Genomic DNA, 144,179 nt, shown 5'->3' on the forward strand with positions numbered 1-144,179 from the left:
AGGAAATGCGAGATCTTATTGGAGTTCAAGAAGTGAAGAAAGTAGACTTCAAGTTTAAGAGGGTGAATGTTAGAGATAAACTTGAAGTTAACTTGAAGCCCAAGTTAGACTAATCCTATTAGTATTGAGAAAAGGAAATATACTATTTATGTGTTTTAGGGTTTTTGATATCTCTATATAAGAAGATGCTGAGTTGTGGCATGAACTTATGAGTTTGATAGAGATCTTGTGAGAGCTTAAGTTTTGAGAGATTTTCTTAAGCTAATAAGAGAGTAATTCTTATTGATCTTTGAGTTCTTAAACACACTGCGATAATATTTGTTTTTTTTTTTTTTAATAAGAATTAAAACTAAGTCCTACATTGGAGAATTAGACAATGAGTGTCTAATATATAAAAAGATGTCCAACTCTAATAGTACGAGGCCTTTTGGGAAGGAAATTAACCAAAAGTAAATCCATGCGGGCCAGCCTCTAAGGCCCAAGTGGACAATATCGTACTAATCAGATAATATAGAGTTGGACATGGGCTTAATAAATTCCAACAATTGGTATCAGAGCGGTTGATGAGAAATCTGCAAAAAGACCAATATACCCTTCGAGAGATGAATGGTATCCTATGAGTTAGGAATGAGAGGTGTGTGGCAGAGATCAAGTCAAAAGATTCTGGAAGTCAGTTGTGGGACACGAGATGAATGTGATCCTTAGTTTGAGGGGGAGAATGTGAGATAACAAACTAAGTCCCACATTGGAGAATTAGACAATGAGTGTCTAATATATAAAAAGATGTCCAACTCTAATAGTACGAGGCCTTTTGGGAAGGAAACCAAAAGTAAATCCATGCGGGCCAGCCTCTAAGGCCCAAAGTGGACAATATCGTACTAATCAGATAATATAGAGTTGGACATGGGCTTAATAAATTCCAACAAGGTATATATTTGAGCTAGTAGCCTTGGACCACAGTGGAAGTTCCACGGTTTAACGATCCTCTAACCACAGCCTTGCAACCGTGAGATAGGATATGTCGAGTAATGAAAACTTTTCTCAAACTCCGTAGAGAGCAAAACACTTATTACTGCTGCACCATTTGAGTTCACTCTAAAAGCAGATGCACCATTTGAATCCAGACAAAGAGGAAAAGACCTAGTGATCACTAGAGAGTAAAAGAGCTGTTGTAATCCAAAGCCCTCAGGGCTTGAGCCTCTGTTACAGCATCTATGCTTTCAGTGTTAGCTTAAGATACTCATACATGGTTAGATCCTTGTACATATCTTTCTCCTTCTTACCTCTGAGAAAGTCCACCACAAGCTTCTCTAACAGATCTTATGCTGTGTTACCTCTAAGTTTCTGCTCCCCCATGTTCCTTTAGTCATTTGTCTCAGAAGAACTTGGGACGTAGACTAGACGAAGTTGTTTAAGCAATGTGTAAGTGTAGTAAGTGGAACACAGAGAGGGCACAAAACAAAACAAGAAATGGAGCTGGCCGTGAGTGGAGAGGTCAAGCAAGAAGTGGCCAAGTCCATGTGATCGGCCAGCAGCAGAATCTTATGGTCGAGAATACAATGAGCACCTAGCTTCTAACCAGCCAATAGCAACACAATCATCAATGACAAATTTTTCTTCACTATCACTCATCTCTCTACAAAAGATTGTGAGCGAAATTTGAATCATGAAACCGGCTTTGATATTGGTGAGAACCAAACCAAGATGCAAAAGCAGAGAGGCTTTTCAGGACGCAAGTTTAAAGTTCTTCTTGGATATAAATGCCTTTTAAAGATATTGAATAGTGGTCTTAATACCTTAAAACATAGGTTACATACTTTGTCAATTCAGAAGGAGGTAGAATGACTTAAAATTTCATAAAACATCATTCATTTGATTAAACTGACCTAGACATGTAAATTAGGGTTGAAGCCCGCAGCCCGAGCCCGCCCAACCCTAAAAATTACCGGGCTTGGGCTTAGTTTTATAAGCCCAAAATAAATTGGGCTTTTCAAGCTAAGCCCATTTGGGCTTTGGATATTTTGGGCCCGAAAACCCGAAATTTTATATTTTAACTTAAATATTATCGTTATTTCTTCTAATCGAAACTATTATTAGTATTGACATATTATTTTAATATTTTTATTTAAACTCTAATAAAGCAAAAATATATATATTTTTTTACAGACTCATGTTGACTCCGTAAACCAAAATGGTATAATAAAGCAAATATAAAAGTTGTTAATGCACTTTATTGTTTCATCATTACAAGTGTTACATTTTAAATTTTGCAAATGTACCTTCTTCTTTCATATACAACATGCTTTTTTTCCAAAAATACAAAGCATGAAACGTTTGACCATGTTTATCATAAATTTTTTTCTCTTATATGTTTAGTTTTAATTGATATCTGATTATTTAAATCTTATTAAATTTGGTTTGTTTATAATATGTTTTTAAAGCATACGAAAAAAATAAAACATTTTTGATAAAGAAGAAAAATTTTAACTCACTTTATATATATATATTTTAAATGAAACTCTTTTTTATGAAAATTCACATGTATTAAAACGATGAAAGTGACAATGACAAATTATTTTTTGAAAAGCCCACAAAAGCCCGAAAATCCCTATAGCCCTATAAGGACCGGGCCGGGCTTTGAATTCTATGCCCAAAATATTTTCGGGCCGGGCCGGGCCGGGCTCAAATATTTACGGGCGTAGCGGGTTTGGGCCGGACCAGACCAGCCCGAATTGACACACCCCTAAAGTGACCCACTACATAATTTGATTAAACTGATCCATTACATAATTAAAGAGAGAGAATCCATACTTAGATCTAGAGACACAACTGAGATCTAAAGACATTAGATTAAAAAGACCAAATTCAAACACAAAGTCTCCAAAAACAGAGACACCACTAAGATAAAGACATTAAATTAAAAAGACCAAATTCAAACACCAAGTCTCGAAGACAAGAAAATCTTACTCGATCAGTTCTTCTTCTTCTTCTTCTTCTTCTTCTTCTTCTCTTCCTAAATCTTCTTCTTCTCTTCCTCCATTTTCTTCTTCTCTTCCTCTCTCTTCTTTTCTTCCTCCATCTTCTTCTTCAAGTCATTAGCTTTCCTCTCCATGATGTCATAAAACCTAATATGCTTCAATATCTCTCCTCCAACTTGGTATGTGTACCCTTTCTCCTCCACAATTATGGTTGCTTGTACATCATTGTCTTGTGTGACATTGTTGAAGGTGAAGCAAGGATAACCATCAATCCTATCCTCTTCATGTCCAACGAAGTTCAAAGATCTCTCCAAGACTCCACTTTAGCATACCTATCTACCTAATGGGATTGAGCTTGCGATCTTCAAGAGAATTGATGTAGAACTTCTCCATTACACATTTAATGACAAGCTCAAAGAGATTCTCATCGTTGGAGTAGAGAGTCTTTAGATCTTCATCCATCTTCCTCCTTTTCTTTTCCCTCCACCACTTTGACTCCTTCTCCTCCTTCACACTTCAACTTCATTGATGAAATGTCTCTCCTAGTCATGAAGGAAAATACATTTGGTTTCTCAAGATGTTGAAAAGTGACACTCTTTTCCCTAGCTAATCCAGACCCAAACATGGATTGTGACAAAACTTTGGTGAGAAAAGCCATCGTGAGAGAGAGAGAGAGAGAGAGAGAGAGAGAGAGAGAGAGAGAGAGAGAGAGAGAGAGAGAGAGAGAGAGAGAGAGAGAGAGAGAGAGAGAGAGAGAGAGAGAGAGAGAGAGAGAGAGAGAGATGGTGGCAAGAAGCTGAGAGAAGCAAAGAAGATGAGATGAACAAAAGAGATGGTGGCAAGAAGCAAAGAAGATGAGATGAACAAGAGAGATGGTGGCAAGAAGATGAATTTAAGAACAATAAGATGAAGACCTTAGTTGCCATGAGAATTAATTTCAATTCACTTTTTCTGATCATTTCTCCTTTGTCTCTCTTTTTTATTTTGAGTTGAATGGTGTTTCTAATTTCTTGCCTATCCTAATCCGGTAAGTTTCAATAGGGTGAATTGCTCAGATGTTCTTAATGAGGCAAAATTTATTCCGTCATATTCTTACTAATTCTCATATACTCCTCATTTAATTCATACTCCTAAGAAACGTGGTCAATGTCAAAATTACCCCTTTTGACTAACCCAATCAAAATCATTCTCTCTCCTACTCTATCTTTTTTCTTTCTCTCTCTACTGTGGAATTTCAACCCAGATTTGTTGAAACTCCATTTAATTTGGCATTTACCTTCTCCATTAATTCATTCTTGAAAAATTAGAAACTTTAATTTCAAATTCGTGTTCATAACTAACTAATTGAGCATTGAGAACAATGGTTCTCGATCTATTTGGATAATCAAAAACACTGGTATAATCATTAAAAAATGTATCAGATTAGTATTTTGATTTAAAAAGACTAAAAACGTAGTAAAACCTGGTATGAACAAAATGGTATAACTATGTATAATTATAACCGTACAATTTGTATAACTTGGTAAAACTATATTGTACAACTAAGTAAAACTGTGTAACTAGGTAAATTGAACTAACTAAACTTTGTAACTTGATATAACTATATTGGTAAAAATGTATAACTTGGTAAAATTTTATGGTTAAACCGTGCAACTTTATATAACTTAATTATTAATCATTTTGATTTTTACATGAGACGACGATTTCTTTCACAAACATATACTTTGATTATGAAAAATACTATTATAAAACCGGAGATGGTTATGAATGGATTCAAACGAAGGTAGCTTGTATGCTAGTGGATAGGATATGCAGAAAGATGACCATAAATCCATATACAAAGAGGTTGAATTTGAGTTATATTTCATTGGTACTAAAACCTATGAGACAATTGAAGAAGCATAACGACATCTTAAGGTGACTAGGTCAGTGGAAGATGTTGTTACTCGAGATAGAGACAATGTAGGTATTGATTTGGATAACGTAGAGAGCATGTGAAAGATTCAGTTGATTAAGCATCACACGATAACTGTTTTGAAATTATTATTTTGAACTGTGAGCTCAGAATATTAAGAATTCTGATTTATTTCGATTAAAGTATACATAAAAGTGCATACTTGCTCTTGAAAAAGTTTAAATTCGGGAACCAGAAGGAAATGCACACGACGATTAGTTGCATCTATTATTCAAGATGATTCTTCAAGACGATAAAAAAACTAAATAAAACTTAGTAAAACTGATAAAATACAAAAAAAAGTTGAAGATAAAAAATTTTAAACTTGTTTGGTTGTTTACAAGTATTATGCTTATTATTAGTTAGTATTTTCTGATTTAAATTCAAAATAATTATGGTCAAAATTTTCATCACATAGTTGTGTACTATTTATAGTAGAGGAAATACCTTGTTCTTTTATGCTTTTTTTCTTAGTACTGGCCTTGTGACATTACAAAACTTATATATGCCACTAAATTAATTATATTACAACATGATTTGATGGTAAATGATTGTAAGAAACTAAATATAAGTAGTATAACTATACTATAAATCTTTTGAGTACAGTAAAACTAAATAAAATACCAAAAATAGAAAAGTAAAACTTTGAAGCTTTTTGTAAAACTACAAACTTTGTAAAACTTTGACTCCAAAAATGCTGTAAAAAATTTTTCCGCCCAAATTTCAGAATTTTCCCTCCCAAATTTTTATTTTTTCCAGACCCCAAAAACGAAGTTGGTAACTATAATTGCTTTAATTTTTAGGGTTTTCTCATTTTTACTATCTTCTCAATCCTCTCAACCCATTTTCTCTCAACCCATTTCTCCTTTTTCATCTTTTTTCACCTAATCTGCAATTTTCAGGTTTTTTCCTAGAAAATAATGGTCAATCAAGAGTCAAAACTCTGAAACTACCTATTAAGTGTCGATGCAGCGGCGATGGTATCATCGAGAAGTTCTCTAAATGTGATCTAAATCCTTATTTCCAATATTATTGATGTTTCTGTGTGGTTTCTCAAACGACCATGCGGAATAAGGACCCAATAATGGAAGAAAAATATTGATAGTTGTATGTTGTTTTATTCCTACTGTCATGGTACTTTTGAGATTTTGGTTGTACAGTTAATCATAACTTCTATCAAGTTAGTTCAGTGACGAATTTTTTTAAGTTTTCGAAATTTTAAAAATGAAAAACAAAAAATCTGACAAAGTTTACCGAATTGTACAAACAGAAAAAAAATACTAAGTTATACAAAGTTTGACGTACGAAAATGAAAAAAATTGGCAATTGTTTACCTAATTACACAAACATGAAAAAAAAAAGTAATACTAAATTTTACGAAGTTTGAGAAACAAAAATGAGATACTTAACCAAAGTTATCCTAAGTTACACCAAGTTCTACGAACATAAATAACAAACCAAGTAACATAAACACAAACAAAGTTAGTGTGTTAAAAGAAGAAGTTCTACTTCTTTAGGCAACTATGAAGATTGAGAAACCCTATAGTGCGAGAAAAATAATGATAGGTTTATGTTGTCTTATTTCTAGTAGTTATAAGAATTTAGATGTATAACTAATTAAAATTTGTATCACCTTAATGGAATGTAAAGTTTTTTTCCAAATTTAACCAAATTTACAGAAACACTAAAAAAAAGTAATAATAAGTTTGACAAACAGAAATATGAAACTTTGACAAACTTTTACCGAGTTAAACAAACACAAAACAAAATAATCTCAAACAAATGTGGCATCTCTGCATAATCCCAAACAAATGTGGGAAAAAGTAGCTTCAAAGACCCAAAGGAGATCATGAGATTGTGAGAGAGAACCATACATATAAGGCAAGAACAACACAGTTGCTTTTCAACCTCTCTCACGGTGAGTACTCGGTAGCTGATGTCCACCACAAGTCACATGATACATCTTCTTCCTCCCAAAATAATGAGAGACAACCTTTCCATCACCAGGAACCCGTAGCTTCATAATCCAGCAAGTTAAAGACCTACTGATCTTCATCAAAATTCCGAATGCGTCGAAGCCGGACAATAGAGGACATGACCAATAAACGCTTAGATAGAAACCACCTTAAAACATGGAGAAACATGGAGCAAGGACTAACCCCTCTTGACAAGAATCAAGAACAAACAACTCCAACTGGGATAGTAAAACGCAGATCTCAAAACACCGGAGAGAACACTCCACAAATCTGGCTGGACAAGCGCCACTACCGACGAACCACTTTACAAAACCTCCGTGAGAACAAGAGAAAATGATGGAGTCACCAACTTGAGACTGAACTGATAAAGAGATCCAATATATTTAAGTATATTATTATGTTTTAGATATTTTTGGTATCCAAAATATTTCAGTTTAGATCAAATATTAAACTTTTAGATCCATTTGAACACTTAATAAATTTTGGCTTTAGTTTGTGTTTAGTATTATTTTCAAATCAAGTTTGGTTCGGTTCTTCGGATCCAAATATTTTACCCAGACTTACTTTCTTCTACTGATATAACAAAAAATAAATAAATGTAAAACTAATAGGTTGGGCTTATTTTTACATACAATACATAATTATTGGACCATACTTTAAGAATACCAATAAAAATAGTTGGGCGTCGTGTCAATATTTTTGGGCATTTTACAAAATTGACGTAGTCTATCACCAATAACATGTATATTCTTATAAAAACATATTGGTAAATATAATAAAAACATGATACAATCGAGTGAAATATGTTAGAGTTGCGTCGAAAATAATGTGATCATTTCATTTGGTACATAAATTATGTTTTTCAATCGATTTCGAGAATTTTCTTTTCTTTCAAAGCTTTTTTTATTTCTGATTTTTTTTCTAACAATATGATTATGTTTCTAATTCTTGGTTTGATATGAAAACTCTGTAAAGAAAAATAATACTTGGCTAAACTAAAGATCCAACTTTGTGTGTGGTATTTTTCACCTCAGTTTCCTTAATTCATAACTAATCACAATTATTTGTTGCTTTCGTATGCATAAACCTCAACCATGGCCAAGTTCTGCAAAATACGAAACTTTCAATTTCTAAAAACATTCTCATTCTATCATTTTAGTTGATGTGAATCTTAATGATTTTGTAATTTATTTCTTTCAACAATGATATTATTCAGTTCTTGTCCGGACATAACTTCAATTCACTAATACAAACATTAAAAATCCGAAAACTAAAAATGAGGCGATTAAAAAAAATTAGTATGTGAATACATTAAATTGTTTGCGATAGAGTTAAGAAAATTAGTGTGTAAACACATTAAATGTTAAATGCCTATGAAGATGACACGTAAGCATTCTAAAATTGAAATGATTGTGAAGATGACACGTGTCAATGTGTGTATGAACACATTTATTACAAATGCTTTTCTTTTAATATATAAGAGATAGTACACAAAACATACATAAGTCTTTTGAATTACATTAAATAATGCTTATTGAATCAATGATTTGCGACAATTCGAGATTTGAGTAAAGCCTAGAAATATTTTTACAAGCTTAAAAGTATTTTGAAGAAATTTCAGAGTATTTGAAACATCTTTTAAATTTTAAGTATTTATATAAATAACATTTTTATTTTTAAATTACTATAATTGGATATTTTGATCGTTTTATAAAATATATAAAACAAATTTAAAATAGATTTTTCAAATATTTTTTCTTATTATTTCATTTCAAATAATTTGATTTTCTTTTCAAAAATGTGAAGTAATTTTTTATTTTAAAATAAAAATCAAATACCATCATAGGAAATGATATTTCGATTCATTATTTTCCACTATAAAATATCATCCAAACCTCTCCAAATCCCGTTTGATATATTTTATTGAAAATTCATATTTTCAGTAAGGTGGGATTTGAGAGAACTTATACAAATGACCAGTTCAATAAGTTTGAATTTCATATAGAATTTATAGATGTTGGATACAATAAGAGGAAATTTGAGAAAAGGAGAAAGTAGCCGAATCCGAAGAATCAAACCGAATCGGATTCGAAAGTAGTACCAAACCAAAATCAAAATTAGTTAAATATTCGAATGAGTTCAAAATTTTGGTATCTAGAGAACCGAATCCGATCTGAACCGAAGTATTTACCCGGATGATTTATCCAAATATTCATACTAACCCAATTTATACTTTAAATTTAGGTATTTTGGTATACATTATTCAAATCTATTTTTTTAGATTTTTAGGCTAGGGAAAAAACTACAACTACTAGAAAACAAACGCACCAGATTATTACAATAAGTCTCTAAATACATCACGAACGTTTCAAATAAACCAAGCAGCCTTAACAATGCATATCTCAATAATACAAAAGGCAAACAATCCGTGCGAAGCGCGGAAATACCACTAGTAATAAATATAAAGTGAACTTGAATTTCCATTACTTGGATGTAAGAGTAATGCATACAGGTTTGTTTACTATAATGTAAGTAAAGTAGTAGTTGAAACTATAATTAGATGTTTGTTCTCAAAATATTAATTTTGCTTACAAATCTTTCTTCTTACATTAAGTTAACAAAATAAATTATACCTAACCTTATATTGTATTTTATTTAAAATAATATTACCATATCTATTTTTATTCGAAATAAATTATCACTAACACACACTAAATACATTTAATTGTAAATACTAGCTAGATGTTTTATCATCTCTGAATTATAGAGAGGCAAAATGGATTTTGTTTTTGTTTTTCTTCAATGTCACATACTATATATGTTCTCTCAGTAAATGAAGACAAGACCGAGGAATCAATGAAAATCTTTTGTTCTGCATACCGATAAGCACAGAAGATTTTTACAAAAATATGATTACAAAGAAAAACATATATATATCCGCCCTTTCAAAAATCTCAGTTACTAAGATCAAAAGGAGTTGATGAAGTGTTAATTACGATTTGCCTTTATATCGACTTTTATTCAAAGTGAATTTAACAAATCAAGCGGTAAAAAAGGGGTGAAAACTTGACATTCATATCCTCTGTTTTTATCTCTTTCTCCTGGTTTATAGGCTTTTTAGAGATTTTACGGGGAAAAAAGCAATCATGAAAAAGAGATGCGACTGTGGAGATGTTTAATCAGAGCCGGGTTTGTACTCATTTTTGTGAAACATTCGTATGGGGCCCCCACCTTATGGTGCCCCCAGTTCTGAGTATATAGCCATTGATGTTACCTCCTAATGTTACGAGTCCACCATTTATATTTTATTTCTTGTTTTACTAGACAACATTGAAGACTGTATTGTCTTTTTATCTTCTTCTATTGCTGTGTTTTTTTTTGAAGATTTTTTAACACGGTATTTTGAAGATATAACTAGGGGTAGTGCTGAAGACAACAGTCGTGTATTATATTTTGAAGATTTTTTAACACTGTATTTTGAAGATACAACTAGGTTTAGACTGTTCTTTCCATCTTGTTCTATAGTTATTTCTATAAATTTTTTCAATGTTGCCTTCTTATTATGAAAACTAATATGGATTCATCTTTATTTTGAATATATTTGACATGTCCGGCTCTGTGTCTAATGAAGTTATGGCATGTGGCTAAGATTTTGATACAGAAGACAGAAGACAGAAGTTAAGTTTTTTTTTTTGGTATGATGCAGGGAAAAAGGTCCCCTACTTTTATTAATGAATCAAATACAAACTACAGGCAAATCTGCCGAGATCTCACAAACTCGTTCAAATCCTCCAACAGGATAGGAGAAACATGCTCCGGAACAGACTCAAAGTAATGTAAACCAAACTGTAAAGAAAACACATAGTTAGCTAATCCATCTGCTAGACGATTAGCATCCCTATACACATGAGAAATGTTGACTATCCAGTCTCTTGATATGAAGCCATAGCACAAACGTACTATGAAGGACAGAGGATGAGAATCATGAATCCCTGTCTTAAGAAAACCCACCACACTCTTCGAGTCTACCTCCACCTCCAACTTTCGAATACCCTTGTCCCATGCTATGCACAGACCAGAGTATACACCCCACAACTCTGCCAATGGAGCTGAACAAATACCAATGTTTAGTGCAAAGCCCCCTATCCATCGTCCATCTTCATCCCGTAGAGCTCCACCTGCAGTAGCTAGACCAGGGTTACCTCTAAAAGCTCCATCTGTGTTCAGCTTGACCCACCCGTTCTCCGGTCTATCCATGCGATTTGCCTCTCGACATGTACACCAATGGCCGATTGCTCTCTAACTTTCTTGTTCGCTTGTATCACTTCCTGAGCTTTATCTTTCACAAACCTCACCCTATCTCGGCACTTCCCTATTTCCCCAATGACATAACCGCACCGCCATTTCCAGCACCACCACATTGTCAACGCAAATAGGGAGGGCCATTGGTCACCGTTAGCGGACTTGTCATTTGCGAGGTTCTCATATAACCATTCAAATAAAGTTTGGTTGAAAAATCTCTGTTGTCTACTTGGGATCACAAGTTTCTTCCATAATCCTACAGCCGCCGGGCAATCACGAAGGACATGAAGGATGGTTTCATCACCAGATTTGCATAGCGGGCATATACCAATCTCGCTTATGTGTCGTCGTTTACGCTCCATATTCGTCATGATAGCTTGATGGGTTACTAACCATAGGAAAACTCTGACCCTTTCTGGTGCCATAACACGCCACACTCGACTATATAGATCCTCCATATTTGGTCTTGGAACTTCGTCTTTGGTTAAGAACGCGTACGCAGATTTTACCGAGAAGAGTCCACCTTTAGCTTCTCCCCATGACATTCTATCGCGAGCTCCAGTCACATCATCAATCACCAGGGAAGCTAACCGAAGCCTATTCTGCAACGATGTATACAGCTCAATCTGTTGAAGTATCCACCCGATACCATGTTGCCATAGATCTCGAGTTTTTGCTTCCGCTATCTCCTCCGGTATATCTACCAAGCTTAAGGCATCCAATGATTCATTCAGCAACCATTTATCTCTCCAGAACCGAACTCGTCGACCATCTCCCAGTATCCAACTCACTCCTGGAGCCACAACTTCTCGAATTCCCATCACCAAGCTTCTCTAAGTTGGCGACCACCTTCCCTGAGATACCAACCAGAAAGCATCATATAGCTCTCCCACTCGGAATTTTTTACGTAAAATATTCACCCATAAACCATCTTCTGTATTCAACTTTCTCCATCCAAGTTTAGCTAATAAAGCAACATTCATCTCCTTAGCTAACTGTATATCAATCTCACCTTCCCTCTTCGGTTTACAGATCCTCTCCCAAGACACCAAATGCTGTTTACGAGTCCCATCGATACTGCCCCAAATAAAAGACCTGGCTATCTTAACCAGTTGGTTCAAACTCGATGAGGGTAAGGCTATCGTGCTCATGGTATGAATCGGGACTGATGATATAACCGATTTAGTTAGTGTTATCTTCCCCGCTAAGCTCAAGAATCTCCTTGAAGACAGAAGTCAAGTTAGCATGCATGCAGCTTTATCTTACAACATATTAAAATTATATTCATATATTCGTACGGCACGGCGCTTTCGTTCCTCTCTTTCTTTACATGTATGACAAAAATACATTTATAAGTTAAAAAAAAAAAAGAATTAGGCATGCGTGAATTTACAATTTCTTCTTTTTTTTTTTTTTTTTTTGAGTTTACTGGGTTATTTGGTCCACATTGACCGATATTTTTGTATGTGTAGATACATTATAATTTATGGATAGGAAAGGCACATTCCAAATTATAGTACCATTCAAACGCAAACAAATAATTGTCACATTTGAATGCAAGAACAGCACATTTGAATGCAAGACCATACAACTGGGCATCCATTGTATGGTCTCCTCATGGCGTTCCACGACACAACTTTCTTGTATGGCTTGCAACCCTAGACAGATGCCCGACAAAGGATAGAATGATCAGCTGGGGATTACAAGTCTCCCCTCTCTGTCCTCTATGCAATGCAGCGGGAGAGTCGAGAGATCATCTGTTCCAGGAATGTTCATTTAGCTTTGATCTCTGGTCCCTGTGTGCCCCAAGATGTGGAATCACTCCGATTAGGCAGTGGGATAGAACTCTAACTCAGATGCGGAACTTGCGAAGGAACAAAGCTCAAAGACCGCTGCGTACTCTTACCTTACTGGTGTGGCAAGCGGTGATTTACTGGATATGGGCAGAGAGAAACGCCCGCCTGTACTCAAACAACTTCAAATCAGCGGACTCCCTCTTCTCCACCATTGATCGGCAGATAAGGAATAAAATCCAAACTCTTCGGGAGTCAAATCCCTCTCTTTGCTCAGCCATCTCACAGCTATGGTTCACACATGCTTGACTCCCTCTTCCACCGACTATGATCGCGACTCTCCTCCTCCATCGTCAAATACAAAGTTCCAAGGGACAAAAAACTGTTGGTTTCATTTGGGTTACTAAATATGAGATTCTGTTTAACTGGGTTGGGCCTATAACTAAAGCTGTTAAAGCTTGTAAAATATTTTAATTTCTTTTGCTATTTAATTTGAAAGCCAAGTTACAAAAAAAAATATAAATATTTATTTATTTATTCCAAATGTGTATTAACAAAGGCTAGGGGAAAAGGAATCACGTAAGAAAACATTTGAATGGTGATATATTCCATTTTTAAGTTACACAAATCTAAAAAAATAAAGAAAAAGTAAGAACCTACCAAATCAGAACAATATTTAATTTAACAATTCAAGATTGTTGGAGCTAGACTCCCACTGTAGTAAATTTTTACTAACCACACAGAGTTAGTAGACTTTCATTATTACTTTGCTTTTCTAGGAAACACTGATAGACTATAGATTTGACTCGTTTTCATCTATAGTTTATAGATGTTTTTATTAATATTTATATTATTGTAGAGTCTATTTATTATATTTATAAGATCAAAAATGTTTGAGAGATAAGTGATGATTTTGGAGCATTTTGGAGATATTTAGAGCAAGCACCCGAGATAACCATCGAGATCGACAATCGGTCGATATTGGAGAACTAGAATCGATCGATACACAATTCATGGTGTCGATCGATAGCGAAGCGCGTAGAAGCCCGTTTGGTCACAACCGACTTGAAGCCCAAGATTTCACTATTTTACAAGATTGCCCCTGACGAGTTTTACCCTAATTATATAAGCTTTGCCGCTATATTAGAGGCAAAGTGTGCTTTAGAAAAGTGTGCTTTAGAAAGTGTGATTTCTTTATGTTTCATTGTTTGATAGATAAGAGAGAAGATCCAAAGTTATAATTTGTGATTGGAACTCCATTGAAATTTATCTTATTTATTCTATGAAGTTTTTATACTTAACTATTGTTATGAAATGCTTAGCCATGTCTGAGTAGTTCTTTTGTTAGATTTTAAGGTTTAAATAGGTTAGGAGGGATTAGCCTCAACTATAGAATGCTGAGTTGTGATAATCATCTTTAGATTAGCTACCTAGAACTTGCCCTAAGATTGATTGATAAAAGCCATAGCTAATCCTCATCCTGAAAACATTCTAATTGAACTTTGTTTCTTGCTATGAGCAAAGCGAGAGCTGATCTAGTGAGCTTAGTCAGCATTCATTCAACATGCGCATAAAGCTTGACTAGAGCGCGTCGATCGATATCATACTTGAATAATCGATCGACGGTGCAAAAGGTGTATCGATCGATACTCCCATTGGAATATCGATCGACACTTTCTACAGATCAATATAACGAGAGTTGAGATCATAGATCTAGCTAATAGTCAACAAGTCAATGCTCGCAAAGGCCGAAAGACTTGTTGATCAAATAGTTGAGCTTTACATTATCATGCATGCAACTCATTAAGCATCTAGAGGATTATAATTCCAACTTTCCTGAATAAAAACCCTAAGTCTAGCTATTTCCTTTTTAAGCACCAAAACCCCAAAACATCTGTTTTTGAACAAACACTTGTTCAATATAAAACTTCAATTTACTTTTAAAAACTCTTAAAACATCCTTACTTAACAAATCATATTAGAATCTCTAGGTTCCCTAGCTCCCTGTGAATTTGATCTCTAAGTACTACAACTCGACCTCTTATTTGATAGAGTATAGATCACTCTTTAGGGTAATTTGAGTGGCGTCAAATTTGGCGCCGTTGCCGAGGAGCTTTGATCGCCTATTTTCTAATTCTTGTTAAGTATTCTGAGAGAAAATTTTTTTCTTGGATTTTCAGGTACATGCCCAGCAGTACCAGAAGCAACAAGGAATCCCAACTGATATTCTCACCAGATCCTGCAAGTTTGGAACGCACGATCCGTAAGGAAGCGCGCTCCCTATCGACCGACAACAACACATCTGTGTCGCTTGATTCTGCTCAACCACCGTCGACCCAGACACCAGTTCTGTCGACAAATTCTCGCTCACCCTTATCGATCGACAACACAAACCTTCTGTCGACCGATACCTTTCACCCGACATCGATCGACATTCCATCTCGGACATCGATCGATACTGAACCGCGAGCAATGGTTGCGCCTTTGATACTTGTTCGGGACAACAATGGAGACCTGCATGACCAGGAGGGTCATCTGCGTAATGCAGCATGTCAGAGAATAGATGCTCAGGGGGCTGCAATTCATGAGCCTGATGCTATTACTACAGGTACTACCTTACCTGTAGATGAGGCTGCGCAACCAGGACGTTAACTGACTACAACCGTCCAGATTGCTACTACACCAACAGATCAGCGATCCTTCCTCCTACCATTGAGAGGGATTTCGAGCCGAAAGCGCAGTACTACACACTTGTGGGACAGTTGCCCTACCATGGACTATCCCACGAGCATCCTATGGACCATCTGGAGAGGTTCGAGGATCTGATTTCTGCTATTAGAGTCAATAGAGACTCTGAAGACTACATATTATGCAAGCTTTTCAGATATTCACTTGCTGGAGAAGCTCTGCATTGGCTCAAGCAGTTACAACCAGGATCTCTTAAATCCTGGAGCGAAATCAAGAATGCATTCTTATGCAATTTCTTTGATGAGGCACGTGCTGAAGACTTGAGGAGCAAGATTGCTACATTCACTCAGGAGCCTGCAGAATCATTCAGAGGCTCTTGGATCAGATTCAAGTCTTACCAGAGAGACTGTCCACACCACGGATTCAATGATGTACAGCTACTCAGTACTTTCTACAGAGGCATCGCGGTGCAGTACCAGATGGCTCTTGATGCTTCCAGCAATGAAAACTTCAACACCAGGAATCCAGGGGAGGCAGTCAAAGTGATTGAAAACCTAGCATCCAGCAACAGCACCAAGAACACTGATTTTAAGAAGAAGAGATCTGCCACCATCCTTGGGAATGATCATATGGATGAGGTGAAGGCAAAACTGGACAGTGTTCATAAGCTTCTCAAGAAGCAGGTCAGCTTTGTTGAAGATGCAGAAGCTGTAAAGGGTAGAACAGAGGAAGAAGAAGTTAACTACATTGGTGGAGCTGGATTCCAAGGAAACCAGGGTGGAAACAGAAACTCCTATGGAAATAGGAGTAACTTCAACCAAAACTCGCAGTACCAGAAACCCTACAACAACAGCTACAGCAACAACAGGAATTTTGGAAGTTCCTACTACCAGAAGCCACCGCCGCCTACTCAAGACAGCAAGATTGAAGAGATGCTCGATAGGGTTCTTGAGGCACAGCAGCGAATGACAGTGGACTTCAATGGGAAGATAGATTATGTCTACACCAACCTGGATACAAAGTTTGAGACTTTGAGCTCTCATGTGAAGAAGATGGAGATACAGGTTGTGCAGACAGGAGATGCTATTAGGAGGCAGGAAGCTTCAACAAGAGGAGTAGGGGGTTATGTGATGAAGCACCACGTGAATGCCATTATTGAGGATGATTTTTGGCAAGTGGTAAAGGAAGAGAAGCTGCAAGAAGGCGATTTCGAGGTAGAAAGTTTGATGAGTTTCGGCGAGTCACATTGGTATCGATCGAAACCAACCACCGAGCATCGCTCGACATACACCAATCAGAATCGATCGACAGAAGTACTAGAGCATCGATTGACAACGCCTACGGAGTCAACCGCATCTTGCAATGCCGTGAATATTCTAACTCACGAGGAGTTCGCAGCAAAACACCCACATCCGCCCAGCCCTGACAATGTCCGAATCGATCGACATACCAACAGCAACGTCGATCGACACTCAGAAGCTAATATCGATCGATACCCATCACCTCCTATCGATCGACGAGCCCCTATGACCTACCGAGTGCAAATGCCGAAGATAGATGTGGAAACTTATAATAAAATTTATAGAATTAATCAAAAATATGTCATAAAAAGACTTTTTGGAAACTTATAATAAAATTTATCGAATTAACAATATATCTCAATAATCTTCTAAGATTATACACAATACCAAAACTTTTGATTTTCAAACTATTTAAAATAAAATGTTATTTTTAATAGTTACGATTATTATTCAAAATTATAAAATTATAAATATAATATATATTTTTATAAAATATTTATATCCGCGAAATCGCGGACAACCACCTAGCAGACAGATATGTCAAAAGCCGCTGATGCGGAAGTTAGGCTACGATTGATAGATAATTATATATCATATAATTTTACTATTGACGTAGCAAGTGATGTGGAGAATTGAATGAAGCAAAGGGTTGATCCATGATATGCTGTGTATGCCAGATTTATTTTTGGCTTCTGTATAATTTGGAACTACGCTTTTGTATGTTCGTAGTTTCTTCATATGCTTTTTACGTAGAACCATTTCCCTAGTATTTATACACCGTATAAAATCGTTTAGAGTAAATACAAAATTTTATTTTGCTCAAATGGACTGAAACCATGAAATATATAAAAATCATATATTTGGCTATAGAAACATGATAATGGGGATATTTTGCACTCTAGGGAGTTGTTGAAGAAGGAGGCTCCTGAATGGAAGATAAAAACAGTTCAAATCCCTAAGAGTATCATTATCCCAAAACCCCTTAAAGGATTTCTTAATTAATTTTTTATAGTTTTTAAAGTGTAAAAGTGAGTTAATAGACTTAGAAAAAGATTTGATCATTTAAGTGGTTTATTGCAAATCTCTTAATTATGAGTTCATCTCTCTCTCTCTCTCTCTCTCTCTCTCTCTCTCTCTCTCTCTCTCTCTCTCTCTCTCTCTCTCTCTCTCTCTCCCCCCGAAGTTTTGTCACAAGAAGCTATGCCAATAGCAAAGTTAAAGTCTATAGTAACGTAGGAAGAAATCAGCTATGTTAATTTGTTCATGATTCAAAAGCAACAAAAGGGTCCAGAGAGCAAATGCAAATATATATATAGTTAATTCGACAACAACAAAAAAGGAAGCCTTTCTTCAAAACAAAAAAAAAAACAACAACAAAAAAGGAATATAATCACCTCAAATAGAATGAAGTTAGTCAACAACGATTTAAAAGGGTTTAACAGAAATGACATGACATCAGATAATCAATTACGAGTGCTCTATATTTTGAGGTGGAAAATAGTAAGGGGCATTGAATGTGGAATTTCTAGTAGAGACGGTGCCTGTAGCCAGATTGACAGATCCGATTTCATCTACATCAAAAATTTCGACTCTGTTGGGGTACATGCCAGGAAAGGAGCTAGCAGGAACACAGAAAGGTTCAGCCCTGGAGAGGAAAATGACGAGATCTCCAATGTCCTCAGTGTAAACAGCATTTCCTTCTTCGTCAAGCTTGAACACCATCAAAGCTTCTGTTTTCATTTTAGGCATATCAAGCATGCTCCTGGTGGTCTTTCTGAACCACTTTATCAAGAAAGTTTCACCAGTTGTTTGTGACTCCACCAAGTGTTCGCTTGTGGAACACGAATGCAATATCTCCAGTTTGGACATAGTCAGCTCAGCAAGTTGTGGAACCGCAACATCTGAATTTTAGGATGGTCCTTGTGTTCTCCGAGATCCCATGATCCGATGAGATGGCCTCCTGATCCGGGTATGTGGAACATGCCATCTCTCCTTGAAAACATGACACGAGAGGAGAAGAAACATGGGTTTGCGATCCTGATGTTGATCCACTCGGAGTTGCTTTGAGCAGCTGGTCTGCATAAGCTGAGTTGAGGTCCGAAGAACTTGATAGCCACGACACAGTCCTCTTCCTCAGGAGATGATGAGGACATCGACACGTTGGTGACAAGCTGGGTTTGGCAATAAGGCAGAGTTACAAGAGGAGGCAGTGAAATGTGTTTAGGATCTGTGTACGATGCAGCCGGGTTTAGATCGTCTTGGAGACGGTGTCTTCCGTCCTCTAGAGGAGTAGCTACCCAGCCATGGGACGACCCGATTGTTCCCAGTATACAAAAACGAAAGTGTTTTAATGGGCACGACAACTCTCCAGGCACATCCTTTTCCACATGAGTCACGGAACGCTCATTAGCATTCTTAATGTTGAGGTTTCCGATTTCGTCAGCATAAGGACAAGGGCTAACGGATATGATGGCACAGGGAGGGGTTTGCTGCAAGGAAGATGAGAAGCTATCAGAGCCAAGAGAAGAGGACCTAGCCAACACAAGTTTCCCAAGGCAGATCTTCGAAGGCTGATTGAGAAGCAGAGACATGAATAATTTTGTTTTAGCAAAAGCAAGAGTTTCAAAATGAAATAAATAAAAAACCCTAATTAAGAGAATTGGTGATGTTCACATCTTCTCCGCCCTAAAATTTCAATTATTACAGAGAGAAGACTTGGCCACCAAGTTTCTCAGTTAATGAGGTCAATTTATTTTAGGCATCTTATTTTCATTTTCGTTATGAAAATATTTCAGTTTGAACGTCTTATTAAACGGAGAATATATTTTTACCATGCTTATTACGGTTTCTGCCACTGGTCTTTATTCATCACTTTCCTAGAACTCTAGAAAGCAAGAAGGGGTTATTGGTGTTGGCTGTGAATACTCTACGCAACCATAATTCTCTCTAAAGCAATAAAATCAAACCAATCAAGCTTTATTAATAAAAACTAAAGATAGAGCCCAAAATCTTTAAAAGGAAATATAATGGCTCTAGAAATCAATTTTTCTACAGCTTTAGACTTCGTGCTTTTAAAACTTTAAAATAAACCTACAGCAATAAAATTTAAAGCTAAAACCATAAAATCTACAGCTTAAATATTAAAGCAAAAAATTCAAAGCTACAGCCTCTCCTAATCAACCCCAGAACCTCTCATCCCCTATATTAATCCTGGAGCATTACAACATATTTTTGTAGCCATGTGTCATCACGATAATGATTCTTAAAATTGTTAAAAAAATAAGTTGGTCCATATAAACATATACTATGTTTTTTATTAAACTAACTATCAAATTAATAAGTAGTGTACAAAACAATATTTTTTCTTTCCTTAAATAAAAGTTACGGAATTACCTAATAAGGTTAATATATATATGACAATTAATGATTATGAATAATACATACTCCATCCGTTCCGGAAAGTAAGATGTTTTAGATTTTTTATTTGTTCCACAAATATAGATTTTCTATATGTCTAAGGTACTTTTTATATTTTTAAGAAACATTAAATGAAAATATTTAAATTGATTAAATTTCATTGGTGAAAAGTTATTGGAAAGTGTATAATAAATTAAAAAAAAAATTAAATTATAAACATTTATTGAATTCTTAATAAGCGTGAACACTTTACAAAATCTTACTTTCGGGAACAGAGAGAGTATTTGATAACAATTTTTCTAACCTCTCTCTCTCTCTTTTGTTTAATTTTATACTATTAAAAGTAATTAAAAATAACATTAAGCATATAATAAAAAAATTAGATTTTTTCTTATATGTTATATTTTGAATTTTTAAAAACGACTATAAATTACTAAAAATAGTAAAAGTCCCACATTGAAAATTTTATGATCAATGGTTTAACTTTTTTTGGTCAAGCAAGATACAAATGATGATCATATATCGTAGGGGTGGACGTTCGGATACACGTTCGGGTTAGTATCGTGTGTTTCAGTATAAATGTATAAAACCCGTTCGGATATTTCTACACTTGGAGCCGGGTTTAGGTATTTTATGTTCGTGTTCGGAAATTTAAATTTTGAATAAAAAATAAATAAATGATTCATTTTTTAAGTTTTGTATTTAAAATATATTTTAACTGGTTTTCTATTTTAAAAAAAAATAAACTATTAATAGGTTTGGAGATAAAACTTTAAAAATAGAAAGACACTAGTTCAGTTGTTGTTTTGAAATTTTAGATGCAACTTTTGTTAATGCAAGAAACAAGAACTTGATATATATATTTAAGTGAGTAGCAGTTCGGATATTTCTACACTTCGAGTCGGGTTCAGGTATTTTATGTTCGGATATTTCTACACTTCAGGCCGGGTTCGGGTATTTTATGTTTGGGTTTGGATATTTTGGGCCGGTTCAGATATTTAAATTTTGAATAAAAAATAAATAAATGATTCATTGTTCAAGTTTTTTGTATTTAAAATATATTTTAAATGGTTTCCTAATTTTATAAAAATTAAACTATTCATAGGTTTGAAGATAAAACTTAAAAATAGAAAGACACTAATTTAGTTGTTGTTTTAAAATTTTAGATGCAACTTTTGTTAATGCAAGAAACAAGATCTTGATATATATATTTAAGTGAGTAGCAAATAATTTTGTTCATAATCACCTAGACTATATTTGCGAAGTGATTTTGCCACATGTCCTTTCTACAATCAATTTCACAAAACAAATATGACATTGCTACTGAAATTGATGACATATTTTATAGCTTAATATGACATGAACAATTGCATTTAAAGTTAATTTATATTTTTGGTAAACTTTTTAAAATACGGTAATAACTTATATATTACATTTAATGTCAATTTATATTTTTGAAATTTTTTTTAGAATATGAGAATAACTCATAAATCATCATTAAAATAAATATATTCAAATATGGCATTATAAGTTTCAAAATATAATTTAATTATATATTTTTAAATTACACAATTTTATTATTAAATTTTCAAAAATGTATACAATTTTTTTTAGAAAATTATAAAAATTTAATCATAAAATCATTATTTTCTTATATATCTACAAATTTTAAAAATATTGTTTAATTTTAACTTTTGGTAATTATGCAACTTTTAAAAATTTATTTAATATATTTAATTAAAATAAATAGATAGAAAAATCTATCTAAAAATATAATTTCAAATATATACATGCATATTCTTAATACAAATTTTATGTTTAATTAAATCAAATTTATATTGATACAAAAAAGAAAATTTACAATATTAATAAAAAATTATTTTAAAATACAATTTATATTTATCTATTAAAAATATTTTAAATTTTTTTACTGCACATGGTGCAGGAAGACACCTAGTTATATGTATATTATCTATTTTTGATCAATAAGCATCATTAATATAAATATTTTGAATAAAATGAGAGAAGTAAACTACATATATAGGGATAAGTATACTTATGTTTGGTTATCTTTTGATATCCATTCAGGTTTGGATAATACCCGTTTAGATTCACATATTACCCGAACTGGTGAAATAAGTAATTTGTTTTGTTGTACTAGAATTAGATAATTTTTAGACCGAGCTGGTGAATATATACTAGAAATACATTTATATTTCGAGTCTGCACCTATATATTCTATAACAGCTTGATATATTAGATTTGAACACTAATTTGTTAATATAGTTTGCGAGTGATTTTTTTTTTCAAAATTTTGATTCTTAGATATGTATCTGGAGTGAAACTAATTTTTACAGATGTCCATTTTTTTTTTAAGTTGACACTTATTTAATTTACTAAATTCACTTAACTCATATCAATTAAACAAAGACGAGAAGGAAAGCACAATTTTATAGAGATAGAAAATGAATTCACTTATGGAGAGTCAATAGTAAAAAATCGAGAGCAGAAAACCTAATCCAATTTCGTCGTTATACAATCGATGTTGCATATTTGGTTTTGGTAATTTGTGTCAGCCGCAATTTATTGTGCATATGAGATTGCAGTATTGCAAAAATGTAAAAACCATTTAATAATAATGTTAACTATTCAACAACGATAATATATTAAGAGACCAACATTTGTATTCGTCATTTTTTAATCGATAAAGATTGTAGTATTGCAAAATGTTAAAACCATTTAATAAACAAACATTATTATAAAAACTCACCCCGCCCATGCGCGCGGGTTATCGTCTAGTTAAAGGTATAATTGGGATTATATATATATATATATATGTAACTGGTCTGTGACTTATCAGACAAATAATAAAAGGGGAATAAGAGCCTCATATATACTGTCCACATCGGCATCAAAAATCATCCAATAAGGAGCTGTTTTTTTGCCACATCACCATGGCTGAAATAGAGACGGCTTTCTTATTGGATCTATTAAAAACTTTATTGGCCCACCAGCCCACCTAGACAAACCTGCTTCTTCGTCTTCAAGCTTGGTGAGCCTCTCCCGACTCTTCCACTTCATCTTCTCCGATCTTTGTCTTTTGTTTTTGCGTTACCTTCTCAATCAATGATCATATTCAATACTGGTGTGGAAATACCTTTGGATCCAAAGGGATTTGCTTTCATCCAAATCAACGATTCGTTTCCAGGTTTTGCTTTCATCCTATTCTGATTATTCTTATAAAATCTGATGCAGAGATTCATTTGTCTTCTTCTTCGTCTCCCCATTCACTGCAAAGATGACGAAATATGTATTCAGACCTACCAAATCCGCTCCCTGTTCTCCCGCAAAGCCACTAAATCTCTCCCGCACACGATCTAAATAATTCCATGTCATCCACAAGGTTCCCATCGGAGACAGTCCTTACATCAGAGCCAAAAACGTTCAGGTGATTAAAAGTCTCATCCTTTCTTTCAGATCTTGGAATCATAACTTTTCATCTGATTGGTTGTTTTTGCGATTGATTATTGGATTCAGTTGGTAGAGAAGGATCATGAGAGAGCAATTCTGCTGTTCTGGTCCGCCATTAACACCGGAGACAGAGTTGACAGTGCTCTGAAAGATATGGCTATGGTGATGAAGCAACAAGATCGGGCAGAAGAAACTATCGAAGCTATTAAGTCTCTTAGAATCTGGTGTTCAGATCAAGCACAGGAATCGCTTGACAACATCCTCTTAGATCTCTACAAGGTACTCACTTTACAAAAAAAAATAGAAATCCTCTGTTTTTTCTTTGTTTCCTTATGCAATTCTTGAGTTTTTACTGAACTGTTGTGTGTTATTTTTGTTTACAGAGATGTGGGAGAAAGATGACGAGATTGCGCTGTTGAAACACAAACTCTTCTTGATACATAAAGGACTCGCCTTTAACAGCAAACGAACCAAAACCGCTGGATCTCAAGGGAAGAAGTTTCAAGTCTCTGTTGAGCAAGAAGCAACTCGGCTACTGAGGAACTTAGGATGGGCTTTGATGGAAAGCGACAACTTCGCGGAAGCTGAAGACGCCTACAGGAGAGCTCTATCTATCGCACCTGACAACAACAAGATGTGTAACCTCAAAAACTGTCTTATGAAGCAAGGCAGGATCAATGAAGCCAAAGAGATGTTACGGCTTGTGAAGCCAGCGGTCGTGGATGGTCCTAGAGGAGTGGATTCGCATTTAAAAGCTTACGAGAGAGCGCAGCAGATGCTTATAACGATTTTGGCTCCGAGATGATGAGAAGAGGAGGGGATGATAGGGTTGAGCAGAAAAGGCTTTTCGACACCATGTTTGGTTCTTTCTCTATATGGCTGCCTCAACCTTGTAGAGAATAGAGCGTGAAGCCTAAGGCAAAGCCGGATTTGAGCAATGGTACGGTGACGAGAACGTGAAAACCAATGTGAATGTGAATGTAGTACTAAACAACCCATTAAGGGTTGATGCAAAACCGTTCTTCTCTTCGAAGTTGATCAACAATAAAGAGAAGCTGAAGAGGACAAGATCGTCGAGTCAAACCATGGGAATGTTGAGTTTTGGTGGTGGTGATGAGGGAGAGACAAACACGAAAGAGAAGAAAGCGATAGACTCTGGATTACCAGACAGCCAGGAGTTCGAAGAAGCGGTGATCATGGCTGTTTTGGGGACAGAGACGAAAATGTTGGACAAGAAGAGGCTCAAGGTTTTTCAGGACATCACATTGTCCTCCATAAGCCCAAGAGCCTGAGTGTGTTATCTCAAATAAGGTCCTCTGGTAACAATGGATGTTATAAACGGGAAATCGATAAAGAATCTTGAGAAATATTTTTGATTATCTACAGAGAATTTACCAACTATATTATTTGAAACATTCTCCAAGTTTCTTTCTTTAAAATTAAAACCTCATCAAATTATAAAATTAGATGCGTTTTCTAATTTATGAACGCTTTGATATATCATGTGTCCGACATAGAAGATTATATATTTTAATAATAAAGTAAAATTGTTGATGTTAAGTTAAATTCATTATGTCTAAGTTCTAACTATGATCCATCCAGTACAATTTTGTTTTACACAAAAATACCTTTTTCGCTACATGTTTAGCCAGTTAAACTTCAACAAACGCTATGCACTTTATAAATATGTTATCACCAATTAAAAATTACAACAAAAAAACAAAAAAAAAATTTAAGTTAGGAATATAATCATTATTTTTCTTTTAGAAAAAACCTCCAACAATGTTAAATACACTCTACACACACAACATATACATAACACCAACCGCTAAAAATTAGAACAGTTCATCACTACGTCTCAACCATATTACAATACAAATCTTAGAAAATTAGTAACCACGGCAAAACGCTAACTACACAAATACGGCATCACATCTACACATAAAGGTAAAGCAACAACAACGTCTATGAAATTTATTTTGTGCTTTTGTTTGTATAGTGTGGCTTATATACAAACTACAAATTAAATATGCTCAACGCAAACACACATAAAAATGAGACATCATATTTGGATATATTTAAATAAATAATTTTAAATATATTATATTCTTGATAATTTTAAAATTACTTTAAAAAAAACTAAATTATTAAAAAAAATTAATATACAAATAAAACTAAAGCAATATTTTGTAACGTCAAAATAATAAATGAATAAAAATATATTTTGTTAATAAAATAGATTTTAGATTTTAAAGACTTCTAATTCATGTAATATTACAAAATTCAAAATTTGTTTATTACAATTAATATTTTACCATTAGATATATTAAAATAATATTTTCAAATCGATATTCAATTGTCAGTTTTCAACTATTACACGTAACAAAATATTATTAAGTACGAAATTTTTTTTGAAAAGGGGGTTTTATATTTTAAGTAGGTTATTGGAGTACTTTTTCTTTTCGTGAATTTATTCGAGATGAGATTCTGATCTTTTAAACTAAGATAATTTATGTTCTATACATAATTATATTTTTTTTACATAACTCTAAAATCTCGTACTTGATTCTTCATATTTTATTAGTTAATTGTGTTACATATAATAGAAATACTTACTTCAAACTAAAAACATAAAAAAAAAATCAAATTTAAAAATTAGTTATATATAATTTGATATACAAAAATACACATATAAATAAAAATGATAAATGTAACAAATTTTAAATATATTATCCGCGCGTAGCGGGGAGAAAGGATCTAGTAAGTTATAATAAAGCGATTCAATTTATTCTACTAGGGGCATTGCCCTCCGCGCAAGCGCGGATTGTGGACAGAGTTCTTGTTTCATCTCAATATTTTCTAGGGTTATTGTAGTTGTAAATTTTGCGTTTTGGGTTGATCATTGTTTTTCAAAATTTTTATTGTTATTGGGTTAGAGTTGTGTTGATGAACTGTGTATATATTATTCTCCACTTATGAAGGAATAAACTGTGTTAGTAATGTGATTGATATAGTTCGTGGTATTACTTGCTGTGTCACTGAGACTTATTGTTTGTTTGTCTTTTTAATTTGTTTCTTGTACTGTTGAGAGTATAAATTATATTAAGGTTATTGAGAGTACATTTTGTTTCTGGATATTTTTTCTCCAGTTTAGTTGTGTAAGTTGTGTGTATTAAGTAATAATTTTTATTATCCTTATTATGTTTGTTGTATGCTTTTTATTTATTTTTAAACTTGTTCTCTTACCGGATCTTTAAAACAAATACATAAAGACTTGTAAAAATAACTATAAAATGAGTGACAATTATGAGTATTTGAGCCTTATGGGTTTTAAACGAATTTATGTATTTCTCATAAGAAGACAATAGCATTGGTCTGTTAACATTGGGCATGTAAGCTATTTTCATAAGACAAGAGGAGTGAGAAGGTGGAGATGTTGTTTCCGATTTTGTGTGTCGGGATTGTCTCTTGTATCTCCTGATGTGGTTGTGTTTGTTTCTCTTTTATTTGATGGGTAATATGTAAGCAAAAATCATTGTTATTTGTGTTTATCATAATTCGTAACTTACTCTGCTTTTTTGTTTAGGTAATTTCACTGATTTTGGTTGTCGTCTTTGTAAGCATCTGCGAAAGTAAGTTTGTAAATTGTTAAATAGATGGCCGTGTAGTTTGTATTTGTTTAGCTGACTCGATGTATGTGTCGTTGAGTTTTAGTTGAGGTGATTGGTTTGGTATATTTGTTTTGAAGTTTATTTGTAAGATCAGACAAAAAAAAGAGAGGTGATCATTAATGATTCATCTTTTTTGGGATTATCGTTTTTCGTGTTTTGATTGGTTGGGTTGTTGTGGTTTCATTTAATCTGTAAAATAAAGTTTTGTGTAAAATTAGTTTGATAAGTAAGGGAGATAAATAGACGACCACAGGTCTTGGGTAGGAAATATTTTTTGATTATTGATGTTAGCACAATATAGACAGTGATATAAAGGGAATTGTGTGTTGATTGTTTCTTACTGATCAATGAGGAGACGAATAACGACTCGAGTTGTTTCGTTGATGAGGTCAGAGCCCTGAAAAGGTAAGTTTATGAGGAGGCCAGAAGCTATGCTCTGACTACTATGACCAAGACGGAGATACTCAAAGGTTGAGTGACGGACGCCGGAGACGCTGACAGAGAGAGACATTTCTTAAAAGATGGTTAAAGCTAAGAGGAATCAATGAGTTTGTGGAGATGCACATTGGGTTCATCAAAGATGAGAATCATATATATAGGACTTACAGAGGGGCTACAAATCAGGAACATTTATGATCAAACAATTTAAGATGGGAGATGAAGAGTTCACTAGTGAAAAAATAGATTACGAACAGACACACGGCGCAACTATGTAACTCAGACTTGTCTGAGACAATGATGAAAAGAACTCTAACTCATGTTAAATGACAACAGTTTACAATATGAGAAAACTATAATTGTTGCAAACTTGAGTTTTTTTTCAAATAACGTGATGAATCTCATTTAAAAATGAAACCAATAATATACTTGTAGGCCTGATCCTCAGAGGAAGCCGAAGAATCAAGGACTTTCAACCTTCATAAATATATATTAGTTTCGGCCATCAATGTACAAAGTATCCATTAGTTTAGTGGTATAAATGTTAGTGTTTATATCTCAACAATCCGGGTTCGAGCCATGGGCTTGACATTTTTTCCCACTTTTTAAAAGTAGGGCCCACAAAACGCTGACGTGACGCGCTGATGAGTGAGCAGAGTGCCTCATTATAATGTAGACGGGTGTAAACCAACTAAGAATTGAATAAACCGGTCTGAGAATTTCATACACGAGTTGATAATTCATTTCGTGTGTTTAAACCAAAACCAACTTGGACAAACACAACTATGATTTTATTTGTTATTCACTTTTTTGGAAACATCTTTTTTGAAACACTAATTTGTTGTTCCCTTATTTGCAAAAATTTATACTAGCTACAATATTTTATACAAAACAAAATTTCACATATCAGTGTATAAATGTTTGTAGCGGAACCCCAAGAACGCAGCGCGGGACACACAATTTGTTACCATTGAGTTAAGTACTTTTGCTTTTATTTTGTTATAAAAATAAATAAACAAAAATAAATAGAAAATGCAGTGCATGAAGAGTACGGGAAGTAATTGTTCTTGGACCACACCTTCATTTATTAATATTGTATTTATATAATATACAAAAACTAATGTTTAAATGTGTATTGATTGGGTGATAAATTAATTTTTCTAAAATACTTTTATTCATCGAAGAAATTATAAATTATATTTTCAAACTATAATATATATTATAAATTGTTTATTTTTGTTTAATCAACAAATGTATATTATTTAATTAATAAAATTTGTCATTTAAAAATATTCCTATTTACGAAATAAGTTATAAATATATTTTTGAATTATAATAAATATTTTAATTGATTTAATTTTGTTTAAACGACAACAAGCACAATATTAATTTTTAAATAAAATAAGATATTGACTATAAAATCTCAATAATAGCATATTAAATTTAATATTTCATATATATGAATATTTTTTAAAAATAAATATATAATTTAAATTAAATTAATGTCATTGATCTTTTAGTTTGTAAAATATAAATATATTATATGTGTTCTGCAGTTATCCTGTAGTTATCCCGCAAAAAAGAGTAATTCTTTGTGATTTTCCAAGATATAATATTAACATACATAAGAAAGTGATCTTGGCTACAATGCAACTGCTGATCTTATCAAGATTTCAAATTTTTCAGATGCAGATTATGCTGAAGTAATGGCTGATGTTAGGAGTTTTCAAGGCTCCTAAGACAAATGATGTAGTATAAAAGATTGTCGAACCAATTCTAAGGGATTTCAAAGCACCGAGAATGCAAGTACGTACTTAATCTAAGTGCAACCGATAATTTGGATGGTTTTAAACTACTACTAATAATAGAATGCAATAACAGAACAATAAAACAATAAAAGAAGTGACTTTCTTTGGTTATGATAAAAGAGAACTCATGGGTATAGGAATTAGACCTTGGGTGATCAAGTTTCGAACTAAGGATGGCAAATGATCAATCAAAATATCAACCTTAAGCTTAGACACAATCTTAAACAAACTCTATGTCTAGATGAATGTTCATTTACTAACATATTTCAAACATCAAATGTCTTTGGTTGAATAATATGAAAGCAATCATTACTAACAAGTCTATTGGCTATGTTAACACATTTAACAACAAATGTCTTTGGTAAAGTATGTTAAAAGCTTAGGAGAGTTGTCTCAGGCATTTCATCAAACACCTTGTGGGTGGGAAATGCCTAAAGATCAACTTTTGAGAGGTCAACTCAGAATATGCATTATGAATACTCTACTAGCAAGGAATAAGAAGGATCTACACTATAACATCCTAGATCTAGCCTAATCACCCTTAACTTCTCTAACCCATGAATTCAAGAGTGGATTACTCACTACTCTTCATGATTCCTCTTAAACCCATATTGGATTTCAGATTAATCATGTAGAGAAATACAAATAATAGATTAGAAATCAATAGGATAACATATGATTAAATGAATCAAAAAGATGAACTTTTTCAAGAGGTTTTTGGTGGTTTTCTCCAAGACAAAAGATTATCTGCCTCCTTGGCTTACAAAAGGTACTTAAACAAGGAATAAGAAGGAATAAGAAGGATCTACACTATAACATCCTAGATCTAGCCTAATCACCCTTAACTTCTCTAACCCATGAATTCAAGAGTGGATTACTCACTACTCTTCATGATTCCTCTTAAACCCATATTGGATTTCAGATTAATCATGTAGAGAAATACAAATAATAGATTAGAAATCAACAGGATAACATATGATCAAATGAATCAAAGAGATGAACTTTTTTAAGAGGTTTTTGGTGGTTTTCTCCAAGACAAAAGATTATCTGCCTCCTTGGCTTACAAAAGGTACTTAAACTTAGGTTTAGAAAGTGTAAAACGTCAAGACAAATGACCAAAAGGTCCCTGGAAAATCATAAGTTTCGACTGAGTAAATGACGCGCAGAGACTTCGTGGTGTCGCTCCGGGAAGTCGCTCTGGCTTGGGAGCCACCTTATGGTGTCGCTCTGGAAGGTCACTCCAGGCCTATTTTTTTGCCTCCAAAGTGATGAAAAGGCGAGTGATGTAGGTGGGTCGCTCTGGAAGTCGCTCTGGGTTGGGAGCTACCTTATGGTGTCGCTCTGGAAGGTCACTCTGCGATGCTCGACCAGGATGGATATGCCTCTAGTAAATTGATCATAACTCCTTCATTACATCTCCAAATGACTTGAAACCACTCCCACTAGAAAGCTAACTCAATTTGCTGTTTTTCCACAAAATCTTAGCAAGAGAAGATTTCTCTAAGGCATCCATCCATGCTCATCTTTCACCCCTTTTGGATCACAATGCTCCCAAACATCTCAAATCACTCCATGGCACACTCCAACACCTAATAAGGACAATGAATGCAATATGGACTCTAAAGATGCCTAATTATTAATCTATATGATCAAAATGTACAAGAATTAATGACTAAAATCATGTAACTATACAAGATATCAACTCCCCCAAACTTGTTCTTTTCTTGTCCTCAAGTGAACTTTCAAGAACTCATAGGGATGAGAGGTTTGAAGGTGGGAGCTCATAGCCAAACACTTCTTGTTATACTCTAGCTTCTCTAGGCCTATCAATACTCGTATGTCTTTACACAGGTCGCAATGCTCATCAAGCAACAAATACCTTCAACCAACTCTCACATTTATTCACACGCACACACACAAGGTGGATTCTTACAAATGGGCACATGATCTCAATCATTTGGTTTGGTGAGTGAAATTGGTCTAATGTGAAGCAAAGGGTTTTCAAATGCATATTTTGTGGTGACTCACACTCAAAAATAGGAGCAAGAACATTATGCAAAATTTATCTAAGAAAATGAGTAATTCATGCATACAATGATTTGTTCTCATCATTCTACCCATTTCCTAAAGATCTTTAAACTCTATCTCTTTTCTTGGTGGTAATCTCAACCCTTTTCATCCCAAACACCCCAAAGACCACACTCTCATCTCTCACCCAATGAACACTTTTATTTCACTTATCTTAACCAACTAGGAATTCTTTCTTTTCTTATTCACTAAGCTCTTCTTTTTCTTTTATTTTCCACACTCTTTTCATGTGTTCTTTTCTTTTGATTCTAAAGGAAATTATACTTATAAACTCTAGAGCTTTTTTTTTTTTTTTTTTTTTTTATATCCCTATTGGTTTTCTTTCTTTTTCTCACTCTTTTGGTTCATTTCTTTCACTTTCCACTCATATCCCAATCCCAAGATCAAAATCAAGCTCACAAACCCAACAACCATCCTAAGTGCTAGCTCATATGAGGTCCTAGTGCTAGCTAAAGATAAGAACAAACCATTGTCGCTCCTGATACTCTCAAGATTTTTCACATGACTAGCTTTCATAAAAGGCCTCACTCAAGCAAATCAAAGTTGGTTTCAAGGAATGGTAAGGGTTCAAGGGCGTGGGAGTGTCATTTGGGTTAACAGAGAGTGGTGCAATGAAATAAGATAACCCAAATGTGTATGAAATCCATGACTAAGTATGCAAGTGCCCATGTGCAAGAGAGATTAAGTTCATTTAGCTCAAGTTCAGCTTGGAGTTGGTTTCAAGAACAATGTCAATATGAAGCAAGCAAACAGGTTTCAAGAAGAGTTTTCAAGGCTCGAAACATGCAAGCTTTTACAAGAGATGGATTCTAGACAAGTACCTTAAGGCATTTTTAATCATTGCTCCCTATGCAAGTGAATGAAACCTATATGCATGTTTCTAGACTCAATCTTAAGGATGCAAGATGCAACTACATGCTTCTTTTTGTGTTTTTCAAAAACTCTTTTTTTTAGTTAATTTTTTTTTTGTTTTTCTATGCAAATATGTATGTACAATGCAATGCATGAGACTCAAAATCATCAAAGAAAACATGATCAAATACTTGGTACCTCCCCCAAACTTAGTTCACACAATCTCTGTGTTAGTAAGTTGAAAGAGATACCTAAAAGAGAGATAAATGCAAAAAAAAACGGGTATATACAATGGAAAGGTGGTGGAGTGGTACCTCAAGTGGAAAGTGGAGAAGGAGGATCCTTCCCTCCTTCAAGAGTGATGGTGAGAACCTGAGAGAGAGGCTCTTGAAGCTTGATTGGATCATCTTGGAGTTGATGAGTCCTTGTGGCCTTCTTGTCATGAGCAGCCTTTGTGGCTCGACTCACCTCCTCCTTTTTAGCACTTTTCAAGTGCTCATCACATATCTCTTTAGAGGACTCTCCATCAAGACTTTCTTTCTTACTAACAACCACTGCATCCTTGATCTTCTCAATGGAGGGGTCTCCACAAGTGATGGTTCCACAATACTCAACATCCAGTGGAGACTGAATTGGGTAAGAGACAGCTTTGTTCACATTGAGGATTGTGACCTTCTTGTTGGCAAAATCGATGCAAGCACCCACAATAGTAAGGAATGGTGTGCTCAGGATCAATGAAACTCTCTTTTCAGTTGCCATCTTCAAGACAGTGAGGTCTATAGGGATGGTGCAAGATCCAATCTTCAAAGGGAAGTCCTTGATGAGACCAATAGGGGTAGTAGAAGAAGAATCCCCAAACGTGAGAGAGGAAGTATCTGGCTCCATGTGTTCAATCTCAAGACTCTTCACCATCTCCATTGAGATCACATTCACACTTGCACCAGAATCGACAAGAGCGTCATCAAAGGTGAGCTTACCAAGGGAGCAAGACAAGGTGAACTTCCCTTGGGATTCTAGTTTAGGGAGAGACTTTGGTGTGACTGGTGGATCAAGTTTCAAAGTTGAGATGTTGAGAAGCTCTGCTACTTCTGCTTGGTGGTCTACAATGTCCTTAATGAGCATCATTTGGACATGAGCCTCACGCATACCCGAAATCGCTGGAAGCTTAAGTCCAATATCACTTAGGTCTTTTCTGAACTTGGAAATCACCTTCTTTTGAGCTTTGGTGAAGACCCTTTGTGGAAATGGGAGCTTGTCATAGGGTGACTGCTCAACCTCAGTGGTGTCCTCCAGCTTGACCTCTTTCAGCCTCTGGTCAGCTCTCTTCGCAACTGGTTTCTCAGCCTTGGGTTCATCTCCCTTCAAAATCTTTGCTTCAACCATTTTGTCAGCTTCCTCCATAATCTTTGCCTCAGCTGTTGCTACAATCAGATGCTCAACCTGTTCAATCTCAGTTCCAAACACCAATCTTTCAATTTCATCTACCTCTTTCTTGTGGTTACTCAATTCAATCACTGAAGAAGTAGTAGAGAGGACAACATTGCAATACTCCTTGGGATTTTGCTCAGATTTTCCAGGTAGAGACCCTTGCTGGCGATTCTGGTGAGTGGTCATGGAAGCAAACTGGTTTTCCAAAGCCCTGAACTTGTTGTTGAGCTCATTGTAACTTCCATCAATCTTGGAGTGAAGGTTCTTCAACTCATATCCAACCTGCTTCTCACTTCTAGTCTGAGACTCCAAGATCTGTTTCAGTAGAACATCAGTGCTGCTTTCCTGAGGAGTAGAGGTAGAAGGATTAGCTTGTTGTTGAGAAGACTGGATCCCTTTGTTGGAGAAACCAGGAGGAGGGTTTTGCTGAGGCTGATAGTTGCCTTGCTGGTTGTTCCTAGGCTGATAACCACTCTGTTGGTTGTTAGGATAGGATTTCTGTTGGTAGTTGTTGTACTGAAAGTTAGGCTCTTTCTTGTACCAACTGCCATTGTTATTGATGAAACACAGCTCTTCTTGACCTTCCAAACCCTCAACCTCATTGGCAACAGGTGGTGTCTCTTGGTTTGGGTTACCAACAAAGTTCAGCTATTCTTGGGTGGATTTATCAGCAATGAGTATGTCTATCTTATCCTGTAGAGCCTTTAACTCCTTCCTCGTTTGCTTGTCATCTGTTCTACTGCCTCTGTCGTGGTCTCCACTGTAGACTGCGTCACTCTTTACCATGTTGTCAACCAGCTCCTCTGCATCTTCCTCAGTTCTTCCCAAGAAGAACCCATTGTTAGTTGTATCTAATCTGGCTCTGTACTTAGGAAGAGCACCCCTGTAGAATGTGCTCAGCAAGCTTTCCTTAGAGAAACCATGATGTGGGCATTGAGCTTGGTAGCCCTTGAATCTCTCCCAGGCTTCACTGAATCCTTCCAAGTTCTTCTGTTGAAAGATGAAAATCTCATTTCTCAGCTTAGCAGTTCTTGAAGTAGAGAAGAACTTCTCCAAAAATGCTTTCTTGCAGTCATCCCATGTGGTGATAGAGTCGTTGGGTAGAGACTTCTCCCACTGACATGCCTTATCCCCCAAAGAGAAAGGGAATAATTTGAGCTTTAAGGCATCCTCTGACACACCATTGGTTTTTGACAACCCACAGTAGCTGTCGAACCTGTCCAAGTGATCAAATGGGTCCTCTAAAGCCAAGCCATGATACTTGTTGTTCTCGATCACGTTGAGGAGTCCTGATTTGATCTCAAAGTTGTTAGCTGCCACAGCCGATGCTCGGATTCCCAGTCTATGACCATGAATGTTGGGGCGGTCATAAGTGCCAATGGGTCGAGCTGCTCGTTGTGGGTGTTCTGGCCCTTGCGGTTGATCTGCCATATAAATATCCAATCTCTGCAAGTGAGCATGTTGCTCTTCTTCTCTTCTCGCTCTAGCACACTCTCTCTCTAAAGCTCTGATTTCTGCAACTCTTGGAACTAGGTTTGATGGACCCCTGCTCCTCAAGTTCATACACCTAAAAGTTAAAGCGAGGTGAAGAAGGAGAATCAGTAACAAAAGAAAATAAAAATGACTTAGTCTCAAGCAAGTGACTAAATCTCAATGTTGAAATCAACTCAGAATTTGGCAATGGCGCCAATTTGATGTTAGGAGTTTTCAAGGCTCCTAAGACAAATGATGTAGTATAAAAGATTGTTGAACCAATTCTAAGGGATTTCAAAGCACCGAGAATGCAAGTACGTACTTAATCTAAGTGCAACCGATAATTTGGATGGTTTTAAACTACCACTAATAATAGAATGCAATAACAGAACAATAAAACAATAAAAGAAGTGACTTTCTTTGGTAATGATAAAAGAGAACTCATGGGTATAGGAATTAGACCTTGGGTGATCAAGTTTCGAACTAAGGATGACAAATGATCAATCAAAATATCAATCATAAGCTTAGACACAATCTTAAACAAACTCTATGTCTAGATGAATGTTCATTTACTAACATATTTCAAACATCAAATTTCTTTGGTTGAATAATATGAAAGCAATCATTACTAACAAGTCTATTGGCTATCTTAACACATTTAACAACAAATGTCTTTGGTAAAGTATGTTAAAAGCTTAGGAGAGTTGTCTCAGGCATTTCATCAAACACCTTGTGGGTGAGAAATGCCTAAAGATCAAATTTTGAGAGGCCAAGTCAGAAAATGCATTATGAATACTCTACTAGCAAGGAATAAGAAGGATCTACACTATAACATCCTAGATCTAGCCTAATCACCATTAATCTCCATAACCCATGAATTCAAGAGTGGATTACTCACTACTCTTCATGATTCCTCTTAAACCCATATTGGATTTCAGATTAATCATGTAGAGAAATACAGATAATAGATTAGAAATCAACAGGATAACATATGATCAAATGAATCAAAGAGATGAACTTTTTCAAGAGGTTTTTGGTGGTTTTCTCCAAGATAAAAGATTATCTGCCTTTTTGGCTTACAAAAGGTACTTAAACTTAGGTTTATAAAGTGTAAAACGTCAAAACAAATGACCAAAATGTCCCTGAAAAATCATAAGTTTCGACTGAGTAAATGACGCGCATAGACTTCGTGGTGTCGCTCCGGGAAGTCGCTCTGGCTTGGGAGCTACCTTATGGTGTCGCTCTGGAAGGTCACTCCAGGCCTATTTTTTTGCCTCCAAAGTGATGAAAAGGCGAGTGATGTAGGTGGGTCGCTCTGGAGGTTGCTCTGGGTTGGGAGCTACGTTATGGTGTCGCTCTGGAAGGTCACTCTGCGATGGTCGACCAGGATGTATAGGCCTCTAGTAAATTGATCATAACTCCTTCATTACATCTCCAAATGACTTGAAACCACTTCCACTAGAAAGCTAACTCAATTTTCTGTGTTTCCACATAATCTTAGCAACAGAAGATTTCTCTAAGGCCTCCATCCATGCTCATCTTTCACCCCTTTTTGGATCACAATGCTCCCAAACATCTCAAATCACTCCATGGCACACTCCAATACCTAATAAGGACAATGAATGCAATATGGACTCTAAAGATGCCTAATTATTAATCTATATGATCAAAATGTACAAGAATTAATGGCTTAAATCATGTAATTATACAAGATATCAATGGCAGAGACAGGAGGATTCAACACTCAAAGGAAAACTGCTTTTCATATCAATTTGGATGATGTGAAAACAATTGAGGTAACAGATGTAGGACATATGAAGCAAATAAGAGATAATATTGTAAATATGCTATGGGGAAATCCGTAAAATAAACTTATTTTGTGATTGTAATTTATTTGTACTTTATCAAAATACGTATAATATATTTATAATATCAAGTAGAATATTATTTTATATTTTTCAGCACTATTTAGTTTATAAATACCATTTAAGCATTTGTCCCACACTTTTTATTATTTTGGTCACCACTCACATATTTTTTAAAACCGCTTCTTTTATACGAACCGCACTTGTCCCACAGTATGCGTTTTTCTAACACAAACCGCTTTTAAACAGTACCGCACTAACCAATCCACTTGTCCCGCTCCGCCCAACCTGATGTTACCATTCAGAGCCTCAACTAATAGATATCTTCAATTTTTAAATAAAAGCATTGCTAATAACAAGGTGGTTCGCCTACAGTATATGAATTATTTATATTCTTTGTTAGTTAGGTATTCAATGTTCGTTGCGGTTGACGTGGTCCACTATGTCGGACAAGAAATTGTCTCCATTCACTATACAAAAGATACTTTAATTTTAATAATATTAAGGGTTAATTTACCAAATAGCTAAAATTTGAAGTGAAATTAAGAGAATGACATTGATTTTGACGTAATTGAATAAGTAACATTTAAGGTCTAACTTATCTGGTTATATCCTTGGTTGGTGCAAGTAACCGGTAGTATTACATATCACCAAAATAGTATAAGACATCAACTTCATCACAACCCTTAAATACTAAACCATGTCCCATCTCCACCTCCAACCCCTAAATACTAAATCCTAAACCATAATCATTCAACCCTAAACCCAAATATAAATTCTAAATCCAAATATATAAACTTTCAACCCAAATAAAATGGAACAAAATAAATAGCATAGTACATATTGGTGAAATTATGAAATATCTATGATATCATGAAAAATTTTAATGCTGACCCCAACCTTACCTCTGCCTTCTAAATTATAAACCCTAATTACTAAACCATAAACCCAAACAGAAACTCTAAACCCAAACATCAAATAAGTATGTAAAGTAATTATTTTTCTTTAAATCATAGACCTAACCCTCAAACTCAAATATAAACCCTAAACTCAAACAACAAAATGTGGATGTGGTTATCGAAATTTGTGTGAAGTTTTATGTGGATGTGGTTAGTAGAGTGATAAATTTGAGTTTTAAATGGTTAGTTTTGATCAATATGCATAAACTAACACTACAAGAAAACAGCGGCATACTGAGGGAAAAAATCGTTGGTATGTCGTCGGAATAACGCTATTCCGACGACATACCGACGAAAAAAGTCCTCGGAAATAACTCCTCGGAAATTCATCTTTCCTCGGAAATCCCTCGGAAATTTCCGACGGAATTCCGAGGAAATGAATTTCCTCGGAATATTCCGAGGACTTTTTTCGTCGGAAATTCCTCGGAATATTCCGAGGAATATGTCGTCGGAATATTCCGAGGGATACACTTCCTCGGAATATTTCCAAAATTCAAAAAAAAAATTATAAATTTATTTTTTTAAATTGAAATTCAAAAATATAAAATTAAAATTGAAATAGAAAACATATTTAAAATACAAAAAATAATAAAATAGTTTTTATAAATAAAAAAATGTTTTATAAATAAAAAATTAGTTTTAATAAATATAAATATTTTTATAAATATGAAATCATCTTTTTATAAATACAAAATAGTTTTTATAAATACAAAAAATAATAAAATAGTGTTTATAAATAAAAAATGTTTTATAAATACATAATTAGTTTTAATAAATATAAATATTTTTATAGATATGAAATCATCTTTTTATAAATACAAAATAGTATTTATAAATACAAAAAATAATAAAATAGTGTTTATAAATCAAAAAATGTTTTATAAATACAAAATTAATTTTAAAATATGAAATCATCTTTTATAAATCCAAAAAACGAATTTATATACAAAGAACGTTTTGTATATTTAAAAATAGTTTTTATAAATACAAAAATAAAAAAATAGTGTTTATAAATCAAAAAAATGTTTTATAAATACAAAATTAGTTTTAATAAATATAAATATTTTTATAAATATGAAATCATCTTTTATAAATCCAAAAATCGAATTTATATACAAAAACGTTTTGTAAAATCGAATTTATATAAATGTTTTGTAAATACAAAATAATAAACAATTTATAAAAAAAATTCTAAATCAATTCAACACAACCAAATCACAATTCTAAACCTATTACACAACAAATCACAATTCTACCCAATCACCCTAACAAAAATCTATCAAAAAACTTCTAAAATCATCAAATCTACTTAAAAACCTAACAAATAGGACCTAAGAGAGTGGGATAAGGTCCTTACATGATTTGTAAAGGAATGGAAAGGATTCGCCGGAGAGATCGTCGCGAGAGAAGGTGGAGAACGCCGGAAGGAGAGAGAGATCGCCGGAGAGGAAGAAGAGAGAAATGGGGAAGAAGAGAGAAATGGGGAAGAAGATGCGGTTCGAGTTTATAAAACCTTGGGTCTGACGGATATTTTCCGTCGGAATTCCCTCAGTATTTTCAATTTCAATTTTCGCGAAATATTTGGCGGCTTGTTTGCCCGGTTAAATGAAAATATTCCGAGGAAATTCCGACGGCCACTTAAATATCCGTCGGAATTTCCTCGGAATATTTTCATTAATTCGAGGAAAAAGAATATCCTGTGCATGTATTTCTATTAATTTATATTGTTCCTCGGAATTTCCTCGGAATATTCCGAGGAAATACCGAGGAACTAGTGTTTGGGGTTTCAAAACATCAATTTTTTTTGTCGTATTTCATTTCTTATACAATTGTAATGCATACCATTGAAGATTCTTTGTATAGATGAGCATAAACCATGAAATAACAAATTTCAAAACGAATTGTAAGTATTCCCTATACCGTTCATTAAAGTGTATAAGTGTTTCTCTTATGTTGTGGGGATTTCGTTCATACAATCGGAAAAGTGTTTATTATAGGGTAATGAACAAATTTTTGACTTCATAATGAACGTAAGACACTTAATAAGGGTTATATAGGTGTTATTCAAACCGCAAAACGTTGTTTTCGGTTTAAAAACCCTATTTCCTCGGAATTTCCTCGGAATATTCCGAGGGAATTCCGAGGAAACCCTTTTCTTCCTCAGAATTTCCTCGGAATATTCCGAGGAAATTCTGAGGAACTAGTGTTTGGGGTTTCAAAATCTCGAATGTTTTTTTATAAACGGATCGATCGATGTATTTATGTCCAAAAACGCATCGATCGATCACTAAGATGGACCAAAGCGTAACAATGTGATCGATCGATGAGATTATCCCATCGATCGATCAAGGATATCAAGTGTTCCTCGGAATTTCCTCGGAATATTCCGAGGAAATTCTGAGGAACTAGTGTTTGGGGTTTCAAAATCTTGAATGTTTTTTTATAAACGGATCGATCGATGTATTTATGTCCAAAAATGCATCGATCGATCACTATGATGGACCAAAGCGTAACAATGTGATCGATCGATGAGATTATCCCATCGATCGATCAAGGATATCAAGTGTTCCTCGGAATTTCCTCGGAATATTCCGAGGAAATTCTGAGGAACTAGTGTTTGGGGTTTCAAAATCTCGAATGTTTTTTTATAAACGGATCGATCGATGTATTTATGTCCAAAAACGCATCGATCGATCACTATGATGGACCAAAGCGTAACAATGTGATCGATCGATGGGTATATGTCCAAAAACGCATCGATCGATCACTAGTTCGTCGGAATTTCCTCGGAATATTCCGACGGATTGATGTTTCCTCGGAATTCCGTCGGTATATTCCGAGGAAATTCCGAGGAAACCTTCCTCGGGAAATTCCGAGGATTTCATTTTCCGTCGGAATGTCCGTCAGAATACCGATGTTTTCTTGTAGTGTAAGATTCATATCAATGATACAACAACAAAATATAACTCATGCTTGTGTACTGTAAAATCATATTTATATTTAATGTTATGCAAATAAAATAGAATAAAACAAATAGTAATGATCATACATTCCATTTGACATGTATGACCTTTCCATTTTACGTGCTCACGATCTATTCCATTTATACAGGCACTACATCTATACTATTAAAGCAGGATCCTATTGTCATAATTACCTTAGGGGCATGTTTCCTTCACTAACATTGCATGTTTCATTAAGGGCAATTAAGTAATATTAATAACAAATCTATATTGGGTCATTATTTTTGGATCCAGCCCAAATCAAATCTCTCTTGGGCCATTTGGGCCTATTAAAAAATCAGATTCAATTCTCACCTTTTTTTTTCCTTTGGACCATTGAGTCCAAGTTCAAATAATTTTTTTTCAACTATTCTTAATTATTATTTTTTTCTTTTCTTAATATAATTTAAGCATTCATAAAAATAATTGAATTTTTTTATTGAAAAGTATAAATCTTTATTAAAAGTATATAATTTTTTAATTAAAATATTAACCCCATAATAAAATTAATTTATCAGAGTTATACCAACTTAATTCATTAAAAAAATAAAGTTTAATTTTTTTAACATAAATAGTCATTTAAAATGAAATACGATAAATAAAGATAAAATTTTTAAGTCTTTTATAAAATAAAACACAAATATATGAAAATGTGACATTTACTAAATATTTGTCAATTGAAAAAAAAAACAAAAATAAACCCGCGCTTTCAAAGCGCGGGTCAAAATCTAATCATTACATTAGATGAGAAACATATTTACCGGCTGGCTCAAATCTAGTTTCGAACAATTTATTTGGCAGCCTAAATCTTCTATTTGTAATCCGTAAAACACAAGCGAAAGATAAAGGTGTTATAATCTATATAACAATTAAAGTAATTGTGAAATAAAATGTATAGTATAAAAAATGTCTGTCACCACCACGGTCTTTGCAAATGGTCTTCACCTCCGCAAAACTACTTTGTGCGGTGGCTCAAATCTGAGAATGAAAATATTCTCTTTCTACAAATATATCAAATATAAAGTTAGTTGCAGAGGTTGCGATTATTAAAAGGCCACGGGTTACTTTTACAGTTAATAATTATTAATATAATTTGTTTTTGTTGCAGGTTTTACCGGTTGTATAGAAAGGCTAAAGTACATTATTATATAATACATATCGATGAATTAGGGTAATTGATCATAGAATGAATTATATGTTTTTTTAACGCTATACGATGCAATTTCTCTACTATTAATATATCGATACGTCTGCAATAATAGGTGACCTGAGAACATAGTGATCCATACTACTGATTTCTTTTTTACACAATAACTAATATCCGTATAGCTAGTTACATTTTTGACTAACAAACTGTGTAAAATAACATACAGCGTTTATATCCAAAACGCGCAAAACCTTGCGACAATGAAAGACAAAAATCCACCCATGGTGTAAAACAAATATTTTTGCAATCCACAGTCCTTTTCCTTGCGAGGCATGCTGTCTGAAAAGGTTACCATAATCCAGAACCATGCCATAGAATATAGACCAACATATTTCCATCCTTGTACATCAAATTTGTTATTCCAAAGTCTTGTAGATAGGATATTTGATGTTGATATCGTACAAGGATTAAGGGGAATCACAATAGATCTCTCAGGATTTTAGGCGAGATCCCATAACCCCTTGTGTGTTGAGTAACGAACCCTTTAAAAAAACAATCAATTCCATTATTACTATCTACCAGAGCAATTAAAAAAAATACAAAACCATTGTATGTTTAACATATGCGCAAATTCAGCTTTGATTCTATTTCTCAAAACTATTGTGATAACCAGAAACAATCGTCAAAACTAACTTCTTAATATTTCCCATAAATTAGAAGAATCATACCTCGATGATTTGATGAAAAAATCTAGAAACGTGAATGGAGATCCCTTTTATCGCAAATGATTTCAGATCTTTGAGTGTTCCACGATTATTGACCTCAAAACTCCATTGATTTAGCTCCTCTACTTCTAAAACCTCTTTGATTAATTGTATTGATCTCGTGAATTTGTCGTTTCTTCATTTCTTCGTGAAAGTCGCTCTCATCGTCGCCGTATAGGGTTTACAGTCAAATAAGACAATACAGTATGTGATTGGTTAGTTCGTCTATTGTGATTTAGTTAAATAGTATCCATAAATGCATTTAAAAATAGTCAAATTGGGAACCATAAATGTAGGAGTGCTCGTTTAAGAAAAAAAAGATATTGGATTGGTTGTTACAATTAATTCCATAACTTATTAATTACTCCCTCCGTTCCATAATATAAAATGTTTTGCTTGAATGCACACGAATTAAAAAATTTACATTTTAGAAGAGAATATTATTAATAATATAAAAGTGAAAATAATTTAACAAATCATAAAATAACACAGTAAAATGTTATTGGTTACTCAATTTTCAATAAAGTTAAAGTACCTTAAAAGTATCAAAACATCTTATATTTTAAAACATCTAAATTTCTCCAAAACATCTTATATCGTGGAACACAGGGAGTAAAATTTAAATACAATGGCATTGGTGTAAATATCTGTAAAACAAAAGGGCACATAAAAAAAGTTATTCTTGGCTTCACCTCCAAGGGTGAACATGTAGGTTCACCAACCTATAGGAATTAGTTATTTCATATTTAGTATCTTTTAAAAAAAGAAACAAAAATATTGTCAATTTATATCATGATTTTAAAATATCAAAGTAAAAATAAATAAAAAATAAAACTAGTGCAAAAAAAAGAATTTTTAAAAAATATTTTTAACGCCATCATCAAAACACTAAACTCTAAATCGTAAACTTTAAACCCTTGGGTAAACCATAAACTTTTGGATAAATTCTAATCCCTAAATCAAAAACACTAAACATTAAATCTTAAAAATACTAAATCCAAGGGTTTAAGGGTTAGTGTTTTTAAGATTTAGTGTTTTTAAGATTTAGTGTTTATTGTTTTTGATTTAGGGTTTAGTGTTTTGCTGACTGTTTTAAAAAAAAAAAATTAAATTCTTTTCTTTGGCAACTAGTTCTATTTTTTATTTATTTTTACTTTTTTATTTTAAAATTATGATATAAATTGACAATATTTTGTTTTTTTTTTTTTTAAATACTAAATATGAAATAACTAATTTATATTGGTTGGTGAACCTACAGATTCATCCTATGTGGTGAATCCAAAAATAACTCCATAATAAAAAAGAGTAAATTTCGTGTCCACCCCTTAGGGTGAACCTATAGATTCACTTGGGCCAATAATAATTTGCTACATCGTATCTAGTTCTCGAAGGAAAAAAAAAGATAAAAATTAGAAACAGAATTATCTACAAAATTAAAAAGAGAAAAACGATTAAGAAAAGGAAAACGGAAAAAGACGTCGAAGTTGTTTAACGCCGTCTTCTTCTTTATCGACAGAGAAGAGATGTAGCTGGTTTGGACCAGCCAAATCAAACCATGTTCATCCTTTTCTTCTTTTTCTATTCGAAAATTATTGAATAAGCAAGGAAGAGTTGGATGGGAGAAGAATCTTTCTGATATGAGATATTGCTTTTCTTATAAAAGCAAACCTTTCATTGCTAGAGATGGTTGGATGACTACCCTTCCTTCTTCTCTAGGCTCTTTATATTCACCAACTTCCATTTAGTAAGTGTCCATGATTTGGTATTATTTTGGTCGATCCTCACTAATTCAGAAAACCATGCGCATGATGTTTTTTTTTGAACTAAGATTTTAAATTAGATACAGAGAAGCTAAGTTAAAACAGAGAAGCTAAGCCTGAGTTATTGTCAAAAGAGAGACTGAGCTTGTTGATCAAAAGGTTGAGCACATGCTCCAGGACCTTGAGAAGCAGAACTTTGCAACAGAAGTTGAGTACCAAGAAGATTTAATGACTAAAAACAGATAAGCTAAAATTGAGGTCAAGGGAACCGAAAATCAGAAGTTGGTGATCAAAGAAGACACCAAAAAGAAAAGAAGAAGCACAACCGAGAGGGAGCAACAGCTGTAAGCGTTGTGAATTCATACGAAGCTGCTTCAGAGTGTGTGCCAGTTAACATCATCAAGAGCGTGAACTTTCCAACACTGCCAAATTACAGCGACAAAGAAAATCCAAACCCATCTCCATCTCCACCTCCACTAGAATCATGTTTAGTATATATGGGAGAGTTACAAAAAATAGAAATAAAGAGTCCGATACTCTGATTCATCTAAAAGAAGCATACGTCTGTAAACAGCTATAATTATATGAAGTTGAACTTTAATATTGGAGGCTCTAACATACCCGACAACTAAGTAACTATCAAAACCCTTTCTTTTGATCATTATCTCTAAGGTTGCTTAAACGTTCGGTAATCCTTTTGCAAAAAAGGTTGGTATTCGCTAGAGTATTAAATACATTGGTCTAAAATGTAAGCTTCTTTGTAATAAAAGCTCGAAGAACATACAGAGATTCGAAGATGATCACATGTAGACATTCGTCAAAAATGTAATACCCGAGCTTGTCCAAAACATCTTGTATTCGAAAAAAAAAATGAATAAGAACATATGATCTTATGAATCATCGCCATAATTCTTGTCGAAGTCCCTCGATGACCCATCGCCATACTTGTTGAAGTCCTACGAAACAAAAAAATATCTATTTTAAAAAAGACATATAACTTAATTAAAAATCTATCTATCTATATATATAAAGTTAGATTTTTGTCTTCTCATGCCAAGTGGCAGGGGGATTTGATGACATGTGTCTCCATGTAATTTTTTTTCTTACATTTTAAATCTTTCTTTTTTTAGATTATTGCAATTTGGCCAAATACTTTATAATTGTACAATATCTAATCCATTTCGCACTAATCATTATTGTATTAAGTTTGATGAATAAAAAATATAAATATATTTTAAATATTTAATTTGTTTAGAGCTAAAAATAACACAAACTTTGTTATTTTCTACCATTTTCTATTATTTTATTTACCAATTATATATTTATTTTACAATGAAAATCATCAAAAAAACAAACTGATAACAAGAAACTAAGAGTACAGTACATAATCTAAACCTAAAACCTTAACACTCACAGAAAAAAAGAAAAATACAATAGTAACACTAACTCAATAAAAGTTTGGAGCTGAAAACAGAGACGCGAGCAGTGATAAAAATGCAACAAGATGAGAGAACAAAGAGGAAAAAGGAGATGAAAAGAAATCACCAACCCATGGAGCCATCTTCGAGCTATGAAAAAGAGCATAGAAGTAAGATCACCAAAACCAGATCTTGAAAACCAAGACGAGCAGATACTATCGATGGCAAGAAAACGGCGAGGAAGACAACTAAACTCTGATCCAACCCAACGATATGTAGTTTATAACATTAGCCAAAATCTAAAGAAGAAGATGACCAATTGACCGAAACAGCCTACAACGCCATGAAAAACAACCGCATAACTGAGAACTCATAAGTCTCATCTAATAATAAATACCAGATAATATTACAGGAGAAAAAAAAGGTGAGGAAAAACAAGAGCATGTAAGTGAATCTTTTCCCAATGACGGTGAGAAGCACCGCACACCGGAAAGGTAAAAAAAATACATAAATGGTGACGGCTCAAGGTCAAAATATGGGGATAGGATAAAAAACATATTAAAGAGTAGTGTTCAAAAATGTGAAAAATTAAATAAAAATTGACGTTGAAACTGTCAATCTTAGAACCAACAAATGCCTAAATGCAAAGTTATTGAAATCCAATATGCTTTACATCAGAAGCTCATTTCACCACTAACAAGTACTATTATACACACAACACATTATTTAAATAATAAACGCATAATATATTATGTGTTTATATACTATATAATGACTATATAATGCTACACAACAATAAAATACCAAATAATGATCTTCACAAATAAAGACCGACCAACATCATAATTAACAACAATAAAATAATATTCCGCGCGACACGTCTCCAGTAACATATAGAATGGAATATTTACTCGGAGTAATTGCAAGAAAAATGACCCACTATGTAATGTCGGATTGGTGGCAGCAACAAATAATTGAGTACAGAAAGTAAGAGTTGGTTCCTGAATTATTTATCATATTTTTGAATATTGACATATAACTAAATTATAAATTATAAACAACTTCGACGTCCTTTTCTGTTTTCCTTTTTTTAATCGTTTTTCTTTTTTTAATTTTATAGATAATTCTATTTTTAATTTTTACCTTTTTTTCTTCCAAAAACTAGATATGACGTGACAAGTTATTATTGGTTAGGTGAACGTATAGATTCACCCTAGGGGATGGACACGAGAATTATTCTAAAAAAAAGACCAAATGTTATAGTAGTATAGATTGATTATTTTCTTTCATGGTTTATGCATTTTCTGATTATTGAACGGGGTTGATAGAGCTGGGCTCTTCAATGGCGACGATCTGGTGATTGTCAAGCTCCGATTATCTAATCGGTAGTGAGTTGTAATAGTTTCTGGAGATTCGATTAAGTTATCAACAAAGTACTTCGTCGTTCTTGAGTTTTGTATTGTTCATAACAACAACATAGATATATAGTGTATGACTGTATAGTCATTTTAGAGTAAACATTTTCTCCAACTTTTGTTTTACTCTGTGTTCCCCCAAAATTTAACCAATCAAGTGAAATATTTATTTCACCATATTACTCTAATTACTATTCAAACAAAGAAAAATATACAATAAATTTTACTCTATAATTTATCAGAGTAAAAGTATCTACTCCACTTCTTTTCTTTCTCTCTTTCTTTTTTACCATTTTACTCTAATTATTTTCAGCTCTTTTTCATCAAATTTTCTTACTCCACTTTGCTCTACTTTTACCAATCACTCTCATAACTAGTTCATCGTCCGTAATGGATTGTTGTAGTGCACACGCAGCCACGCGCTCCGCTCACACATCGTATAGTAGAACTGGCGGACCAAAATAACTAGTGCCAATCTATAGTTTCCATGCATTAAAAATTTCAACCCCAGGTTGGACAACTACGTATTTTCCAATTGGCCCCCATATAAATGAGAAAATAAATAATTAGACTCAGGTAAAAAGAAAATTATCACAAAAGACCCTGAAAAATCGAGAATAACCGCCACAGTATTCATATTTATTTGAACACACAGAAAACTCCAAACTGAAACACTTCCAGCAGAGTAAGTCAAGAACAGATTACAGAGGGGAAATCAATGTAAACAAGTACTAGTGTCTATTCTCTCCAGCGATGGCCACAATTAGGGTTGCAGCAAACGAAGAACAGAGTCATTCCTTCTTCACCTCTAGCAGTAGCCTGCAGATACAACCACACACACGAGCTATATAAACAAGAAGTAGAGCAATAAATATATGGTGGTGTAGTAGAAGTAGCAGCATTAACCTGGAAGAAGACAGCTTCGCCGTGTTGACACTTGGCGCAGCGCACGGCCTTGGTGCGGGGAAGAGTCGGGTCAGAGGCAACGTCAGAGAGGATCTGAGTTTGTTCACTAACAGAATGGTGAACCTCGTTTCTGTAAACACAGTTGTCATCCGCTGCTTCCTGCAAAATCCATGGCCACAAGACTGGACTAAGTTGCAGATCTCAACGATTCATAACAAGAGTGCGGTAATCTATCAAACAATCGACATGAAAGATAACTAATTGCCATTTGCTCAGAAGGTAAAAAAGAAGTATTTACTGGTAAGCATTATCATTACCAATTAAGCTCAGGTTCTGTAACAAGCTGGATTGTGGATCTAAACTCAACTTCTAACATTTGACACTAGTCTCTAGGAGAAGGACAAAGAGGAAATAGCATCAGTTTTATCAAACAACAATAATGCTTAGTGGATACTTAGTGTGAACCAAAACAGCTTCAGCTAAAGTCTGTCTATTTTGATGAAACCCAACATAGCTTTGTTTTCAAAGCACATTAAGACATAAAAGCCATGGAACCCTAGTTTCATTCAAAAGAAAGCCATGGAGGAACACAAAATTAACCTGGTGATCGCAATTACGGCAGGCGTAGAGGAGTATCGACTGCTCCCTGTCTTCCTTCGGATACAAGATGTTATTACTGAACAAGAAAAATACAGTTGGTAAGATGGAGAGAAAGATCGGACCTTTATTCGAATTGACAGCATGGGTAAAACCGCCACTACTTCGACGAACTAAGTGCAGTAACCGAAACGGATTCAGACAAAAGTAAGAGATGAAAATTGAAAACCTAAAATCAAAACTCTTGAGTTGAAGAAGAAGAAGAAGAAGAAGAAGAAGAAGAAGAAGGATTGATAACAGATTCGTGTTTTACCATTCGCGACAGAACTTCATGGTACTCATCTTCGCTGAATCTTTCTTTTAGCTGACGAGTTTTCGATTTCCCTCTTTCTCTGTATCGTTAGCGGGATCGTTCCTTCACTGGGAGAAGAGGTCAAGCTCTAGTCAAAGCAGCCTAGTGGCAATAGTATGTAATTTTCGTAAACTTTCCTAGGCATTTATTCAGTAAGGTATTCTAAAAACCCACTGGGCAGCCCACATTCAAGGTTTACTTTTATTGTATACTAGGATTGAATTTATATTAAAACTATTTTATATAAAATATATTTAATTTTATAAAACGATTAAATTTTTTTTGTATTGAAAAAATTAAATATAATCTTTTTATTATAAACCATATTGTAATTTTTATTAAATTTTGTTAGTTTGGGCTGAAAAGACCACTAACATTTTTATTTGTTAGATAACATAAAATTATTAAACTAAAAAACTAAGGAAAATGCAATGATTTTTCCTATTTGATTTCTATTTCAATTTGCTTTAGTCGAAGAAAAATTTAAAGTAAGAATAACTAATGTTTTTTAATTTCTAAAAGTATTAGATTTTAATATTATTACAATAACTAATTTTCTCACGACAATAACTTAACACATCCACCTCCAAACTAAATCAATTGAAAGTAAAATGTAACGTGATAATATTATAAAAGTTATATTTTGAAGTAGTATAAATAGTATAAATAATGTCATAAATAATAATTAGTATATATTATATAACAACAAATGATGTTTTATAATATACTAGGGTCGGTCCGCCCTACGGGCGGAAAGTTAGAAAAAAAAATATTTTATATGAATTTACATTAATTTTATAAAGCATTTTTTAAAAAAATTGTAGATTAAAAACAATATTAACAAAAATAAATAAATATAATTCGGAGATCATGTTGTTATTTTTAATAAATATTTTTGGACTGAATTAAATTGACAGTAACTTTCATTATTCTATGAAGAACAATCTAATATAGATTAATAATGTTCGCATATAATTATGCAATGATCATGCCAGAAAAATATGTTAAGGAAAATCTTATATTATCTAAGCCAAAACAACCTTTTGTTAGTGTGAGTAGCTTGGTCTGTGTATGTTTTAATTAAAATGTGATAGTTTTTTCCTAATGATAGTCATACTTCAACTTCCCTGCCACTCTTTGAATTGAGTACGGTTTATCGTTATTAAATAAGTTTAGAATTTATTAGATAGGTTTTACTATTAATTTAGAAGTTATTAATATTGTGGAAATTTGCATCATAAATTAACAATATATTTAAATTAAATGATAATATTGCAAGGACGTTTTTTTATAGCATACATGCTCGTACGTAATAAAGGGTTTATGCTGCAGATGCGTGTAATTATCTTGAAAAATATATTTTTACATTGGTGTATTAATACTTTGAAATAAAACCGTTTACCGTACAAAGGGAATCGTTCAAAATATTCAAATATCAGTGTTCGTTTATTCAAAAAGAAGTTAGGAGCAATATATAATAATATGTTTACGCTATTGTATGGAAAAAAAGAAGTTAGGAGCACTATTTATCGTGAAATCATGGACCTTAAAAAATAAATTGACGTAAATGGGTAAAGCAAATAATTATTCCTATGTTTTTTTTTGCTAAAACATTATTCATATGTTAAATGCTCTATATGTATATCAAATTAGTAAATTCAATTTTCCATTCACTATACAATATTATACATTTTATATGTACGTTCACTAATATACTATAAACCTATTGGTTCATCTAGTTTTTTTGGTTTTTACGGGCTATTTTACACATTAAAATAAATAAAAACATTTATTGTATTTTCGACACATGTAAATCCAATTAAAATCACCGTACTCGGTTCTGTTGATTTACATTAATTTGTCATATCGGTATGATCGGATTGAATATCAACAATATCATAAGAGCTGTTTTATAACGTATTCATAAGACGAAGAACACGACATTATTTGTTTACTAAAATATAAAATTATTTTTAATTTGATCTAAAGCCCACACGACAATATTCCCGCATGTTTATGAGTTAGACCAAAAGCCGACACGATATCCAACTCCAAGTTAATGAAACGCCGCGTTTTGAATGCGGACACGTGTCGGCTTCTCAAGACTCGAATTAGTGACGTGTCCGCCTAGGAAGAAGCCAACCCAACTTTATATATAAAGATTTATAAAATGGGATATAAGATGTAGTGAAGGTAAAATTATAATGATTCTGAATTAGTGAAGGGAAGAATTCCCTTTTTAAGTTGCAAGTTAACCTTCCTAGTGAGGAAAAGATTTGAAGTGCCAAATATTCAGAGTTATAGTTCTGCTGATTCTTGTTATCTTTGTGATGCACAGATTCTTGCTTGTGAAATATTGTTGATATTCTTTGAATGTTATAAATATAATTATACATTAATGCAACAAATTATCTCTGACTATATTTGGCGAAGTATGAAGCTCATGTTTTTATTTTTAGTGGAACCGATTAAACAACATGTCATAAATACATCAATTTATTTAAACATAGAAATATTTTTAAACATCGTTTGAACCAAACATAGCAAATCCAAAGGGATGAAACGAAAAAAAAAAACTCGTTAAGCAACATTGATATGTTTGCATTATTCAAATAGGAAATACTGCGTTCAGAGCTCTCGTTATCTTCCACTTGTGCCATTGTACCATGCGTGCTTTCTCTGTCATCTTCAAAGATGCTCGAGCTGGAGGCTTCTTGGTTTCGAGATCACTTGGATCTGCTCATGTAGTCGGTGCTCCCTTAAGAGTACTACCGCCTACGTCCACCTTAGCAGAGACTGAGTTCATTCCATGCATATCATCGTCATCATTGCCACTACAAGAAAAATGTGTTTTTATAGCGGACGAATAACGCTATGTAACGATACGATAGCGGTTTTTGAAGCGCTGTATCATCGCCCGTCATAATAGGTAAATGACATTACATAGCGGTTTTTAGCGTTGCTATTTTTTCTTCCGCTACAATAGCGCTTTTCAATATGCAATTAAATTTTTTTTAATAGCATGTCTTTAATGCTATTATTTATTTTATTAACAGCGTTTTTGATTTGTTATTGTTAAACTACTATAGCAATTTGTTTCTGCTATATATTGTAAATTATATTTTGTAAATTATTTATTTTAGAATTATTTTTCAGTTAATAATTTAAAAATAAAAGCATAATTAAAATTTAAAATTAATTCAGATATTTAAAATTTCTTTATTAATATTGATCTGTAACAAAATTGGATTACAAAAATATATAAAAAAAAAAATCTAATTAAATAATAAACCAAAAACTTTAACTTAATTACTAACTAAACCAAGCTTTAACCTAATTAGTACTAACTAAGCGCCACCCCAACACCACCACCTTCGTCGTTTCTTCATCTTCCAACCCTCACCCGTCGCACCACCACCTTCGTTGTCGTGTTCTTCCATGATCTTCATCGTCTTATCAAGCCATGAACTTTGTTGCCTTCTTCATCTTCCAGTCCTCACCCGCCGCACCACCATCTCTGCTCGCGACCATCTCTGTCTACCCCAACGCCGCCCCTGCTCTGTCTTCCCCGACGCCGCTGCTCGGTCTTCTCCGACGCCGTTGCTCTGTCTTCTCCCACCTTGCTCTGATTCTCCAAGCTTACGCTATTGCTCTAGTCTTTCTCTGAAACCTTCTTACAAACCAAAAAAAACTAATCAAGTAAACAACAAAGAGGGTAAAAGAGAAGAATGAATACCAGAACAGAGAGGAGGCGTCACTTCGTCACAGGACAGAGAGGAGGCATCATGGTTCAGAGAGAGAGAGAATAGAGTAGATGGGATGCTCCTCCTCTGTTGTTGTCTCACGACCTCCATTATCTGTAAGGAGAAGGATAATGAGCGACAGAGAGGATGGTGACAATGAGTCTGTGACTTAGAGAAACTGAAGATGCAGAGAGAAAGAAGATGAGTTTTGTGAGTCTAGACGGTTACAAAATTTTTGGATCTGAAAACAAAAGCGACAGAGAGAGAGAGAGAGGAGAAGAAGTAGGAGTAATCTGGACCCTTCAAAAAGTTTAATCAATGGTTGTGATTACATAAAGCATGATCTCCGTCCTTGTATGTGATTGGCCAGTTTGTGTTGACCAATCAAATTTTTGTATTTGATTCCTATTTTTCTTAATAACATTGTTTTCTATTTTATTTTGTGTGTTTAGTATAAAAATATTTATGATATATTTTTGAAAATAAAAATTATTTTAAGAAAAGGTTTAAAGTTTATGATTTTTTTATTTATATTTGGATATATGAAATATAGTTTAAAGTTTATGAACTAGAGGATTTAAGTTTGAAATTTAAAATTAAGGTTTAGAATTTGGATATATGAAATATAGTTTAAAGTTTATGAACTAGAGGATTTAAGTTTGACATTTGAATTTTGTGGTTATATATATGATTAAAAACTGATTTGATAAAAAAAATTATATGATTTGATAATTTCAAAAATATTCAATTTTTTAGTTTTATATCTAAGATCTGAAGTTTAAGTTTTCATGTATTATAAAGTTTATAGTATTATAGTTTAAAGTTTGTGTTTAAAGTTTAGGGTTTAGAGATTCAAAAGTCAAATAATGATTGTTGCCACTAGATCAAATTCAATCAATGGTCCTAAAAAAATAAAATTGTTCTTCTCATTTCACTTCAAAAATTGCATAAATTTAAAGAATTAAACATGATAATTAAAATTTAAAATATAATAGAATTTGAGGATCAAAAGTTTGGGGTATTGAGATTTGAGATTAATTTTTAAACTGTAATCTTAAATTAGTTTAAAGATTTTAAATAAAAGAATTATACTAAATGAAATTAGTTTAAGGGTTTAAAGGTTTGAGTATAAGGTTTGAGCCCAGGGTTTGAGAGTTAAAAGTTTGGGGTATTGAGATTGAGATTAAATTTATGAAACAGAAATAGTTTTTGACTATATATTTAATATCTGAGTTTAAAGTATATGTTTAAATTTTAGGGTTTAAAAATTCGTTTACGGTTTAGAGATTTAAAAAGACAAATATAGCATTTTTAATTATGTGCTATTAAATATATGTCTATTAAACATATGCTAATATAGACGTTTCACCTTAAGTGTTATGTAAAATATAGTAAGAGGAAAAGTGAAACAAGTACGAGAGGGAAAATCAATTATTTTTCCGCTTTAGATATGCATAGCGTTTCAAAACTAAAAGTGCTATGTATACTATGTCCGAAAAGTGTTTTGGAGAAATTAAAATCAGACCAACCTAACATAGCGTTTGTATTTTCGCAAACGCTATCTAAAAGTAAGAGATATGTCAACAATAGCACAATCGAAAAAAACGCTATCTAAAAGTAAGAGATATGTCAACAATAGCACAATCGAAAAAAACGCTATCCCGATCTGCTATTAAAACCCATTTTTCTTGTAGTGGGCCAGTCTGATCAAACCTAGTGTCTTAAATTATTTCGTAACTAAGCAGAAGGACTGTGACCAAATAAAAAAGAGTTGCCTCGAAAATAAAATAAAACAGTAAAAAGAAAGATCAAAGTAAATCAAAAATCAGAAAATGAAACATCACATCGTTGGAAATCACAATTACCACTTATATGTGGAAGCATAATTACACTGCAGACGAAGACTTGAACATTAAATTTTTCTGTAATTAATTATCTTATGATCTTATATAAAACAATATATTCATCGCTCACCAGCAAGAATTGAAACGCAAAACACAACACAAACTTGAAAAAGATTAAATTTAATACCTTGAGTCGCAGGAAGGCCAGGGAGATGATGCTCCATAGACTGAAAATGATGTAGAGACTTAATAACTCTATGATGATTTAGCCCATGCAGCACAAGATTCTCTCTCGCCATGAACTTAACACTTTATGCTTCCAAATAACCAAATCTAACTTTCTCTGAAGCTACCATTTTTTAGTCAATAAATCTTCACCTTATACACATTACTGTGAGTAACTTTCACAATCTATAATTTTTAAAACATTAAACCATTCATTACATCAAAAACAAAATATAATTAGCCAAATTAACTAATTTAAAAGGTATCTAAAGCTAAGAAAACAATGTGTTTAGGATCTCTACATACCGGAGGACACCAACAACATTAACATTGTTGCAGGTTTTGCAAGTAAAGGCTGAGACAGTCCGTTGAAGCTCCTTGGTCCACCTGGAGAAAGAGACGTAACAACACCCTTTGTCCTTCTTCATGCCGGTGGAGCAGGACGGTTGACATTCACGTTGACTGGCATGAGTGTTGACTGCAACACATGTATAAAGAAAGCATAATCAACAAACGGGTCCAAGATTTATCATTCAAAAGAGTTTGAATAAGGATCTTAATACAGAGTTTTGGATATTTATGAGTTTAAAAGCAAGAAATAGTTTAAAATTTATCATTCAAAACTTTGTATTAAGATCCTTATTCAAACTCTTTTGAATGATAAATCTTGGACCCGTTTGTTAATTATACTTCTTTATAATCAACAAACGGGTCCAAGATTTATCATTCAAAAGAGTTTGAATAAGGATCTAAATACAGAGTTTTGGATATTTATGAGTTTAAAAGCAAGAAATAGTTTAAAATTTAGTTCATGGGGTTCAAGAACGGAATACCTCAGCATCAAGGAGGATCCTGTCAACTCCCGTTTTTGGCAACTCCCGTTTCTGGCTTCACAGATCTGAGCAGCCGCAAGGAAATGGAAGAACAACGTCGGGACTTCAAATCAGTAAGTAGAACAAACTGTTTAGTCGTTATACTTAGAAAGAAATACATATCTAATCCTATTGGAATTCTGACGTTTTGTTGTTTAAACATGCTGATAAGATGATTGTAAGAGGAAGAATACTGACCTATTTATACTCTGCAGATACACCGACTCCGACTCCAAAAAGCGAAGCAAGCATTCAAGGCTACATCGTGGTTGAAGAATTAATAGAGATTAACACGAAGAAGAAATGATCTGGAGCGTTTCAGTAGTAGAGATGATGAAGATGAGAAGTTGTCATACAACAACGAAGAAAGAAACGATGGCGAGTTGCTTAGGGTTTACCTTATTCAGGTTACGGGCCTTTAGTAAAATTAAGTGTAGCCCATTACTTTTGCAGCCCATACACACAGCAACATATAACATAGACGAAAAGCCCAAATCACGAATGAGCATATACGACTTAATGAAACACATAGTTTCATTTAAGTGGACACGTGTCAATCTATTGGAACTCAACTTTGTGACCTGGATGCTGAGGTGGCTTCAGCAGAAGAGAGATAACTCTCTTTTATATATAAAGATGTTGGTTTCAGTTTAGCTTTGTACTTAAACCACAAATATGTGTCTAACGTTTTCTTCCTTGAGTTTTCTATGATGAACTGGGGAACACACCATTGGAGTAAGAATATCATACTCAAACTCCTAATATAAACTTCCTATATGCTTCTCCAAGGCATTTATGCCTTTTAAAGTTGTTCATGAATCCACAACTCTTTACAGTGTAGATTAATTGTAACTTAAGTATGCACCCTTGGAGAAGCTTCTCAGACATTGCGACTTTGTAAAATCAGTTCATATACATCTTTAATCTAAGCGCTGCATCAATTATTTCTCTTTGTCATCAACCGCAAATACTCTTCATCATCTTAATATTTATTTGTACTGATCATCATAGCCACTAATCTTATTAAAAATTCCGCTTGCAAGGAATAATTTGGTGTTTCCTAAGTCCGACCAACACACCAACATTTACCAACCTTTCTTTGCACAGCACAACACAAGATGCAAAAAAACAAAACCAAAAAATGTGATAATTAGGTGTCCCTTAAGCGCTTCAGGTCTTTTGAAACATAGATCAACCCTTTCTTCCCTTTTATGTGTTTTTCATGTATGCATTTCCTAAGTCCGACCAACACACCAACATTTACCAACCTTTCTTTGCACAGCACAACACGAGATGCAAAAAAACAAAACCGAGAAAATGTGATAATTAGGTGTCCCTTAAGTGCTTCAGGTCTTTTGAAACATGGATCAACCATTTCTTTTCTTTTATGTGTTTTTCATGTATGCATTTCCAAAGCGCACAGATCTCTTTCTCTAAGAATTGACTGTCATGTTGCCACTCTTTCGTTTGTGATCTGATTGTCCCTCTATCAAATATCCTATGAATAAATCATGACATAACCTATCACAGTAACACATATAATACATAGTTTTATGCTGATCTATAGTTGCATAACAAAGGCATGATATTACATATATTGGTCCACTTAATCCAATATAGTCAAATTTGATCAATCAAACATACATAGTTGGATTTGAAGATTGGTCTTAATACATTAAAATAGAGGAAATATGTAATAAAACATTTGAGTACTGATCGTATACTTTGTCAATGCAAAACAATGTACAATAAATCATATTTTTTTTTCCAATAAACGAATACTTATTTTAAAATTCAAATTTCATAAACAACATTCACTTGATTAATTGACATGTTACATAATAAAAATAATTTATATTTAAACTATCAAATTTCAAATCTAAAAACAACAAATGAGATCTAAATAAAACAAATTGTAAAGTTTAGAAATACCAAATCTTGCTCAATTCTTGTTTTTCTAGTTATTCTTTTCTTCCATCTTCTTCTCTTACTCTCTCTTCTCTTCTTTTCCTTTTCAATCCTCTCATTCAAAGCATTGGTTTTTCTCTCCATGATTTAATAGAACCTTACATGCTTCAATACATCTCCTCCAACTAGGTATGTGTAGCTTTTCTCTTCAACAAGTATGGTTGCTTTCACATACGTGTCTTGTGTGATATTCTTGAAGATAAAACAAGAATCAACCACCATCTTATTCTCTTCACATTTCCAATGACCTCCAAAGAGTCCACCTTAGAATATCTATCCATCTAATCGCATTGAGCATTTGATCTTCAAGTGAATCCATGTAGAATTTCCCCATCACACAATCAATGACAAGGTTAAATAGATGTTCATCACTGGAGTAGAGAGTATTCAAATATCCATCTTCCTTTTTTTTATTTTCCTTCCACCACTTTCCCTCATCCTCCTTCATAAAATATGCCATCAACGTTTTCACTTTATTTATAAGCAAAATATAAGCAAAATTACAAAATATACCATCAATGTTTTCACTTTATTTATTGATCTCCTATAAATTTATTTGAAACCCAAATTGTGTTATCCTTTTTGTCACTATTATTTTGGTCATTGGAACATTCAGTAAATAACTGAATTACACGTATTTATTTATATATGTATATATTCCCCCATGTACTAAATCATTACTTGTATGTAGTTGAACTAGTTAACTAATTGATATAAGCTGAACTCACATATAAAGATAGATCTTCCACTACTTTTCCTATGATGTTTTAGCTCGAAACTAAGACTATTCCATCTTTGAATCATTGTTTTATCTATTATATTTGTTGTGTTACAAAAAATATATATATTATATTTGTTCTAACATCCTAATAAAGTCTCTAATAAAATTAATAAAGTCTAATTGGTAAATATGTTTGATCTTACAGCAATTTCTAAGGTCCAACGCTCAAGTTTGTAACGGGATCATATCAAATTCAGATGAATATCCATCAGTTCGAAACCTCAAAACTGATTTGAGATTATTAATGCATTAAACACATGTATAACTATTGTTTATAATACCTTGTTGATCTTTAACACTCACCATCTAAACTAATCATCAGTCATAACTTACACTGAATAAATTTAATTATAAATACTAGCTAGATGTTTTAAATATTTGGATTTATCATCTTTGAATTATAGAGAGAACATGGACTTATAAATATAAAACCAAACCATTCAAAGTGAAAAACTAAAAACAAATACTAAAAGAAAAATTTAATGAAAATAATTTTTTTACATGAGACGTGGACCAACCAATAAAAATATTAATTAGCTCACTGTTCTTTTTTTTTTAATTCTTGAGAGTATAACTAAATTAATTTGATTACATAGAAGTCATTTATATATATATAAGAAAAACTTTCCCTAAAACAATATATTATTGAAGATAACTTAGGAATCAAGATGTGTATCTTGCTTCATAAGTTATTATAGACTCTTCTTATTATGAAATATAGCATGTGGAAATCTTTGAAGTCAAATCAAAGAATATTATATATGCTATCACGAAAAAATTAGGCTGATTTAAATGTATATCATAAATTTAGAAAATTTATATTTCTAACTGAAAGAAGCTTAAGTCTACTGTATATATAGAGTTATTCTTGGGTTCACCCCTAGGGTGAACCTACCAACCAATAGAAAATTGTCATTTTAAATCTAGTATCTTTTAATTAAGGAAACCAAATAATTTGGCAAATTATATTAGTTTTTCAAAATAAAATTTAAAAATAAATAAAAATAATATATAAAAAACGAATTCAAAAAAAAAAAATGTTGTCAACAAAACACTAAACCCTAAACTCTAATACTAAACCCTAAACTCAAATCCTAAACCCTAAATCCTTGGGTAAACCCTAAATCCTTGGGTAAACCCCTAAACCCTTGGAAAAACACTAAACATGTTGTCAACAAAACACTAAACCCTAAACTCTAATCATAAACCCTAAACCCTTGGGAAAACCTTAAACCCTTGGGTAAATCCTAAACCCTTGGGTAAACCCTAAACCCTTAGGTAAACCCTAAACCCTTGGAAAAACACTAAACATTTGGATAAATTCTAAATTCTAAATCTTAAACACTAAACTCTAAATCTTAAAAATAAATATATTTTTTTAAATAATCGTTTTTTAGAACTATTGTTATTTTTATTTATTTAATTTTTTATTTTTTTATTTTAAAAGCATAATATAATTTGGTAAATTATTTTGTTTCCTTAATTAAAAGATACTAGATCTAAAATGACAACTTTCTATTGGTTGGTAGGGAGTGAACCCAAAAAAAAGTCGTATATATATATAGTCGTGTGTCATTCATTAATGAACAACTTAATAGTATTCATATATTCAAATTCTACACTAGATTTTGATTTGTATTTCTAAAGCGTGGGACTATTTTCAAATACAACTATAATTTAATGAAACCCATATATTTAATTTGATTTTTTGTGTATATTTATATAAAAAAAATTGGTTTCGTTATTTTGGTAATAATTTAAAATGTATTGATAATTTTATTTTTGTTGTATAGAAGTATACATACTTTAGTGGTGGTAAAAAGAATAATAGTACTATGAAAGTGGTAAATATGAAATTTCCCTTAAATTATTTATAAATATTTATACAAGTTTATTAAACCAACTTCGCCCTTTAAATAGTAAACTCTAAATAATAATCACTAAACCATAAACTCAGTTACTTAAATGTTATGATATTTTTGTTTGAAAATATTATTTAAAGAAAATATTCAATTTGTAGTATTTTTTTTCAAGATATTCAATTTGTAGTATTTCAAGCGATTTGTTGTATTTCAAGCAATCTCTTAAAAAATTAAGAATTAACTATTTGCCAATAAAATCTCTTTTGTCAATCTCATAACTCATAAGTCATAAGAATCATGGAAACGCCGCGTTTTAAAGCGTGCCGTATCGTTGTATTCCGAAATTAGATTTTTCACCATCTTCGTTTTGGGTTTTGAAACATTGAAGAAGCGTGCGTTGCTTCTGAGGAGGATCTATCTAGAGACCAAAGGTAAAGGCACTTCCTCCCTCTACTGCTTTCTCCTATTTCGATTTCGTTTTCATTATCAATCTCCTAGAAAACCCTAAATCCATTTTTGAACCCCCCCCCCACCGGAAATTTGTGCTCTTCGCCGGCAGATCTCCCTTATCTATCTCCGGCGTTCGTTTCTGTTTCATGTATTTGCTTGCCCCAATCGTCTCCTCCGTTGCTCAGTTTTGTACTCTCTGGTTTCTAGGTTTCGAGCTCACTCTGCTAGAAAACCCTAAAAATTGAGGCTGTTACTTCCACCGAGGACGCATCTTAATCAGAGGAGACTTGATTGATCTTCACCGTCTTCTTAAGGTTAGCTGGTGCTTTTCTTTGTATATTGGTCGATTTGGAAGGGGGATTTTGTGTGACATACGTTGTTGATTTTTTTTTGCTTAGGGAAAAGTTTTGTTAGTTCCGATTCTAGAGTCTTTAGTTGGGGATTAATATGGATGGGAAGGGGAAGAAATGTGGTTCCAAGAAAGAATCTAAGGTTTTTGATTTCGAAGATGATGATGAACCTATCGGATCTCTCTTGAAAGTTATGAAGCACAAAACTGCTACTAAGAGTAAAGTTGAGACTGAGACTACTGGTAAACAGAGGCAGAAAGGGGCTGTGGAGAAGAAATTGACTCATGTACGCAAGGATTCTGAGGATATGGATGACACCTTAGCCAGTTTTAGGAAGAGATTGAAGGGTCACAAGAAAAGGGTTAGGAATGACAAGGATGTTCCTCCGGTTGATACTGTGACTGATTCTAATTTGATCCCAAGCCCTGATATGGCTGACGATGCATCTGAGCTTGGCAGGGAAGGTACTGTCAACAAAAAGAGCTTGGATGATATCTATAAAACCAAGGTTAAATCGAGTACAAGATCAGTGACATTAGAGAAGGAAGCAGATGCAGATGATAAATCCAAGAGACCGCTGCCAAATGTCGATGTTTATCCTCCTGTTGATAGAAAAGATGTTTCAGTTCCTTCTCCTGATCAGCACATACACCTAGGAGAGCCAGAATCAGAGTCTGGTCATTTCCGAGAGGAAAAAATTGTTATGTGTGATTGTGGGATCCAATTTAATTTTGAGGACCGTTCCCTTGATTCTAACTCTGAGGTTGCGATCTGTCAGAAGTGCAAGCGTTCTTCACACCGTGACGCTTCTAACGGAGGTGGTATCCAAGTTAATACTCTCAAAGATGGAACTGCTGAAGCTTCCCCGGTTTCAGTAACTCCCTATGAAGATGAAGATTTCCGAGGTGATGCAGTTTCATTACCTAATTCTGGGAAGCCATCCACCTTGCAACGTCCAGAGCGCATTGCTAGAAAGCGTAAGCATGAAAACATGGTGTATGGAGAAGATATGAATTGGGAGAACGAGCAAGGCTTTCTGGATTGTCAAAGTGACAAGTCCTTTAAAGGAAGCGACAAGTGTGATTTCGGTCCATTTATTTCCAAGGAATTTGAGATTGGTAGAGCAGCTGCGGTGGCAGCTGGCCTTAAAGCCCAGTCGGTTAGTCCGGTGGAGAAGACTATACTTAAAGAGGTATTGAAGCGCAAAGGGAGCCATCAGGAGTACCTACGTTGCAGGTTAGTTTCCTTTCCTTAGCTGTTATGGGTTCAGATACATGGCTTTGGTTTTCTTAGCTAGTATAAAATGTATTTTTCTTAAGGTCTAGGAGAAGGGTGTACCTTAGGATACTGTACCTAGAGATATCTATCCCATTTTTAACTTCTTCATTTGTTGGAAACCGTGAATGCATACTGTATTGTTTGACAGATCTACTAGTGAGATTCAAGGATTTTCAAGTTGTTTTATGTCCATTTATTTTCAACAGTTTTACTTGGAACAGTTCTGTCTTTCAAACTTGGATAATTTTTGCGTTTCGTTTGTCCTCTTGGAGACTTTCTTAACACTTTTTATATAAATCAGAACTTATATTGGTTGTGCTACAGGAATTCTATCTTAGGTCTGTGGAGTAAAAATGTCAGCCGGATTTTACCTGTCACCGAGTGTGTTGTTGGCCATTCTGAGAGTGAATTTCCTTCAGCTGGCCTTATCAGAGAGGTCTATAAGTTTCTTGATCAGAGAGTAAGTCTGTGATGTTCTATCCTGTCTCCTTTTAGTTTTCTCTGTACTTGATTTTTTCGTAAGTTTGTTTTTAACTTGTGTGCACTATTAAAAAGCGAATGAGTGCTGGTTTCTCATAGTCCGCATATGATGGTTTTTTTGCAGGGATATATAAATACTGGGGTTTCATCTGTGAGGGGAAAAGGGGGTCCTTCGACTAATCATGATGATGATCTTTCTCAGGGGAAAAAGCTTGAAGAAAGTTCTATGGCTTCTGTTGCAAATTCTGACGGAGATACTTTTATCTTTGGTCAGGTCAAAGCCGTTGAATCGACTAGCGAGGGTAAGAACTGTGCTCTCCAAAATGATGAAACAGAAATTGTAGAATGTGCGACCTCAGCAATGTTGGGATCTACCAGAAAAACATGCGAGGCAAGCATTATTGACGATTGCAAACATTCTGTCAGCATAAATGCTTTACTAGCAGATGCTAATGCACCCAAGGTCGAAAAGTGTCCGGAAACAATTTCAGTACGGAAGACTGTTTTGTCTAGCACACTGTCCTCTGCAAATTGTGATCAAATGAGAGGAAGAGACTGTGTTCAGGGTGAGGTTGAAGATGAGAAAAAGGTAATAGTTATTGGAGCCGGTCCCGCTGGATTAACAGCAGCACGTCATTTACAGCGCCAAGGTTTTTCTGTCACAGTTCTTGAGGCAAGAAGTAGAGTAGGTGGTCGTGTATATACAGACCGGTCCTCTCTTTCAGTTCCTGTGGATCTGGGGGCCAGCATAATTACAGGAATTGAGGCTGATGTGCCATCTGAAAGAATGCCAGATCCATCAGCATTGGTCTGTAACCAGTTAGGTCTGGAGTTGAGTGTTTTGCATGGATTCTGTCCCCTTTATGATACTGTAACAGGGGAAAAGGTTCCTCCAGAATTAGATGATGCTTTACAAGGAGAGTTCAACAGTCTGATTGATGATATGGATTTGCTTGTTGAGGAGATAGGCAAGGATAGAGCAAATAAAATGTCGCTCGAGGATGGTCTAGAATATGGCCTCCAGCGGCTGAGGATGCCACATGAGAAGGTGAACATTGAAAGATTCGGGATTGGCAATTCAATTAATGGTTCATTCTCAAGAACAGGCATCACTGGTACCTTTAAGCATGATGGAAGGTTAAAAGAGGATTTTTTGAATCCGTTGGAGCGAAGAGTTATGAATTGGCATTTTGCTCATACAGAGTATGGTTGTGCTGCTGTCCTCAAGGAAGTTTCGCTTTCTAACTGGAATCAAGATGAGTTTTATGGCGGGTTTGGAGGGCCACATGCTATGATTAAAGGTGGTTATAGCAGAGTTGCTGAGTCGCTTGCTGAAGGACTTGATATTCGCTTGAACAATGTAGTTTCTGAGGTATCTTATGCCTCTGATGTCTCCGCCATGCATAACAACAAGCATAAAGTAATAGTTAGTACATCAAATGGTGGTGAGTATCTTGGAGATGCTGTTCTGGTTACTGTTCCTCTTGGGTGCTTGAAAGCAGAAACCATTAAGTTTTCACCACCGTTGCCGGACTGGAAATATTCATCAATCAAACAACTTGGTTTTGGAGTTCTAAATAAAGTTGTGTTGGAGTTCTCAAAGGTATTTTGGGATGATAGCTTGGATTATTTTGGGGCAACTGCTGAGGAAACCGATCAAAGAGGTGAATGTTTTATGTTTTGGAATGTCAAAAAAACTGTTGGTGCTCCCGTTCTGATAGCTTTGGTGGTTGGGAAGGCTGCGGTTGACTATAAAGACAAGAGTAAGTCTGAGCATGTGAATCATGCAATGATGGTTCTTCGGAAGCTTTTTGGTGGGGATCTGGTGCCTGATCCTGTTGCTTCGGTAGTTACTGACTGGGGCGCTGATCCTTACAGTTATGGTGCCTACTCATATGTTGCTATTGGTGCCTCTGGTGAAGATTATGATGTACTGGGAAGGCCTGTTCAGAATTGTTTGTTCTTTGCTGGTGAGGCAACATGCAAAGAGCATCCTGACACTGTCGGTGGCGCAATGATGACTGGAGTCCGGGAAGCTGTGCGTATAATCGATATATTAAGAAGTGGAAATGATTATACAGCTGAAATAGAAACACTAGAAAAGGCGCAGAGGAAATCTGTATCTATAAGGGATGAAGTCAGCGACCTAATAAAGAGACTTGAAGTTGTTGAGCTGTCTAATGTGTTGGCTAGACACTCATTGCTTCGGAACATGTTCTTCTCTGCCAAAACAACTGTTGGGCGTTTGCATCTAGCCAAGGAGTTGCTTAACCTACCTGGTGAAACCTTGAAATCCTTTGCTGGTACAAAAGAAGGGCTTACAGTGCTGAACTCTTGGATCCTGGTAAGCTTAGTGGGATTTTGCCTTTAGCAAAGCAAAGAAAACAGCTTTCTTTTGCTTTTATGTTTGCTCCATAGATTTTTGCTTATTATATTTCTCTAATAGGATTCGATGGGGAAGAATGGAACCCAGCTTTTACGTCATTGTGTACATATTCTTGTTCGAGTTACGAGCGATCTCTTTGCCGTGAGGCTCTCAGGTATTGGTTATTTTCTTTTAAGTACAATTTCTGTCTCATATACCACATGGAATTGGTTCTGTCTTAAGATTCAATATCACGTGCAAGCAGTTTTGTGATTATATTCCGGTTATTAATTTTTATTTTCTCTAAGTTGCTTACTTTCCGCTTGTTGATGCAGGCATTGGAAAGACTGTGAAAGAAAAGGTTTGTGCACACACGAGCCGTGATATCCGTGCCATTGCAAGTCAGCTTGTTAATGTGTGGTTGGAACTTTACCGGAAAGAAAAAGCTAATAGGGAAATGAAATCATTGAGACGAACAAACCCTACAAATATCTCTAGAATAAGAAGAAAGCAGAATAGTGAGGATGCAGACAGTAAGGGAAATCTTAGCAATGGCAACTATACGACAACAGATGGAGAGATTGAGGACAACCAGCTACCTATGTCAGAGGAAGAAAAGGCTGTGTTTGCTACAGCTGAGGCTGCTCGTGTAGCAGCTGAAGCAGCTGCAAAGGCAAGTTTTTTTTATCTTCGAATGAGTGAAATGCATTGATTGATGATTGCTGAATGTGTTTATTTTAGTGTTTTCTTTTCCCTCTTAAATTGACCTTTCTTTATTTGTTAACAAATAAATTAGACGTTTCTGTCTTGTAGGCATTTTCTGAGGCCTATCAAAGTACTTCATTGCAGCTTCCTAAGATTCCCTCGTTCCATAAATTTGCCAGGCGAGAGCAGTATGCAAAAATGGACGAATCTGATTTTAAGAAAAAGTTTCCAGGCAACGTCTTAGGAAGACAAGATTGTATGTCAGAGATAGACTCTAGGAACTGCAAAGTTCGGGACTGGTATGATTTCCCTGCCTCCTGTCTTGACCCTGACAGTTCAAGGGTTCAGGTCGACAATTGTTCACAGCGTAGCCATTCGAATGAACTTGGATCTCATTCAAAGTTCAGAGAATGTTCTAGAGAGAGTGGGGCTGCGGAAACCAGTGTTTTTACCGGGGCATGGGTTGATACTGGCGGTAGTAGCGATGGTGTCAAGGATTACAATGCAATAGATAGATGGCAATCTCAAGCTGCTGCTGCTGATCCTGAATTTTTCAACCGTGCGTTGCATATGAAGGATGAAGAAGGTTCGATGGCATGTTCGACGGGTCCTCCTAGTTGGAAGCATGACCAACCCGCGAATGAAGGTTCTATGTCACAGGTTACAGTGAATAAAGAGCCACGTAAAAGTCATATCAGGGGTGCAGATCGGTTGAAACAGGGGGTTGTAGATTTTGTTGCATCGTTGCTTATGACCCCATATAGAGCAAAGAAAATTGATAGAGATGTATACAAGTCAATAATGAAGAAGACAGCAACAAAGGTTTGTGACTTTTGTGGTTTTCTACTCTTTAAAATTCTTCAATTAGTATACTGCGAGTCTTTTTTCTCTATGAAGCTAGAAAAAGGCTTCTGAAACTCTTGCGCTTTATCAGGTAATGCAGCAAACAACAGACGCGGAGAAAGCCATGGCTGTTCCCCAATTCCTTGACTCAAAGCGGAAAAACAAGGTTTGTAAAAAAGCTTCCAACGTTTCAGAGTTAAATGTTTGCCAAAAATATTGTCTTTAGATTCCTCGTTTAAGTAAATATCACTAAATAGTTTCATTTTTCTAATTGATTGTCACTGCATTTGATTAATATTTATGCAGATTCGTGACTTTGTGGACAAACAAGTTGACAAGTACATTGCGATGGCTAAAGTTGCAAAACCTTGATGGCCGTTTTGAGCGACAGTAATGGCCAATAGTACTTGAGTTGGTGGTATCTGCTAAAGGATGGCAAAGCCCCTTCTCGCATAAACGACATATCATTGCTCATTTATGAAGAAGCTTTTTCAAAGAATCAGATGCTCTCGGATGATAAATGTTTTTCAACTCATGCTGATTGTTTTTAGTTTTGTATAGAGCTCACGATTTAGTGTTAACCCCCATTAGTCAATTTTTTTTCCTTCAGGTATCTCTGAATACATTTCTTGAGATTCATATATCATTTCCAGAACCCAAGAGAAAAAGCGTTTCATTTTTTTTACTGTTTAGTGTGATATTATGTTCTGGTTTGCTTATACTAGCAGCAGCCATACTTTGGTTAGCTCTTTTCCCTATCTGCGATTCCACAGTTGCAGGTCTATCACTCTCACGCTTGCAGGTAAAGATGGACATTTCAGAAACTGGATTACTTCAGCTTAAAAGCAATTTAGGATTGTGATCTTCTTCTGGTGTCTTTAGACTTGCAAGCCGTTTGTGGAAGAGGAACTGCATCTGAGGCAGGTTCTTTGCTTTGTGTGTGTAATTTGGTCAGCATATTCTTAGACTTGTTAGTAATGTGGCTGAGAGTTTGATGCTGGCTTTTGCAGATGAGGAAACATAGACTTGGCTGTACCCCACCCATGTTGGTGAGAGATGAAAAATCTTTGTGTCTTAAGATTAGATGCCTTGGTTCAAGAAGCACTCTGCTTGTTGATGAGAGGTACATATTTGCTTACGTGTTTTATTAGATCGCATTTAATATGAGCTTCATTGCATTGATTCAGTTGTGATCGTAGGCGTTTGGTATTTGCATTGTAGTCTTTAACTGTTATTATTTATGAGTTCAGTGGGAGAAGCATATGCCATGTTAGTCTAAATTACAGCGACTAATAGTAATTTGCTTGTACGGGGTTTATTGTTATAGGCAGAGCTGATTTGAGTTGGCAGAGAGACGTGGGGCGCTAAAGCAGAGCGATCATGTATATAGTCAGTAGTATTCAAATTTCAGAGTTGCAGTGTCTTTCACAACTTAACGTGACAGAGAATTTGAAATCTCCTTTAGGCCTTGGCTGGTTTCTCATATTTTAGTATAGGTGACGGCAATGTTGATTTCAATTTTTAATTGTAGAGTCCCTTTTCTTTTCTGTTTTTGCTTTTATTACATTTTGAAAAAAATATTGGAAATATGATAATCTCAGACTAATCCCCATCACTCATCAGCTACTAAAACTGAGGTTTTATCATGGGCGATATATGGAGGCCGCTTTATATTAGAACAAATAGAAATAGCCCATTATTCAACTTTATGATTGTTTGAATAAAAACCCTTTGCATCCTTTGATTCGATCACGAATCCCACTTGCACTCTCCATACCTGAGACATGAATAATTTTTCGTGTTCCATCATCTATGTGAAACTAGTTGAATGGTAGAAAACACTACACATAAACCAAAGCAGAAGTTTGGTCTCCTTGTTTTTTTTTTTTTTTTTTTTTTTTTATTTATTTATTTTTTTTTTTTTTTGGTCTCCTTGTTGCTACCTGGCCAACACTATATGAAGCCAAGGTAATGGGCCTCTTGGCCAAAATTACCACAAAAAAAAAACATTGATTGTTAAATTGGTTCAAAGTTTACATCTTGTTTTCCCCCAAAAACATAACAAAGGAGCGAGTTAAATGAAATGAAATGAAAACAGATTTTGGTAGTTTCACCAAATGCCCATCTACTGAAATGTGGGATGTATGGGGGTAATTAGCGACAAAATCAAATTATAGGATAATAAATGCAATAAACAAATCGTATTAGAGGAAAGAAAAGTAAGTGGAGAAAGATGGAAAGAGAGTGTATTGGAACAATTGATCGATGAATGACAAAACAACAACAACAACAACAAAAGAAAAATGTGTGTTTCGATATTTTATGAGTTGAAATCAAAGATTAAGCATTTTTTTATATTTCTTTAATAATTTTTATTAATAGTTTGTGATCTCTCAGGAAGGAAGGAAGGGGAAGCCACTCTCTCTCTCTCTCTCTCTCTCTCAATTACTCCGTCCCCCTTTGATCAATCTCTCTACGTAAAAAGCACGAACCTTTAAACCCGGTCCTGTTCTGTCCGCACAAAGCATCAAGATTACCCTCCTTTGTCCGTATCCTCTCTCTCTCTCTCTCTCTCTCTCTATGGGCAACGTGAACGCGAGAGACGAAGCGAACAGTAGCCACAACAACAACAACGCATCTCCACTGGAAGACAACGACGGTGAGATTCACTCTCGCCATCATCATCAACCCATGTCTTCCGACACCGCTCCTCCTCCTCCTCCTGAGCTCATGGGCCAATCTCCTCCTCAATCCCCTCGCGCCACTCAATCTCCCCTCATGTTTACTCCTCAGGTTCCCAGATTCCCTTAAACACACAGATCTGAAATAAATTAATAAATATAAATAAATAAAGATTGGATTTAAAAGTTCGTATCTTTCCTTTTTAAGGTACCGGTGCGTCCTCTTCAAAGACCAGATGAAATCCACATCCCAAACCCTTCTTGGATGCAGGCCCCTTCCTACGAAGAGGCTTGTAACGAGCAAGGCATCCCCACCATGATCACTTGGTGCCATGGAGGCAAGGAGATTGCTGTTGAAGGGTCTTGGGACAATTGGAAGACAAGGTCTTACCTTTTTTTAGAGTTTTGATTTTCTCTTGTTGTCTTTTTTCTAATCTCTCATTCTTGTTTCTGTTTGTTTGTTTGTATCAGAAGTCGGCTGCAGAGATCTGGCAAAGACTTCACTATAATGAAAGTCTTGCCTTCAGGTGTCTATGAGTACAGGTTCATCGTTGATGGACAGTGGAGGCATGCCCCTGAGCTCCCTCTAGCTCGTGACGACGCTGGCAACACTTTCAACCTTTTGGACCTCCAGGTAACCTCACTTCGAAACCTTTAGGGAGAGAGAGAGAGAGAAACTATTCAGGTGTATAGGGAATGGCAAAGGGACATCTTTATAGTTTCTGATAGGAGAGATATGGTTTTGTTTGTGTGCAGGACTATGTACCAGAAGACATTGAAAGCATATCTGGTTTTGAGCCACCGCAATCACCAGAGGCTAGTTACAGCAGCTTGCTTCTAGGCGCTGAGGACTACTCCAAAGAACCCCCTCTGGTTCCGCCGCACCTGCAGATGACACTGCTGAACTTGCCTCCAGCCAGCCCTGACATCCCATCTCCTTTGCCGAGACCTCAGCACGTCATTCTCAACCATCTTTACATGCAGAAAGGCAAAAGCGGTCCATCTGTGGTCGCCCTTGGTTCCACTCACCGCTTTCTCGCCAAGTACGTAACTGTGGTGCTCTACAAGTCCCTCCAGAGGTGAGAAGACGATGATAGTGCCCAGTTCCCATAAGAATGTGGAAACTCAGACATGCTTAGTATCTAACTCATGGAGAATGGGTGTGTGAGGCTATAGGATATGCAAAGAAGAAGAAGAAGAGTTTTATCATCACAGGCAAAAGTGTTTTTCCCTCTCAATAAGCTCGAATTTTGTTGTCTTTTAAAGTTGTCAATAAGGTTTTTAGCAACATAATGAAAGATGCATTATTCAGTCATGTGTAATCTTTTGATTTCAAGACCTTTTATCATCTCTTCTCTTTTCTTAGATTAATTTAGAACAACAAAAAAAATGAAACTTGTAAAACCAGCAAGTCTCTTTTTTCGGTTTTGTTTTGTGGCTTTCAAGTTTTCACAAATTATTATTGTTTGGCTTTCAAATTTAGCGAAAGATGGTGCTTCTCAAAAAGCAAAAGATGATACAAGCAACTGAGCAAGTATCAAATTATTTTTTTTTTTGGCTTTCAAATTTATAAATGATCATATGCTTCTCAAAAAGCAAAATACTAGCAAGTATAAATCTAAAAAGCAGAGTTTATTGCATTCTGATGGCCACTATCTAGCAGTAGAAAAGGCTGTACAGAAAGAGGCAATAATAGGAACATGTTTGCATAACATGTTTTGAATCTAATACTCAATTTAGAAAACAGGACAGCCTTTGGCTATGATTCCAGGAGCCGTGGGGCAGGAGGCAAGAGGGCAGTGGTCTACTTCAGTACCCCACCATTTGAGGTCATGTCCAGCATTCTGCAGTGCAAAGAACAAGAGCACTCCCATGAAAGCAGTCCCTGCGTCCAGCGCTGCAGAGAGCACGTAGTTATACTTCTGCCACCATCTCTTGTGGTAATTGAACACAAAGTAGTTGAAGATGGTTCCTGTGACCAGCCAGCTAGCAATGTTGGTTGGTGTCGCTGGAGGCATCCCTGCAAACCCATAGGAGATAACAGGAATGTTGATGAGAGGGATCCACTTCTTGTCCGGGAAGATCTTGCTCATGGCCCACACAGGAACAGGCAAGACAGCTCCGATGAGGAAGAGCCAGACAAGGTTACGGTACATGCCTCCTGCTCCAAACAGACGTTTTGGTCCTATCAATCCCCAAATAACCGAAGCATCAAAGGTGACTCTGTACTTGGGGCAAGTCCAGGGGCTATTGGGGTGATCTCCTTCAATGTCGCATATGTCTTGAATGCTCTCAAGCATCCACCAGGCCACTCCCAAGTTCACCACACCAGCAACCACAGTGCCAACAAGCTGAGCCGTGTACATGCACCGCGGTGGGATCTTCATGTAATGGCCAAGCTTAAGGTCTGCCAAGAAGGAGAGAGCATGGACTGTGCTGATTCTTCCATAAATCTTGAAAATCAGATTTGCAATAGGCTTTCCAGGTAGGATATAACCAATTATAAACTGCCCTATTATATCATACCCTGGTTGCTGCAATTTAACACAAAATATATAAGCATGTAATGTGTAACTTGAAACCAAAAATATACATTAAATCATTATTATAAATGCATCATTTTCTACAATTTTTAATAATTTTTAACCAAAAATAATTCAATAAACTCAATTAAGCTTCTTGAAGTTTACAATTTCTTTATAAAAACATTTTAAAAAATCAATTTTTGTGAAATATTTTTTTTAATTATAACTGAACAGAGGGAGTAGTATAAAACTAGTTAACAAAAACCTGATTTGTAGTAGCTTGAATGACACCAATAGGGAGAGTGACAATAAAGGCCATTGCAAAAGCAAAGAGCATTCCCCACCATGGAAGCTGCACTGACTCCTTCCACACAAAAGACATGAGGAGAGACAATGCTACACTTCCAACCAGCAACACATAAAACCACCACTCAGGCACTTGTTTGTATCTTTGCATCAGTTTCCCATGTATGTCAAGCTTCACCGTCTTCACTGCAGACCAAGTCTGCCTCCATATGTCCCTGCACAAATAAAACACACCAAAAGTGATTCACATCCTCTCTTTTTTTTTTTTTCCACTGAAGAGACAACAAACTAACTAACTAACCTGCCGTTGAACAATGCTACATGAGTTAGCGTTGCAGTGAACCTCGCAAAACCAGACCCAATAGAGAGCGCAAAAAGAGGGCTGAGGTAAAGCTTCCCGTAGTTGTTATAAGCATTGATGTCAAGATCAAACCGAGGAGTCAAGATCTTGGTTGTGTCATACTTCTGGCCAGCGGAAGTGAAGAGCTGGTTGGAGAAAATGGGAAACTTTCTAGCATCGAAAGTGTCGAACCTCCAGTAACAAACAGGAACTATGATGTAAATGAACATGATGAAACCAACACCAACGTTGAGGATAGAGGACCAAGGAGCCACCAAGGGACTGCCGTGGTAAGCAGAGATACCAGCCCAGTCAAGAGTGAAGGCTCCAACTCCAAGGCCATGGTACCCTGACCCAACTTGCTGAGCCGTGATGCTATTAGGCCAAGCCCAACAAACCCATGAGAAGAAAGTCAAGATTGGGAATAGGTAGCCTGGAAGTGCATAGTAGAGGAAGCTAGCACCAAGCGCCACAAGAAAGAACTGCATCCTCGTCAAGCCTTTTGACTTGTGCTCCTTCTCGTGCAACGCCCTGAAACAAAAGCGTTCAGCTTTTTTTTTTTGCGTTTGTCAGTAAAAACAGCGTTTCAGTCTAGATTGGATTACAAACCTGAAAAGAGAGACTTGAGCAAGGTTGGATGGCCACCACATGTCAACAGGATCAACAAGATACCTCCTCAAGACTCCAGCCCATCCATAACCCAAAATCTACACACACCCATTCATCAATATCAATATTCAAAAAATCACTAGGCAGTGGTTAGGCTTCTTATAAAGAATTATAGTTTAGGCAGACGTCTAGACCAATTTTTTTGAACGCTTAGATTAATATTTTTTTTTTAAATCGATTAATAAAAAAAATTGTTTCGTGTTCATATCGGATTCACCGATTTTTAAAACGTTGATAAAAATCAACAATCTTTCCACGAATCTATGAATCTCAAGAGGGAGAGAGAGGTACCTGAGTGGTTAAGACAATGAAGAGACCACAGATGAAGCTAAGGCTCTGCTTATAGTAAGCCTTCATGACAGTGATGGCTCCAATGGAGTAAGCATCACCACCACCGTAAGCAACACCACAATTAGCAAAGATGGTGATAATAACATGCTCCTTGATGTTGAAAGGACCAGGGTTGAGGCTCCACTCACAACCCATCAGCCTGTGAGAAGTGGTGGGGAGAGTCCGAGCCATGAACTTGCCGATGGGCAAGACGGCGATTTGCATAAGAATCGCGGAGATGGTGAGCGGCTGCGTGCGGTAAGTGAAGAACGTGTTGAGGAAGATGAGGAGGACGCAAGAGGACAGACCCAAGAACCAAGCTCTGAATGTCATCACCGGTAGAGTTGGGTCGTCGGTCTCAGGGACCACGAGTGCCACTTCCTCCACCGGACAGCGCTCGTGCTCCACGTGGCCATTGTTATCGTTGCTAGCTTTTTCTGCGTCCATGTCTTTTACAGAGAGGTACCAGACAAAGTTGCGTCTGTGTTGTTTATATAACCAAAGGACAGAGACATGGAACGACTGGTAATAAGTGAGAAGTCGAAATTATGGTCTTGCCCCTTCTTTCTGTACGTTAGTTTATCCACGTGTATACTCTTTAGGCTTCACGGATACCCTTGGTGAAATCTTTGTCAATCAATTTAACAATTAGAGTAATTACATTATTTTGTAATAATTGTTAGAGATTGTTTTGTTACAGATATTTTGTATTTATTTCCAAATTTTTGTATATTATATGAGTGAAAATATATATTTGGATTTTAAGTTGATATTTTTGCTAAAATCTAAAAATAATTCTAGATATCTCGCTATTATAAAAAAATTGTTTCATTTTCTATAACTGGATAAATCTTTTACTAGTCTGTCAAATTCAAATATTAATTTGCTACCAAAAATAAATAATGGTGTTATGTTAAATTCAAATAATAATTTGCTACCAAAAAAACACACATTGGGAGGTTGTAAATGGCTGCTTACCATATTTTTCCACGCGTGTGAGTCGCGCGTGTTGTTAGAGGGTCGACACACTCATTTCTCTGTCTAGTTATAAGCTTGTCTCGTGTGGGGCCCGTTTCGACACTCGACTGGGACCTTACGCTTCACGTACCCCAACGCCGTGAGAACTTACCGTCCAGAGATACGCAGGGAGAAGGGAACGGCCGTTAGTGCTCTGACGGACGTCGCGCCTCGTGAGTGTGTGAAGCTCGTGGTCTGCGCAGAACAAAACTGAATCCACGTGGCCACCATGCTTACGTAGTTTTGACAGAGTGGCAGTGACAGGTGGACAAGAGTGAATGGGCTGTGTTCCTTTGAATATGCTTTTGACCTTTTTTAAGCACTTTCTAATGAATGGTTCGTCCTTGAAGAACGAAGAGAGTCAATGTAACAGTGAAGAAGCTACGGCAAATAACATTATTGTATTCTAAGCTAAATAAAAGTGTTAAATCTATTCTTAAAAAAGATGGTACAAAGATGAATAAAATATACAAATGTTAGTATAATATACTTTGTAACTTAATAATATAATATAATATAATATAATATTATTTTGATTCATTAATTCTTTAAACAATGATGCATTACGATGTAACTACTATTTTTTTTTTTGAATTTAATATTCATTAAAAAAAACTTGGATAAGAGCAATAAAAGTCTCTACGTTCGATTGTTTTAGTCAGTAAAGCGTCATGAATTGTCAAAGAGAACATTTGGTTTGGTTGTCCACCATGATATTGTAAGAAAAGAACATAGGTAAGAAGTAGAGTGTTTGGAGCACGGCGTAAACATTTTGTCTTGGATTTAATTCTTGTTAGAAACTTTGCTACTGTGTTGGCCAGATGAACATAACACCATGTCTTAGCCTTCGTTTAGCAATTTGGAACCGGTCTTAGACCTCATTTAGGCCGTACTATTCGTCGGTACTGGTCTTTTAGAAGATTAGTTAGGTTTCCCACTACAAGAAAACATATTTTTTACGAGGGCGGTATTCGTTGTAAATTCGTCGTAATAGGGGCTTTACGACGAATTAACATCGATACGCGTTTCGTTGTTAAACGCTCGTCGTAACGGAAGTTTCGTCGTAAAGTCCTAGTTACGTTTACGAGGAAGTCAATTCCTCGTAAAGCAGAAGGAAACTATTCGTCGTAATGCCCTCGTAAATGACGATGTAAATACCTCGTAATAGTTCGTTGTAAAAGCCACGTAAAGCTTCCACGTAAAGTCGATGTAAACTTTACGAGAACTTTACAACGACTTCATGTAAATTCCTCGTAAACGTTACGAGGACTTAACGTGGAATTTTACAACGAATTTACATCTCCATATTTAAAATATTAATTAATTATAATAATTATATAAATTTTATAAAACAATAATTTTAAAATTTAAAATATTTGAAATAAAATTAAATATGAAACCAAATAATTTTTTAAAAAAAACTATAAATTCATTAATTAAATAGAATTTAAATTTTTTATACAAAACAAAAGAAATTAAAAAAGGAAACTAAAGGCCAACATCATGGTCATCGAAGTAGTTGGCTGAGGGGTTCGGGTCTGTAGACGTTCCTGCTTCGGGATCCGGCTGGCTCATCCCGAGAGCTGCTCGTCTCTCCGCCAAAGCTCTCTGCAAAGTTGGATTTCCCACCGCCATCACATCCAGCAAACCCCTCGAGAGAGTCCAAACGCTGCTGCTGGGTATCCATGCGAGCCTGCATCCGGTCGTTGTCCTGGCCCCGTCTCGAATAGTATGACGAAGTCGCCCTTGCAACTTCGTTAACGGAACCTATTCCGACCGTCCTTCCCTTCTTTCTAGGAGCCACCTATATGTATATATATAAAAACGTATTTAGAGTTAATAATAAAATAAAGAAAAAAAATTAAAATTATTAAATTTTACCTTCTCGAAGATCCGGTCGACCTCTTCGGTTGACAACTTGACGGGTAATCCATCTGCAGACTGTTGGGTAAGTTGCGTCTCTTGCTCTTCAACCCGAGACGCCACAGCGTTGAAGAGTTTCTCGGATGCAGGATCCACAAAAAACCCATCTGGTGAGGCGTGAGTCATCTTGAATAAGTCCGAGAGAGATGGCAAAACTCCCGTCTTCTCCAACTAATAAACAACAATAATAAATAAATTAAATATAATTAATAAATACAAGTTTAAAATAATGAAAATTATAAATTTAAATAAAACTTACAGCTTCGAGACGAATTCCGGCATGGGGTTTTTGGCCGGTTCTATGAACCATGGGCAAATGGCCATCTTTATCCCTCGTTCTTCGGGAAGCGGAGCAGGAGTTGGCTTTGCGGATGGAGCTGGGTTCGTTCCAATAGGTGATGAGGCCATCCCATGCTTCCTTTGTGACCCCGCTCGGCTTCCCCTCATAGCCGTAAATCTCCCACTTGTCCTTCCAATCGGAGACGGTGTTGCAAAGACGAGTTTTCGCCTTTGCAATAAATTCGCTCTTCACCCTCTCGGTGATTCCTACGGACCAGTTCCACCTTTGCTGAAAAAACAAACATTTTAAAAGATTAGAAAAAAAATAATAATTATTTAATTAACAATATAAATATTAATAATATGTAAATATAATTACCGCAAAACATTTAAACCACGTCGTCTTGACATGATCGGGAGTCATGGTCCAGTTGGGATAAGGGCCGTCATAATATCCCTTCATCGTCTCTGAAACGCTCCGGCTAACACGGTTGTTAGCCCCAAACCTGCAAATATAACAAATTTGTTAAAAAAATTGATCAAAGATTTTAAATTAAAAATTAATAATTTTATGTACTTACCAATGAGTACCCGAGGGTCTATCGGGGTCCAGAACGTGTAAACCCTCTCGTCCGGGCTGGGCAAGCAAATCCTCGACGGTGTATCTTGCGAATGGTGCATGAGCTGGCACCCGCAAATCGGGATGAACTGCAGCCGGTGGGGCAGGTTGATCCGCAGCCGGTGGGGCAGGCTGATCCGCAGCCGGTGGGGCAGGCTGATCCGGGGCGACAGGTGGAGCTCGTGGGGGAGGCATCTGAGATGGAAGAGGAGGAGGGGTCGAAGGAACTCTCCGAGATGTGTGAGAGTCCGGAACTGTCCCGGAAGAAGACGATGGACCGCTAGAGGAAGATCCATCGCCAAACAAATCCGCATACGTAGGTGCAGGAGCTGCTGGTCTCGGTCTAGGAGCCATCTAGAAAATTTAAAAAAATTAAATTAATATATATCCTTAACGAATTGTTTAAAATAATTTTCTAAACTAATCATCTAAACTAATTCCGTTAACTAATCACCTAAACTAATTCCCTAAACTAATCACCTAAACTTACAACCTAAACTATAAAAAAAAAAAAAAAAGATAGAGAGAGAAAGTTACCTTAGAGGGGGAGAGGAGTTAGGGAGGAAGATACGAGCAGTGCTCGTCTGAAAGACTTCTCCCATATATATAAAAACGGTTTCCTCGTAACTTCGTCGTAATGTTACGAGGAAGTTACCAGACCCGTGTTTTCGTTTACGACGAAGTTACCAGGCCCGTGGTTTGGTTTACGACGAAGTTACCAGACCCGTGTTTTTTCATTTACGACAAAGTTACCAGACCCGTGTTTTTTCATTTACGACGAAGTTACAAGGAAATAGTATTTTATGTTACGACGAATTTACTTGGAAATAATATTTTATGTTACGACGAAGTTACCAGGCCCGTGTTTTTATTTACAACGAATTTACGAGGAAAGTATGAAACCCCGAAAATCAAATCCCTAAACCCCAAAGTTATCATCTTTACCATTATCACTCATTCATACTTTCATCCTCTTTATCCAACTAAAACCCTTAACTTCAACAAAATAAATTTTTTTACCTTAAGAAATAGATATTATACAAGACAACTTATAGTACACATACATTAAGTAACATTACGACGAAGTTACCAGACCCGTGTTTTTTCATTTACGACGAAGTTACCAGGCCCGCGTTTTTCGATTTACGACGAAATTACGTCGAAACATTGGTTTACGACGAATTTACAAGGCCCACGTTTACGACGAAGTTACCAGGCCCGCGTTTTTCCATTTACGACGAAATTACGTCGAAACATCGGTTTACGACGATTTTACAACGCTTAACCCTAAACACCGAGAATGAAATCCCTAAACCCCAAAGTCACATATCATCTAACATCATATCTCTTCTTCTCTACTACTTTGTGCTCTTTCTCCAACTTAAACTCTAAAACCCTAAAACTCCAAATAATTTTTTTAAAATTAACACAAATACATATTATATAAAACAACATTTGTTACACATACATTAGGATGGTAAAAAAACAATATTTCTTTAAACATACGTTACAATAGAGAAATACAACATCAGAGACATATATTACATCACTCTAAATCGTTTTCGTTCTCATCAATATTACATCACTCTAAATCGTTTTCGTTCTCATCACTATCATTACAATCATCATCGTCGCTTCTCTCGAACTCGTCTTCACGTGCTTCATCTGTCGCATCTTCGGGAATATCTTCATATTGAAAGTTTTGCGGGTCGATCAAAAGGATTTCATCAGTTGGTTGTTCTGGTACCTCAACTTCATTGATAGCGTCTTCTTCTTGCAAGGGCGGTTCTTCTCCAGCGACAATGCGTCCACGAGGTGTAATTTTGATAGCAGCTAACCAGTTTATCCCGGAAGTTCGAAGCCGAGGATAAGGAAGGAAGCTTACTTGCTCGGCTTGTGAAGCTAAAATGAAAGGCTCAAATTTGTTGTATCTTCTCCCAAAATTGACATCCACAACACCAAATTTGTTATACCGAATCCCTCGGTTCACAACAGGATCGAACCATTCACATTTGAAGAGGACGCATTTTAGCTTCAATAACCCCGGAAATTCCACTTCAATAATCTCCTGCAAGATCCCGTAAAAGTCCGTTTCACCTTTCACACATATTCCGTAGTTACTCGTTGCCCGATGTCTCCCATACTCGTATGTGTGAAAGGTAAATCCTCGTGTGAAATACATAGGTGATGTGGTGACCTTTGCAACTGGACCTTGAACCAATTCGTGAAACCATACGGGATAATAAGGATCGTCGTAATCAACCTGCAAAAAGCAGTTATTCTTAATTAATATTGAAGTATCAAAACACTTACTTAATTAATCAATGTATGAGATATATTACGTACCTGTGATTTTAACCACTTGACAAAGTGCTTATCTTTACGTGTGTCCACATCAGTTGCAGATATTCCTGGTATTGCTTCTTCAACTTGAGATACAAACATGCTGCAAATTAAACAAATAATCAAGTCATACATAATTAACTGCAATTCATATAATTAACATTCACAAAAATATTTACCTTTCAAAGTAACGGGTCACTGCATCCTCGCAGTTGAGCAGAATATAAGTGTGGGCACTATGTTTATCCTCTTCACATGACCACCATACTTCTTTCGTTTTACCACCAAACCTTGCAATTTCGCAGAAAATGTCAGGAACACCATCAATTGGATATGATGTCGGTACTCCACCATCATCATATCTTCTAGGAACTCTTTTCCTCGTACGAACAGTTGGAGCAAAGTAGTATGATGTGAAGTTAGATGTTTCGGCTGTCAAACTTCCCGCAACTATTGAACCTTCCACCTTTGCAAGATTTCTTGCTTTTCCCTTCAAATGTTTCATCTGTCGCTCATACGGATACATCCATCCGTTGTGAACAGGTCCACGAAGCAATGCTTCATATGGTAGGTGGACAACTAGATGCTCCATGACGTCAAAAAATGAAGGAGGAAATATCTTCTCCAGGTTGCACAATATGATCGGAATGTTATGATGAAGTTGTTCGATGACTTCTTCCTTGAACGTACGTGTGCTGAGATCTCTGAAAAAAGCGCCGATGGCTGTATATTGCAAAAGTAATCAAATTAATAACATTTCATAACATATGTATATATATTAACGTTTTATAATTACCTGCAAGTGCTTCATGGACATTTGCTGGAAGGAGCTCGGCAAAAGCAAATGGAAGTAGTCGTTGCATAAACACATGACAATCATGACTCTTCATTCCGGAGAACTTTTGACCTCGTTCAACACATTTTGACAGATTTGAAACATAACCATCAGGAAACTTAACTTCTGATGCAACCCAGTCAAACAAGGTTGTTTTGGCTTCTGATGACAACCGGAAGATGGGAACAGGAACGTTTCCATTGCTCTTGATATGTAACTCACTTCTTGAGCAAATATCAGGTAAGTCCATCCTTGACTTTTTGTTATCTTTTGTCTTCCCAGGGACGTTAAGTAATGTATTCATGATGTTCTCAAAAAGTTCTTCTCAATATGCATGACATCCAGATTGTGGCGTAAGAGAAGATCCTTCCAATAGGGTAGCTCCCAAAATATACTCTTCTTATGCCAATTGTGAGACACACCATATCCATCAGGCATATTTCCAGGAACATGCCAATTTCCTCCAACTTTAACTGTTTCCTGAGCTCCGTAATAATCAATGTCTGCTTCGATCTGCTGGCCGGTGAGATATGGAGGAGGACCGTCTCTGACAATTTTTTTGTGCCGAAACAATGTCTTATTTCTTCTGTACGGATGGGCAAGTGGAAGAAAGCGACGATGACAGTCAAACCAACAACTCTTCCTACCATTCTTCAGTTGAAAAGCATCCGTCGATCCAAGACAATATGGACAAGATAATCTTCCATGTGTTGTCCAGCCAAACAACATCCCATAAGCAGGGAAATCACTTATCGTCCACAGCAGAACTGCTCGCATCGTAAAATTGTTTTTCAAGGAACAATCGTACGTCCTCACCCCTTCTGACCACAATTGCTTTAGCTCTTCTATCAACGGTTGAAGAAAAACATCAAGAGACCGTTTTGGATGCTTCGGCCCAGGGATTAATATGGTCAAAAATAGAAATTCTTGTTCCATGCACATATCCGGCGGTAAATTGTACGGCGTAAGAATGACTGGCCACAAAGAATATTGTCTACCAGACATTCCAAATGGACTAAATCCATCGGTGCATAACCCAAGATAGACATTCCGAATATTTGTAGCAAAATCTGCGTGTACCTTGTTGAAATGTTTCCACGCTCTTGCGTCTGATGGATGTGCAACCTCACCATCTCTCTGGACATGTTCCGCATGCCACCTCATCGATGCAGCAGTCCTCTCAGATTGATATAATCTTTTCAATCTGTCTGTAATTGGTAGGTACCACATCCTTTGGTACGGTACCCTATTCCTCCCACGGCCTTGCGGTTTGAATCGTGGTTTTTTGCAGAATCGACACTCTTCTAACTTGTCATCTTCTTTCCAGTAGATCATGCAGTTGTCGATGCAAACATCAATCATCTCCGAAGGCAACCCAAGACTATAAACCAATTTCTGAATCTCATAATAAGATTCAGCAGACACGTTGTCTTCTGGCAAATACTCTTTAAACAACTCCGCCCATGCATCCATGCAATTCTCAGGTAAATTATGATCCGTTTTAATATTCATCATCCTAGCTGCTAGAGACAATTTAGAGAGACCTTCTCTACAACCAGTGTAGATTGGTTGATTTGCAGCATCTAGCATTTCATAAAACCTTTTTGCATCCAAATTAGGTTCTTCTACATTTCCAGTTCCATCAGCTATTGTTGTAGTTGTTTCTAAAAATGCATCACTAATCATATCTTGAACCCTATCATGATCTACCATCTGCTCATGATCTTGATGATAATTATAATCATTATGCAAATGATTCGGTTCTTCACTATGATGACCATCCTCAAAATTATTATTACTACTACTAGCTTCATTTCCCCCATAACCCTCTCCATGTTGATACCAAATGTAGTACTGTGGTGTAAATCCTCTGTTTACTAAATGCTTCCATACAGTTTCACTACGTGCAAATTTTGAATTCTTGCATTTCCGACAGGGGCAGAACATCTTACCGCTTTCCTGTGTGATCGGTGTACAGCCCGCCTGGTGCATGAATGTCTCTAGCCCGCTCAGAAATGCGTTCGTCACCCTCCCGTCGGAATCTTTGTGCAAATACATCCAACTCCGTAACTCGTAAATACTACCGCCACCGGCCATTTTTTTCTTAGATTTTTTTTTGAAATCTTTTTTTTTCTGATTTTTTTGGGATTTTTTTTCTCCCGTTTGTGTGTTGTGAGGAAGAGAGTTGTGAGAAATGACATATATATAGAGAAATTTTCGAGTTGGGTAGTTGAAATATAACAACGATTTTACAAGGAATATTTTACATGGATTTTACATGGTTTTAACATATTATTTACAACGACTTTACGACGAAATTAGGTAAGTTAAAGCACATTGAATACACGTTTTCACCTAAATATAACGGTAACATGCTTCGTTGTAATGTCGATGTAATGATTACGACGTATTTCTCATTCCACGTACATTCGTCGTAAACTTACATGGAGTTTACGACGAAATCCGTTCGTCGTAAATTTACATGGCGTTTACGACGAAAGTTAGATTCCTCGTAATTTCGTTGTAAAGACCATGTAAATTTACGACGAAATATTTTCGTCGTAAATGTTCGTTGTTATGGGCACGTTTTCTTGTAGTGGATCCCTCCGTGCACTTTTAGACTCGGAAAAAATAATTTAAAATTTCTCGAAAAAAAATAAAGAGAAGTTTAAATAATATATATTTCAAAGCTTGTACGAACATGAATAACACGCATGAATCCCTCTCAAGGATTAATAGGAGGAGTAAGATCTTTGTCAAAAATGTATGCTTTAACTGCCTGGTGAGACTTGAGAATCTAGCGGATAACCAAACACATGTCAAGCTCTTTAATCGTGAAAGGCATATATGTTTGTAGAGAGTAGAGACCACCACACCAACTTGGTAAATAAGATTCTTGAGTAGTTTTGATCTTTGCAGCAATGAATTTAGATTTGAGAGAGTGACACATCACACAATCCCCACACTATATTCTTTTCTTTTTCATCCACATAAAACGACATTTCCTTATTGTTAAATCTCCCTTTATTCCATTTCCTTTAACCTAAAAAGTCCACTTCTATTCCTTTACCTTATTATTACATAAAATTGATACTATATAATTATTGTATTTCATGCATGACTGGTTTTAGACAGTCGAATGAAACCCTCAAATATTAAAGAGTAAGGGTGGGCATTAAACCAACCCAAATTACGGGTTGGTTTGGGTTTGGTTTGGTTTGGGTTATTTGGGTCTAAGAAAACTTTGAACAAAAGTCAACCCAAATTAGTTTTATTTGGTTTGGTTTTTGTTCGGTTTGGTTTGTGTCCAGTTCGGTTTGTGTTTAGTTTTAGTTCGGTTTAGTTCGGTTTAATTTGGTTTTGTTTGTATTTTTCAGTTCAGTCGAGTTGATCTTTTAGTTTTTTTCTAGTTCAATTACAAAAATATGATTTATAAAAACATAAACAAATCATCATTTGACACTAAATCATTATTTTCTTCGTATTTAAATGTAAAACCAAACATCACCAATAAATATATAGAAAATGTAATCCAATAATTTATATTATTATCTTCAAACCTAATATAAATATAATAAAATAACTTTCTGTTTTGATGTTAATGAATGAGATTCATATTCTTTTGTTTTATTTTTAGTTGTGTTTATTTTATTCATTTAAAAGTAAAATGTATAAAATTATGTTTAGTTTTTTAGGCTAAATGGTTAAATATATCGAATCTTAATATTATTAGTATATTTAATTAATATAATTAAAAAATACTTCGATTTTTCGGTTTTGTTCGGTTTGAAACCAAACCAAACCAAACTATTTGGGTTGATAAAATCTTGAACCAAATAGGTTTGATGTATACTTTGGTTTGGTTTGGATCGGTTGGGTTGGTTTGGTTTGGTTTAGTTTTTTTTCCCACCCCTATTAAAGAGCTATTATAAGGTTGTATTACTTCCACATTATCAAAATAATTTGTTTTTGATAAAATTCAATTGTTTCCCTATTCTCGATGAATAAAAGTTTTGGAAAAGGAAAACTCTCTCTCTCCTCACGACTGCTCTCTCCCTTTCCTACTCTCGAAAGTCACCGGAGCTCTTCCTCTCCGGCGGTCGTTTGCCGCATTCTTAGCGCGACCGCCGGACCTTGTGTTCTCTCCTTTCCCTGTCATCTCCCTATGTGTTCTCCTCTCTGCGGCGGGAATAACTCGATCTTGGCTTAGATCCGGTTCAGATCCGGTGGCTCCATAGCTTATCTAGTCAGATGGTAGGAGGTGGCGCCGCTTGAGGACGACGGCTGCTCCTTCCTGTGTCTGGCGAAGGTTAGCTCTAGGGTTTTCTGACCAGCGATTTTCTCTCACTTTGGATCCGGTTTCTGTGCGAGCAATGGTGGGTGTTGCGTTGATGAGGCTTTCCTGGAGCTTTTGTTTCTCTTCCGGCGTGAAAGTGCGGTGGAGTTGCTCTCAGCTTCGGTGTTTGGTTCAGATCCAAGATTTCACGAGTCTAGGGTCTGTCTCTGTTTGCTCCACTGATGGTCTGTAGTGGAGGCGCGTGGGGTTCGTCGGAGGTCAGATCTATCTCGATCTACCAGTGTTCTCCAGTGGCAGCGCGCAGGTTTAGCGGCGGCGCGTGGTGGTGGCGCGTGATGGACCGACAGTGGTGGCGCGTGCTGTCGGATAGTGCTTCATTTGCTCCGTTTGTAAGCGGTTTCCGGTGTATTCGGTGGTTTCCACGCCTATACCTTGAAGCTCTCAGCGGTGAGGCCGTTCGTCTCGCTCGTTCTTCCCAAATAAATGATGACATTGTCTTGTTTCCTTTGGTCGTTTTGGCTAGTACTAGTATCTGTGCGGCAGTAGGGCACTCGGGTTTGTTGCTTCTCCTGTAGGTTCATTTCCGGAGGGTTGGCTTCTTCGCGGTCCGCTTTCTCTATATGAGTTCTCGATTCAAGGGGTGTATACGGTCACGGAAGGTCAGGTTTGGAGACGGCAATCTTCAGGTCTGCTTTTTGAATGACGGCATCGTCGCGTGGAGGTTCTCTCTCGTGCCGTCGGTGGTGCGTCTATCTGCTTTGGTAGTACGCTCGTGCTTTGATTCTCCAAGTCGGTTTGTGTTGGGATGGTTTGTGTTGGGATGTGTTGTTGGAAGCTGTAGGAACCGTAGCTTCTAGGTTTGAGGGCACCTATCTCTCGGTAGCTCGCGGTAACCGGCTACTTTATCTTCGGCCTTCCGACCTTGTTTGGTCTTAGCTTGTCTTGTTGTTTAGCTAGTAAATAGGATCGCCGATCTTCTTTGGTTGCATCTCATTGTTTATCCGTTTGTTTAGTTTTGATTTTGCATTCCGCTACTAGTTTTTCTCAGTAATCGCTGTCACAATTTAAAAATTGGTATAATATTTAACATTTTACCAAAAAAAAAAAAAAAAAATTGTTTTGTTAGCATTAACCTAAAAACGTATATTGTCTTCTAAATCTTAGATCCGGCCTTGAGTTCACGAGCAGTAAATCACTGAGTAATAAATTAACCACCACAAATCTACAGCAATCATTTCATTTTGGACCTTTCATACATTTTTTCGTAAAGGCAAAAAGCGACCCAGGCATTACCATGCGGGCCTGGCTTGATTCTGCATCGACCAAAACGAACTCCTCCTATTCCATCCACATTTTCATTCTCTCAAGTGCTTGTCATTCTCAGACCAACTTCGCATATTTACTATATAGTTATAGATACTTAGATGATCTTTTGAGTTTTTAGATGCTATCCCCACGATTAAATGTTGTTGGATCTTATTGGTGACAAAACAACCGCTTAAACTTTTCTGTTGTTATGAGAGATGGTGGTATATATTTAGATATATAGTAAGAAGTAAGGGAACGACAAATTGACAATAAAAACTTTTGTACAAACAGACCAGCATATACCCAGGCATCAACTTCGTACCGTCTGTCTTTACCATTATTTTCTTACTGCATCATCGAACAACTATCGTGATTTAACATCACACAAAGTAGAATGATATATATCTTCACAATCACATCAAAATGGACAGAATCCTATCGAAGTCATCGTGACTTTTTGAGTTGCAACTTGGACCCACCAGCTTTCCAATCTAATTGTTAATTTTTCTCTTGGGGTTGAATTTTCAGCAGAGAGACACTTTGCTTTGTATCTTTTTGTGTGTCTCTCTCAATATGTAAATATTCTTCTCGATCCATTTTACCTAAACGACACCTGACACATAACATTCTTTAGATCTATATTATATGAAATAATTGATATTATACAGGGCATTACAATTAAAAACGTATACTAACTAAACTAAAGAGTTCAAATATCAGCAGATTTGTAGATAGGCACACCACCACAAATGAAGAAGCAGATATAGCAATTTGGAAATGAATGATATCCAAATATCTAAAATATAGTCTATATAGCAAAAAGAAATTTTATTCAATTCAATTTGAATATAACTTAATATACTAAAAATACCTTTTTATAAACTACATTTCACAAAAATGAATTATCCTAATAAATTTTATCCGAAATATTTAAAATTATCCGAATTATTTGATATTTTATTCAAACAACCCGAATTACTCAGTATTTAACCAAAACCCTCCCAATTATCCGATTTCATTTATCCAAGTTATCTAAAATTTTAAAACCGAAACGGAGCCAAAAAATTTGGATAAACTATGTTATCCGAACTGAACCAAACAAAATTAATAACTGAATCGAAACCAAACTAAATTTCATAGATATCCGAAGAGTTTCTAAATCTCTAAAACTGAAAATTGAAAACTAAAATACATGGATCAAAACCGAACTGAAAGCTGAATGTTCATGGCTAATATAGAGGCTGATCGTTATAAGTGAACCGAACTGAAACGGACCAACCTAAACTGAACCAGAGTCTATGTGCAAGCCGTTTGGTGAAGGTTTTCTTCGATCAGATTGGTTTTTAAGTCATTTTTTGCTCATGTGGCGGCCACCTACCAGCCCGGCCCGGCGACTTGTTTAAGTCAACCAACAAAAAGTTAACAACACAGTTAGACATATGGCCAATGGAATATCACATTTTCTTCACTGTTTCTTTGTATATTTTATTATTCGCATTAAATTATTTTTCTTTAAACGACTGGTTGAATTGAATCAAAAGATTTGTAACTGAGGTTGAATTACTATTGTTTGTTAATGGAGAATTGGAGAATTACAAGTTTGCAACGTATAATCCGTTTTCCCTAAGGATTTTAAATATGGTTTACAAGTCACGCAGAAAAACGAATGAATATAAATTAAATCAAGGAAAAGATTTCCCAAGGACAAATACTCTCAATCTCCAAACTTAAATATCAAAACCTTGTAGTACTATATAACTTCCGTCTCGTTTGTGAAGACCAAAATGATATAAGCTGTGGAAAAAAACAAAATGATTATGAAAATAAATGGAGCGGTTAAGTTCAAAAAAAAATAAAAAATAAAAAAATAAATGGAGCGGTCCCTGCAGACCCAAACGTATCGACCCATATTGGACCCTGTTTATTTCATAGATTATTAGATAGGGTCACATGTTTTACATAGTAGGTCCGTGAGCTTTAAAACCCTAAGAATATATCTACCCTCTAATTCCATTGCATGTAACAATGTGAACTCAATCATTTAATCAGTTTTCTACTGGTTTAAAAATTACAACACGTCACATTGGAGATTATATATCATCTAAGCTGACCATCTTACGTGTACGGTTCTCCATTTTCGACGTTTCAGACTTATATATACAGGTATACGATGTCGGAAGATATTCAAATATATATATATATATATATATCTTTTTTTTTTATATACCCTATCGGCTGATCTGATCCGGTCGGTCCTAGGAAAAACGCTCTTAGTGATACAGAGTGGACTGGTTACCACACTGCATAACCCGAGTTTGGAATATCTAGGAGATGGACCGATCATCTATTACAATCCACTATGTTAACCACTGGGGTCGAAGCTCAAACCCAATCTAACCAAATAATAATAATTTAATTTTGATGAATAATTGAACCACAAAGTGATGTAATTACACATCATATTGTACTATCACCAGTTCGTGGTGTGAGCAGTGAACCTTATCACCAGTTTTTCTTACATATACAATCAAATCACGTATTGATGCAAGTTGGACGTATTTCCAATCTTGAAGTTGGATTCTTTTTGAGATGGGTGAATAAAGAAAAAAATCTACAGTGATATAACATGAAAGCTCATAAACATTGATTTGACATGATTGTAAGTTGAATTGTATTATAAGAAGTAGCCAGGTGGTGTGTGAATGCATTTATGGATTTAGAAATGAAGAAGAAAAAGATTGTTAGAAAGTGTATAGTCTTTTTCATGAAATTATACAGACTAACGACAATTCCCAGGATGTTGCTCCTGATAGAGAATTCTGATTCATAGTTGAAAGAGAAGCAAACTGAAAATAAGATGAGTTCACTTCTTAATATGGATAAGCTATGTCTGCAAAAGAATGTGAAACGGCCCATTGGACTTTGCGATAAGAATATGTACAGAGTCCAGTAAGATTTTTAATATTGCCATTGGCTCCTACATCTATTTATTTTAATTCTTAGCGTCTTTTTCAGTTGAGCTTTAAAAAAACAAAAGGCCCATGTGACGAATCTTCCAGCTCTATTTTGTTTTTTTCTTTCTTTCTTTCTATCTTCTTCTTACGCATGAAGAATTCATGATGATGATTGCTCTATTTGTTTGTTTGTGATATACTATAAGCTAGACATGTACAAAATTATGTCACTCGATCCTATTTATATAAGATGAATACAAAGCATGTGACGTCATACTGTGGAAGTGGGAGTTGTTAGATTATTAGAGCTGGTGAAACAATTACACAGATTCTCTACCATTTTTATAAAAGCAAATCTCTACAGAACAGAGAGAGGAGACAAAGAGTTGCATTGAAGTAAGAATGATTGAAAAAGTAGCCACGGACGGACTCATGCCATAAACAGTTTATTTTAACTTTTCATTTTAATCCCCTATATATTATTCGTGAAACATTACAACTTCTTTTTGTATCCACGTGTCATCATTACGATGATTCTTAGAATTATTAAAGAAATAGGTTGGTCCATCTAATTATATAATAAACTTTTTATTAAACTAACCATAAATTCATTATTAATGTCATTTATTATTTCTTTAAATAATAATTACGGAATTGCCTAATGTGGATAAAGTATATATCAAAATTAATGATTTTGAATAATAAAGATCTGAAAAAAATGTATCTTCTATCAAATTTGTTTAATTTAAAACTATTAAAATAATTTTAAAAAAAACACAATAACCATATTATAAAAATTTAGATTTTTCTGTATATTTTATATTTTGAATTTTAAAAAATGACTATAAATTACTGAAACTGTTAAAAGTCTCACATTCAAATTTTGCGATCCATGGTTTAAATTTTTTGTTATGACAAAATACAAATGATTAAAAATCTAATTTAATTAATCATTAAGATTTAAAATATATATATTTATATATATCATTCTAAATTAAACTATAAACCATATTGAATAAATAAATATTTTAGTTTCAAAATTTACTTTGAATAATTTTTTTTGATAAAATTTTTGAACTAACATTGATAATTTTTTTTAAAATTATCAATTACTAAAATTATTAATCCCACAATGAAAATGTTTTTATCAGTAATTTAAAGTTTTTGCTATTAAAAATACACTTGATAAAAAAAACATATGAGTAGAAAGCATCATTTAAAAAAAAAATAGATATTAATATTAAAAATATACTATGTATGTTAATATCATTTAAATTTAATTACATATCCTATCAAAATTTTTTTAAAAAATGTTTGGATTAATAAAATTGATTTATACGTTCGCACCAATTTAATTATATATGTAATAGTTACTGACTTTTAATTATTTAATATATATTTATTATTTTATAATATGTAAGGACATATAATACATAAAATAATTTATATATATAATGTTTATCCCGCGCAAAGCACGGATCTTAATCTAGTTAATATAATAAAACTAAAAGTAACCTTAGATTAGCAGTAAATATCATTTGAGAATAGAAAATAACAAAGAAAGTTTGGTCAGGGCAGTTAATGGCAACTAGGAAGGTTAGATATGTGAAAAGGTATCTTTTCAGTGATTCATTATTGTACGCTCACCATTTCTTTCTTCTAAGAAAAAAGTCAGAAATAATATACATATATAAGAGCAAAAAGATATGAAAAAGTTTTGATTAAATCAAGAACGGATGCTAACAACGTACGCGTGTCATCATGGCATTGGTTAAGTCAGGTTTGAGTCGGTGTTATAAAAAGCTACACTTCTCACCACCACCCATGCCTTTCTCTCTTGAAGTAGACTCAAAGCCATCGTCAGATCTCAGATCTCAGCTCTCCATTTCAAGCCATGGCCGAGAAGGGCAAGGAAAAGGTTTGTCTTCTCTTCTATTCTTATTTTGTTTGTCTTTGGTAGACAGAGAGAGTTGTGTGGGTCTTTAAAATTTTCATCTTGTGGAGCTTTTAATACTCTTCTTTTCTGTTCACTTCTTGTTTTGTTTATTATTTATCTTTTGTATATGTGGATGTGTTTTGTTTTGTATGGATTTTTAAAAAAACACGATCGAATAAAAATAGGTAGACTTTGTGGAAGCTATTAGAAGAATCTTTCTCTCTTTCTTTCTTTTTGTGTCAGAGATCGAATCAGTTCCAAAGTGTGGTGATCATAGTTTACCATGATTAACTAATAAGACAGAACCTGAAGTGATGTCTATATCCAAAAAACAGGTAACTATGATGAAGTTGAAGGTGGATCTTGATTGCGCCAAGTGTTACAGGAAGGTCAAGAAGGTTCTTTGCAAATTCCCTCGTGAGTTCCTTCTCTCTTTCTTTTTTATAAAGATTCTGGTGAATTATTATTTGTTCGATATGATTCCATTGGTGATGAAATGGACTGAGTGGATAATGATTTATGTGATTGGGAACAAGAGAAATCAGAGATCAAATATTTGATGAAAAGTCCAACATAGTCATCATCAAGGTGGTTTGCTGCAGCCCTGAGAAGATCATGGACAAACTTTGTTCTAAAGGTGGCGGCTCTATCAAGACCATCGAGATCTTAGAACCACCAAAGCCGCCTCAGCCACAACCCCAACCTCCTCCCCAAAAGCCCAAAGATGCTCCCGAGAAGCCTAAGGAGCCAGAGAAACCTAAAGAGCCTGAAAAGCCTAAGCAACCTGAAAAGCCTAAAGAACCCGAGAAACCTAAAGAACCTGAAAAGCCTAAGCAACCCGAGAAGCCTAAAGAACCCGAGAAACCTGCTGCGCCCAAAGCTGCACCCGCACCTGCTCCAGCACCAGCACCGGCACCTGCTCCAGCTCCCGCTCCCGCTCCTGTCCCGAAGCAGCCTGGACCTCCGCCACAGATGGTGCCAATAATGCCGCAGGGGCAGCCAGCTGTCATGTGTTGTGGGCCCTACTATGGTAGTTATGGATGTGGGCCAACGTTCAATGGATATGGAATGCCGCCGCCTCTACCGTACGAGTGCTACGGCCGACCAGTCTGCGATAGCTGGGGAGGAGGACCACCACCTAGTTACCGACAATGCCACCTCACCAGATGCGATTACTTCAGCGAAGAGAACCCACAGAGCTGCTCCATCATGTGATATGACTCATTCCCTTTTTCACTCTGTTTAAATCCTTATTTTTCTTCAAATCTTTCTTTTTTCTTATACAAATAATGAAAAGAATATATATAGAGATGTTTATGTATAATGTTGTGATAGTAAAGCGAATAAGGAAGTAAGGATCTTTGTATTTTGTAAATGGTAGCCATTTCCATTCGGTTGTCCATTTTGAAGCTCTAATGTAAACAGATAAAAAGCTTGTTGCATTTTCTTAAATATACACCAATAAAAATACTTGGCTTTATCAATAATAATTGGTTTTAAATGGCAGTAATTTTAGAGATATTAATTTTCTTATTTTTTTCTTCTAAATAAGTCATCAATTGAAGTTTGATGTATATTCATTTCGTAGGTGTATTCAAAATTTCAAACAGTCCAAAAGGTTGGATTGAATACATCAAGGTTAAGATATGCACCTTACGCGGAATGAACATTATATATATAAATTATTTTAGGTATTATATGTTTTTACATATTATGAAATAATAAATATATATCGAATAATTAAAAAATTCCGTAACTATTACATATATAATTAAATTGGTGTGAACATATAAATAAATTTTATTAATCCAAACAATATTTTTTTTCTATTTGATAGGATATATAGTTAGATTTAAATGATATTAACATATATAGTATATTTTTAATATTAACTTCTGTTAAATTATGTTTTTTATTCATATGGTTTTTTGATCACTTGTATCTTTTATAGCAAAAATTTTAAATTATTGATAACAAAATTTTTATTGTGAGACTAATATTTTTAGTAATTTATATATTTTTTTTCAAATTAAGTTCAGTGTTTGTTCAAAGCAATTATTAAAAAAATTGTTCAAGGTAAATTTTGAAAATAAAATATTTTTGTATTTTATATGGTATATAGTTTAATTTAAAACAATATATATATATATATCTTTTAATCTTAATAATTAATTAAATTAAACTTTTTACTTATATGATTTTGTAATCATTTGTATCTTGTTATAACAAAAAAAATTAACCAAGGATTAAATAATTTGAATGTGAGAATTTTAACAGTTTTAATAATTTATAGTCATTTTTAAAAATTCAAAATATAATATATACAAAAAAAAACTAAAATTTTATTATATGGTTAATGTGGTTGTTTAATTTATTTTAATAGTTTAAAATTAAACAAATATGATGGAAGATATACTAATTTTTATCAAATCTTTATTATTCAAAATCATTAATTGTCATATATACTTTAGCTACATTAGACAATTTCGTAACTTTTATTTAAAAAAATAATAAAAAATATTAATAATAAATTTACGATTGGTTTAATAAAAAATATTATATAATTAGATGGACCAACATATTTCTCTAATGATTCTAAGAATCATCATAGGGATAACACATAACTACAAAAAGAACTCGTAATGTTTCTCAGTTAATTTACAGGATATGTTTTTTTGTTGTCAACCATTCGTTTTATTAAAACAAAAGTATAATGGACAATTTTACAGACAGACTCAAGCTAGGCCATAAACTTAAAGATAATGATGACCAAGTTCATGAATGACAAGTGGTCAACTCGTGGCTTCATTTCCTTGACCAAGAAAGAAAAACACGGTGCCAAAAAACTCGTCTGAGCCATCAATCTCCATCTCAGATTTGTTTGAGTCTGCTTGCATGTTCTTCTAACCTTCAATCGCCATCGATTTTAAGATTTTCTTCTCCAATCGTTAGAGTTGAGCTCAAGGAAAAGCTTTAGGCCACGTTCGTTTCTGTATTTGACGCATCATCTATATGTAGCATCTAAATTCAACATCTAAATGTAGCATCCGAATGCAACATCTAGATGTTAAGTTGTTCGATTTTTATTTCATCGGCGGAAAAACACATTTTCGAGTTTCGGCGAGAAACTCATTTTGCTGGTTTCGGCGGAAAATATATGTTTTCCAGTTTCGACGGGAAAACATGTTTTCGGGTTTCGGCGAAAAAAATGTTTTTCGTTTTTGTGCGGGAAAACACATATTTGGGTTTCAACGGGAAAACATGTTTTCCAGTTTCAACGGGAAAACATATTTCCAATTTCAACGGAAAAATGCATATTCAGGTTTTGGCAGAAAAACACGTTTCCGGGTTTTTGCGGGAAAACATGTTTTCAGGTTTTTTTTTGCGAGAAAACACATTTTTTGGGGGGGTTTTGAAAGAAAACACGTTTTTGGATTTTTGGGTTTTTGCGAAAAATATGTTTTTCTGGTTTCAACAGAAAAACGTGTTTTTGGGTTTCGGTGAAAAGCGCGTTTTTCGGATTTCAGCGGGAAAACATTTTTTTGATTTTGGCGGGAAAACATATTTTGGATTTCGACAGGAAAACGCGTGTTCTAGTTTAGGCGGGAAAACACGTATTTACTATTTCGGCGGAAAAACGCGTTTCCAAGTATTGGCGGGAAAACACGTTTTCGGATTTCAGCTTGAAAACATGGTTTTCAGAGTTCACTGGAAAAACACGTTTTCTGGTTTTTGTTAGAAAATACATTTTCGGGTTTCAGCGGGAAAACGCATTTTTAGGTTTTGCGGAAAAAATGCATTTTTTGGTTCAGGTAAAAAATTTCCAATTTTCGTATTAAAAATATTATATAATAATTATAATAACTAATTTAATTATTTTTTTATATTTGTATTAAGGTTATTTACGTCTTTTGGATTTTGAGATGCAAATGTAACATCCAAAATCCAAACTTCACTTTTCTAGTATCTCATATTATAGATGTTGCATCTATATGCTACATCTAAATGTTGATGCAATAGTGTCCAAACGAAGGACATCTGAATTCTAGCATCCAGATGCAGCGTCACGATACAACGAACATGGCCTTAGTAGAAACAAGAATATAATCTTGTTGGGACGCTGACACCTATGGCAGCTCCAAACTCTTTTGGATTCTGAACTGAATCTCCAAAATATTTAAAACATGATCCAACTCTTAGGTCTTAACCGCTGTGGAGATTTCGCTTAGACACATAGCTAAGCTTGACACCACCTCCGTATCAAGAGCTAAGCGTTTCTAACGACAGAGAAATCCAACTTGTCCATCAAATGGTGTGAATCTATAGTCAATGCAGAAGGAGAAGAGCTGTATCATATTTATGTTCAACCTAAACTAAAAAAAGGTAGGAATGTTAAGCGGTTTTGATTTGGTTGAACTGAACACTACAAAAATCGCCTAAAACAAAAAGAAAATCGTCAAAACGAAGCAAAAGATACAATCTTTAGATCGAAAATTATCTTACATCAAAAAAACAAAACAAATCTCATCCTCCCTCTGAAAGATGAGTCTATGAAGAGGGATAGGAAGAGAGTGATTAGAGAGAAGAGAGAGAGGACGAGATTTGCATGTTATTAACTTAACGGGCTTGTCAAATTTCCCGTCTGGTTTGTAATAATGGACTTTTAGCTGCAACTTGGCCTTTAAGATCACCTCCAAACCCCAATGCGTCATCGTCTAATGGAAAGTTAGTCGCACTGCGCGGTGGGTTTCACTCAATGAAACAGCACGCAGATATATTCAGAAAAACTAAAACAACAAGAGCTTCTTCTTTTCTTTTTTTTCTTCTTCTTCTACAAAGCTGCTTCGACTAGCCTCTTGGATAAGGTCCGACTCTGCCACAGCGAAGAAACAACAAAGAGAGAGAAAAAAAAAGAATGTCATTTCATCTATGCTCCTCTCCTTCATCACTCCTCCACGATCCTAATCTCTTCTCAGTTCACCCGAAACCCACTCCAAGAACTTTCTTTGCCTCTTACAACCCCAACTCTCCTCCCTTCCACTCCAGAAACCTTCTCCAAACAATCCACGTGTCAATACAAGAAGCGATTCCACAAGAAACCCACATCGAAAAATCCAAACTTGACGCGAACCCACCAGTCGCGGGCTCCAAAAGAAACGCCTGGGTGAACCCCAAGAGCCCTAGAGCTTCTCAGCTCCGTAGAAAGTCGTACGACTCGAGGTACTCTTCTCTCGTCAAACTAGCCGAGTCTCTAGACGCGTGTGCCCCAAACGAGGCTGATGTCTCTGATGTAATAACTAAGTTCGGTAGTAACCTCTTTGAGCAAGACGCCGTTGTTACCCTCAACAACATGACAAACCCAGAAACCGCGCCTCTTGTGTTGATTAATCTTCTCGAGACGGTTAAACCGAGCAGGGAAGTGATTCTCTACAATGTCACAATGAAGGTGTTGAGGAAGTCCAAGGATCTCGAGAAGGCCGAGAAGCTGTTCGACGAAATGCTCCAGAGAGGAGTTAAACCGGACAACGCAACGTTCACCACTTTAATCAGCTGCGCTAGGCAGTGCGGTTTACCTAAGAGAGCTGTTGAGTGGTTTGAGAAAATGCCTTCCTTTGGCTGTGAGCCTGATAACGTCACTCTAGCCGCTATGATCGATGCCTATGGTCGTGCTGGTAACGTTGAGACGGCCTTGAGCTTGTATGACCGTGCGAGGACCGAGAAATGGCGTATCGACGCTGTTACCTTTTCGACTTTGATTAGGATATATGGTTACTCTGGAAACTATGATGGGTGTCTCAACATCTACGAAGAGATGAAGTCTCTTGGTGTGAAGCCTAATCTCGTTATTTACAATAGGTTGTTGGATTCCATGGGTAAAGCCAAGAGGCCCTGGCAGGCGAAGATTATTCACAGGGATCTTATTAGCAATGGGTTTGAACCTAACTGGAGTACTTATGCTGCTCTTGTTAGAGCCTATGGTAGAGCTCGTTATGGGGATGATGCGCTTGTGATCTACCGAGAGATGAAGGAGAAAGGATTGGAGTTGACTGTGATTCTCTACAATACTCTCTTGTCCATGTGTGCTGATATCGGATACGTGGATGAGGCTTTTGAGATTTTTCAGGATATGAAGAGTTGTGGGACTTGTGAGCCTGACAGCTGGACTTTCTCTTCGCTCATCACTGTGTACTCTTGCTGTGGGAGGGTGGCTGAGGCTGAGGCGGCTCTGCTTGAGATGAGAGAAGCTGGTTTTGAGCCTACTCTGTTTGTGCTCACGTCGGTGATCCAGTGTTACGGGAAAGCCAAGCAGGTTGATGATGTTGTGAGGACGTTTGATCAAGTGTTGGAACTTGGTATAGAGCCAGACGACAGATTCTGTGGTTGCCTTCTGAATGTAATGACTCAGACACCGAGTGAGGAAATCGGTAAACTCATTGAATGTGTGGAGAAGGCTATGCCAAAGCTTGGTCATGTAGTAAAGATGCTGGTTCAGGATGAAAGCTGCGAGGAAGGGGTGTTGAAGAAGGAAGCATCTGAGTTGATTGATTCCATCGGCTCTGATGTGAAGAAAGCATATTTGAATTGCTTGATTGATCTCTGTGTTAATCTCAGTGAGTTGGAAAAAGCTTGTGAGATTCTACAACTGGGGATGGAGTGTGACATTTATTCAAGTCTACAATCGAAATCTGCTACCCAATGGTCCTTACATCTGAAAAGTCTCTCTCTCGGGGCAGCTCTTACCGCTCTTCATGGTTGGATGAACGACTTAACAGAGACAGCTCTGACATCGGGAGAAGAGTTCCCTCCGTTGCTTGGAATCAACACTGGACATGGGAAACACAAATACTCTGACAAAGGTCTAGCAGCTGTTGTTGAGTCTCACTTAAAGGAGCTTAATGCTCCCTTCCATGAAGCTCCAGATAAGGTTGGTTGGTTCTTGACTACAAGTGTTGCGGCAAAGGAATGGTTGGAGTCTAGACGTTCATCAGGAGAAGTTTCTGCATAGTTCTTTGGTATGTAACCTTTGGTATGTCTATGTGGCTTTGGGTTTTATTCACTATGTAGCTTTCTTCATCCTGATACCGGAAGTTTCTGGATCAGGAAAGATTTTTGTAATGCTAGCAAACTCCGTGTTATACACATTTGATCAAGTCTCCTTCAACTTAGTTCATGGTCTTTTTTTCATTATCCTCGTATTGACTTTTATAATGAAGGGTGGGCATTTGACTTGGCCAGTTGGCCTCCTGATAAAGCATGCTGCATTGTGAAACAAGATATGTTTTTCAAGTGCTGCTACATTAGCTTTACCGTAATTAAAGAAAAGAGTTAGTGGTCATATGATGGTTTGCACGTTGGTCCAAGAGCTGAATATAAAACTGCGGGAGTCAAGGGCATCATCAGAACTCACATCACTAGGCAAAAATGGGAAACTGCATTCCCACGTTGCGCTGCAAGCATGGAAACAAAGTTAGAGATGTCTGGTTGGATGAGAGGTCAACAGAGAATACGAAGGATCAACCTCGAGAGACGGTTGGGAAGAAAACTGGGACAAGGCGGTGCATAAAGATCACTCTGACAAGGAAGCAGCTGGAGATGCTACTGAAAAATGCAGAGGGTGTTTCCTTTAAGCTCCCAGAGACTTGTGGGAGCGGCGAGCGGAAATGGAAGCCATCTTTGCAGACAATATTAGAGGTAGATAACTTATGATGCGGTGCACAAAAAAAAAAAAAAAAAAAAAAAAAAAGATAACTTATGATGCCATAATTTTGAATCTTGATCTGGACTGAAGCTGAGTAGCAGAAGGGAGATCAATTTTGATGACAACTCAGTCTAGTAGTTTTGCATTCTCCTTAGTGAATCTTGTGCTCAGAAGAAATATCTTGTGATCTGTAAAGTTCTCAACTTACAGCTCCTTTAATAGGTTTATTTTTAGGAACCTATAAATAAAGGGAAAATGTCACAGTTATGTGATGGTTAAGTGTTTTATTTAAATTCTGTAATGATGAATCGAATCAAACACTTGTGTGGTAATAATAGCAAGGTGGAGTTTTATTATGTAAACAAAGAAGGGAAAGTTGATGCCTTTCCATTGGATATGATGAAAAGGAAGAAACTTTGCAAAGTTTAAAAACAAAGACTTTTGTGTTTGGTAATCAAAATGAAGAAAAGAGACAAAAGGCATCTCCATTGCCGATTATAGCCCTCGACATTCTCCACATTGTGAGGGTATTCATGTCATTCCAATAGAGTAATCATGAGTAGTTGATTAGATTAAGGGTAACCAATGGAATCTTCACCAAAGCACACAGTCAGTAAAGAAAAGGACTTGAGACCTTGCGTTGATCAGCAAAGCCAAAAGGTACACACTTTTGACATTAAAACCATCTCCAGTCTTCAGAGGTTTTAGGCTTCAACATCTCTCTCTCTCTCTCTCTCTCTCTCTCTCTCTCTCTCTAGACCAAAGGGAAAATGGAGATTCAAGCAAGACTGAAGGAATACAAACTCCATTTCATGGTCGCAATCATCATGAGTGTCATGGTGTTGTCCCTCCTGTACGCAGCACCCAGGATTCTCGACATATTAGCTTATTTCTGGCCTCTGTTTGCGTCAACGGCCGCCTTCTTGGCGGTGGCAATCACCTTCGGCGGCTTTCAACAGCTTTCAGAAGAAACTACCGGCGAGGGAATCATGGAATACGTCGCCGGACGGCCTGGTGATTCTCACAAGTACGATTGAAAGATTTGTATCCCAAAGTCTCCACCACTTTTAAGAGCTTTACAGATGTATATGATTTGGTGCACTTATGTCAAATAAAAATGTCACTACCATGTAACAATATCAAGTTGATAAAAAGACTATTTGCATAAGCATAACATTGATGTGTAGAACAGGGTATATAAACTACAATTGTGACAAAGGAACATATAATAACTCAAATAGAGCGCACACATTGATAGATAGATTACATAATACAACACAAGTCTTATAGCTGAGCAATACCTTTCTTCACAAGCATATCATAAACTCTGTCCACTTTGGTTGGATCAATCTTGAACAAGCTATATGCATCAGACTTCTTCGTCACATTCCCTTTGAATATCTCATGTGACATCACTTGTTGCATATGTAGATAAACCGGTGGAACCAGCTTGGCCTCGCTGCATAGACGCTTCTCCTGCGGACAAAAAAACAAACAAACTCTTTTCTTTCAGCTCAATCTCAAACGCTTGTTCCACGTGTTTGTGGTATCTCTGACACTTACGGATTCAGACAGCAGTTGCGACTCCGTGAACCCAATCAGGTCCAGATCATTCACATAGCTTGAAGATGCTTGCACAGGTGGTCTAGTTCCCAATTCCCCTGCACCAAATTGACCGCTCTCTTTCCCTCTGTTCATCATCCCTTCTTCGTTCTCTCGCTTCCTCTTCCTCGCCAGGTACCTCTCTGCTTCAGCCGTGGAGCGACACCCTGCCATTTGAGCTTCCTGCTCCCCCCACACACATACAGTCCAACACAGTGAGCTCGCATCCAAAACAAACCAAACAAACACAGTTTGAGAGAGTAGCAATGTCCTTTACCTTGAGATCTTTGAGCCGTTTCACCATGCGGTACTCGCTCACAACGCTGCGGAGTAGCTCCTCATGCTCCTCTTTTGAATGAAAACGCATGAACACGTCTAAACGCCGACACTGCATTTTCTCCTCCTGAGACAGCTCCTTCTCGAAGGGGTTTGGGTACAAGAGGTTTCTGTCTAGTATGAACTCCTTTCTACGTTTCCTTTCATCAAGCCTTTTGGAATAAATACGCAAGACACGGAGCTTGAGGTCTTTTTCTTCAGGAGTATCGTTGTCTTTGAACTCCATCTCAGCCAAGAGCTGCTCAGCATCGTTGTCATATTCAGGGTCGAACTCTTCTCTTTTGTGGTTGTAGTTACTCAATTCAACCAAAGAGTTGTTTCCAGGGGCAACAACAGGTTTCTTTCCTCCAAAACTCCTGTCTGTATGAGACTCTAAAAGAGGTGGTGATCAAAGATAAGATATAACTACTTGTGTGAGCTATGACCAAGTAAACAACACAACAAGAAGCACACATATAATATACCAAGCAAAGAACTCTACCTTTTTGTGTGTCTTCAACTCTGCAAGATAATTGAATAAGAGATAAGAAATAGGAGTAAGGCATCACTGTAAAGTATCTGTGAAGGAACAAGAGACATACTTGACTTTAGGAGGAGAAAAGGGGTACTCTTCTTTCATGTTCTGCTCTGCTGCCAAAGAAGAAGCTATATTAATTTTCAGAATTAGGATAGCAACCATTAAAGCAAAGTAGTGTAGACCTTTCTTCTCTTCGATGCGTCCTTTGGCCATGGCTTGAAGTTCTTTCTTGTTCTTCCCTGCTACATGTGACATATCCTGGGAAATAAAAAAAGGTTGCTCCTAGTTAATGACATTGCAAAAGGCTAGTACACTACTGTGGAAGATATATGTACTTCAGATGGATATAGCATACTGGAAGTGGGAAGAAGGGAGAGTTAAGATAAATGTTTCTGTAGTGCTCGAGACATTGTTCTTTACTCTTCGTTCCCACATGCTCCGCGACCTCTGCCCAGTTTCCCATTCCATAAATTTCAAGTCCCTGAATCAAAGGTACCAAAAAAAAAAGAAGAAGTTTTAGTTGTTTGAAAGAAACAGAAACAAATAGGCTACATATCAGTAAGAAGGGAGTAGTAGTAGTACCTCCAGGAGAAGCATTTCATCATCAGCACTCCAGTCCGGACAAATAAGCGGGAAAGTTAGATTTCCCTGACAAAAACAAATCAAGTATGTTTGGTTTAAATGATGAAATCATTACAGAAAACTCGAGTCTTCTTTGGTGAATCAAACTCTTGACACACTAAGAAAAGGAAAAGCAAACTAACCATAACACGGTAGGCGTGATCACATTTGTGAGGAGTGATCTCAGCTCCCACAGACATACACTCAACACAGAGATCAAAATCAGGACAGACATCACACTTGATCCTGATTTTGCCAGTAATGTCTTTCTGGCAATAATCGCAGTTGTACTTCCCTCCTCCCTCCGTTCCTGTAACTGGAAAGTTTAATGTTTTTTGAGTTCAAAAGGAAGAATATTTACAGGAGACAACAAAAAAAAAGGGGAGGGGGGGCTTTGAAGAGAGTACCCATAGAGGAAGACTCAAAGTTCTCCACATTAGCCGCATTTTTCTTCTTCCTCGTTCTGCAGTTAAAGTCACAATCTTACAGATGATGAAGATAAGGAAAGACTACAGCTACTGAAAGATTTCTAAAAGCTACCAAGATTCACAGAAGCTTGCAATTCAATCAATTTCGGAGGAAGCAGACAGAACCCATGTCGGAAAAAAAAATAAAAAAAAATCAATGATTGATTCATAGAAGCTTGCAATTCAATCAATTTAGGAAATTTGGAGGAATCAGACAGAACCCATGTCGGAAAAATAGGAAGGAGCATACCTCTGGGTAGGGTCTTCGAAATTGTGGAAGTTCCCACGAGAGCGACCCATTGCTTCCGAAACAATGTCAAAGTCGAAGAAGGGTACTTAGGGTTTCGGTAAAAGCTATAGTAGAAGAAAGATCCAATTGGAATTGTCCGAAGTTGTCAGGTCGGATCTGTAATGAATAACGACGGTGGCCTTTGTGTGTTCTGTATCTGTTAGAACTTTCCGACCTGAGATAATTTAGGGGAGGTCGAGGAAGGAGAGGAAAAGGAATTTCTATTTTCTAAAGTCACTCTTCTTAATTAGCATCATGATTAAATTTAACTGCCCATCTACACTATAATATTTATACTTACTACACTAATGTAATTGCACTTATTGTTTTTAAAAATATTAGTGTAAATTTCAGTTAATGTTAATTACTTGCTCATTACATTTTTGAGATTGTAGCTAGGGTTGAGCCTATCATTTATTAAATTTGATCCAATTTGTTATTAGTTTCGATTCAATCAATTTTTTTAATATATGTAAAAGCTCGGATCAAAAAAAGTAAAATATAATAAGCACTAAAACTAAAATAAATCACAATATTATTTTGAAAAATTCAAATATTCATTTTGATAAGTAAATCTATAGATATGTAATATAATTGTACATAAAAAGCATTATATATGTATCTATCTATATATATAAAGTATTGTTTGTCTCTCTCCTGTTGCGCCACGTAGGCAGACATGTCAGAAATTCGGGCTCTGTGAGTGTGACATGTGTCCCTATCACTAAAACTCTTAGTTTCATTTATTCGGGTGTGTGATGCATGTGGGCTTTAGTCTGTATTTGGGCTTTATGTTTGGCTTAATGAAACAATATTATCCACGTCTCCCAGAATAACCCTCGAACTCGAAACCCTTTCTGAGAAAATGAGAACGAAAGAACCCAACTCTATATTCCACGAGATTTCCCAGTTCCGCGGATTTGTTCGTTAAAGCACTCGCGAAAAGCACCCGAATTTTATCCGATCGCCATAGGAGAGAAGGGTCAAAGCGACTCGCGGGAGGAGGAGAAGACCGGGTAGAAGGAAGATATTGAGTCCGGAAATGGCGGGTCTGGCTCGGTTGATGGAGAGAAGTGAAGGAGGAGTGATGATCCGGGTGAGAATGAGCTGTTGGGTTCGCGAGCAGTTTGGTGAGACGCGAAGATGAGTCGACGACAGACTCTACGAGAGAAAATCGAATTCATCTTTACCCCAAAAGGCGAGACCTTTCGCGTTAGAAAAAAGAAAAAAAAAGATGAAGCTTTGATGGAGGCATGCAGTGCACAGAAGTCTCTGATGTTTAAGACCCAAGTGCTGGATAATAACTATTAGGTTTTACAAATACATAGAGGAATCAATGTGCAGTTTCTAGCAGCTCCTTTGTTGTTTCCCACGATTTATTATTGAACACATACCCCTTTACTCTCTTTCTCTGAATCTTCTACTATAAAAGGTATGTTCTACACTTCATCAGATCAATCTTCTCACTCAAACGCTTTCGCAAAATCCAGCAACCAGCAATGGCTAACTCCATAGTTTGGCATAAGCACAAACAAATAGAAGTATAGTCTTTATGTATATTAGTCAACAATTTTTCTGTGATTTGCTTGGTACGTGGTTGAGTCTGAATGTGATCATGTTTAATTAAGTATTATGAGTGCATCCATGTTTAGTTCTTATGTATATTAGTCTATAGTGATTCACTTGGTATGTGGTTGAGTCTAAACATGATCATGTTTGATATAATATGATGATTTACTTGGCACGAGGTTGAACCTAATGTGAATGTGTTTGATTCAGTATGATAAGTGCATCAAGGACTGTGATAAGGCTGTTGAAAGGGATAGAAAGCATATGCCTGGAAAGGAACAGCTCTGCAGAAGATGGAAAAAGTCTCGACAGGTAACCGCCAAGAACGGCTGGTTTTGTTGGCTATGCTACTGCTCCGCACATCCTCTCCTCTGATGCGCCTGTTCTCTCTTCAGAGCTGCGACCAAAGCGTTGGCGAGCGAGGGTTGAGTCTGAAACTGAGGGTTTGGATTGGAGGAAGCCTATTGAGGATTACGTTGAAACATGGCTCGAGAGCACGGAAATGGAGAGAATGGTGCGCTATTTGGCGACCAAAAGAAGTGAGAGTGGCCTGAGAATGGCCTCTCCTTTTTGCTAAGGTTAGAGATTGCTTCTAAACTAAAGCAGCCTTGGTGTTAGCGTCTGTTGCATGGTATAAACCCATGTACGCATCACTTTATACCGTTAAATCTCTTTCAAGTTTTATCTCTGTACCCACAAACAAAGAAAGGTTGAGACTTTGAAGTTTCTTTAAGCTTAAAGGAAGAAATAGTGGTGTAGGAAGCAAACTTAAGTATTATGAAGATATGGTTTAGTATGAGAGAAGTATCGTATAGATGACGGAGAGCAAGTTATGGCTTTATATTGTTGGTTGGTTTCATACTTTTGATGTTGTTTTGTCTTTAGATTTTTAGTAATTAAATATCATAAAGAGCTCAGATAAATACACAAAATGTGAATACTTTTGTATTACTAAACATTTTCTCAATCGTTCAAATTGTTTTATTTGGAGGATGCAGTAAAGAACTTCACTTGAAGCAGATACTAGTTCTTCTGAACTTCACTTGAAAAATTTACAAGAAAACGAGAATACAATAACATTGTTGTCTTTTCAAGTTTTATCAGGTTAACCATAATTAAAGAAAAGATTAAACTTTTTCTTATTTTAATCATTGAAGTTAAGCTAAGAAAAAATAAAAAGATACTGAGAAAAGACAACAAATAATTTACACATTATCAAAACAAATGAAAAAATAAAATATAAAACAATAAACATAAAAACAAAAATGGGAAAATAATTTCATGATATGAACAATAGACTAAATTTATTGTATCTATCTAAATAGATGTATTTAAAAATGTTACTTCATGAATTCCAAAAAAAATCTTCAAACGATTTCAATATAGGATAACCCATACCTGCTCATATTTTATTATGAGAATCAAATTTTATATAAAACAAAATAAATCAAGTAAATAACAGAAAATTAACGATGCTAATTGATGGTAAGTGTTGATGTGTCAAAAACGTAGATTCTATTATATTTTAATTTATTTGGTTGTAAATATTTTTCTAACCTATAAAAATAAAATTTAAAAAACTAAAATGACTAAAAGTGAAAATTTCTTTACAACAATATTTGACTAATAAAAAATATACAGAAATGTGCAAAATAAATACATAGTTTACGCTATATAAATAGATTTAAAATCTCTGCAAACCATGTAAAATTTTTAGTATTTTTGGTAATGAAAACACAAAAAATACCAATTTCTGCCAATGGGTTCTCCAAATCTTGACAACAAAAAAAACTTGGTAGCTGGTCTCGAATAGAACATAGAAACAATTATGAATTTCTTCCCTCCAAAATCTAAAATTCTATTTTTAAGAGTTAAGATTAAACAAGAAATGGTCCAAGAGATGTTCATATTTGTTTCTAACCAACAATAGAGCTTATTTACCAAAACCAAGTATCACCCAACAATAAACTTAAGAAATAAGACCGATGAACACCAGGAACAACATTCCCAACCGAGGAACATCATTTCCAACTCAACTGGATGGCTAATTTTTTCATTGCCAATTTATAACCAAAGTTGAAATTTTCTTTTTGGAAAATTATGCAAAGACCTTACGACTGGCGAGAACTTCAGAAAAAATCATATACATTAATTGTTAAATACAAATTATTCAATCGAGAATGACATAACAACTCCGTCAAGGTGATGTCATAGAAACAAAAAAAAGTCAAAACAAAAATTACTTACAGACAAGCTAACTAACAACTTAAATTAACAAAATAATATATCTCATACATATCACTTGCAATTGTGAACCTAAAACACAAATCACAAAATTATATAAAAAATAATAACATAGATCACAAGTAAAATATATTCCGCCCGTAGGGCGGGCCGACCCTAGTATTTTATAATATAAATTTGGTCAATTTATTGTTTTTAATGTTTTTTTTTAATTTTGGTTTTGCTTTTTGCATATCAATTTAATTTTGTGTAAGCCAAATATTAACATATGAGTTTTTTTATTAGACTTGCTAATACTAAACTGATTAGATTTACTTTATAATTTGCGCTAACAAACTAGCATGATATCATAATTCGTTGTTTTATTATAATATTATGAAAATGTTTATTTAATTTTAGTGTTATATGTTATTTTAATTTTAATTTTAATATAATTAACAGGTCGGATCGTATAGTTAAAGAACTCATAATATTTTGAAATTCTATAAATTAAAATTCCAAATAGAAATATTCGTTTGTAACGAAACTAATCATGAATGGTAAATATTATCACTACAAGAAATATGTACATTCTTAGCACACGAAAAATGCTATAGTAGAGTTTTCATAGCGAAATTGCATAGGCTATGTCATCGGCAGTCATCATAGGTACCCTTTCTACTATAGCATTTTTAAAATGCTATGAAATGTTTAGATACGATAGCAATACTTGAATGATATTATTAATTTAAATATAACACTATTTTTTTTGTTACAAATTGATTACTATTTATATATTCGTGCTATGATAGATATTTCTACAATAAACGAAAATTAATTATAATTCAAAATAAAATAACTTAATATTAAACTGAAAATTGTTTTATATTGAAATTAAAATAAATTTTATTTATATGTTAAAATTGGTTTACAAATTAATCCCGGTTTACAAAACTAACCAGAAATTATAAGATAAACTCAGACCACTAAAATTTCTCTAACCCGGGTAACACTAAACCAAATCTAAACCTAAACAAAAATCTAAACCTAAAAGAAAAAAGAAAAAGACTGCAGCCGCCTCCTCCATAGCATTGCCCCTCTTCGAACAGCCAAGAGCCTTGCCTCCTCCAGCCGCCACGAGACTTCCATCCTCAAGCCGCCATGGACCTTGCCTCCTCCAGCCACCATGAACCTTGCCTCCCCAAATATCTTTACTAAAACAAAACAACATCAGATTCATACTACAGAAACAGAGAGAAGATACACAGATACAAAGAGACAGAGAGAGAGGGCGACCGTGGTGGTGGTGGGAGGGCGACCATGGTGGTGGTGAGACGAGGAGGAGACGCGGTGGGAGAGAGATGGGAGAGATGAGAGAGGCGTGGAGAGAGATAAGAGAGATGAGAGAAACAGTAAGCTTGGAGAGGCATGGGAGAGATGAGAATGAAGGAGAAAAACATGAAGGCCAGATCTGTGTCGTGGAGTTGAGAGAGAGAGCGAGAGGAGAAAAAAAAAATTAAAAGGAATAAATCTTAACCTTTAGATCTAAGTTAATCCAACGGTTCAAAAGTGTGATCCATGTATTTTAATCTGATTGGCCAGACAATTTTGTTTTTATTTTTGTTTTGTCTTTCCATATTTGATAATTTGTTTTGTAAGTGATTTTTATTAGTTATATCTTATTTCAAAATTAATATTTTGTAGTTTATAGTTAAGTCTAAATTTTTTATTTTTTGAACATAATAAACTGATATTTATTTTATCAATTGATGTTTAAGTTTAAAAATATTAGATTAATATCAACATTATATGTCTTTGATAGCATTGTTGAAGCCGCTTAGCTTTATAAAAATGCTATTATATGTCTTTGATAGCATTGTTGAAGCCGCTTAAAAAATATCTTTGGCGCTTAAATCTAATTTTTCGCTAAGTGTTGGCGGTATCTGTGACTTTATATTCCTGCACACTTATTTTTTAAAATAACATTAATTAAGTGTTAATTTAGGTTTCACTCTACCATAGCGTTTATCTAATGCTATAATATAATACGGAAATATTTAAATCATCTACGACAGCAGTTCAGTAAAACGTGCTATAACAATGTGCTATCAATGTAGACTTTTTTTGTAGTGTATTTTTAATATCCGATGTGTGTTTATGCCTAATTGTAATCCATTCTTTTCGGCTGTGCAATCAAAATCATCATTCTGTTTCTTTTCTCCTTCAAAACAAAAGTTGAGAAATAGATCAGGTTAATTGGCTTGTGTTGTACCTTTAGTTTTTCTGCTTTAGAAAATAGGATGTGAATTTTTTGCTTTGACTTGATTTTTTTTTCTGTAGATTTATTTTAAAAGCACCTAATAAAAACTGTAGAAGAAAATTGATTTTGAGAGCTAACATTCTTTTTTCTAAATTTTTGATGTAACTTCTATTCTATTAAAACTGAATTAAAAAATAATATTTACCGTTTTTAAGTGATTTTGACATATTCCTCATTTTGACCACTTTATTTATTGTATTTTCCAAATAATTTGACAACATTTATTATAAAAGTGTAAAACAAAGTTTCTCTATTTTAAATGTTTTATTACATCTTTTATATTTTTCCTAACTACTTCATTAATTGTCTTTATCTTAATAATTTGATATAATTTATTTTACATCTTAACCATAATAATTCTACATATTTGAATGCAACTGTTCTATTTGTGACAAGAATTCAAAACCACTAACAAATATTTTTTATTTGTTTACATAGTCAGTTAGGCATAGGTATTTAGGTATCCGTTAGGGTACGAATCAATTCTTTCAGATATCATGATATTTGGGTTTAAAAATTAGGCTTCATATGGATATTATAATTTTTGAGAGGTGGAGGATCGGTTATGATGTGTAGAAACTTAAAAATATCCAAATAACCTATACAATTAGAAATGTCATTAAACAATTTATAAAAAAATAAAACATATTATCCGTGCGGATGCGCAATTTAAGAAAAAAAAAACTAAAGCATGATTGCTTTACAAAAATGCTTTAGAAAAAAAAAAGCTACCCAAAGCATCTACAGCCATTGCCAATCAACCTTGCTATCTCCAATTTTGGTGGAACTCATATAAAAACAGACTTGTGGTGAAATCTGAATATGTATTACTAAGAAAGACAAAAATATTACAAGCATACTATAAAGTGGTCGAGTCAAGTCTCAAATGATGTGGAAGACTAAACCTTCTCTAACACAAACATTTTATGTGACAAACGACTTTTAAAGTATAGTAACATGTCTAAGATTCACGTATTATCATATGGACAAACATAAAAATATTATATGTAAGGTGTTTTTATAAATAAACGATTAACCATTTTTCTTAATGTTCACTAGTCCTAACATCTTCAAGATGGACAAGGCTTGCGCCATGCAATGACTAACATCACCGATATGCAGAATAAAATAAGGGTATACGAAACAGAGAAGCAGATAATGAAGAGGAGGGAGAGTAATCTCAGATAACTCTAGTAGAAGTTGATTATGACGTCGTGGTGAGGCTAAGCTGTCTGTTGGAAACTCATCCAGTTTCAAAGGTGGTACAAACGTTGAGAGAGAATGAAGTTACGCATCATGATACGAACGTGGCTGTAACAGAGGAGGGCGTGGTTCATACATTCACTCTCCAGCCTCAAGGTGTCTGCATCGCTGACCAGTTAAAGGAGAAGTAATTGCTATGTAAAAGTGTAATCCCTTTTATATTAATTGAGAAACATTACAACATTGTTTTGTAGCCACGTGTCACCATTAGAATAAAATTCAGAATTCTTAAAGAAATATGTTGATCCATCTTAACTTATATTATACTTTTTATTAAACTAACTATTAATTTGATAAATAGTGTACAAAATAATATTCTCGCACTTTCCTTAAATAAAAGCTACGTACGGAATTGCCTAATATGGTTAACGTATATATGAGAATTAATGACTATGAATAATAAATATTTGATAATAATGTTTGTATCTTAGCTCTTTTTGTTTAAGTTTATATTATTAAAAGATATTAAACAACCACATTAATCATATAATGTAAATTTGTTTTCTTATAATATGTTATATTTTGAATTTTTAAAACGAATATAAATTACTAAAAACGTTAAATGTCTCACACTAAAATTTTGTGATCAATGGTTTAACTTTTTTTTTTTGTAATAACAAGATATGAATGATCATAAATCATATGAATATGAAGTCTCATTTACTAGACATTCATAACATAGAAAAATACTTAAATATGATAATTTCTAAATTTGTACTGAAAAAGTATTGAAAATTTTATATTTAAATTTTGAATTTTGCATTCAAAAAATCGTACATTAGAAATTTTGTGTTTATCACATGAGTATGAATTCTCAATAATAAATATTTATATTATATATTATATATCTATGTTCATGTCATTGAAATTTAGTTATATACCATATAAAATAAATAAAATGATTGTTTTGATTTATTTACTAAAAAGGTATCATAAATAAACAAGATGCATTGTTTTGATTTATTTGTTTAGTCTAATTTAATTATATACATAATATAATACGTAAATGAATACAAACAAAAAATAATAGATAAAAAATTATTTTTATATATAACATTCATTCCGCGCAATTGCGCGGGTCTTAAGCTAATACTATTGTTAATTTGTTATCAATTGTGGTATTGCTAGCCAACCAAAACAAACTCCGGGTTAGTAGGAGCGTGTAGTTGTTACTTCTTATATCATGTTGAGATTTGTCTTTTACATGTAAGCTTCTCTCATTCATCTCCTATATAAATTACACCATTAAAATAGAAATAAAAATGAATAGAAAAAAATGAATAGTAACAAATAAAAGAAATGAATAGTAACAAATAAAAGAAGTGAAAATGAATATTTATTCCTTTTGTTCCATATGGAATGTTTTTCTTCTATAGTTCATTAAAATTCAAGAAATGACAAGGAATCAAACGCAACGAAAATTCCTCATAAATGGTGTAATTTTTAAGAAATGAATAGGAATTTACTATTTCCCTTAATTCTTTGTCACCATTTGGACCCTAAACAAAACTGGAAAAACTACTTTGACAATCTTTTCTCCTTTCTTGGTCAAAACTAAAAACACCTATAGTTTGTCTACCAACTGTTGAGTTGGGAAGTAACGGTTTTGGGGCTGTTCATTTTATCATTTGTTATCTTCATCTAGATGATCTATTTACATGATTCATCCAAGTGATCAATCCAAATATTATTGAGACTGTTCATTTGTCCATCCAGATAGATCATCTAGATGAATCATCTAAATGGATGTATGTTCATTCTTTTTATCTCCATTTCCATCCAGATGAGTTTAGTAATCAAATTACTAATATACATTTGTTTTGATTTAATCTAATATACCTTTGTTTTGATTTAATCATATTTTATTTTTGTTTCTCTCAATTAATATCTAAAATATAATTATTTTTAAATTTGGTTTTGATGGAAAATATAATTTTACGGGTTTAGCATAAAAATACATATTCACAATTTTGGCAGGATATTTGATTTTGTGATTTTAACGAGAATTTTTTTTTTGTGGTTTTGTTGGGAAAATGAATTTTGCGGTTTTGGCGGGAAAATACGATTTTGCGGTCTTGACGGAGAAATGTGTTTTGGTGGGAAAGTGCATTTTTGCGGTTTTGATGGGTAAGTGTGTTTTTACGATTTTGGCGGAAAATGCATTTTTACGGTTTTGACGGAAAAATGTGTGTTTACGGTTTTGGCGGAAAAATACATTTTTGTTGTATAGGCGGAAAAATGTGATTTTTAGTTTTTGTCATTTTTTCGTGTGTGAAAAAATGATATTAGGTTTTGGTTTGTAATTTTTCAATTATATCAGTGGTATAATAAACATTATACCATTTTAACATAACAATCTCCATCCAGATGGTTCAATTTGGTTCAGCTGACGGACTTTAAGCCTAAATTTATAAAACTCATCCAGATGAACAATGATGACTTGTAATTTAAAGTCTAAACGAAAAAAACTCTCATCTCCAGCTCATTTTACTACAAGAAATATGTACATTCCTAGCTCACGATGAACGCTATAATAGGAATTTCATAGCGTTTTCTCCTCTGCTATGTCATCGACAGCCATTATAGATACCATCATAGGTACCCTCTCTAAGATAGCGTTTTTCCTCTCTGTCTTGGACAAAGACCACGGTGCTGGAGGAAGATATGTTCGTTTTCGCTGGATGCGAAGGTGCAAATCCTGCCTTATACCAAGATCCTCAAGATCTTTCTGAGCCGGAAGACCATCCTTTGATTTTCCACAGTGCAACAGTGTCGAAACTAAACTAGCAGCCACATTTCTCTCAACATGCATAATATCTAAGTTGTGCCTAACTAGGAGTTCCTAACCATAACAGAAACAATACATACAACCAAATTTAGACAAAACATAGTCAAAATGGAAAACTAAATAAGCACATGAAAGAGATATATTACCGCCCAATAAGGTAGCTTGAAAAATATTGATCTCTTCTTCCATCTAGATAAATCATCCTTATCTACTTCCACTTCTTCCTCTTCCTCTCATTCACTGGATAAACCATGGTTATCAGATCCTAAATCAGTACAGACCATCTGTTTTCTCTTACTTCCGGAATGTTTAACATTGCCAAAGTCATTCTTGAAATTTCTGAGGTTTTGAGAAATTTCAAGGCCAGATAAAACTCTTCCCCTTCTCCCTTGCTCAGTGTTTCCATCGAACCACTTTTTCTTTCCACGAAAACTTTGATGTTATGGCAGACTTTTTATGTGGCACATGTACACATGTTTTCTACTGTATTTTAGCCACATATTATCTGTATTTTTCCCACATAAAGGATACCCCATTTTTTCCTTTACTTTGCAGCCAACAAGATTCCCATAAGATGGGAAATAACTGATCGTCCAAAGCAGCATTGCCTTCAGTGTAAAAGTAGATCGAGTAAAAGCGTCGTAGACTAACTCTCCACTGCTCCACATATGGTTTAGATCCTCAATGAAAGGCTCTAAGTAGAAATCTATACTATTATCGGGCTGTTGTGGACCAAGAATAAATAATGAAAGCATGATGTTCTCTTTCTTCATACATAAATCAGGTGGCAAGTTGTAGTTGACTAACAATACCGGCCGGCAACTGTACATAGTATTCTTCATATTGAATGGATTAAATCCGTCTGTTGAAAGTCCAAGCCTCATGTTCCTTTCTTCAGCGACAAAAGTAGAGTATTTCGCATTCATCTGATCCCATGTGACTGAATTAACATGGTGACGAAGTCTCCCATCAGTACTTTTGTTGCTAAAGTGCCACCTTAAATCCTTGGACATTTCCTTAGACCAGAACATTCTCTTCAATCTTGAGATTAATGGAAAGTAGCGTAATATTTTCTGTGGGACTCATTTCTTCTTCTCACCAGTATGGATATTAGTCTTCCATCTCGATGCCTTGCATTTTGGACAGTGCTCAAGCTTCTTCAACCTCTTTCTGAATAGGCAGCAGTCATTCACATATGCATGAATCTTCTCGTAAACCATATCAAATGATTTCAAAATTTTCTTAACCTCATACAGTGAAGTGTGTAGCACATTCTCCTCTAGAATATCATTGAAGCTCTTGTCAGCCATCCATTATGAGTCTTCAATCTAAATAATGACACTATTGCAGATAACTTGCTATGGTTTGTACATGTCGGATATAAAGGTGTTTCAACATCAGCTAGCTTTGCCAAAAAATCTTCTTCTTTTTTTCCTCTCCCTCTGCCATCTCAGAGAAATCCGCCGTACCAGCTAAAGCTTCATCAAAACACTCAGCAGCTCTGTATAACCCAATAATCTCATCATTCCATTGACTTGCCATGCTTCCATCTGCAACCCCGAACTCAATTCTCCATGTAGATACCAATCAGACCGCTTCTTATAAGCCTCCTCCATTCCCCTAGTAACAAGATGATCAACTACCATACTTCTGCAGTGACGATCTATATTACAACAGTCAATGCAAGGACACACAATCATATCAATTCCTCCCGAAGCTGCAGCCACTTCCCGTACAAACTTAGAAGCCCCTCTTTCATAAGCAGGATCAACTCTTCGGTGACATGAAAACGAAAACAAAAATTAACAAGTTCGGTGTCTAAACACATAGTGAAACCTAACATATATGATTGAATTCATTACCTGCTAAGATGTACCCATGCTTTGTCCACCATTCTATATTCTAAAACCTAAATTGAAACCTTTAAAACATAAAGAACCATTTCATAGTAACACATAATATAATCACTCAAACTCAAAACAAGAAACACAAAAGATACAACATCAGACGATAACTCAATATATATATACTCGCTATTCAAGCTGGGAAAAAATCAAAATCAATTCATAATCATGCATAATCATAATTAAACACAATATACTCGATATTCAAGCTGAGACAAACACAAAATATGCAACATCTTATCGCTTGACTCTAAATCGAAAACAATAAAATGATGAATCAAGTATAATGGTGTTAAGAATAGAATAAAGGAATCAAAGCAAAGCAAACAGGAATGCAAAGCAAACAGGAAAGCAAAGCAACAAAACAACTCTTCGATTTGAGCTAACAATCAACAGAGATGTTGCAATTTGGACTTATGATACCTTAACAATCGACAACAATGGATGTGGCGACCTTAATTTCGGAACATGATTAGCGGATTAGGGTTTTCGAGATGGAGATTGTGGTAGAATATTTTTTAAGGTTACTAGGGAAAGAGGGGGAAATGAGAAAGGAGGAAGGTCTTTCGCGAGTTGAGAGAGGGAAGGTAATAAGATTAGTGTTTTTTTACTAAGTGTGTCGTGGTAAAGCTAATTTTAGGCTCCCGCTTAGTGAACGCTATTATATAGTACGGAAATTCTAGACTCATCTACGAGAGCAGTACAGTAAGACGTGCTATAATCATATGCTATCATTGTGGACTTTTTGTAGTGTTTGGATGGTAAAATGAATAACCCCTTTGACAACCAGATTGTACTTAGCATGCAAAAACTTCTTCGCCTTGTCGGAACCAAGCTCTTCAAACCAATCCTCGTATAGTCTCTTGGCTATTGGAATCTTGAATGGAACTGTACCCAAAGCCTTGATTCCAAAAGGTCAGGTTATGAATTATGACTAGCTTAGTTTATCTATACTATTATTTATGATGTGATTTTGCTGATTTGTCATGCTCTCCATAGTTTTAGGTTATTTTGCTTATTTGTCATGTTTTCCATAATTTTAGGTAATTTTGGTTATTTATCATACGGCTTAATAATTATAATTAATAGTTTTACTTAATAAACATTTATATAATGTGGACAAACAAATTAAGCTTCCGTAAAATTCACCCCCCTTTCCGCCTGAACGCAAGTAAAGAAGTGAACGATAGTTTTCAAAACACATGCAATACCAATAAGGTTATGGCAGGACAAAGTAGTAGTAGGAGTAGCATAGATAAATCAAAGGAAGAAGAAGGTGGACTCACTTTCCAGCAACATTTGAGTCAGAGAGAAACTGCACTAATGAAAATTATGTTGATGAGGAAACATCCTGCCATCATTAATTTATTAATTTAAATAACACAACTATTTCAAAATTTCTAATTGGAATTACAATTATAATTATTTTAAACAAGTTAGGACCAATTCTTATTTTCATATGATGTAAGATGTTTTAAACTCTATAGTTTCATTTTTTTTTCATTCTAACCAAGTTGTCTTGATTATAGTTTTTGACATCTATATTTATGTACTTTTGATATTTGTTTTTTTAGTTGGAGTTCTATGTTTTCCTATTTTCTTTGAGTTTGAAATACTAGGAGAAAATCGGTTTTGTTACATGGAGTTTTGGAATTATGAATTAGGTATTCTGAATTTTTTTCAGTAGTTATTTCACGTGTATGTTTTACTACTGTTTAATCTATAAGAAAAAATATGCTTTTATATTAAGTTTAGAGAGTTGCCCTATGTAATCATGTTATGAACATGTTTTTAATGGTTTAGTTTCTAAAACGGCTAAAGTAGATATGTTTTTAATGAATAATTAGATTTATCATTATGTAATTAACCATAAATTAACTTTAATAATAAAACTATCATTATCTATTGTTTCTTTTATTAAAACTAAACTTATGAAATATTAAGATAAGTCAATGTATATATTGATCAAGTAAACCAATGAAATATTATCATTATCTCAATTTGTTTTTTTTTTTAAAAAGTTTTCTTCTAAATTATCATCGAATTCTTACTTAGATTTTGTGTGTGTTTTAGTATTTTTTTTGGTAATTTAATACATGTTTCTGGTTCAAAAATAAAAAATAGATTAAGAGAGACCAAAAGTTCACATTCTTACTTTACTTAATGTATTGAATATTTGATATGTATTATGCTCTTACAGTCTCATAATTTTATTGCTTTCCTTTGTGTTAAAGAGACGTAGACCGAAATAAAAATCGAAGAAAACTAAAATGATTAAGAATATAAAAACTAAGTTATCATGATGTCTCATAATCGCATGTGCGGGCAAAACACCTAGTATAAAAATAAAGGAAGCACGAGAGTGCAAGAAAACTTACAACATAATTCATGTAAGTAGCTTCCAATGAGTTGACCAGTGCTTTCTGAGACTGCCCAACACAAATCAGGCAACCTGTTTCAATCAAGCATTATGAGTACCCGTTAACAGCACAACGAAGCCAACTTTTCTTCCAAATAAGGTTTTTGCAAAGTACAGAAGATGCACCTGCAGGACACGCCATAATCTCTACATACTGATACTCGCATTTGCCCGTTTTCACTCTCCGAACAATGTTCTGAAGAGAGAACGTGAGCTAAAAGCCAGGACTAATGAGATTAAACTGTTATGGTTAGAGGGGATTGAGAATTCTCACCACAATCTTCTGAACTAGCTTGCTTGTAACGACTCGCAAACTCATTACAAGCTTCGATATGTAGTAAGTCTCGACTGCAGCTTTTATCAAACACAGTTTAACTCCCAGAGACTTCAAAAAACGTAGTTAGCTTCTTGAAATCCTGAAGAGAAGAGATATCATAGTAAACTGCAAGCGAGGCTCTGGACTGTGGAGAAAGAGAGACGATCACGTCTTTGGTTTTGGTAAGAACAGAGAGGAACTACTCTAAGCTTTGCTTCTCAAGCATTACTATCTCAGCCGATGTGATGCATCGAAAAGGGAAGCATTATTACATTCTATAAAGTCTGAGACTTGCTGAGGGAGAAGTGACCTGCAAGCCAAGCAATCCTTGAGAGAAATTTTGACCGGTTCGAGCTGCTGTTTTGGATTAATCACAACCTTCAAGAGCACAGAGAAACACTTTTAGCTGGTATGTATAGGCTTCATATAAAATAAAATAAAAAGCAAGATGAACGAGACTTCTTGAAGAAGCAATGAAATTCAACGAAAGAAATCTTTGGAAAGCATGGACCTGGGGCCGAACAGGTTTCTTGTCGATGGGTTATCTTTGTTAGAATTAGAGAATTATTGAGAGTTTATTTCTGGAGAATGAAGAACATGAAGAACATGAGAGAAAGAGAAAGTATGAGAGAAATGTAGATTTCAAAATGTAAGAGAGAGAAGGAGATAATAGTTTCCTTGATTTAATTGTAGATCTGGATACAAGTATTTAAATGCAAGTTGCCTCAGTACACAATACAATAAAATATTCATTGTTTTAAAATATTTTCAATGGTCTTCTTCTCTCTTCTTCTTCTCTTCAATATAGTAATCCTTATAAAACCTTATAAAACCTTATAAGTCTGGCAGTTTACTTCTCAAGTCTGGCAGTTTACTTCTCAAGTCTGGCAGTTTACTTCTCAAGTCTGGCAGCTTAATTTTCAAGTCTGGCAGCTTACTTCTCAAGTCTGGCAGCTTACTTCTGCTTCATGTCAACACTCCCCCTCAAGCTTGACCATATGGAACAAGTCAAGCTTGGAAGCCATGAAGTATTCCCTCATTAAAACCTCAACTAGGTAAAACCCTTTGGGAGAAAACCCAAGTCAAGGAAAAAGAGTAGAACACTTCATGAAGGAGATATCAGTGACATGAGAGGTCTATGAGTCCCAATTTTGGATGAATGAACTCACAGACATTAGTGCTTGCTGCCTTGGTGAAGATATCAACTAAAAGGCTGTTCGTTTGGTTGCCGCAGGTACCGGCGGCAGCGGCAGCGTCAACATTCTGCGTCAACTCTTGTTCGTTTCGTTGACGCAGGAAACTGCGTCTGACGCCGCGTCCGAATGCCGCGTCCTGCGGCTGACGCCGATAAAATCTGCGGTCGCGATATAGTATGCGGCAGCGTCAGCGTCTGCGAAATGAACAACAACTGTCCTCATTGACGCTGCCGCCGCCGCTGACGCCGAAACCTGCGCCAACCAAACGAACAGGACTTAACTGATCTTCACTTCTAGTATAACAGGGTAAAATGATCTTCTGCTCCACGGCTTGTCTCACCTTGTGACAGTCAACTTCAATGTGTTTAGTCCTTTCATGGAATACTGAGTTTGATGCTATGTGGATAGCTGCTTGGTTATCACAATGCATTGTGACTGGTGTTGTTGCTTTTATGCCCAAGTCTCTTAGCAGGTTCCTGATCCAAATGAGTTCACTAGTTAGCTTCCTCATTGCCCTATACTCTGCCTCTGCACTTGAACATGATACCACTTTTTGCTTCTTGCTCTTCCATGTGACTAGGTTGCCTCCAATGAAAGTACAATAGCCTGTTGTTGACCTTCTGTCTACTCTATCACCAGCTCAATCAGCATCATAATATCCCAATATCTCTGTACTCTTATTGCAACCCATCCAAACACCTTGACCAGGAGCCTCTCTTAGATATCTCATGATCATTTCCACCATATTCCAATGATGAACCTTTGGTGCTTGCATATGTTGACTGACTTGATTCACAGCAAAACAGATGTCTGGTCTTGTAATGGTGAGATAGATTAGCTTCCCAACCATCCTTCTATAGAGCTTGAAGTCGCCAAATGGAGTATCCTCAAACTCCACCTCACGCAAGACCTTGTAACCTTCTTCAAGTGGTGTCTTAGCTACTCTTACTCTAAGTTCACCTGCCTCTTTTAAAAGGTCAAGTGTGTACTTTCTTTGAGATAAGAAAAGCCCCTGTTTAGAGCGGCATATTTCTATCCCTAGAAAGTACTTTAGCTCATCCAAATCTTTAATATCAAACGTAGACTTAAGAAAAACTTTAGTAGAGATGATACCTTCTTTGTCACTTTCTGTGATGATGATATCATCTACATAGATCAGAATCACCACAATTCCTTGCTTACTTGTGAGGGTAAAGAGTGTGTGATCAGCTTCTGACTTTACAAACCCTTTTCCATTGAGGGTTGTACTCAGCTTGTGATACCAGACTCTTGGAGACTGTTTTAATCCATAGATTGCTTTCTTCAGCCTTAGGACATTTCCTGGCTTGACCATGTCTTCCATACCAGGTGGTGGTCTCATATACACCTCATCTTCAAGCTCTCCTTGTAGAAATGCATTCTTGACATCCATCTGCCATAGATCCCATTCCAAGTTCACAGCCAAAGAGAGCCGAATTCTTATGGTGTGGAGCTTAGCTACTGGTGCAAAGGTGTCTAAATAGTCTTCTCCATAGACTTGGGTATATCCTCTTGCAACCAGCTTTGTCTTCTTCCTTTCTGGTTTCCCATTAGCTAGGTACTTGATGGTGAAGAGAAGGCGACTTGTTACTGCTTTCTTTCCTTTTGGAAGTTCAGTCTCAAACCATGTATCATTTTTGATCATGGCTCCCATCTCATCTCCAACAGATTCTCTCCACTCCTTGTGTTGCATAGCTTCTTCATATGTTCTTGGAATGTATTCCTGATCCAATTCACTGATGAAGACTTGATGATCTTCTGGATACTGAGCAAGGGAGCATACTGCACTTATTGGGTGAGCTACAGCTTCAGCATTGAAGTAAACTTTTGTATCGATTCATTGTGAGGGTTTCCTGATCCTTGTACTCCTTCTCAAAGGTTGTATCTGCTCAGGTTCTGCTTCATTTCCTTCACTGGGCGCCTCTGCTTGAGTCTGTATCTGCTCAGGTTCTGCTTCATTTCCTTCACTTGGCGCCTCTACTTGAGTCTCAACTCCTGATTCTGATGGCATCTCATCTTGATCATGAGCTACTGAGTTCTCTTCAGGTTGAGCTTGTGTAGACTGCTCAACATTTCTACTGCCCCTCTCATGATCAGGATGAGTGCTCTCAACACTATCAGCTGCAGTAGATGGTACATTTTCAGGGACAGGTTCCACCCTTGGTAAAGAGGGCATACTGATTCTCAGGCTCTCCATTACTCTCCTAAGGTTGTTTGCTCTATCTGAGGCTGATTGAGAAAGCTCTTTGAGCTCTTCCCAACTCTTTCCATCACAATAGCCTATAGATTCTACAAACTTCACATCCCTTGAGACAAGAACCCTTCTTGACTCTGGATCATAGCACTTATACCCCTTCTGAGTTGGAGAGTAACCAATGAACATAGCTTTTGAGCTTTTAGCATCTAGTTTGTTCCTCAGCTCCCCAGGTATCATCACAAAACAGAGGCATCCAAACACACGCAAGTGGTCCAAAGATGGTTTGGTCTTATTTAGGACCTCAAAAGGAGACATGTCGTTGAGGACTTTAGTTGGAGTTCTATTGATCAAATAAGTAGCAGACATCACAGCATCACTCCAGAATCGTTTTGGAACATTGGTATAGAACATCATTGATCTTGCTACCTCCATCAAATGTCTGTTCTTCTTCTCAGCAACTCCATTATGTTGAGGAGTGTAAGGACAACTTGTCTGGTGAGTAATCCCATGTTGAGCAAGATATTGCTTGAATGCATGACTTGTATACTCTCCACCATTATCTGACCTTAGAATTTTCATCTTGGCATTGAAATGGTTGCAGATATGGGTCTGGAAATTCTTGAAAGTATCCAACACCCTGTCCTTAGACGGAATCAGTGTCACCCAAGTGTATTTGGATTTCTCATCAATGAAGGTGACAAAGTATTTGTGGTTCTCTCTGGACACACATGGAGCAGTCCATACATCAGAGTGAGCTAGGTCAAACATCTTTCATAGATGGTGCTAGACTGTGAGAAGACTGTTCTACAATGCTTCCTCAATATGCAAGCTTCACAATCATCATTCTTGAAGACCACACCTGGAAGCATCAAGTTTAGAGCTCTTGTATGAGGATGTCCCAACCTAGCATGCCATAGTGTGCTATCAACCCCGCTGGATGTACTAGCCAAACACTGAGAAGTGGGAGGTCTAAGCATCTATGTCTTCTGAAGATGATAGAGTTCATTGTGAACGTGCCTCTTTCTAATCACCTGGCCCGTCTTTAAGTCTTGGATTTCAACCTCATCTGGTTTGAAGACAACCTGACAACTCAGATCAATAGTAGCCTTTTTCACAGATAGCAAGTTTAATGTAAACTGAGGCATATACAAGGCAGTAGATTCCCTATCAAACAACCTCAGGTTCCCTATCCCTTCTATCTTAATCTTATCACCATTTGCTATTTGAACATTCCCTGAGGCAGGCTGGACATCACTAATCAAGTTTCTATCACTAATCATGTGATGGCTTGCTCCTGAATCTATAATGATAGGTTTAGGGTCAAGAGAGTGTGTACCAGCCTTCTTTGATGAGATAAAGGCTTGGATAAGGGAATGTAGGTCACTCATGGTTGCTGGACCATCAGTGTTGGCTGCACTATCAGTACTTCTCCATGTTTCTTCTTCATTTGAACCACCAATGACAGATGAATACATGGTTCGACCTTGAATCGATGGATGCTCAAACTCCTTGATTACATTCCTGGCTTGATTCAAGTCACTTCTTCTTGGCATATTGCGCTTCTTATGTTGTTCCTTAGCCTTCTTGTACTCTGAAACAACACCATGTTGGAGTTCTTCCTCATGAAGAGATATAGACCAGTGGACAATAGATTGCTCCTACTGATTTTGAGATAAACTGGACTTTGATGAAGCTTTTCCTGATATGGCTGAAGCTTTCTTGAGTTCCAAAGAATAGGGTACTCCTCTATCTTGAGTTCTGGTGAGGTTCTTCTCTTTTGAAAGACCTTTGGACCAGTGGATAAAAGGATGTATCCAACAGATTTTGAAGATAATCTAAGAAAGAAATAAAGAAATTTGCGGATTCTTTTGTGAGGTTCAAGAGCTTATGGCTCTGATACCATGTTAGAATTAGAGAATTATTGATAGTTTATTTCTGGAGAATGAAGAACATGAAGAACATGAGAGAAATGGAAAGTATGAGAGAGATGTAGATTTCAAAATGTAAGAGAGAGAATGAGAAAATAGTTTCCTTGATTTAATCGTAGATCTGGATACAAGTATTTAAAGGCAAGTTGCCTCAGTACACAATACAATAAAATATTCATTGTTTTAAAATATCTTCAATGATCTTCTTCTCTCTTCTTCTTCTCTTCAATATAGTAATCCTTATAAAACCTTATAAGTCTGGCAGTTTACTTCTCAAGTCTGGTAGCTTAATTCTCAAGTCTGGCAGCTTACTTCTCAAGTCTGACAGCTTACTTCTGCTTCATGTCAACAATCTTGAATCTTTGAGAGATATGACACAAGCTTGAGACAGAGCGATGAAGTCATTGAGATCTCCGAGACTCAAGGTCGGTGAGAACTTCCCAGACATAACTAGTCGCTTGTTTATTCGAAACTTACAATTCCAAACTTTGGAGACAACGAAAATAGTAAAGTTTTACGATTAAGGATTGGTGTTGGAGTAGGTGAGTGTATAAAATCACAATGGAGCCAAACTAAATCTAGAAAAAATCGAACTGAACACGATCCAAACTAAATCCAGAAGAAATCGAACCGAACACGATCCAAAATTAGTAAAATCCAAGTAAGACTTATTAACATTGTATCAAATATTTGAAAAATTGAATCAACCTAACCGAATCTGAATGAGATACCGAAAGCCCATGTCTAACTGATTTACCTGTCCTTGTAATATTGCTATTGTTAAGAGGCCTAAATGTAATTAGAGTTTGCAAGATATATGTCGGTGAAATAGAGAACAGAACACACTATGAGCTGTTTTGTTCGGTTTTTTTCTTTCGATCACAATAGATAACACAATGATACAGATAAAACACTAGGTCCAATTTTACATATAGTTTGTTACACACAATGAGAGAAGATTATCATATTTTAAACACAAGGAAGATTTCACTTTTTAATGTTTCTTAACAACATTTCATGAATACTAAAAGAAGGTGCGTAAGTTTTCACTTCACCACGGCGAGGTTTAGCCGTCTTTGAGTTGCACCGTACAAGCGAAAGAGACTAAAAGCGGAAATGCAAGAGACAATCACCATAGCAATGGAGGCAATAGAGGCGCTAGCAACCACTGCAGCCCCTTGGTTGCAGAACTTGGAATACATATTACACACTTTCATCCACTGCAGCTTTTCCTCACCTCTTATTCCAATCACTCCAGACTCTGCTGCTGCTGCTATAGCCGCAACACTCATGTAAGCCATAGCCTGTTCTCATTTACACCCCCATTACGTTACAAGTTTAGACTCTTAAAAACAAAGCAACATTCCTACCAACGTACATTCAATTCTACTATACCCAACCAAACCCATTAAATGCTGGTAGACGTTTCAACATATAGCAAAACCCTAATTTGACCCGACCATGTAGAGATCCAAACGACAAAGCCAAACTTTCACAGATATACTTCACTAGTTTCGGCAACAATAATGTATGGAGAAAGAAACACAGACTAGACTAGACTCACTCACCTGATCACCGGAGAAAATGGCCCAAGCAAGTGGCTTGCTGAACAAAACACTTCCTTTCATCGAACCCGCCACGCAACGAACCGACTGTAACGATGAATAAGCCGCAGCTATCCCATTGGCGACCACCAAGAATCTGCATTCAACCAAAAAAAAAAAATGTTACTAAATTTACAAATCTTTCTCAAGCGAAATGAGGGTGGCTTCGACTCACACAAGCGACTTCATGTCGGTGTACTTGGCCCTCTTCTCAACTACGAAGATTCGCTTGACCTGAGTGTCTGTAACCATCAGAATAAGTGCGAGGAGAGCGAAGACACTGACGGAGCAGCGTAAGAGGACCTCCGTTAGCCTAAGCCTCTGGTCTATCAACTTAATCTTGCCTCCGTGGTAGCTGGCCACGTTTCCGGGACTGATTCCGATCCCCAGATAACTCATTTGTACCCTCAGAGAAAATCTAGATTTCGGACAAGACAAGAGTCCGTAGAGACCAGAGAGTGAGAGAGAGAGAGAGAGAGAGAGGAAGTAAAGAGCCCAGTTAGTTGAAGAGTTATGGCCTTATTTACATAGAGAATGCTCAATATGTCCCACTTTACTTTTACTAAAAAACAAAAGGCTTCATGCTTTAAAATTTCACATCTCTTTGGAATTGAAATAACCAAATTTATATTTGTTTTGCTAATAATTCTTGTATAAACCTATTTATAGTTCATAAGGCTACCAAGTGTGATACACTCAGGCGTGAATCCTCGTAATGTAGGTAAAATTATCTACTCAGAGGTGAATCCTCGTAAGGAAGGTAGAATTGTAAGGTATAATATCGTCTATGTAATGTTTCTCATAATTTGTAATAGCATAATTAACTAGACAAAAAAAAACCTATTTATAGTTCTCACATTGATTGAGACAACGAAATATGATTGTCTTCGAATCTGCCAAGTGGAAAATCTCCTGTAACGTATGTAGAAACCATTTAGCCATCTCCAAAAAAAAAACTTTCTAATTTAGAGTTTGCAAAATTCTATATTTGAAGTTCAAAATGTTTTTTTTTCCAAAATAAAATTTCAAACTTAACTTCAAAATTATTTGTAATTTAGTTTGTAGTTCTTATATTTGTCATAACTAATATAGATCCATAAAACTTTTATAAATAAATAGAACATATATAAAACATATTACAATAATATTAATTAATAAAATCTTACACTACAATATAAAATTATAAATGGAAGTACATAATTAAATATTAAAATACAAAAAATATCATATTATTTCCATAATGCTCAATCTTTGGTTAAAGTAGTTTTTATTAAGTTTCTTTTGTAATATTCTTGTTGTCTAATTTTAATTTTAAAATAATATAAATTTTATTTTAATTTTTTAATTGAATTTATAAAAAAACTCTGAAATAATTATGAGATACAAAAAATTAAAGATTAAAACGATAAACAAAAAATACTTAAAAATCATAAATATGATGTGTAATTAATTGTAAGGATCAAAATGAAAATAAAAAGATGTTGAAGTTTTGATTAGTGAAGTTTAATTTTGGAAAGCAAAAAATTCTATATTTGAAATTATATATTTTATTTTGGAGATGCTCTAATATGGTTCTGATCACAAAACCAGAACACACTTTCTCCTTTTCTAATTAAGATGTAGGTTTTGGACATTTAAGGGTCCCCTCTCTCTATTAAGACAAAAGTAAAATATCACACAATAAAGTTTATGTTTAGCTAATAGATTAGGATGATGGTACATACTTGTCCTTTTAATGATTTAGGGAAGTGGAAAATAAAGTAAAAATTTGAAGGACGAATTAGTTCAGTAAAACTCACGAGTTATCTAATACTCTATTTGAAATTGAATAATGGATATTTTGTGTGCTTACACACATTAAAAGATATTTTTTTTAATTAGCCTATTAGAGTTATAGTTATTTTCTATAAAAAAATATCACTCATAATTTTATACTTTAATAAAATAAAAATCTAAAATATCAATTTTCTTTAAAAAAAATATCACTTTATAAATTTGAGTAAAAAGAAAAAATATTTCAAAGATGAGAAAATTAATTTACGTTACTAGGTTTGGAAGTTTGGGTGTCTAATCAGATTTGGTTCATGTACCTTTAGAAATTAGGCAAGGGCATAATATCCATAACCCAAAATCCGAACTGAACCCGAACCGAAAAATCTGATCCGTATCCGGTCCGAAATGCAAAACATATCCGAATGGATCTTGTAAGGAGGTACAAAACATATCTGAACCCAAAATTTTATTAACGAACCCGAACGGATAACCCGAAAAATCAAAAAAACTGAAAAATCCAAAAAGATATCCGAAGAAACCGATCTGAATGTCCAAAATAATATACAATATAATTATATGAAACATGAATATATACTTCAAATATTCAATTTTATATTTATTTTGATATGTTATCTAACAATAAGTATTTAAAATTTAAATAACTACCTTAAATACTTAATTATATATAAATAAATAAATATTTTTTATGTTTTACTTTTAAATTTTAGATTTTATTTCGGGTATATCCGAACCGATCCGATATAACCCGAATCCGAATGATATATGATTACTTTATGGGTTCTATTATGTGATACAAAACCGACCCGAACCCGATGTGTAATATCCGAACCCGACCCATACTTGTAAATTTACTAGAACGGGACCTACGAGGTGTTATAAAATAGAACCGAAATCCAAAAAACCCGATCCGAACGCCAACGGGTACCCGAACGCCCACGCCTATTCTAATGTTTGGAAATATGGATAGTAGAATATAAATTTATTGTGTTGTTTGGAAACAATGATAGTAGTATATTAAGAAAAAATGTAATGGACTTATATTATTAAGAAAAAATTGGAAGTCCATTATATTAACAAGTAATAAGCTTATGTTACTTGATATACATATTTCAAATCATAATAATAATTTAAAATTGATTTATATCAAAATTCATTCAAAAATGTACATATATTCAAAAAAAATATTTTTACTAAAATATTTTCCAATAAACATTATAAAAAATGTTTTCAATATATATATAAGAAAAATACAATACAAAGCTCAATTTCAAACACCAACTTAAATTATGGTTTTATATTTCACATTAAATTTTAAAAGTATAATATATTTATCTTATTAAAGTAGAAGTACCCTTAGAAATTGTTTGAAAATAAGGATAGTAGAATAAAAAAATATTGGTGATGATTGGTTCAACTGTGGCTCTAAAAATTTAGCTGTAAAAGTTTAAATGTAGGTAAATTGGTTGGAGCTGTAAAGTTGTTACTGTAGATTTTTTTTTGCAGAGACTTTTGCTGTAGTTAAATTTGTTGTAGCTGTATAGGCTGTAGATATTTTAAAATAAAATATGTGAAATCCGTAATGTATATATAAGATAATTATTTTTTATCAATTAAATAATTTATATTAATATTTTTATAAATTCTCAAAGTTTATTGTTATTTAAAATGTGATATGTAAATAATATATATTTTATTTAAAATATTTCAATAATTTTTACAACACCCAAAATTGAATTAAATATTTATAGATGTTTTTAACTATGATTATCTAATTTATTTGATATTAGAGATAGTTTTTTTATTTTACAGATTCTACAGCCTATAAAAGAAAGCTTTAGGTTTTTTACCTAAAATACATTATAAAAAAATTTCCTTTAGTTTTTTTGTTGTAGCTTTAAAAATAAAGCTAAAGCATGATTGGTAAAAGTTTATAGAAACTTGATTTAGACTTTAACTATTATAAATAAAGCTACCACATGATTGGTAAAGTTCAGTGATTTAAAAGTAAATAAAGCTAAAGTAAAGAGATAAAACCCAACCAATCAACCTCATTGTGTTGTTTGGAAACACTTATAGTAGTATATTAAGAAAAAATGCAATGGGCTTATATTATTAAGAAAAAATTGAAAGTCCATTACATTATATTAACAAGTAATGAGTTTATGTTACTTGATATACATATTTAAAATCATAATAATAATTTAAATTGATTTATATCAAAATTCATTCAAAAATATACATATATTCAAAAAAATACTAAAATATTTTCCAATAACCATTATAAAAAATGTTTTCAATATATATATATATATAAGAAAAATACAATACAAAGTCCAATTTCAAAGACCAACTTAAATTATGGTTTTATATTTCACATTAAATTTTAAAAGTATAATATATGTGATTATTTATATGATGGTACATATAAAATACTATTAATTATATGATTACTTATATGTTCGTACGTATAAAATACTATTAATCTATCTTATTAAAGTATAATATCTTTAGAAATTGTTTGGAAACATGAATAGCAGAATAAAAAATAATATAATGTTGTTTGGAAACATGGATATTAGTATATTAAGGAAAAAAGTAATGGACTTATATTATTAAGAAAAAATTGGAAGTCCATTACATTATATTAAAAAGTAATGGACTTATATCACTTGATATTCATATTTCAAATCATAATAATAATTTAAAATTGATTTATATCAAAACTCATTCAAAAACATACATATATTTAAAATTTTGTTTTTACTAAAATATTTTCCAATAACCATTGTAAGAAAATGTTTTCAATATATATAATAAAAGTACAATACAAAACTCAATTCAAACACCAACTAAATTATGGTTTTATATTTCACATTAAATTTTAAAAGTATAATATATGTGATTAATTATATGATAGAATGTATATAATAATATTAATTATATGATTACTTATATGATGGTACGTAGAAAATATGATTAATTATATGATGATACATACATGATATATAATAGTGACTAGGGGTGGACGTTCATGTACTTATTCAGGTTCGGTTCAGGTCTGTTTGGGTTTCTAGTTTTTGGGTCAAAGATTTCAGTTCTCATTCAGATATTTCTAAATTTTGGTTCAGGCTCGGTTTGGATCTTTGGGGGTTTGGTTCGGATTCGAATAACCGACGTAAATTATTTTTATTTTTTTTAAATTCATTATATAATTTAAATTTCTCAAAATATATAACCAAAACAATATATTACATATAAATTTGAATAACATATGTCAGAATACCTAAAATTAACATATAAATTGCAGTGAAACCTCTATAAATTAATAATGTTAGGACTATACCAAAACTATAATTTTTTATTAATTTATGGAGATATTAATTTATCGATATACTAATTGAACCAAAAACTCAATTTGGGACTATAAAATTATATTATTTTATAGATATTTTTAGTGTATATTAATTTATAGAGTATTAATTTAAAGAGATTATACTGTGGTTTGTTTTAATATTTGGAGAGAATCAATAATTATTTTAAATATTTTTGGTGTTTTGAGTACTTTAACTATTTTAGATATTTACTTTTAACTATTTGTATATTTTTTCAAGTACTTAAACCAACTTAAAAGTATCATATATATTCTGAATGTTTTTATATACATTGAATTTAAAAATAATTAATATATATAGTATATAAATCTATTTCGGATACATTCGGATACCCAAAATACTTCGATTTAGATTGGATTAGATTTCAGTTCTCTAAATACTAAAATTTTGAATAATTCGGATATTTAATCCATTTTAGTTTGGATTTAGTACTACTTTTCGGATTAGGATCGGTTTAGCTCTTCAAATTCGGGTTTTTACCCAATCTTAAATAGTGACATGAAAAAATATCAACATATTTTTACAACACAAACCTAGTTCAGATCGTTTTAAATTCGGGTTCGTAAGAAATTCAAGTTTTGGTTACTTAAATATTTGTATGGGTCCCAATATAATCATGCTAGTCCACAACTTAGCAAGTTTAAACAACTAGGTGTTTTCTTGCACCATGTGCAGTAAAATATTTTTTAAATCTAACTTATATTTAAAAATAAATTTTATTAAATATTATAGATTTTACTATTTTCTTACTAATATTTAATATAGATTTAATATATATTAAATCAATTTGTATAAAACTAATAAAAATAATATAAAATTCTATAATTGTCAAATATTTAACCTAAAAAATATTATAAAATTTTTAGATATATAAGACTAATGATCTTACGATTAGATATTTAAATTTTATTAAAATTGTAGAAATTTTTGAAAACTTTAGTAATACAAATTGTATAAGTATACAAAATAATAATATTTCGAAATTTGAAATGTTATATATGAATATATTTATTTTATAGATGATGTATGATCTATTACCATATTTTAAAAAAGTTTACCAAAAAGAAATATCAATATTAAATGTAATATATGAATTATTACCATATTCTAATAAATTTGCCAAAAATATAAATCAACATTAAATGAAATTATTCATGTCATATTTTTTCGGAAGCTATGTCATCAATTTCAGTAGTCATGTCATATTTGTTTTGTGAAATTGATTGTAGAAAATACATGTGGCAAAATCACTTCGCAAATATATTCTAGGGGATTTTGCATCAACCATACATGGTGACATGATTTAGAAATGGTCGTTAATAGGAAGGAAACATAAAGAAAATAAAATTAGCAACTAACAAATCCATAATCAAATGCGATGTTGAAACTCAAATGACAATAGTCTCGTTGACAAAAAAAAACTCAAACTTCAGTAGTCTTCAATTCTTACATTTTAAAACTCTGTAAAAAACAAACAAATATATAAATAAGCAGGCCCGGCCCTGAGGGGAAGCTAAGTAAGCATGGGCTTCCGGCCCTCAAATAATATAAATAAAATTCAGCCATTTTTCCAAAAAGTCTTCTTAGTCTAGTGGTGTAAATCATCTATCTTTACACTTAGCAGGGTTCGAACCTTGTATATGCCAATCTCAGCCTTTTTTTTTTAGTTAGCTTGTGGTCTTGAAATAGTCAGGACCGCTACTGTAAATAAGTCATATAAAGTACAGAAACAAACAAGTACAATGGAAGAACAACTAAACTAATAAAATCATACATCTTTCGAATTTATCTAGCATTTCAATTTTAACTAGAATCTGCTCATGATTTGTAAAGATTCTTTCACAAAAGTTGATGTCATTTTGCATCTACTTCTCAATACACATCAATACTTCTATTATATAGTGAGTTAGAAAACTCACATATGGCTCTAAAATTTTACAAATAGTGCTAAAAGCATTTTCTAATGTCACATATATAAAATTTGCATTGCAACTACATTTTTACCCATCTATGCCAAAACCAAAAAAATTGATTGTTTACATTCCACAAAAACACTATATCAAACTCAGGTCTCATCAACTATATTTCTAATTCATCACTAATTATAGAGTAAAAGTAAATCCAACTCTATAATAGAGTTATTCTATTTTATAGTGAAATATAGATGAAATTATATAATATTATTGTAGATGGTTTAAAATTTAAATACTTATTTTAGATACTAACTTTGATTTTTGATTATTACTGATACTAATTTGGGACTGAGTTCAAATTTGATATAAGTTTTTTTGGTTTCTAAAAGTTTTGGAATTTTTAGATACTCCGAGTTCGATTTAAATAAAACTCATACTTCGGAATACCTTAGAATTAGATTTTGTTTTAACGCGGGATATATTATCCTATTACAAATTCGGAGAAATATTACAGACGATTCTACAACCGATAATTCTACTTGCCTTATGAAGATTCATGTATGACTGCATCACCTGAGCCGCCCTATCGGATCCACCCTTGAACCTTGCGCCATGCTGCAAATGTCTTGTAAGCCGTTTCTCCATTAATTCGCATAATTTCTCTTTCTCCGGGAATCGAAACTCAGACCTGCTGGTGTAGAAGCATTAATGAACCTTTGGTCAAACCACTAGATCAAGGGGGCCTCCACACCTTAGAATAAGATCTATTTAAATATTTTTGATAAATTTGGTTCGGTTCGGATTCATTGGGGAACCCAACCAAAGTTTGGTTCGGATTCTTCGAAATACCTTGGAATAAGATCCTTTATCTATGGGGAACCCAACCAAAGTTTGAGGGACCAAGTTTGGGAAAGAGTGACACGAATTGGTATTGCCCGTGATGAGCCATGGTTTATTATTGGTGATCTATTATTACGGGGAATCATGAGAAAGAAGGAGGTGCATTACGTCACGCAAATACTTTTTTGTCCTTTAATAATATGATAGAGAATTGTGGTTTATTAGAATTCCCAAGCTTAGGCAATACCTTATCTTGGAGTGGTAGGAGAAAGAAACAAGTGGTTAAATCTCGATTAGACCGGGCATTAGGAAATACTGAGTGGCATAACCTGTTTCCTTATTCCCATGTAGAATACTTGGGGATGATTGGTTCGGATCACAGACCCATTGTGGCATCTGTCGAGGATAAAATAATCAAATTTCGTCAGCAGTTTCAGTTTGATAAAAGATGGATAGGTGAAGAAGGTCTTATGGAATCCATTTCGAGGGGTTAGAACTCGAAACAGGGACGGGGAGGAGTAGGAATTGTCGATAAGATTCATCATTGTAGGAATGAGATTTCGGTTTGGAGAAAGGCTAATCCAGCATACGGGAAAGAGAAAATAAATTCATTACAAAAGGCTCTTGAGGAAATTCAGAATGATTTTTCAAAGACAAATGATGAAGTGTTGGAGGTTTCTAGTAATTTACAAGAAGCATACCGTGATGAGGAACAATATTGGGAACAAAAAAGTAGGACGACATAGCATACTTGCGGTGATCGGAACACAAAATTTTACCATGCTCTGACAAAACAAAGACGGATTCAAAATAGGATTATTGGTATGTATAATGAGGATGGGAACTGGGTAAATTCGGAATCTAAGGTAGAGGAAGTAGCAGTTAAATATTTTACTGATCTGTTTCATACTTCATCACCAGAAGAGTTTGATAGTTTCCTGGAGGAAGTTCCTACCTCGATAACGGAGATGCAAAATACTAAGTTAATGGCTAAGGCAACGGAAGAGGAGGTGAAAACAACACTTTTTATGATGCACACATAGAAAGCTCCTGGACCTGATGGAATGACTGCGCTATTCTATCAACAGTCTTGGTCAATCATTAAAAAAGATGTGGTAGATATGGTTAACAATTTTATTAGGACAGGAGTTTTTGATGATCGACTTAATATGACAAATATATGTCTTATTCCCAAAACGGCTAGACCAAATAGAATGACTGAGCTGAGACCTATCAGTTTATGTAATGTCGGTTATAAAATTATTTCAAAGGTTCTATGTCAGCACTCAAAGGTTTCACTACAAGAAATGTGGGTATTAATAGCATCAGATTATAGCGTTTATGACAATTCTGCTATTATATACCAATACTTGTTTTTTTTATAGCGTTTGTCAATTTAAAACGCTGTAATTGTTATCGCGGGAAAATAAAAAAAATTAGCCGCCTAAATTTGCTAAAAGTAGGCGTTTTACAATTGCATATCCAAAATGAAATGCTATTGTAAGTGTAAAATATTTGAAATTTTTGTCAAAATACTTTAAGTTGATCTTTGACTAGACTTTATTCACATCCCAATTTAACTTTGTTTTTCATCGACGAAACTCTCTTTTTCTCCTTGTTTCTCAGAAAATCCAAATAGTTATCTCATATCAAAACTTCAATAAGGCTATTCATTGTCTGTTGTTTGCAATGAACCTCGCCGGCCAAGCTCTCTCTCTCTCTCTCTCTCTCTCTCTCTCTCTCTGATTTTGTTTTGATTTTCCTTTGGCCTTTTCATATTCTGCTGAGATTTGATCGATATGTTGTTTGTGGTGTTGAAATCTGATAAAATAGAGTTCTTTGATCAAAATTCTGAGTTTATACTTTTCATATTCTTGCAGAGAAATCAGATCTGTGTTTGCTTGTGTAGAATATGTGCTATCTGTTTCTGTTTGGGTTTGAGAAGAGTGATTAATCTGTTTATGTTTATGATTGATCTTATTTCAACTGGTTCTGTTAAGGAGAAAGTTGTTACCTTTTTTACAGTATGTTGTACAAAGATTGAATCTTAATCTATGTGAATGTGTTACTCTCCGCCTACTTGAATGAAGTATTAGTCTCTGATTCCTCTTGTTCTTACCGTTCAAAAAAAAAAAAACTAAAGTGGATGCTTTTATCTACAGGTGCTTCCTGCAATTTTGTTTGTGAAGGCTAATAAGGCGGAGTTTCTGAGACTGTGAGGTTTCAGAGGTTTGCTAGTGCTGATCTATCTGAACGTTTTAGGAAGAAGAAATTGAAGTCGCTTATCCCTCAGATCGTTCAAGTTATTTATCTCGGATCTTTGTCCGTGTTCTCAGTTGGAGCTGTGACACTTGCAGGCTCTTATTTAAGCTCAGGTGCGATTGTGTCATTTATGACATCATTAGCTTTCTTGATCGAGCCTGTCCATGCATATACAAATCTACCTTTGCTTAGTTCAGTATACTTAAGAATCTAAAGAAGGTTTATACATAACTATCTCTCTCTTTTACTTTCACTTGTATGCTACTAACTCTATGGTATATAGCCCCAAAAGTTCTTCCACGGTTTGCCTTTACTTCTTGTATATAGATGTACGCAATGAAGGCACCTTTGTGCTCCACACTGAAAATAGTAAGGTAAAGAAAGATCTTCACTTTAGTTTTGTTTAAGAAAGTGTTTTGTGGACTATAACAGACATTGTCATTTACTTGAAAGAAAACAATGGAGGCGGCAGTGGTAGTGAGCAGAGGAGGCGACTGCAGTAACTAGCAAAAATTGCTTCTCAACACTTGATTGCAGAGGTAACGATCTTAGGAATTGTTTTGCAACCTCAAAAACATGCTTGTGATTGTGTTGTTGTGTGTAACATGAAAATGGTGTAAATGTATACAGATGTAAGGGCTGGACCTTGAAGACTGTCGTGAAAAAGAGCCTCTTGGTCATGGGTTCTATGCAGACTTCACTATGGCAACAAGGATAACAATGCCAGACTTCATCACCGAGTGTGTTGTTGTATTTTGCTTTGAGTTCATGTGTTTCGTGAATTGATTTTGTATGTTTTGAATCTTTAATGGAAAAGCATATTGTATTTTATGATTTTTTTTTATGTTTTATTAGAGAAAATTATATTTTTAATCATATTGCAATATATATTATAAAGATTTTATCATTTCTATTTATAAATATATATATAATTTTAACAAAGTGACTAGCTAGACTTATTTTTAACCCCTAAACCCTAGATATATTTTTAACCCTAGACCATAAATATAATCATAAAGTCTAAATTTTGAACTTAAAAAACAAATTTTTTTAAACTTTTAATCTTTATATGAAAACACCGTTCGATATAAATATAATAATGCAACCTCAATCCATCTAATACCCTAAATCTAATTCCCTAAACCCTAAAATTCAAACTTAAAGATATTCTAAATACTAAATAAAATATTTTTCCGATTTTAAACCCAACGTTTAAACTTAAACTTTAAATCTAAATCTTAATCACAAACCTTTACATACAACTCTAAACCTTATACTTTCTTATCTCTAAACCTCTAAATCGTAATGAACTATATATAGTAAAAACAACAGTGCTATATCATAAACACTGAATATACTCGTGCTTAAAAAATAAATAGTAAAACTAAAGTTATTTTTCTTAATCCTAGACCATTAATTTAAACTAAAAAAAAAATATATATATATATATATATAGTAGTTTAGGGGGTTTTATATATTACACTTCAAACCCTTAACATTACACTTCAAACCCTAAACTCTACATCCAAATCTTAATACAAACTATCAAATTATTATTTTCAAACAATAATCTCAAATCTTATCATAACTCCAAACCCCATATTTTAAAATTAGTTAACTAAACTTCAAATTTAATATTCTCTTCATAAATCTTAAATCTCAAAACTAGCTCCACACTAAAATTTATTCCCAATTTAAAAATTTTAAAATTAAAACTTAAATTATGAACTGCAAAATATAAATTCTGAATAAAACATTACTTTAAACAAATATAAGCACAAAAAAAAATCATCGAATAATGAAATACAAGACACAAGAAAATAAAAAAGAAAGACAAAGTTGTCTTCGCCAATTAGATCTATATACACAGATCACCTTCTCAACAGTTGGATTATATTAAATCAAAGGTCAAGATTCATTTTTTTCTTTTTTTCATTTTCCCTCACTGGCTCCCTCTCTCTGTCGATAGATACATATTTTTTTTATTCTTTTCATCTTCTTTGCTCTCATCTCTCCCATCGATTTTGAAGCCTCAATTTTGTGTCTACAGCCCTGTTTTCTTCCTCAAGTTCGGATGCCATCCCGTTTTGGTCATCTCTTCCCCAGAATCCATCGTTTACGGCCCTGTACCTCACTGGAGAGAGAGGAGACCGAGAGAATAAAGAAGAGATAGAGTTCAGCCGGGGAGTGCTCTTCATCTTCTCTCTGATTTTTGTTTGGTCGTTTCATATTCTGCTGAAATTTGATCGATCTGTAGTTTGTGGTGTTGAAATCTGTTAAAATAGAGTTCTTTCATCAGAATTCTGAGTTTAGAGTTTTCATATTCTTGCAGAGAAATCAGATCTGTGTTTGCTTGTGTAGAATTTGTGTTATCTGTTTCTGTTTGGGTTTGACAAGATTGATTAATCTGTTTCTGTTTATGACTGATCTTATTTCAATTGATACTGTTAAGTTTAAGACAATTTCAAAATTAATCTGAGTTGTTTAGGATCTGAGTTTCAATTTTATTTGTTTGTGATAGTGTAAAATTTTGAAGTTTAAGTTTTAGATTTCGAAATTAATTTGATTTTTGATTTGTTTGTTCTTGTTACAGGAAGAAGCCGGATATGAAGAAGCTTTGCTGGTGGAGACGGATCCGAGCAAGAAGAAGAAAAAGAGAAAGAGGGAGAAGACAGGGACGTAAGGAAGATGGAAGAGGAAGGTGACGAAAGAGGAAGGCAGCGGCGTAGATTAGGTTTAGTTTTGGTTGGTTTATTAGGTTTGGTTTAGATAGGGTTAGTTTAATAAACCGGTTTGTGTGTAAACCAATGTTAAGAATAAACCGATATTAATTGTAAATCAGTTATTTGTATACTGATTTTAATTAATAAATAAAATTTAATTTTTAATTATGAATTAATTGTTGATTTAATTGTGAATTATTTAATTATGAATAATGTTTTGGTTAATTATGTTTAGGTGTAGTTTTTAATATAGTATGGTTTGGTAATTATTTTTAATAAATTTTCGGATAATTAAAAATAAATTAATAACACGAAACATTTGCTATCGTTGTTTATTTAACTATAGTATTCAAAAGATCTGCTATCAAAAGGGTCGGACCTACGATAACGGGCGCTGTCAGAGCGTTTTAGGGAGCGCTATTAAAACGAACTAATAGCGTTTAACGCCCGCTATTAATACCCACATTTCCTGTAGTGTTTACTACCAAACTTGATATCGGAAACTCAGTCCGCGTTTGTGTGCAGAAGACTAATATCAGATAATATCCTCATTGCTCATGAGATGTTTCATGGACCGCGTACTAATAATTCATGTAAGGAAATTTTTTTGGCAATTAAGACGGACATGAGCAAGGCATATGATAGAGTTGAGTGGTCTTTTGTCCAGCGGTTACTTTTGAAGATGGGGTTTTCTATTGATTGCGTGGCATAGATGATGCAATGTATTTCCTCGGTTAAATACAAGGTTCTATAAAATGGGCAACCAAAAGGGCATATTATCCCGGAAAGAGGATTACGGCAAAGAGATCTATTGTCCCCATATCTATTCATTCTATGCACCGAGGCCCTTATTGCTAATATTAGGAAAGAGGAACGAGGAAAACGTTTTACAAGATTAAAAATTGCGCGAGGAAGCCCACCTATTTCCCACCTTTTATTTGTGGATGATAGTTTATTCATTTGTAATGCTACTCCGGAAGAATGTGGGGTAATTCTACAACTTCTTAAAGATTATGAGACTGTGTCCGGACAACAAACTAATTTTGAAAAATCATCAAAAGTTCCTGATAATCTGCGATCAGTTATTCATAATATTCTTGGTATAACTAATTTGGGAGGAATAGGCAACTATTTGGGAATTCCGGAGAGTTTAGGAGGGTCAAAAATTCAAAATTTTGGCTACCTAAATGATAGAGTAAATAAAAAGGTCAATGGCTGGACAATTCGGTTTCTTACAAGAGGAGGAGAGGAAGTGTTGATTAAATCAGTGGCCTCACCGATGACAACGCATGTAATGTCATGTTTCAGACTTCCCAAAGGGGTAACGAAGAAAATAACAAGTATTATTTCTCACTTCTGGTGGGATGGAGGCGGGAACAAAAACGGAATTCATTGGCTCTCTTGGGATAAAGTATGTACATGTAAGGAGGATGGGGGACTGAGTTTTAGAGATCTCCAAGATTTCAATACAACCTTATTGGCTAAACTGTTTTGGCTTTTGATAGACAAACCAGAGTGTTTGTTCTCAAAAGTTTTTAAAGGAAGATATTTTCAGAATACTGACCCTTTGGAAAATCACAGATCTTATTCATCTTCCTATGGATGGAGAAGCATCTGTTCAGCTAGATCTCTGGTTAAAAAATGGCTAATCAAAAGAGTGGGAACCGGTCAATCTATCTCTGTATGGACAGATCTGTGGATCCCCGTTACTCGCCCGAGATCAGCATTACCAAAAAATCATACTCAATTTTTAAACCCTTCTTTAAGGGTGGAACATCTTATTAATCCGGTTAATTGTTCATCGAATGTGGATTTGCTTAATATCCATCCTGACGATGTGAAGATCATCAGAGGCTTGGCGGTCAGTCGAAGCCATAAGGAAGATACGGTTGGGTGGAGTTTTACGGAGTCGGGTAAATATACGGTAAAATCAGGTTTTAAAGTGGAATCCTTATTTCCAGATAGTGGTCAAAAGATGACCATATACGGACTAAATGTAAAACCCCTTCTGGCCTTTTCTTGGACACTGAAGGGTCCTCCGAAACTACGACACTTTGTATGGCAAATCTTATCTGGTACGCTACCAGTTTTGAAGAACCTTAAGACTCGAGGGATCGATTGTGATTTACGCTGCAGTATGTGTGGGGCAGATGAGGAGTCCACTAATCATGTACTTTTTGAGTGTCCACCAGCACTACAATCATGGGCACTATCCAGGATCCCATCATTTCCGGCAATTTTTCCATCGCCCTCAGTTTTCACCAATATGGATTACCTATTTTGAAGGCTGCCGAGAGAGGATGAGTTTGAATACTTTCCTTGGATATTATGGTATATTTGGAAGACAAGAAGTGATAAGATATACTCCAATAAGAATGGCAACCCGCAGAAGATACTTCGCCTAGCTGATGTGGAAAATACAGTATGGAAGGAGGCTCAATTAGTGCATGGGTCTAATTAAAATCTCCTTGGTGGGAGAGTACAACAGGCGTCTGATTATATTTCTCTGGAAAATATCAGAATTTGTTACATTGATGGAGCTTAGAAAGAAGATGTATTTACGGGACAAAGTTGGTTCTGCCGACAGAATGGCTCAACAGATCTTATGACGGGGCGAAGAATCTTCGTAGAAGTCTGTCACCCTTGCATGCTGAGTGTGAAGCATTAATATGGGCAATGAAGTGCATGAAGACCCTTCAATATTCTGATGTAGTGTTTGCGACAGAATGTTTTCGATTGGTGAAGATGGTGTCGACACCTGAAGAATGGCCAGCTTTCTCTGCACATTTGGAAAAATTTAACCGCAATAAGACTTTATTCCCTGACTTCCGGATCAGACATATACTAAGAGCACAAGACATTTTGGCGGACAAGCTTGCACGTGGTGCGAGGAGTTCTCTTTCAGCTATGTTTTATGCCGATTCTATTCTATTGGTTTGGCTTTCTGAACCGGGTGGTTTAGTTAATTAGTTAGTTATTGTTGTGAAAAAAAAAATTAAATAAGAATAAGAAAGTTGACAAAAAAAAATAAGAATAACAAAAGATTAACAACCGGATAAGTTTATACAACTATTAAGATGAGACTTTGTAAGGCCCCACACAAGTACTACACTGACAACTATAAATGAACATTTCTCTTCTTATTTATTACGACTTCACATTCCCGATTAGCCTCTCACCAAACTAGGCCTGTGACTTATTATCCGAGATCCGGATTCGATCCGAGATCCGCTCCGGATCCGCTCCGAAAATAGGATATCCGGAGTGTCTGGATCCGAATCCGGATAGTAAAATCTTGGATCCGTGCAAACCGAATCCGGATCCGGATATCTTAATTTTTAGGTCTGGATATCCGGATCCGTATTTTTAAAATACATTAAATTTTTATATTTTATTAATATTTATATTTGATATATTAATATTTATACATGAATTAATCTTATAATATTATATTTTAGTTTTTACAATATTATAAACATATATAAATATATTTATAAATATTTAATTTATGTATTATATTAAAAAAATTGTATTTTTTGTTAAAAAAATTATTTTTATTTATTTTGACGGATCCGGATCCGGATCCGGATATCCGCGGATAATAGAATATCGAGACGGATATCCGAAATCCGGATATCCGGAAACCACGAATTCGGATCCGGATATTAAATCCACGGATCCGACGGATTCGGATCCGGATCCGGATACCCTAAATTTCCCGGATATCCGGATCCGTCCCAGGGCTACACCAAACCCATATTTGGTTATTTGATTCTATGCCCATGTTTGAAATGAAGATTTAAATTCATGTCTTATCAAACAACATATGATTTAAGTTGTTTTCATAATTAATTAAGATCAACCGCTAATGAGAGTCGGTGTAAGTGGATATCTTTATTATTAAAAGAGAAGTATTCATTAAAAAATATCCATAAGTTTTCTAACTTATTTACATTTTCATGCCACCGAGAATTAAATTAAACTACATATTTTAATTATTGTCTTTTCCAGTTAAATTAATGAGTTTTCCTTAATCAAATTTAAATTTAATGTCATTAAATAAACCTACATATTTTAATGCTTGTCTTTTCCAGTTAAATTAATGAGTTTTCTCTAATCAAATTTAAACTTAATGTCATTTAATGAACCTAAAAATACATCATATTTAACGTAGCTTATTACGTACGAGTACGGCCCAATAATGAACTTGAATTTTATTTTTACGAAAACGTGAATCACTTGACTTATGTAATATTTAAAATATATTAACTACAATATAACAAATGCATATAATCTACCTATACTTTAGTTTGAAATGATGATGTTCAAGTTTTATATAGTCAACTTACATCGTGCATCGATCGATGTACAATATTCAAACCACCTATAGTTTTCGTTTTCTTTATAGGATGTATCAACCAACCAATCATCCCATTGATTTTCTAAGCTTTATAAAAAAACAAATCAATAAATACAAACTCAAAATTCAATATCTTCTATTAATCAAAACAGAATATCTTGAATGTCGTATCTTTAATGTACCTATTAAATATAGAAACTGTAACCATAATTACACTAATTATAATAATAGATTTGATTCCAACCAATTGATCTATTACTTCGGTAATTGATTTGCTTGCAGAAGAGGAAATAATAAATTTAAAATTTATAAGAATATAAAGATATAGAGATTCCAACCAATTGCATATATTTGCGTATGATTTCTGCATAATAAGCTTCAAATTGAACATTGAAAAATATAGAGATATTTTTTTAATCTTTTACCGACACAAACTTAAACAAAACGAAGAGTTAAATATAATTTTTTTTGTTACACTTCCCGGAAAAAAACGGTTACAACATGGGCTTTCATAATATGGTCTTTTAACATATTAATGTTATAGACATTTAATAATTATCTTGACGAAAAACAAAGACTATAAATAATTTATTATTAATAAAATTATGAAATTATTTACAATTTGATGACTAATTCATCGCCCTCTTTTATATGTTAAATTTTTCATAGAAGCTTAAAAATCATTTTTTTTTAACATGTATAACTAATTTATAATCTTTTATGCCATACTAAGTCATAATATAATATTTCTTCATATTTTACATTAATAACCATTGTTTTTATATATCGTCTACAATTCTTTAATTACGTCTATTTGTTCAATTTTTTATATGATATCGAATATTCATCATAAATAGATGGTTTAAGATGCCAAAAAAAATATTTACTTAGTGAATATAATACATCAAATATTACAAATACATTATTTAGTTAAATAAATAACCAAAAACCGAAAATTCAAACCCGCGCTGGCGCGCGGATCAGGATCTAGTTATTAGTTTATTACCGATACTCATTTCCCATTTTTGTTATTTGTTTTTATATCTAAAAAGTAGGTTCCGGTGTAATATACTGGTACATCTTAATGAAGCACATGCACTGCATGGTGCTAAATAAGTACAGACTACCACGGTCCACGCGTCTTTGGGCTGTCCAAAGTCGGCTAATTCAAAGATGAAAAATGACAATACGTCAGAGGAGTGGAGACTGATGTACTGTAATGACATTCGGCCAATGTCGTTACAACTATGAAAACACAAAACAACTATGAAAACACAAAACAACTTGTTATTGGTCAAATCCAACACAAACTGGAGAATACGATTCACATCATGTACAAAATTGCCAAGGTAGATGATGAGAAAAAGAACCAAGTCTGACCACAAATGTCTCCTAAAACATTAGACTCCACTCTCTTCAGGACTGTGGTTTAGAACTCCACGAACCTACACACATATTTGCTCACTCTGGTTGAGAGTATCAGCCACGGTATGATCCCAACCTGCATTTCCACAAAACCAACACTCTCATTCCCACAACACCACGAAAGAAATGGATGGAGAGAGAAGAAACTTACCATCACATGGCCTGTCAAGTGACCTCCTGTCCCCCAAGATAGCAAATTCCCTGAGAATTACACCACATTCATTATTTTTTAACGTATGTTGT

At 34.7% G+C, this 144,179-nt stretch overlaps 9 protein-coding genes, 4 long non-coding RNA genes, 1 other non-coding gene and 2 pseudogenes across 23 annotated transcripts in view; 8 read left to right on the forward strand and 8 right to left on the reverse strand.

Moving 5' to 3' along the window:
* Positions 1–18,098: 18,098 nt before the first annotated feature.
* Positions 18,099–20,282, reverse strand: LOC125591778 (annotated as a pseudogene).
* A 2,745-nt stretch (positions 20,283–23,027) lies between these two features.
* Positions 23,028–26,006, forward strand: LOC106412848 (annotated as a pseudogene).
* A 9,075-nt stretch (positions 26,007–35,081) lies between these two features.
* Positions 35,082–35,188, forward strand: LOC125592104. Its single transcript, XR_007327954.1, has one exon. It is a non-coding gene; the product is annotated as a small nucleolar RNA R71 (small nucleolar RNA).
* Positions 35,189–42,736: 7,548 nt separating this feature from the next.
* On the reverse strand, positions 42,737–43,729 carry LOC111208641. The gene is made up of 2 exons (XR_002660540.2): positions 43,340–43,729; positions 42,737–43,153 (listed from the first exon to the last, which is right to left on the reverse strand). It is a non-coding gene; the product is annotated as an uncharacterized LOC111208641 (long non-coding RNA).
* A 4,848-nt stretch (positions 43,730–48,577) lies between these two features.
* Positions 48,578–50,023, reverse strand: LOC106413764 (DNA-directed RNA polymerases II, IV and V subunit 9B). The gene is made up of 4 exons (XM_013854507.3): positions 49,785–50,023; positions 49,475–49,550; positions 48,875–49,033; positions 48,578–48,787 (listed from the first exon to the last, which is right to left on the reverse strand). The coding sequence occupies exons 1-4, from the start codon at positions 49,811–49,813 to the stop codon at positions 48,707–48,709; spliced, it is 345 nt and encodes a 114-aa protein (XP_013709961.1). The 5' UTR covers positions 49,814–50,023; the 3' UTR covers positions 48,578–48,706.
* Positions 50,024–61,385: 11,362 nt separating this feature from the next.
* LOC106415213 (lysine-specific histone demethylase 1 homolog 3) lies at positions 61,386–68,274 on the forward strand. The gene is made up of 10 exons (XM_013855855.3): positions 61,386–61,549; positions 61,776–61,882; positions 61,967–63,154; positions 63,521–63,656; positions 63,801–66,020; positions 66,123–66,216; positions 66,377–66,714; positions 66,855–67,568; positions 67,681–67,755; positions 67,896–68,274. Exons 3-10 carry the CDS (start codon positions 62,016–62,018, stop codon positions 67,959–67,961), a joined length of 4,782 nt encoding a protein of 1,593 aa, XP_013711309.2. The 5' UTR covers positions 61,386–61,549; positions 61,776–61,882; positions 61,967–62,015; the 3' UTR covers positions 67,962–68,274.
* A 1,700-nt stretch (positions 68,275–69,974) lies between these two features.
* LOC106414908 (SNF1-related protein kinase regulatory subunit beta-2) lies at positions 69,975–71,622 on the forward strand. Of its 2 annotated transcripts, none has more exons than XM_013855491.3 (4): positions 69,975–70,382; positions 70,479–70,654; positions 70,745–70,904; positions 71,027–71,622. In XM_013855491.3, the coding sequence occupies exons 1-4, from the start codon at positions 70,170–70,172 to the stop codon at positions 71,351–71,353; spliced, it is 876 nt and encodes a 291-aa protein (XP_013710945.1). In that variant the 5' UTR covers positions 69,975–70,169; the 3' UTR covers positions 71,354–71,622. The 2 variants fall into 2 exon arrangements, with proteins under 2 accessions (XP_013710945.1, XP_013710944.1); XM_013855490.3 differs by having other exon boundaries at positions 69,976–70,382; positions 70,742–70,904.
* A 261-nt stretch (positions 71,623–71,883) lies between these two features.
* Positions 71,884–74,931, reverse strand: LOC106414907 (oligopeptide transporter 3-like). Its single transcript, XM_013855489.3, has 5 exons — positions 74,402–74,931; positions 74,051–74,148; positions 73,403–73,972; positions 73,061–73,316; positions 71,884–72,804 (listed from the first exon to the last, which is right to left on the reverse strand). The coding sequence occupies exons 1-5, from the start codon at positions 74,885–74,887 to the stop codon at positions 72,007–72,009; spliced, it is 2,208 nt and encodes a 735-aa protein (XP_013710943.2). The 5' UTR covers positions 74,888–74,931; the 3' UTR covers positions 71,884–72,006.
* Positions 74,932–76,694: 1,763 nt separating this feature from the next.
* Positions 76,695–78,642, forward strand: LOC125591753. The gene is made up of 2 exons (XR_007327864.1): positions 76,695–78,385; positions 78,434–78,642. It is a non-coding gene; the product is annotated as an uncharacterized LOC125591753 (long non-coding RNA).
* Positions 78,643–91,651: 13,009 nt separating this feature from the next.
* On the forward strand, positions 91,652–93,438 carry LOC106416171 (protein TsetseEP-like). Its single transcript, XM_013857009.3, has 3 exons — positions 91,652–91,933; positions 92,287–92,368; positions 92,490–93,438. The coding sequence occupies exons 1-3, from the start codon at positions 91,910–91,912 to the stop codon at positions 93,164–93,166; spliced, it is 783 nt and encodes a 260-aa protein (XP_013712463.1). The 5' UTR covers positions 91,652–91,909; the 3' UTR covers positions 93,167–93,438.
* Positions 93,439–96,803: 3,365 nt separating this feature from the next.
* On the forward strand, positions 96,804–99,136 carry LOC106414964 (pentatricopeptide repeat-containing protein At4g16390, chloroplastic-like). Its single transcript, XM_048766115.1, has one exon. The coding sequence runs from the start codon at positions 96,867–96,869 to the stop codon at positions 98,955–98,957; it is 2,091 nt and encodes a 696-aa protein (XP_048622072.1). The 5' UTR covers positions 96,804–96,866; the 3' UTR covers positions 98,958–99,136.
* Positions 99,137–100,794: 1,658 nt separating this feature from the next.
* On the reverse strand, positions 100,795–103,738 carry LOC106414965 (transcriptional adapter ADA2b). 8 transcript variants are annotated; one of them, XM_048766120.1, is made up of 11 exons: positions 103,444–103,738; positions 103,134–103,189; positions 102,870–103,042; positions 102,688–102,753; positions 102,461–102,586; positions 102,288–102,363; positions 102,170–102,215; positions 102,070–102,089; positions 101,530–101,948; positions 101,214–101,435; positions 100,795–101,126 (listed from the first exon to the last, which is right to left on the reverse strand). In XM_048766120.1, the coding sequence occupies exons 1-11, from the start codon at positions 103,491–103,493 to the stop codon at positions 100,935–100,937; spliced, it is 1,446 nt and encodes a 481-aa protein (XP_048622077.1). In that variant the 5' UTR covers positions 103,494–103,738; the 3' UTR covers positions 100,795–100,934. The 8 variants fall into 8 exon arrangements, with proteins under 8 accessions (XP_048622077.1, XP_013711007.2, XP_048622076.1 ...); XM_013855553.3 differs by having other exon boundaries at positions 101,530–101,960; XM_048766119.1 differs by having other exon boundaries at positions 101,530–101,960; positions 102,870–103,036; positions 103,444–103,727.
* A 4,424-nt stretch (positions 103,739–108,162) lies between these two features.
* LOC106414102 lies at positions 108,163–110,336 on the reverse strand. The gene is made up of 2 exons (XR_001282763.3): positions 108,571–110,336; positions 108,163–108,483 (listed from the first exon to the last, which is right to left on the reverse strand). It is a non-coding gene; the product is annotated as an uncharacterized LOC106414102 (long non-coding RNA).
* Positions 110,337–124,520: 14,184 nt separating this feature from the next.
* Positions 124,521–125,731, reverse strand: LOC106413861 (CASP-like protein 2B1). The gene is made up of 3 exons (XM_013854597.3): positions 125,403–125,731; positions 125,192–125,324; positions 124,521–124,927 (listed from the first exon to the last, which is right to left on the reverse strand). Exons 1-3 carry the CDS (start codon positions 125,624–125,626, stop codon positions 124,670–124,672), a joined length of 615 nt encoding a protein of 204 aa, XP_013710051.1. The 5' UTR covers positions 125,627–125,731; the 3' UTR covers positions 124,521–124,669.
* A 9,026-nt stretch (positions 125,732–134,757) lies between these two features.
* Positions 134,758–136,264, forward strand: LOC106414090. Its single transcript, XR_001282755.3, has 3 exons — positions 134,758–135,802; positions 135,882–135,967; positions 136,059–136,264. It is a non-coding gene; the product is annotated as an uncharacterized LOC106414090 (long non-coding RNA).
* Positions 136,265–143,708: 7,444 nt separating this feature from the next.
* The window catches only part of LOC106411989 (protein GET1), a 1,735-nt gene continuing 1,264 nt past the window's right edge, over positions 143,709–144,179 (reverse strand). For both annotated transcript variants that reach the window (XM_013852860.3, XM_022708402.2), the window contains exons 7-8: positions 144,088–144,137; positions 143,709–144,012 (exon numbers count right to left, since the gene is read on the reverse strand). In XM_013852860.3, coding sequence (XP_013708314.1) covers positions 143,941–144,012; positions 144,088–144,137 — 122 coding nt within the window. In that variant the 3' untranslated portion in view covers positions 143,709–143,940. The remainder of the gene's footprint in view (positions 144,013–144,087; positions 144,138–144,179) is intronic.

Source organism: Brassica napus, chromosome C8 (assembly GCF_020379485.1).
Source record: "Brassica napus cultivar Da-Ae chromosome C8, Da-Ae, whole genome shotgun sequence".
NCBI lineage: Eukaryota > Viridiplantae > Streptophyta > Magnoliopsida > Brassicales > Brassicaceae > Brassica > Brassica napus.

What these genes read in the sequence shown, in the direction of transcription:
- LOC106413764 (XM_013854507.3), bottom strand. Translation starts at nt 49,813, where the DNA reads ATGAGTACCATGAAGTTCTGTCGCGAATG. An exon ending in ATGAAGTTCTGTCGCGAATG is followed by an intron (nt 49,551 to 49,784) that starts GTAAAACACGAA and finishes TTTCTTGTTCAG; the next exon opens with TAATAACATCTTGTATCCGA. An exon ending in GCGAAGCTGTCTTCTTCCAG is followed by an intron (nt 48,788 to 48,874) that starts GTTAATGCTGCT and finishes TTGTATCTGCAG; the next exon opens with GCTACTGCTAGAGGTGAAGA.
- LOC106415213 (XM_013855855.3), top strand. Translation starts at nt 62,016, where the DNA reads ATGGATGGGAAGGGGAAGAAATGTGGTTCCAAGAAAGAATCTAAGGTT. An exon ending in TGCTGAACTCTTGGATCCTG is followed by an intron (nt 66,021 to 66,122) that starts GTAAGCTTAGTG and finishes TTTCTCTAATAG; the next exon opens with GATTCGATGGGGAAGAATGG. An exon ending in ACTCAAAGCGGAAAAACAAG is followed by an intron (nt 67,756 to 67,895) that starts GTTTGTAAAAAA and finishes ATATTTATGCAG; the next exon opens with ATTCGTGACTTTGTGGACAA.
- LOC106414908 (XM_013855490.3), top strand. Translation starts at nt 70,170, where the DNA reads ATGGGCAACGTGAACGCGAGAGACGAAGCGAACAGTAGCCACAACAAC. An exon ending in TGGGACAATTGGAAGACAAG is followed by an intron (nt 70,655 to 70,741) that starts GTCTTACCTTTT and finishes TGTTTGTATCAG; the next exon opens with AAGTCGGCTGCAGAGATCTG. An exon ending in TCAACCTTTTGGACCTCCAG is followed by an intron (nt 70,905 to 71,026) that starts GTAACCTCACTT and finishes GTTTGTGTGCAG; the next exon opens with GACTATGTACCAGAAGACAT.
- LOC106414907 (XM_013855489.3), bottom strand. Translation starts at nt 74,887, where the DNA reads ATGGACGCAGAAAAAGCTAGCAACGATAACAATGGCCACGTGGAGCAC. An exon ending in GCTCAAGTCTCTCTTTTCAG is followed by an intron (nt 73,973 to 74,050) that starts GTTTGTAATCCA and finishes CTTTTGTTTCAG; the next exon opens with GGCGTTGCACGAGAAGGAGC. An exon ending in TTCAAGCTACTACAAATCAG is followed by an intron (nt 72,805 to 73,060) that starts GTTTTTGTTAAC and finishes GTTAAATTGCAG; the next exon opens with CAACCAGGGTATGATATAAT.
- LOC106416171 (XM_013857009.3), top strand. Translation starts at nt 91,910, where the DNA reads ATGGCCGAGAAGGGCAAGGAAAAG. An exon ending in CCGAGAAGGGCAAGGAAAAG is followed by an intron (nt 91,934 to 92,286) that starts GTTTGTCTTCTC and finishes TCCAAAAAACAG; the next exon opens with GTAACTATGATGAAGTTGAA. An exon ending in GGTTCTTTGCAAATTCCCTC is followed by an intron (nt 92,369 to 92,489) that starts GTGAGTTCCTTC and finishes TGGGAACAAGAG; the next exon opens with AAATCAGAGATCAAATATTT.
- LOC106414964 (XM_048766115.1), top strand. Translation starts at nt 96,867, where the DNA reads ATGTCATTTCATCTATGCTCCTCTCCTTCATCACTCCTCCACGATCCT.
- LOC106414965 (XM_048766116.1), bottom strand. Translation starts at nt 103,493, where the DNA reads ATGGGTCGCTCTCGTGGGAACTTCCACAATTTCGAAGACCCTACCCAG. An exon ending in CTCCCTTCTTCCCACTTCCA is followed by an intron (nt 102,364 to 102,460) that starts GTATGCTATATC and finishes TTTATTTCCCAG; the next exon opens with GATATGTCACATGTAGCAGG. An exon ending in AGTTGAAGACACACAAAAAG is followed by an intron (nt 101,961 to 102,069) that starts GTAGAGTTCTTT and finishes CACCTCTTTTAG; the next exon opens with AGTCTCATACAGACAGGAGT.
- LOC106413861 (XM_013854597.3), bottom strand. Translation starts at nt 125,626, where the DNA reads ATGAGTTATCTGGGGATCGGAATCAGTCCCGGAAACGTGGCCAGCTAC. An exon ending in ACCGACATGAAGTCGCTTGT is followed by an intron (nt 125,325 to 125,402) that starts GTGAGTCGAAGC and finishes GGTTGAATGCAG; the next exon opens with ATTCTTGGTGGTCGCCAATG. An exon ending in CCATTTTCTCCGGTGATCAG is followed by an intron (nt 124,928 to 125,191) that starts GTGAGTGAGTCT and finishes AAATGAGAACAG; the next exon opens with GCTATGGCTTACATGAGTGT.